This window comes from Sus scrofa, chromosome 11, assembly GCF_000003025.6.
Source record: "Sus scrofa isolate TJ Tabasco breed Duroc chromosome 11, Sscrofa11.1, whole genome shotgun sequence".
Classification (NCBI taxonomy): Eukaryota; Metazoa; Chordata; class Mammalia; order Artiodactyla; family Suidae; genus Sus; species Sus scrofa.
In genome coordinates this window covers 50,708,487-50,852,665 of record NC_010453.5, presented here as the reverse complement: position 1 = coordinate 50,852,665, position 144,179 = coordinate 50,708,487, and the positions used below count along the sequence as shown (strand labels likewise).

At 41.9% G+C, this 144,179-nt stretch overlaps 2 protein-coding genes across 4 annotated transcripts; both read left to right on the top strand.

Annotated features, from left to right (window-relative positions):
* RNF219 (ring finger protein 219) lies at positions 65,842-110,773 on the top strand. Of its 3 annotated transcripts, XM_021065768.1 has the most exons (7): positions 79,241-79,376; positions 80,736-81,054; positions 81,694-81,748; positions 81,855-81,946; positions 85,696-85,944; positions 89,958-90,046; positions 107,772-110,773. In XM_021065768.1, exons 3-7 carry the CDS (start codon positions 81,718-81,720, stop codon positions 109,291-109,293), a joined length of 1,983 nt encoding a protein of 660 aa, XP_020921427.1. In that variant the 5' UTR covers positions 79,241-79,376; positions 80,736-81,054; positions 81,694-81,717; the 3' UTR covers positions 109,294-110,773. The 3 variants fall into 3 exon arrangements, with proteins under 3 accessions (XP_003131086.3, XP_020921427.1, XP_020921428.1); XM_003131038.5 differs by lacking the exons at positions 80,736-81,054; positions 81,694-81,748 and adding an exon at positions 65,842-65,996; XM_021065769.1 differs by lacking the exon at positions 81,694-81,748.
* Positions 120,040-122,920, top strand: POU4F1 (POU class 4 homeobox 1). The gene is made up of 2 exons (XM_021065767.1): positions 120,040-120,448; positions 121,096-122,920. Exons 1-2 carry the CDS (start codon positions 120,326-120,328, stop codon positions 122,236-122,238), a joined length of 1,266 nt encoding a protein of 421 aa, XP_020921426.1. The 5' UTR covers positions 120,040-120,325; the 3' UTR covers positions 122,239-122,920.

Below are 144,179 nucleotides of genomic sequence, written 5' to 3'. Positions count from 1 at the left end.
TTAAGGATCTGGCCTTGCCTTGAGCTGTGGTATAAGTCACAGGCATGGCTTGAGCCTGGTGTTGCTGTGGCTGTGGGGTAGGCCAGCAGCTACAGCTCCGATTCAGCCCTGGAAACCTCCATATGCCACAGGTATGGCCCTAAAAAGACAAAAAAAAAAAAAAAAAAAAAAAGGCGAGAGAGAGAGAGAGAGAGAGAGAGAGAGAGAGAGAGAGAGAGAGAGAGAGAAAGAGAGAGAGAGAGAAATAGGAAAGCAAACCTCTACTCCTTTCTCAGGTTTCATGTTACCCCCATTCTTTACCCAGTAAAATCACAAGAGAACCGCATTACCACCACTCATGACATTATGTGTAGAAATATAACGTGTATGTGTTGGGCCCCCATTCAAAAGGATTGATTGCTTAACCCTTACACAGACTTCCTGCAAACTTGTTTTGCCTACAAAAGCTCTTCTCCACCAAGAAAGCATAAGGGAAAAAAAAAAAAAAATCCTTGTGAAAAGAGGCTTTTTTATAAAATCAAAAGTTGCTTTGGGTTTGGTTTCTCAGACTTTCAAAGGAATCAACTTGCTTGGGTCCATGTGACAAGAAGAATTAAAAGGAGAGTAAAACAGCACAGTGGAGGCTTGAAACAGACAAATAAGTTCCCTGGCAGCATCAATCAAGCCGAGTATCTGTGTTCTTTTTTTTTTTTTTTTGACTAAACACTAAGACAGTGATTGGAAAGATGAGAAACAGTGGCGAAAAACAATAGAGCACCACCGGCTTTCCTCCCATCCAGTAGCACTTCCAAATGATAGCTATAATTCAGTACAGATCACAGAGGCTGGCATTTATGTTGATCATCACTTCCTACCAGGCTTTGATTTACTAAATTCCTCCTAAATGAATTTCTAGCGGAGGGGAGTAAATTATATGTGAACACTCCTATCAATAGCAGGCTAAGATATATTGGCAGGCTATCAAATAAATAGGGTGGATAAATATATTAGTCTGGCACAGGATTTGCACATGGTGAGCTGTTTCATGGGTCCGCGGCACAGAAACAGAGGAAGTATTACAAACAAAAATACTGTACTTAGTATCACTGTCTTGTGTGAGACGCGTGACTCTTACTAAACCAAATCAGAAGTCAAGCGAAAGGTGGGAGCCCTCATTGTAAGTTTTTACATCAGGAGGTAGCTCTCTTTCTAAGGGTGGAGGATTTCATGTTTGGTTGAAGAAGTTGGGTTAAGACTCACTGGAATAATGGAAGCTGAATCCAAAAGAGGGAGTTGTAGATTTTCTATCAAGAGAGACATGGAAATGTTTGCTGATGAATGCATTTAAATTCGTTATTGGAAACTGAAACAGCAGCGCATTTGTTAAAATTAGCCTACAACTAGAAAGTGAGGGGGTGACGTTGCGCTCCATAAGGGAAGAAGTGCTAATTTGTGAGTTACTGAATTTTAACTCTTTCTTACATGATACGTCTTCAAAATCAGCAATAGAAATATGACTCTTGTTTTGTCATTAATGTTTCCAGAAAGGAAGGCCAGCCAGAAGGAAAACATTTCTTCCTCAATTAAGAAGGCTTTTAAGCCTTTTTGCCTGAATTTCACTAATGCCTCTTTTCGCCAAATCAATCATGTGGCTCTACTATTGTATTAAAATGTACTTTAATAACAAATGCTTGAAATCAGAAGTGACATTTTTTTTCTAAGATGCATTACTAATAAAGTAACACGCATTTTCTTCCTGCGTGAAACAGCTGGACCATGACGAGATCACATTAGCACTAATTAAAATGATATTTTTTGTGTAGTTTTTGCTAACCCAGCTTCATTGGACTCAAAAGGATTTTTGAAATCCATAATAAAGGCTATTATGTAATCCTACCATGATTCTCTTGAATCAGGCTACTGTCTAATTTCTCTGCCATGATATTTTCTTAAAATTCTCACTCAATAAAATCAATATTAAGTTTTTACTCTTATCGCTCTTTTTTTTCAATATATGATCCTCATTTAATTAAAAAAAATTAAAGCTTTAATTTATTTGGCTTGATGAACAAGAAAAATAGAATATTAAAGGCAACATTTTGCAATGTTTCTCTTTTTCCTCACTTTACTGGGTCCCTGTTGTTCCCAACGTATAATTTGCAAAACATATTGCTTCAATACTTACAATGAGAGAGGCGGCCCAGCTGTGGGAGGGAGAGGACAGCAGCCTCCAATATTACCATAATAATCTGCCTAGGGTCCCAGGAGCCCTCTGGTATATACAATTCTCTGTACTGCAGGCCCCAGCTGGAGAACATTCTCTTGACATGTATGCCAACCTTTGCCTGCAGGCAAAATAAAAAAAGGCAGAGAAATAATCATGAAAATAAAAAATCTTGTCAACAGCCTTAGGATGCAGTTCCCATGTTTTTGCTCACGTAGGCTGGCATTGTGCTAACAAAATGATATGAGACTTTAAAAGACTGCAGCTGGTAAGTATTTAGATTTTAAAAAAAAAATGTGCTATGTTAATTCTGCAATCCTAAAATTGGGGGGTGGGCAGTGATAGTATAGTTATTACTGTCAATATGACAACTTTATTTACCAACTATTATCCAGAAGATTGCTTATCAGAGGAATGGAAGAAGGAGTAGCATCGTGATACTGAGCTTAATCATAGATGAAACTTTCAAACAAATATTATTTGTATTCCTTGGCAAGTGACTCTAAGAGGAACTAATGAATACCTTTTATAAATAATCCCACAAAAACTAATGTTATCTGGCCCTAAAAATTCAACCTCAAGCCAAAAATTGATATTAACCTTTAAAATAATAAGGCAAAACTTCAAAAGCACTTCTTGAACAAAATAAGTATGTTTTAACCAAGACCTACTTTGTAGCACAGGAACCTAGATTCAGTATCTTGTAATAAGAGGAAAAAGAATATATGTGTAATTGAATCACTTTGCGGTACATCTGAAACTAACACAACATTGCATGTTAACTATACTTCAATTAAAAAATGGTTTAAAAAATGTATGTCTTGAAACTGAAAGTTCAGATTGGGCTGCATGTTATTTTAAAAACCAATAAAACTTAATGGCCTTAGAATAGTCCGCAGTTGACACTGAAATTTTTGATATCTTCACTCTAGCACTAACAGTCCCCAAACTTCATTTGTTGAAACAAGAGAGTCTTCTGAAAACCAATTAATCCAGAACATATCTGCAGTCACACATTCTAAGCCCCTTAATCGGGGTGGTGTCCCACTTGCAAATATTCTGAGCAGGTAAGACATGCTTTTATATGTGTAAGAGACTAACTTCTTTTGTCAAATTAATTTTCCAAATACTAGACAGACTGGAAGAGGGCAGTATAGTGTTATATTAGCTCTTCAATGTGTCTGTTGGCCAGAAAATGTTCTATTTTACTGTCTTTACCAATACCGCTGTGACAAATCTCTCTAGCTTGCAGATAAAGACATTTAGACAATTGAGACTTTATAGTGTGACGTGGGTTGTTAGTAGTTGTTGATCACTTATGAGGACAGGGTATACGAATTAGGTTTGTAATTGCATATTAATGTGATGATTTAATTAATGTCAGTCTCCCTCACCAAATGTAAACTACATGAGGGCAGGATCCTGGAAGTTTTATTCATCATTTCCTCCCAAGCACCTGGCATATGCTAGGTATTTGTCGAAAGAATAAGGCAATCATTTAATTATTCATTCATTCACTCAACAGATATTTACTGAGGCACTGGGGGTCCAGCAATGAATAAACCTGATGAAAATCCCTGTCTTCATGGCACAGAAGACAGATAATAGATAAGAAAAATCAGTAAAATGTATAGTGTGTTAGATAATGATAAATACTAAAAAGAGAAGTTTAGCAGGAAAAGGGGACAGAGTGTGTTTGGGTGGGAGGCTGCTATTTTAGGAAGGGTGCCCTGGGGAGCCCCCCCCCCATTCCTGCCCAAGAAAAGTGTGAAATGAGCTAGTTCTTGCCACTAGGCAAAATTGACAAAGTCCCCCAGGTAAGACTCCAATAAAAAGGCAAAAGAAGAAAAGACTTAAAATGCTGACACTTTTATCACTTATGCAAATATCTGTATTCCTCACAAAAATGCACAAAACCTAAAAGCCTCCCTAAAACAGAGACAGTAAGTCTTTTTGGATATTATCTCTGGCACTTGGCATAGTGTCTTATAGTAGATGCCCTTCCAATTATGCTGACTTGACTTGGATTCCTATTAGAATAAAAGGACAAGAATAGGAAGCTCTTGACTCCAGGGAGTGGTAAAATAGCCAGGGATGGAAGAGAGCCACCCAACACACTCTGGGTGGCCAGAGAGCAGAGGAGTGAAGCCAGGCATACACCACGCCCAGTGTATAGCTTGATGCTGCCTGAAACTCCCTATACCCAGCTGCCCAGCCCTGAGATGACCAACTGTGGTCCCAAGAGAAAACAAGGCAAGGTTACAGAAAACTGCATAGGCACCCTGACAACTAGGAAAATTAATCAAAGCCTTTGTATTAATGGGGGCTCACCTTGGGATCATTTTCATCTAAGAAAGAGAGCAGAGAGATGTCATTCTTGGGAAAGTGGTCTTGAAGGGGAAGTTCACGACCTTTTGTACCCACATATTCAATTTGTAGAGCTGGATACAAATGAATAGCAAATCACATGAGGTCCTTGGGTAGAAGCTGCCTGGAGAGGTCAAATGCAGCAGCGTCCACAGCATGAGGCAGAAGAACACCGCCCTCTTCACAGAATCAGGCAAATAGATCGCTGGTGACGACAGGATGAGGGGCTCTAGGGAAAAGAATCAAGTAACAGTAAGAGACAGAGGCAAAAGGCACTGTCATAGTGTTATGGCAGTTGCCCAACAGCCCCGTGGCCGCAGCGTACCAGCTCTGGTGACAGACCTGTGGCTGTAGGGTACCAGCTCCAGCAGCCCTGTGGCTGCCGCGTATCAGCTCTTTTACCCGGCGAGAAACCAAAGGCACACTCGGAGAATTGAGCTCAGGTTTATTAGGCTGGCGGGCTCAGAGGAGATGGCTCTCCGGAGTCTGAGCCCTGAAGAAGGGTTTCACAAGGCTTTTACAGGCTACCTCTTCCGGTCCGTGCTTGGCGGACCAAAGAGAAGTCAGGCAAGGTAGTAGATGCGGAAGCAAGTTTACAGAAGCAGATGCGTGGGGGAGGGGTGGTTAGGGGCCGTTGGCTGGACTTTGCTTAGTCACCACGGCTGGGGTCTGTCCTTTCTACCTTTTTTATCAGGACATTTTCTCCTGCAATACAAAGGGGGTGACACAGAGATAGTCCAAAGTTGTTGAAGAGTATGCAGGCGGCAGAGCAAGACAGTTACAACGAAGTGCAGGGGGAGAAAGCTGTAAAGTCATGCACTTTCTCCATCTCTTGCTGACTGCACAGGTTTCCAGCCCATTAGGCAGGAACCATTGTCTCCTCTTCCGCAGTCTAGTTCTGAAGGTCAAACTTTTCCCATCACGACCAAGGCATTTGCTGTTGAATCCCTGGATCCTGGAATGTGTCTGGAAAGTGTAGCCACTTAACAACTATTTGTTGCTGCGAACGAAGTCTTCAACTACATTGGTCATTGACCTGGTTCTTTAGTAAACCGCTAAGCTCACATTTTAACTAGAGTTAGTAAAAAAATACCCATCAGATGATGGAACAAAAAGGGGCAACAATAATCATTAACAACAAGTAAATTTAAAAGGTAGCTATGGGAGTTCCCATCGTGGCTCAGTGGTTAGCAAATCCGACTAGGAACCATGAGTTTGCAGGTTCGATCCCTGCCCTTGCTCAGTGGGTTGGGGATCCGACATTGCCGTGAGCTGTGGTGTGGGTCCCAGATGCGGCTCGGATCCTGCATTGCTGTGGCTCTGGGGTAGGCTGGCTGCTACAGCTCCGGTTCCACCCCTAGCCTGGGAACCCCCATACTCAGCCCAAGAAATGGCAAAAAGACAAAAAAATAAAATTAAAATAAAATAAAATAATAAAAAGTAGCTATGGGTTAAGAGTGAAGAAAAATCTGTAAGCTAATGCAATTAATACGTATTTCTTCTTACCAGGAAAGTACAGATCAGCTGGTCACATCATTGCAGTGGATAATGCCAGAGTAAGGATACATAAGCAGAGCGAACAGGAAGATAAATAATTTGCATATCAGTTAGAGGTTTGTTTGTTATTCTAAGGGGCTGAAATATTTGCACCAGCTACCAAGGCTCCATTCCCAATGAATTATCACATAATAGGAATGTCAGCGTCCATATCTGTGTTGTTACTAACATTGAGTTTTCTTGACAACACCCATGGCTGTAAGTAAGGTCCTTTCCCCGACTCTCTTCAGATCCTACAACTCTTCTGAGTGCTACAGAGACTGGCTCATGGACATCTCAGCTATATTCCATAGATCGTCAAATTCAACATACTCATAATTTGGCCCCCAAATCCTCCCCTTCCATATGCTACTCTTAGAACGTTCATCACTGGCTATCCAAGCCAGCAACCTGGAAGCGATGCTTGACTCCACCACTTCTCAGATTCTCTTCCTACAATATCATCAGCCATTAAGCACTAAAGAATATTCCTCCTAAAACTTACCCTTTATCTGTGACTCTTTGTTAGTGTCCAGGCCTAAAAACTCTTCCTGTCTCAGCTGGATAACTACATTATCTCCTGGCTGATCTTCTCAAAGGAAGAGATTCCTATTCCGCTGTACAGCAGAGTGATTCAGCAACACGAGATTCCAGTTGTGTCTTCGACCTACGCCACAGCTCACAGGAATGCCAGATCCTTAACCCACTAGGCAAGGCCAGGGATCAAACCCACGTCCTCGTGGAAGCTAGTCAGTTTTGTTAACCACAGAGCCATGGTGGAACTCCCACGACCCCTGTCTTTTTAAATCCCCCTCCCTCCTTCATCTGGGTTACACAGCTCTGCCTGTGTTCATAAAGCAGCCTGTGCAGCCATCTGCGTTGCATTTATATCCTGAATTAGGATTTCCAGTTTCTTGTCCAGTCCCCCATGGACTGTGAGCTCCACGAGCACAGAGGATTATTCATGACTGTACCTCTATGCCCAGCACGATGCTTATGGTAGATGTTCGGTCAGTGTTTGCTTGTTTAGCATGTGAGTAAAAAAATGTGTTTCCAGGGATGATAGGACCTTCCTAGTAAGGAGTTACACCATCTACTTCTGCACTAGAAATAATTCATTAGCAAAGTAAGAAAACTAATGCTTCATCTGTAATTGCTTATACCCGGTATTGGATCTATTGGTGAAGAGCTAAAGTGAGAAAAAAAGAGGCTGAAAAGGAGTCAGGGACAGAGAGTTGGCAAAATCTGTTTGTACTTTATCATTTCTTCACATGTTTCCGAGGTCTCCTGCACCAGACAAGAGGGTTAGGAATAGACCTGGCAGATGGGAGCCTTATAAGACTAGTGCTGCTTAGAACTTTAAAACCAGCAGATCTTAAAGTGGAACAGAAATATGTGATTAAAAAAGAAATTAAACTGGGTACCCAAACAAAATTTCTAAAAGTCAAAATTCATTTGCTAAAACTATCTGGTTTTATAAGATATAGTTTCAAGGGGCTATTTTAGAAGAATACATCAGTTTTAGCCTATGACAAAATACGGAGCTATGCCAATTTTTAATTTTATATTTTATTTTTAAAATATATTTAATTTATGTAAACTAAAAACAAAAACAATTCACCTATTTCTCTCATCCCCTACCCTCAAACTCTGGCAAACACCAACATGTTTTCTATGAGCTTAGTTTGATTTATTAAAGAAAATGACATGTTTATATATGTGTGTGTATATACAGTTTTTATGTGGATATATTAGATATGTGATATATCATACATTATATTTATGATATATATACATACTTTTTATATATGAATATATTAATATATATTTATATTCCACATTTCACATATAAGAGACATCATACAGTGTTTTTCTTTCTCTGACATTTCACTTAGCATAATGTCCTTGAGGTCCATTCATGTTGTCGCAAAAGCAACCAATATTTTTTTTTATTGAAGTATAGGTGATTTCCAATGTTTCAGGTGTACAGCAAAGGGATGTAGTTATTTACATATATGTGTATTTTTTCAGATTCTTTCCCCCTATAGGTTATTGCAAGATATTAAATATAGTTCCTCCTGCTACACAGTAGGTCCTTGTTTATCTATTTATAGTAGTGTGTATCTGTTAATCCCAGATCCCTGATTTACCCTTCCTCTAAGTTTGTTTTCTATGTCAGTGAGTCTATTTCTCTTTTGTAAATAAGTTCATTTGTATCATTTTTTTAGATTCCACATAAATCTGATATCACATGATATTTGTCTTTCTCTGGCAACCAATTTTTTTTAAGGAAAATAGGAGCCAAACTGAAATGTTTACTTGTTTAGTCAAAGGAGCCTATCATATATAAGTTGCAACCAAGATTGGTTGTAAAGCATTTGCAGAGTCTAAAATGCAGAATTAAAGTTGTTAAAATAAGGCAATTCCCCCCATGCCCCAGAATCTCTTGCAGCACCCCTGCTCTTTTAGAAGTCCAGCTGATAGGCTCTTGTGCTTCCATGCTGCCAACTGTCTTTCGCACAGAACTTCTTCATTCAGACCTGCCTTCTCCAATGGCCTCCTCTAACCCACATCTCAGTCACAACATCAAAACGTACTAGGACTGTGTTCCAATGCCTCAGGCTGCTTCACTAACCCAACTAAAAAAACTCCCAACTAACAGTTTCCGACAAAAATTCAGTGGACTTCCAGTCAGAATATATAAGTAGCAACTCCCTCTACCTTGTTTAATCTGTTAATGATTAAGCAAGCTTTGCTCTTTCAGCTTTCACTGCAGCCATTCTCTTCTAAGCAAACTGATTCTCAGTTCAGCCATGCAGGCACCATTGTATGAGCACATTTGTTCTCTGTCCGCTGTGTTCCCAGGCACTCTAACTAACCTGCCTAGCCACATAATCACAGACCACAGGCTCATAGTTCTGTTTGGTCAGACCTCAGTGTACCCCGGAATGACAAGACAAAAGTATCGGAATGAGACAGTCTTAAATCACAAGGCAACTAACTGAATCTGACTTCATATTGGGTGTGCCTAAGGTGTGTCCCCAAACTTAGTGATGGCCATATGCATCTGTGTAAGTTGCAACTTGCCAATTTTTCAGTCTTTGGACATTTTTATCCCTCAAATACATCAAATAACTAGAGATCATGAATGCCGCATGATATTAACGAGCTGGTTTACTATTGGTAGTTTTCCTTCTGCTTTCTCAGAATAGTGAATCTTTGTTATTCTTTTGTTTTGCTTTCATCTTTAAGTGAAAAAAAGGTAAAATATTTCCTATCACTTTTCTTTCTGATCACTAAACTCTCCTAAGAAATCTTTGGGAAGCTATTTTTATAATACACTGGGCAAACGTTTTGTTTTGTAAGTTGATTAAAAAAAAGAAAAACTCTGAGGATTTTTTTTTCAAATCTTCCTAGAAGCAAAATATTATCAGCAGAGTTGGCAACACAAGAGCAATCGTTTGCCTAAGGAAATGGAAGGTCTACACTATTTGAAATTTCAACATTCTAGGTATTTCCCAAGCATCTCAGGCCCATAGGGTCGGCAGCTCATTGACTCAGTCAACAGACTTTGGTAGAAAAATAGCAATTACGGGCACTGAATAAAGAAGTGCATAATGTTAAAAAAAAAAAAAAAGAGTCTCATAAAATGCTGTTTCCTACTTAGATTTTTTTAAAAACACTGTCCACATTGTTGTTGTGTTCATTTTTTTCTACATATGGGTTGAACAGGTGCTGTCATTCTTAGTTTGATTTAAATATTTATTGTATTTATATGGAGTACGTTTCATTATGCATAAAGAAACCCAACAAATATTTGTTGAACTGGATTAAATAGGTTTATATTACAGTGTTGGTGCTAAAGAAGAAACTTAGACTAACTCATCTATATCCGTCTTTTACTATAAGTAGACAGATACTTCATTTTATTTTAGAGTAAAAATTTTAAAGTCACAAATAATGATTCTACATTTCTTGAATCCCTTCCTTTGCTACCAGAAAAAAAAAAGACTTGAAATAAAGGAAAACAGCATTGTAAATCAACTATAATAAATAAAGGAGACTGTATGTGAAAGGAAAATTAATGAAAAATTAATAAAGACAAACAGTGAAATCTAGGCATCTACACTGCCTTCAGTATGTCTTCTAATTAAAAAGAAAGTAGTAGGTTTATCCTCTATATTGGTCGTCCCCTTCTCTTAAACGAAGTCTCTTTCTGCAAATGTGAGCAGCATCTAGATTATAATGCTAAAATCTAAATAAATTCCAGCAGCACTGGCAGCCAATGTCAGCACTGCCCCTCAGTTTCCCCATGGGCAGCACTCGCTCAGCAAGCTTCCTGGCTGCAACACTTTGGATGCTTACAGAGTCCCCATGGGCGAGCAGCTGCAGAGAGAAGTTTAAGCTGGAGAAGAATCAATCTCTCCGCAATCAGGAAAAAAAAAAGATGCTGATAACGCTGTTTGCATATGTGGGAGCTCCCTTCCTGCCCAATTTCTCAGCTTATCTTTGTCTTTTTGCACATTCTTCACAAAATTTATTCACATGTTCAGATCATTGTATTGCAAGAAAAAGATACCATGTCTTCATTAAGATCTGGTTGAGTACTGAGGGCAACGTATTGAGTGAGCCTGTAAAAAAAAAAAAAAATCATTGAAGCCCATCACTCAATGAACACTCACTCATTCATTCTACAAACAGCCCAGGTGTGTCAAGGGCTTGGCTAGATGCCGAGTCTACACTTTTGAAAAGGACAGAAAAAGACTGTGGTCTAAGGGGGGAGATGGGTGATCAGGCAAACAATTTAACAATCACGTGGGGCAAAACATTATAAAATAAGCTTTCAAAAGTGTGGAAACAAAAGGAGATGAACAATATCATCCTGAAAGATGATGTGAAACAAAGAACATCTCGATGTTTTCAAAATCTGTGAAAGAGAGAGGTGACAAGAATCTTATAAGAGAGTCTTCTATCTTCGATCCGGTTTTCCAGCTACTGTGAAGACCTCAGCCCCATCACGGCAACAGCAAACTTCCTGCGTACTTAAATGTATATTCTCGGCAAAGCTAACAGGTGATACAGCAACAATATGTAAATTAACCAAGAGAAATGGAGTACAAAGGCTATATTTGAAATTCTATGTGCAGAGCGAGTCTCCTGGTGACCTTACTGCAGAAAAGCAAACATTTCCGCCTCAGAGAAGGAGCAATGCACACACCAAAATAATCCATGCTACTCCATCTTTTTTTTTTTTTTTGATCTCACAGAAAGCCCTCAGAGGGAGACAGACTCTACAGTAAATGTTGCATCAGAAAGTCAAAATGGCATAGTGAACAGGAACATCAAAGTGCATGATGTTGTGTAAAGATAACCTCCTCCCTCACATATTTTATGATGCAAAATGATGGCTGTGAATTGCATGTATTCTTTAATAAAGAAATTCACTTCGTGTGCTATTGTATGTAGCAGGCCAATTCTGTCTTTTGTCATTAATTTTCATTCCAGGGTCCCAAACCCAGATATTATTGCACTTGTATGTTTCATTTCACTTCTGTATTTTGAACCAACCTGTAAATAAATTAGTTGTATGAGTTCAAGGGAAGAAAACAAGCCCCTCCTTTCTTTCTTCTACCATAACAGCCCACAGGTCTTTTACAGCCGGAGCCAAAGTACCACTCGAGCAAGACACGGAACGAAAACAGGCTTCGATTAGAAAGACATGGCTTTAAGGCCAAGATCTGCTGCTTCTGACCATGAGATTTTGAGTTTGAGGCTTCCGTTTCCTAATCCGTAACATGGAGTAGAAAGAAGCTACCAAATCAGTAGCTGCAAGAATTAAATGAGATGATGCAAGAAACATGTCAAACCCAGTGCATGGCCCGTGGCACACATTTAGTGTGTGTCTAGGGTTTATACTTCTAGGTTCTTCGGACTAGTCTAAGAATTAAATTGACATGAGACAGATTAACCCATGAATTCATATAAACCAGCAAGGTTCCCGCCATGTTTAACTCCCTGGTCATTAAGGCCAGTTCAACACCCAAATAAAAATCAGTTTTACCCCATCAGGGTCACATCTCCATCACCATCAAACATCCAAGTATCTGTTCTGTTTACCAAGTTTGACCAGTAGATTTAATTTCTAGTATATATTAGCTATTTCCAGAAATCAGAGCCACGCTAAAAGGAACAAGATGAGACTCTACTCATCTCATTTTCTATGTGAAATATAAAAATGAAGGGATGTCTGAAACAAATCTCTCAAGAAAAATTAGAAAAGTCTGTAAACTCTACTGAGATGACTATTTTCAAGAGTGCAATTGTTGGTTATTCAAGTTCCAAAGTTGTTTTTTTTTTTTAATAAAGTTTTCGGGGTATTCTCTTGTGATGCAGTGGGTCAAAGATCTTGGCCACTGTTGTGGTGTGGGTTCAGTCTCTGGCCCAGGAACTTCCATATGCCACAGGCAGGCCAATTAAGTAATTAATTAAAGTTGTCAGATGAGGAGTTCCTATTGTGCAGCAGAAACGAATCTGACTAGGAACCATGAGGTTGTGGGTTCAATCCCTGGCCTTGCTCAGTGGGTTAAGGATCCACCGTTGCCATGAGCTGTTGTGTAGGTCACAGACATGGCTCTGAGGCTCAGAGTTGGCGTTGCTGTGGCTGTAGCATAGCCGGCAGCTGTAGCTCCAATTAGACCCCTAGCTTGGAACCTCCATAAGCTGCAGGTGTGGCCGTAAAAAGCAAAAAAAAAAAAAAGTTATCAGATGAACTTTGCTCCTGATGTTTTCCTGCATCTCCTTCCTCTACCTGCAGAGGGAAGACATTTTATCCTGTAACGAGTGATTCCCTTTCAGCTCTGCTCCAGGCTGGCACTTCACCAGCATCCTGGTTATACTGTAGCTTCTGTAGCCATGGAGCCAAAGTAGCTTTCTGGGGACCAGCAGCCAGCTGAGGAGCAGAGGTAGTCATCTGCAAAAGCTTATCTGTCTAGGGGAATGGCTATTTATTGTCAGTATAGTTGGGAGTGAGTCTCAACATACATCAGTGGTGGTGACAATGTTATTCATATAATATTTAATAAGTGTATGTAATTGGACCAAGCTTCATTAGGACTTGTTACAATAAAACCGCAGACATTTCTCAAAAAGCAGGGCATCCAGCTGGAAGATGGAGACTCTTTATTTAACATTGCTGAATACACAGCCACAGGCATCGAGCAGCCAGAACAAAAAGAAGCATGAGCAGTAAAAAAGTGCAACAGCCAAAAAAAGGGGCCGAGTGGGCAACGGCAAAAACAGGAAATCTCGTGACACCTCATCTGCATTCAGTCATTCAATTCACAGAGGCCCCCTGAGCCATCACTGCTACACAACAATTGGGCTGATGTCGTTCATTGCTTTTTAATTAATTGCACGTGTCTTCCACTTGGTTGTAGTTGTTCAAAAAAAATGTCTTGAACGCAAAAAGTTCTCATAATACCAATTCTCCATTAGTGCACTTGGCACAGTGTTTTGCATTCTAGTTCTTAGTAATATTGTTTAGGTTTTTGCCAAATGTCAGAATGTGATACAATGGAAAGAGAACTGTACCTTAAATCAAAGATATGTTCTCCCACTCCATTGTGTAACTTGGGTCTATGTGTCACCACTCCAAACCAAGCTCCTCAAATGCAAGGTGAGGATAAACATGCAAAAGTGCACCAGAAATAACCAATGTGAAGCTACAAGGGGGAAAAAGATATCAAAGCTTTAAATAATCATCAATTATAAGAAATCACTAATTCAAAATACACGAAATGCATGAAATAAAAACCATAAGAATCTATTGAGAAATATCAAGATGATATAAGAAAATAAGAGAATAGGGAGTTCCCGTCGTGGCTTAGTGGTTAACGAATCCAACTGGGAACCATGAGGTTGTGGGTTTGATCCCTGGCCTTGCTCAGTGGGTTAAGGATCCAGCTTTGCTGTGAGCTGTGGTGTAGGTTGCAGATGCAGCTCAGATCCCGCGTTGCTGTGGCTCTGGCATAGGCCGGCGGCTACAGCTCCGATTGGACCCCTAGCCTGGGAACCTCCACATGCCGCAGGTGCGGCCCTAGAAAAGACAAAAAAAAGAAGAGAAGAGGCTTCTTTTGGTTGGAAATACTAATTCTTCGTAAATTATTTTATGACTCAGCAAAATTCTTAAAAAACCTCTCAATGAATTTTTAAGAGAAATGATTCTAAAGTTAAAGAAGAAATAAGTAAAAAGAGGCAAGAAATGTTTGGAAAAAGATTTAATATGAAAGTTAGCCTACAAGCTCTGATAAAATATTAAAAAGCCAAAAATCTCTAAAATCATAGTGTATTAATACAAATATGAAAAATATTAATCAATATTAATTCCGGGTAGTGAGAATCTGAATGACTGTTCTTTGGATTTTTTACAATTAAATATTTTTCAAATATAACTTTAAAAGAGCCAATAAAAATACTATTGCCACTTAAATGGATGAATTTACAGATAGTCCATATAAACCTTTATATACGTAAAATTTCATATGTGACAGAGCAAGAATCATAAAATAGAAAAGGAATGCAATATTCAGATTATGCCACTGAGAAAACTATGTACATAGAAACAATTACTTAGATTCCGCATATCATACGCCAAAATACGCTTTAAGTTGCTTTCAAAAATACACACACACACACACACACACACAGAATGTTAATAGACTTACTGCTGATATGGAGAACCTTTTAGTGGTCTAGATAGACGATCAACCAGACACAACATTCCTTTAAACCAAAGCCTGATCCAGAGCAAGGCCCTGACTCTCTTCAATTCTACAAAGACTGATGGAGATGAGGAAGCTTTAGATGAAAAGTCTGACGCTGGCAGAGTGTGGATTCCGAGGTTGAAGGTAAGAAGCTATCTTCAGAACATAAAAGTGCAAGTGCTAACATAGAAGCTGTAGCAAGTTTTCCAGAAAATCTAGATAATGAATGAAGATAGCTACACTAAACAACAAATTTTCAATGTAGATGAAACAGCATTATATTGGAAGATGACATCTACGACTGAACTAGCTAGAGAGAAGTTAATGCCTGGCTTCAAAGTTTTCAAGGACAGGCTTACTCTCTTGATAGGAGCTAGTGCAGCTGGTGACTTTTAAGTTGAAGCCAGGGCTCATTTAGTGTTTGAAAAATCCTAGGGCCTCCAAGAATTAGGCTAAATCTACTCTGCCTGTGCTCTATAAATGAAACAAAGCCTGGATGACCCCATGTTTGTTTGTAATATGATTTACTGACTATTTTGAGCCCACTGTTAAGAACTACTGCTCAGAAAAAAAGATTCCTTTCAAAATTTTATGGCTTATTGACAACGCACTTGGTCACCCAAGAGCTCCGATGAAGATATACAATGAAATTACTGTTGTTTTCAGACCTGCTAACAAAATATCCACTCTGCAGCCCACGGATTAAGGAATAATTTCAACCTTCAGGTTTTATTATATAAATACATTTTGTAAGGCTATAGCTGCCATAGATAGTGAGTCCTCTGATAGATTGTGGACGAGCAATTTGAAAACCTCTGGAAAGAATTCACCATTCTAGATGACATTAAGAACATTCATGAGTCAGAGTTCCCACTGTAGTGCAGCGGGTTAAAGATCCAGCATTGCCATAACTGTGGTGTAGGCTGCGGCTGCAGCTCAGATTTAATCCCATGCCCAGTAAATTCTATATGCTGTAAGTGAGGCAAAAAAAAAAAAAAAAAAAATTATGTTTCATGGGAAGAGGTAAAAATAACAACATTCGCTGGAAATTGGAAGAAATTGATTCCAGTCCTCATAAATGACTTTGAGGGGTTCAAGACTTTAGTAGAGGAAGTAACTGCAGATGTGGTAGAAATAGTAAGAAACCTAGAACTAGAAGTGGAGCCTGGAGGAGTTCCCATCGTGGCACAGCAGAGACGAATACGACTAGGAACCATGAAGTTGCAGCTCAGATCTGGCATTGCTGTGGCTGTGGCATAGACTGGCAGCTGTAGCTCCAATTCGACCCCTAGCCTGGGAACCTCCATATGCCACAGCTGCAGCCCTAAAAAAAAACCAAAAAACAAACAAACAAAAAAAAAGTAGAGCTGGAGATGTGACTGAACTGCTGCCATCTTGTGATAAAAGTTTTGTAGATGAGGAATTGCTTCTTGTGAATGGGCAAAGAAAATAGTGTCTTGAGATGAAAATCACCCCTGGTAAAGATGCCATGAAGATTATTAAAACGATAACAAAAACTTTAGAATATTACAGAAAGTTAGTGGAAAAAGTAGCAGTAGGGTTTGAGAGTATTGACTCCAATTTTGAATGAAGTTCTCCTGGGAGTAAAATACAAACATGCTTGCTTCAGAGAACTTGTTCATGAAAGGAACAGGCAATCAATATGACAAACTTTATTGCTGTCTTATTTTTAGAAATTGCCTCAGCCCCTGCCCTGATCAGTCAGCAGCCATCAACATCGAGGCAAGACCCTCCACCAGCAAAGAAACTAGGATTTGCGTAAGACTCAGATGATGGTTAGTATTTTTAGCAATATAATATTTTTATTTAAGGTATGTACATTGTATTTTTAGACATAATGTATTACACACTTAATAGATTATAGTATAGTGTTAATATAACTTTTATATGCACTGAGAAACCAAAAAATTTGTGTAATTCACTTCAGTGTATTTTCTTCATTGCTGTGGTCTGGAACTAAACCTACAATATCTCTGAAGTATGCCTGCAGTTTTTTCATTGGAAATTCTTTTTTTCCTTTTTTATGCCTAGGAGTAGAATCAGAGCTGCAGCTGAAGGCCAACACCACAGCCGTGGCAACACCAGATTTGAACCACAGTTTCAAGTACACTGCAGCTTATGGCAATGCTCAATCCTTAACCCACTGAGCAAGGCTAGGGATTGAACCCACATCTTCACAAACACTATGTTAGGTTCTTAACCCACTAAGCCACGACAGGAACTCCTATTTGAAATTTTAGTTTTTCAAAAATATCTAAAATTAAAAGCCATAGAACAAAATTAAAAGCACATAGGAAAATATGTGCTATAATATTATAAAGGAGAATTCTCAACATGTGAAGAATTCAGGGAAATTGAATAATGAAAACAGGGTCTAAGAATCAACAGGTTCTAATAAAATAAGAAATGAAAATTGTTGAAGAAATTAAACAAGGAAACCATTAGACTGGGGTGGCTCTAACACTGTGACAGTCTAATAAGCAAAGAGAAAGAGACCAGAGGTGATTTTTATAAATGCCTCAAGGTTAAGATATTGAAACTTAAGAACAACCAATCACAAACAGGCAAGCAAGTTTTCTCAAATAAGGTAACTGCTTAAGCTAAAACCAAACGATGCCCTTGCTTGTTTCTGCATCTGCCCTATGAAAGCCTTTTTCTGAGCCCTTGCTTGTGAAATCACTCTGAGCCACTCCTGGTTTGGTATTGCCCTATTCAAAATGAGGTTTCCCCAGATAAACTCTTTGAAAGTATAACATGCCTCAGTTAATCTTTTAACAATATGAATATCCAGTTTGTGGAAATGAGAAAAATGATTCAACATCATTAAACATTTTAAAAGTGTAAATTGAAATAACAGTAAAATTTATTTTCACATAACTGAATAGTGAAAGCTTTTTTTAATGTTAATTATCTTGGTAAGGGGACAGGAAAACATACATTCTTCTACAATGTTTGTGGATGTAATCTGTATGCTGAAAATTAAAAGGCTCATAACAGGAATTGCCCTTGTGGCTCAATGGGTTAAGAACCTGACTAGTATTCCATGAGGATGCAGGTTTGATCCCCGGCCTCAGTCAGTGGGTTAGGGATCCCATGTTGCCTCAAGCGGATGCTGCTTGGATCTGGCATTGCTATGGCTGTGGCATAGGTGAGCAGCTGCAGCTCTGATTTGACCCCTAGCCTGGAAACTTCCATATGCTGTGGGTGCAGCCCTAAAAAGACAAAGAGAAAAAAAAATGCTTATGACAGATATTGAAGGAGAAAAATAAATGGAGAGACAGACTATGTTCATGGATTGAAAGATACAACATAATAAAGATGTAAATTCACCCCAATAAGCTTAATGCTTCTATCCAAATCTCAGCAAGAGAATTTTGTCTTTTTTTGTAGACATAGAGAAACTTACTCTAAAATTTGTATGGAAAGGCACAGGTACTAGAATAGCTAATACGTTTTTTAAAAATAAGAATAAAGTGAGAGAAATCACTCTATCCAATATTATAGCTTACAATATAGCTATACAATCATGATGGTTTAGTATTGGCAGAGAGATAGACAAATAGACCAAAAGAAAAGAAAAATTACAAATAGATCCACACAAATATTCCCAACTGATTTTTAATAAAGGACAAAAGCAATTCAATGGACAAATGCGAGCCTTTCACCAAGTGGTGCTAACATAGTTGGATAAAGAAAAACAAGGAACCTAGACCTAAACCTTAGACACTATGTAAAAATTAACTCAAAAGAGATCCCAGATTAAATGTATAAAATAAAAATATAGAACTTTAGAAAAAACATAGGATAAAAATCTCTAGGACCTAGGTCTAGGCAAAGAATTCTTAAACTCGACACTAAGCCAGCATTCCTGAAAGGAAAAGTTTGTGTTAGACTTCATCTGAATTTAAAACTTTTGCTCTGTGAAAGTCCCTGTTACAAGGATGAAAAGACAAGCTGCAAATTGGGAGAAGATATTTGCTAAACACAAATCCTACAAAGAACTAGTGTCTAGAATAAATAAGAAAGTCTCAAAACGCTACAGTAAAAACAACAGACAATCCCATCAAAACATGAGCAAAAGACATCAATAAACGCTTCATGGAAGAGAAAATATTTATGGAAAATAAACACATGAAAAGAAGTTCAATATCATTACCCATCAGGAAAGTGGCAAATTATAACCAGTGAGGTATCTCTACTGCAATACTGTGATTTACAGGAAAAGTATACATTTGATCTTCTCTCAGAGTTCCTTGCTCACAACTTACAAAGCTCTTGAGCATTAAGAACAATGAGATAATATTTGGTCTCTTGTCCTCAGTTCCCCGCCCAAAGGTGCGGAGGAATCAATCATGTGATTAGAGGGTTGGCACTTGCGGTCCCACTCCTGATTTGGGGGGAGGGGAAAGGTGCTGAAAGTTGACTCAATCGAATTGACTATTGATTTGGTCAATCATGACTATGTAAGGAAGCCTCCATAAAAAGCCAAAAGGACAGCTTTCTGGTCCTTTTCAGAGAGCTTCCACGTTGGGGAACCAGAACTCTTCCCAGGGCTACACATTCCATGAGGAGTGGAATTTGCCCTGTGAGTCTTCATATGGCTGTTGATTCCTATCCTTTAATATCTTAAAAAATCAGTATCTAGGAGTTCCCGTCGTGGCGCAGTGGTTAACGAATCCGACTAGGAACCATGAGGTTGCAGGTTTGGCCCCTGCCCTTGCTCAGTGGGTTAACGATCCGGCGTTGCCGTGAGCTGTGGTGTAGGTTGCAGACGCGGCTCGGATCCCGCGTTGCTGTGGCTCTGGCGTAGGCCGGTGGCTACAGCTCGGATTAGACCCCTAGCCTGGGAACCTCCATATGCCGCGGGAGCGGCCCAAGAAATAGCAACAACAACAAAAGACAAAAAAAAAAAAAAAAAATCAGTATCTAGTGAGTACATAGGTTTTCTGAGTTCTGTGAGCCATTCTCGCAAATTAACTGAACCTGAATAGGAGGTTATGCGACCCTCTTATTTATAGCCAAAAACGGAAGTAACTAATGGGAGTTCCTGATGTGGCTCAGGGGTTACAAACTGGATAGTATCCATGGGGATGCGGGTTCAGTCCCTGGCCTCCCTCGCTCAGTGGGTTAAGCGTCCGGTGTTGCCATGAGCTGTAGTGTAGGTGGCAGACGCAGGTTGGATCTGGTGATGCTGTGGCTGTGGCGTAGGCCAGCAGCTGCAGCTCCAACTTGACACTTAGCCTGGGAACTTCCACATGCTGCATAAAAAAAAAAAAAAAAAGAAAAGAAAAGTAACAACCAGCCCTTGCAGCTAGTGTCTGAAGTGGAGGGTGGTCTTATGGGACCGAGCCCTTTTTCTGTGGAATCTGATTCTATCTCTGGTAGAAAGCTTCAGAAATAGGTTAAATTCTTGGATACCAGCAAGGGGTTGGTGTGGGGAAGCCTCCACACACTTGAAAATTGGGTTTGGGAACCCTCTTTTAGTACTCCATGCCTATCAGCATGTCTGGTATTTAATATATTTTGAATATCTTAAAATAAAATCACATTTAAAGTTGTAAATGTCATTTACAGGGTCTTACCCTTCTAAAAGGAGGCACTGACAAAATGTGAAATGAGCACATTTTCATAATAAATAAAACATATAGGATCCCAACCTGAAAAAACATCGTAAGATGCAAATTTTGAAAGAAGATGACAAATCAGGGAAAGTATAGATGAGGAGAATGGTGACCTTCTACCACGCTTAAAATGAGAAGCTAAAAAGGGTAAAATTTTGAACATCGTTGTAAACAATAAGTCATGGACTGGAACTGTAGCAAGAGTGATCCGTTCTCCTAGTATGAAATAATTCTGTTTTAAAGGCAGAAGTAATATGTAGCAACACCAAAAACTGCCAGTGAAAAATGTAAGCCTCATATTATCAGTAATTTCAAAGAGTAAATGTGAAATCAGATATAATGAAGGTGTTGGGACATGCAACATGCCAAGACTTGATCATAAGCAGCAGTTTCTTAATACTTGGCTTTTTCACATATATGGGAGTATATATTCCCACAGAACAAGGCATAGGGTCTAATAACTTACTTTGATGATTAAACAATAATTGAATCATGAATAAGAACCTAGATTTTCCAGCTCTTGGTGTCATGTCTTGGCTCCAGACCAAAGAAATAAACCTCGCACATTTAAGAGTTAACTTTGCATCTAAGAGTTCTCTAAATGATTTATTTCATGGATCACCTCTAGCCAACGGCAGCTTAAATAGCACTTCCCATTGTATGGAACTAGCAGCTTTTCTAAGCAGTATCTTCATTACTCATTTTGCATTTGACTCAAAGGAGATCATTTAATATCAAATTTTTTAAATAATTTTGTGCTGTTGGAGTCACACCATGAATTTGAAAAGGATAAATCAGCACGCCATTTTTTAAAGACAAAAATCAGAAGCTTGGGTTTTAATATGCAAAATACAATAAAGCCATTCTCAGATCATGATATCTGTATTGATTTATAGATTAGCTGTTGCAGATAATCATCCAAAGAGTTCAGACATCCCCAAATAATTCTGTAAGAGGCGAACTACCCGTTTCTTTAGGGTCCAATCTTTCATGCCCTGGAGGAAACCATGCCCTAAATAGGGACAGAAAGCTTGCCTTAATAAACTAAATTTTTCATATAAGCCAAAGATAGGATTATTTAATTTAATAGGAAACAAGCATTCCAAGAATATGGGAAAATAGCACAACCTGCAATACTGATTGTGTCACCGGTAATATTACTAAACAGGATTCTGGTCCACGTCATATGGTGCCAGCCTGAGACAACAGGGGCATAACTTTGAAATGGATATGCTGGAAGATGCCACTGCACAGGAAGTCTCACCCAGGTTATTAATTTCATCTCTCCCCAAGGTCTCTTATTTTTCTCTCTTATCTGTAAATACAGTGAGTATTAAGAATTATCATCCACAGGAACCAAACCCGCCACATCTCTGAGGTCTACCTGTACTCCCTGGCCCCACATATGCATAGCCTCCGCTGTGATCAATGTCACTCACCAGAAAGTACATTTGTTACCAAGGCTAAATGTACACTGACATGTCATAATCACCCAAAGTCCATAGTTTACCTCAGGGTTCACTCCTGGTGTACATTCATTGGGTTTGGACAAATGTATGACATGTATCCATCATTACAATACTCAGAGTATTTTTACCACCCTAAAAATTCTCTATGCTCTGCCTGTTCACCCTTCCCCCAGTCCCTAACAACCACTGATCTTCTTATTGTTTTCGTAGCTTTTTCTGAGTGTAATACAGTTGAAATCATACAGTATATAGTATTTTCTCATCTTTTGTTTTCCTACAATTTTATATAAAGTGTTTCTTTTTAAGGCCATACCCATGGCATGTAGAAGTTCCCTGGCCCGGGATTGAATCTGAGCTGCATCTGTGACCTATGCCACAGATGCAACAATGCCAGATCCTTTAACCAACCGCCAGACTGGGGATTGAACGCGCTCTTCACAGCAACCCGAGGCACTGCAGTCGATTCTTAACCCACTACAGCACTTCAGGTATTCCTATATAAAATGTTTTGATGTTAGCTATGTTTATCATTTAGTGACTCAGCTGCAATTTTTTTATGCATCTTAATAATTTTTATTGCTTTTTCAATAGGTAATGCATCTTCTCATCTCAAAAACCAAAATAAAGAATGTATATTGAAAAAAAAAAAAAAAGAATTATCATCCAGGGAGTTCTCGTCATGGCGAACGAATCCAACTAGCATCCATGAGGATGTGGGTTTGATCCCTGGCCTTGCTCAGTGGGTTAAGGATGCAGCATTGCCATGAGCTGTGGTGTAGGTCTCAGACGAGGCTCAGATCAGATCCTGAGTTGCTGTGGCTGTGCTGTAGGCCAGTGGCTACAGCTCCGATTGAACCCCTAGCCTGGGAACCTCCATATGCCGCAGGTATGGCCCTAAAAAGACAAAAAAAAAAAAGAATTATCAACATTTGTAAGAAATCCACTTAATGTACAGGATATATATATAAACCTATCAAAGTAATTGATGTGGATCAATTTGCAAGAAAGGAAGGAGCTATAAAACAATATCAAGCCATCACTAGTATAGACGTCAATCAGTTCAATGCTATCCCATTCTGCTTTGAGTGAAACTATTTCTTCCTGATTATTGAGAGATAATCTACTTTAAAAGTCCATACTTTGTAAAGTTGTGATATGAAATTTAAAACTATGGTTACATAGAAATGGCCAGGCATAGAAAGTGCTATTTCACATCTATAATTTCAGGAAAAAATGGGCATATTTCAGCTTTGCTAGTAAATTAGCATGAAGATTCCACAAGGCAGAAGACAGTAGACGGGAACATTGCCAGGTGGAGGAGGGTTCTAGTCACACTTATAAGATGCTCTCCAAGAAGTGTTCTTGAATTAACTCTAAGTCAGGTGGATTTTTCTAGCATCCCATCAATGTTTACCTATCGGTCTAGAAAAACTGTGACCATGGCAAAATGTTGAAATACATGCTGTATTTCTCACTAATGGAAAAAGCAAGATGTTGGTGTAAGAGAGACCAGACTCTGAATCCTGGTTTAGCTCTAATAAGCGGTGCGATAGCTATTATTATTATTACTGAATGGCAGACTTTCCAATCTGCAAACAAAGATAATACCTCTTTCAGGGGCTCATTGCATGGCTTTTGGGGAATAACATGAAAATAAGCCAGTGGTTGGTAGAGAGTGGATATTCTGTATAATAATAACAGTAGTTCCTCTCTTTTCCCCTCCTGCTAAGAATCTAGGTTTCTATAAGTTTTATGATTCCTCCTTGCAATGTAAAGAATTCTACATACAAGGGATGCTCAATAATTGCTGAGTGATGACATCAAAATATCTCAACACAACTGTGAATATGCAAGTATTAACCACTGCTATCTCCATGTAAACCAGATTTCTACAATATGATTACAGCTACACATGCACGAAAGGGATTAATGATCAAATTTAAAAGCAATAGATATCTACAGCTAATGTTGAAATAAAGTTTAATGGTTCTAGAAAATAAGAAATCTTTGAATTGGTTCTATAAGATCAAGAGCTCTCGCTCCTCCCCTTACATCTAAGTTAAATAGTGCCCAAATAGACAAACAGACAGTAGACTAACAATTGGATTCAATATTGATTTGTTTGTTCAAAACACATAAAAGGCAAACCTTACGGAGAGCTTTATGATGTTAACAGTTTGCCTAATCACATCATTTGGAATACAACACTTTATTTTAAAACGAGTGTAAAAAAAAATCAATATTCTCTCCCTGCACTATCTGTATACTGTCACCACATGATGCACTCGTAATTTTCTAACAGTAATTTCAACTCCAAATTGCATCAAAGAGCCACCAACATGGGCTTCATTCGGACTTGCCATGAGATTATTGTTGCAATACGAACTACATTTGCATACATTAAAATACAGCAGAAAAAGTAGACACCATGCATGCTAAATAGTTGTTTTTCCTAAACTTAAATATCTCAGGTGGCTCGCTTTTATTCCCCAAGCCCCTAAGGGCATTTTTGTACATTAAAAATTGCCTACATCCCAGACAATTATTTGCAAAAACTCAAATCAACAATACCTTTGCTTGCTCGTGATATTGTCTCTATTTTTCTATGTCTGTTTTCAAGTGGCAAGGCTGTCATGAAAGCTGAATCTTTCCAAGTTCATATCCTCCTGCTGTTTCCCTCTCACCTCAAGTCAGCCGCCTCTCTTGCAAAGGGCATGTGCAAATGATGCAAGTCACAAGTGAGTATATAAAAGGAAAAAAAAAAATGAAAAAGACTCTAAAAACATTAATGAAACGAACAAGAGAGGTTTCCGGCGGAAAGTCTCCAAGGTTTTGAGACTGTTATCACTCACACTACCTCTTCTACTTACTCCTAACCTATGCCAGTCTCCCACCTACAAGCCTGCTTGATCCAGGACCACGAGCTAGGAGATGCTGCCAGCAGAGCACCGAAAACCCATCCCTGGAAATTGTTATTCATTAAATACACCGGTCTATTTTAAACCACACCTCTGACTGCAGGCGGGTGTTTGCCTGAAGGTAGGTCATTGAGAGTCGATGCAAATGAAGGCAGTTCCCCAGCAGGGAAAAAATTAACTTGGGGAACTTCGTGGGCATAGGTCTTTCTCAAAGCAGCCCCAGCCGAACTCTTTAGGATGTAGCCCCATCACCCAGGTGCTAAGCCAAGGCCTCCAGACTGATTACTGAGAGTGAAGTTTCTCCCAGTAGACGGCTCCCATGGTGCCTTCCACTGGCGCTGGGCTGCCGTCACTGTAAATGAAAATAACAAGGGCTACGGTGAGAGACACCGGATGCCCTGTTCAGTATGGTAATTACCTTGCTAGTCGTTCTTCTACCTGGAGTAGCAGTTGCTAGAAACTGTCAAACACAAATCACATTAGAGCAGACACTACCCCTGACTAACCTTCTCTTACAAGCCCTTGGAAGTTATTGAGAATATAGAGTTGAACACTTGCACCTCCGGGGAGCCTGCATCTTAGTTCCATAGAGAACACGGCCCCCTATCATTGGTGGCTTCCAGCTCAGATGAAGATATTGCTCTTGCTCCCAGACTCCAATTTGAAATTGGAGGTTTATAAAGAGCCACAGGGGAGTTCTCGCCGTGGCACAAAGTGATCAGTGGTGTCTCTGCAGCACGGGGACGCAGGCTGGATCCCCAGCACAGTGGGTTAAAGGGTCAGATGTTGCCGCAGCTGCAGCGTAGGTCTCAACTGGGGCTTGGATCTCATCCCTGGCCTGGGAAGTTCATCTGCTGTGGGGCAGCCAACAAAATAAAATACAATAAAATGAAAAATAAAAAGCCACAGGAGTGACGAGGGGTTCTCTGAAGATTTCTCAGCTGGCTCAAGACCACTGGATCTCAGAGGTGGCTGCATATGTGGAATCATGCGGGGAGTTTTCAAAAATGCTGAAGCCGGGAGTTCCCGTCATGGCGCAGTGGTTAACGAATCCGACTAGGAACCATGAGGTTGCGGGTTCGGTCCCTGCCCTTGCTCAGTGGGTTAACGATCCAGCGTTGCCGTGAGCTGTGGTGTAGGTTGCAGACGCGGCTCGGATCCTGCGTTGCTGTGGCTCTGGTGTAGGCCGGTGGCTACAGCTCCGATTGGACCCCTAGCCTGGGAACCTCCATATGCCGCGGGAGCGGCCCAAGAAATAGCAACAACAACAACAAAAAAAGACAAAAGACAAAAGACAAAAAAAAAAAAAAAAAAAATGCTGAGGCCTTGGATGTGACTTTCAGAGATTCTGGTTTACTGGGTATGGATTCCTGGGAAGACCTCCTAGACAATCCAACTGTTCAGAAAAGTTCAAGAGCGACTGCACCAGACCAGTGGTTTTCAAAATGCAATGTGCATGGGAGTCACCTGGGGGTCTTGTTAAAATGCAGATTTGATTCAGTGGGTCTTAAATACACCGCTTTTGTTTTGTTTTGTTTTTATCTTTTTAAGAACCTCCATTTGCCTTGGGTGTGGCCCTAAAAAGACCAAAAGAGGGGAGGGGCTTTGCTTTTTTTTCAGCTTTATTTTTTAGGGCTGCACCCGCGCGAGGCATATGAAGTGTTCTAGGCTAGGGGTCGAATCAGAGCTGCAGTTTGCAGGGCTATGCCACAGCCACAGCAACACCAGATCCGAGTTTACAATCTACACCACAGCTCATGGCAGAGCTGGATCCTTGACCCACTGAGCGAGGCCAGGGACCGAACGTGCCTCCTCTTGGATACTAGTCAGCTCGTTACCGCTGATCCACAATGGGAACTCCAATATATCACTTTTCTGACAATCTCCCAAACAGCTGCCAGAGCTCCTGACCTGCAGACCAAGCTTTATGTAGCAAGTCTTTTGACCACAGTGGTAACACAGGCAATGAGAGAATAAATCCCCTTTATCAATCCCCTGATTCCTTACCTTGAATCACAGTAGTAACCCATTCTGGTGGTGTACAATGACAGATGCTAATGGTATGTATTCACACTGAAATGTATTTGAAAAAGATACTGGATTATAATTGCCACACACTAAATCTGGCACTGAAGTATCATCTGACCCTGAAAATGATTCTGCTCCATAGCCAATTTAACATACAAACATTTATTTTTATATCAGGTAGATGCTTTATGTTATAGGCCTACCACACCAAAAATGCAGACTGGATCTTTAATAAAAGTGCTTCTGAGGGTAGTTACACCAGCAAAGGTATTAATTAGATGGTGATATATCCATTAGAATACCTTTGGAATTCCTAATTTTATGTTTATATGAATGACAAGTCCAAGAGAATCACCAAACCTATTTTATTTTGTCTTTTTAGGGCCAAACCCGTGGCATATGAAGGTTTCCAGGCTAGGGGTCTAATCAGAGCTGTAGCCGCTGGCCTATGCCATAGCCACAGCAATGCCAGATCCGAGCCGAATCTTCGACCTACACCACAGCTCCAGACCCTTAACCCACTGAGTGAGGCCAGGATTGAACCCTTGGACTCATAAGATATCAGTCTGTTTGTTAACCACCGAGCCACGATGGGAACTCCCATTTTATTTTTTATCCTCATTACTTTATCCCCACATCCCAAGATTTGAAGCAGGTTTTTAAATGACGTCTGCCTATCAGATTATAATAACATCTCCTAATAGTAAACACATCTAGAGTATTTTATATCTATTAAAAAAATAAAGTACTTTAAAAACAGAAAAATTCACATCACAGATAAGATCAAAAAGTGACAGTTTATGCTAGTAACTGGGGATATTTTCCTCCTAAAAGGTCCAAAGAGTTGGATTAAGAATCATAGGAGTTCCCGGAGTTCCCGTCCTGGCACAGTGGTTAACGAATCCGACTAGGAACCATGAGGTTGCAGGTTCGGTCCCTGCCCTTGCTCAGTGGGTTAACGATCCAGCGTTGCCGTGAGCTGTGGTGTAGGTTGCAGACGTGGCTCGGATCCCGCGTTGCTGTGGCTCTGGCGTAGGCCGGTGGCTACAGCTCCGATTCGACCCCTAGCCTGGGAACCTCCATATGCCGCGGGAGCGGCCCAAGAAATAGCAACAACAACAACAAAGACAAAAGACAAAAAAAAAAAAAGAATCATAGGAGTTCCCTTGTGGCAGAGCAGGTTGAGGATCTGGCATTGTCCCTGCAGTGGCTTGGGATCGTTGCAGTGGTGTGAGTTCAATCTCTGGCCTGGGAACTTCCACATGCCACAGGTACGGCCAAAAAAACCCAAAAAACAAAAAAAACAAAAAAGTGGGAGGCTGCCATGCTTCACCTCAATAGTGATAGCTTACTATCTGAACACTATATATTAGAAGAGGACTAGTCAGTACTGCTGAGTGGTAACAAACTGACTAGCATCCATAAGGGCTCAGATTTGATCCCTGGCTCTGCTCAGTGGGTTAAGGATCCAGCTCTGCCATGAGCTGTGGTGTAGGTCACAGATACAGCTCAGATCTGGTGTTGCTGTGGCTGTGGCATAGGCCAGCACCTGCAGCTCCAATTGGACCCCTAGCCTGTGAACCTCCATATGATGTGAGTGAGGCCCTAAAAAGACCAAAAACAAAAATTTGAAAAACACTATATATTTATATATCTTCATATATACATAGAGACAGAGCCATAGAGACATGAGTGTGTGTGTGTGTGTGTGTGTGTATTTACACTCATTTAACCCTTAAAGGAACCCTACAAGTGTTTTTTTGTTGTTGATTTTTTTTTTTCTTTTCAGGGCCGCAGCCTTGGCATATGGATGTTCCCAGGCTAAGGGTCCAGTCGGAGCTGTTGCTGCCGGCCTACGCCACAGCCACAGCAATGTCAGATCCGAGCTGAGTCTGCAACCTACACCACAGCTCATGGCAATGCCGGATCCTGAACACACTGATCGAGGCCAGGGATCAAACCCGCCACCTTGTGGTTCTGGGTCGGATTCGTTTCCACTGCACCATGATGGGAACTCCATTCCTGTAAGATATTTTAAATCCTTGTTTTTTATCTGAAAAATAAAATTGAGATACAGAGAAGTTAAATAACTTACACAAGACTAGAGAGTGAAAAGTGGGGAGCCAGGATTTAAATACAAAATTTCAGGATCCAGATTCCTGCTTTGACCCACTCTTATGCCTTCGGAGAAAGGGAGCAAACCCCTTCATCTGAAAGGTTGGAAGGTACCCTGACCACTCCTTCACCCCCACCCCTTGCTCAGCAAAGCAGATTCTGTCAGTTCCAGAATCCTGAGTTGTCCCTCTAGGCACAAGTGATGCTTTTTGAGATAATTAAATGGCTTACCTGCTTCCCCACCTCCAATTTTTCTAATTCCTTTACAAAACTTGGATTCCAAGTGTAGGAATGTAAATAAGAATCAGAGAGATATTAAAGCAATTAGTATCAGCAGTTCCCAAGTGCACTGGGAGTGAGAAGAGGGGTGGCACTTGGGTCCGGAAAATCAGAGAGACTGGAATGGTTGTTCTGCAGGATTCTTAAGTCCAAGGAATGAGAAGAAAAACAGGAATACTTGGTTCTCAGGAGTTTTGCCAAATGATGGAAATGATAGAAGCCTCTGATACTAGAGGGACTTTGTTTTCTCTGGAGCCTCTAGTGACTGTAGAACTCTCAGCAGCTAAAGTCTAGATTGATTTTTGTGGTCTGGATGTAGATGCTGAGTACAAAAATATCAGAGAGAGACGCCAAGGTAATGGCTGCTGTCAGAAAGAATTCTAAAACATGCTTAGAAAATTAAGCTGAACAGATTTGAGGTCCCATCCTAGTGTCTAGGTGTTGAAAGTTATCAGAGCCAATGATCAGTGGTATTCCCACTGAAATCAGGATTCAGTCATTGGCAGTAATAACTCAGTGTAACCTGGAAGTAGACAAAAAGCATTCTTGCTTTACAAGTTTATTTTAGGAGCTAATGATAAAGGTATTTCTAAGTGGTAAAACAGTAGACCCCTGATAATTAAAGACAGAAATAGGAGATGCTTACTAGCATTGCTGTTTTTAGCAGTGTTCTGGAAATCTTAGCCAGTGCAGAAAGACAAGATTAAGAAATGAGATATCTATACGTACTGCAAAGGAAAAGAATAGGAAAAAAAACCACTGTCCTTGTTTGCAGATGACAAGATGATCTGAAGGAATCTTTATAAATCAATAGAAAAACTATTGAAACTATGAAGAGATTCAGTAAATTAATGTATTGAACAAAATAAAATGTTATTTATTCACAAGTCAATATATAAGAATCTTTTACAAATAAATAACATAAAGCAAGTTAATATCATGGGCAAAGTAAATAACCATAAGCAATACAAAAATCTCCTAGATAAAAACTGAAATGTAAATTTTAAACTATGAGATAAGGGGAGTTTCTGTTGCGGCACAGCAGAAACGCATCCGATTAGTGTCCATGAGGATGTGGGTTGGACCCCTGGCCTCGCTCAGTGAGCCAGCGATGTGGCATTGCTGTGAGCTATGGTGTAGGTCGCAGACATGACTTGGATCCTGAGTTGCTGTGGCTGTGGTGTAGGCCAGCAGCTGTAGCTCAATCTGACCCCTAGCCCAGGAACTTCCATATGCCAAGGGTGCAGCCCTAAAAAGCAAAAAACTATATATACATGTGTGTATATACATATATGAATGATAGGAACTTCCGCTGTGGTACAGTGAGTTAAGAATCCGTCTGCAGTAGATCAGGTAGCTGAGGAAGCATGGGTTCAAGCTCTGACCCCGACAAGTTAAAGGATCTGGTGTTGCTGCAGGTGCAGCTCTGGGTTGCATTCAATCCCTGGCCAGGCACTTCCATATGCTGCATGTGTGGCCATAAAAAATAATAATAAATTAAATTAAAATATGAGATCATAGTACCCATTTGATGAAAATATTTTTAAAGATGTTTTAATAAACGTAATAACCATAAACTCAAATCTTAAGAGAATTTGTCAAAACGCATCGAATATACAACACCACGAGCGAACCCTCATGTGAACTATGGACTTTGGTGATAATGTTGTGTCAATATATTGTCATAAATCTTAACCTATGTACCCCTGTGGTGCAGGATGTCCATCGGGGAGGAGACTGTACGTGTGTGGGGACAAGGGGTATGTGGGAATTTTCTCTGCTTTTGCTCACTTTTTAAAATTGAAATAGAGTAGCTGTTCAATCGTGTGGTAGTTTCAGGTATACTAATTGTGATCCGATGCTGTGCACATTATGAAATGAGCCCCATGATCGGGCTAGTGGTCATCTGCACCCATACAATGTTATAACAGTATTATCGACCATATTTTTATGCTGTATATTATATCCCTGTGGCGTATTTATTCTATAACTAGAGTTTCGCACCTCTTAGGCCCTTTCGTTCTTGTGTCTTTTTTGCCTGTGCCACAGCCACATCAACTCAGGATCCAAGCCGCATCTTCGACCTACACCACAGCTCCTGGCATCACCGGATCCTTAACCCACTGAGCAAGGCCAGGGATCGAACCTTCGTCCTCGTGGAGACTAGTCAGATTCGTTTCTGTTCAGCCACGATGGGAACTCCTCCCTTTGCTTCTTTCTCCCCTGCCCCTCTTCTGGCAACCATGCTTTTGTTCTGTATATCTAGGAGTTCGTTTTCATTTCATTTTGTTAGCTTGTTACTTCTATCAAGTCGTGCAGAAAGAGTATTTGACAAAATTCAACATTTCTTCATGATAAAAACGCCTCAACAAACTATGAACAGGAGAGAACGTTATTAACTTGATGCAAGACATTTACAAAAACCTATAGCCACCATCGTACTTGATGGTAAAGGACTGAATGTTTTTGCCGAAATGCGGGAAGAACACAACTTAAAACTCCCACTGTAGGAGTTCCCGTAGTGGCGCAGTGATTAATGAATCCGACTAGGAACCATGAGGTTGCGGGTTCGATCCCTGCCCTTGCTCAGTGGGTTAACGATCCTGCATTGCCGTGAGCTGTGGTGTGGGTCGCAGACGCGGCTCGGATCCCACGTTGCTGTGGCTCTGGCGTAGGCTGGCAGCTCAGTTCCAATTAGACCCCTAACCTGGGAACCTCCATATGCTGTGGGAGCGGCCCAAGAAATGGCAGAAAAACAAAAAAAGAAAAAAAAAACTTCCACTGTATTTGTTAACAACAGGCACATAATCCCTTGCTGCTCTAAGTGTGGTCCAGGGACCAATAGCAAGGGCCAATACCTGGGGGCATGTTAGAAGTGCAGGATCTCAGGCCAGGTCTAGACCTACTGAACCAGAGTCTGCAGTTAAACCAGGTTGCACTGTAGCATATGCCCTTCTTTCTTTTTATTTATTTATTTTTTTCCTCTTTTTCTCTTCTTAGGGCTGCAACTATGGCATATGGAAGTTCCCAGGCTTGGGGTCTAATCAGAGCTACAGCTGCCAGCATACACCAGAGCCACAGCAACACCAGATCCAAGCCATGTTTGCAACCTACACCATAGCCCATGGCAACCCTGGATCCTTAACCCACGGATACCCCCGGGGATCAAACTCGTATCCTCATGAATACTAGTCGGGTTCATTACCGCTGAGCCACATCAGGAACTCCCAGAAACCCTTCTATAGTCACCCAGAACAAGCTTTGGAACTAGATGACCTTGGGTTTCAGTCTGGTCTCCATGACTGTGTGGCTTTGGGCAAGTCAACTAACTTTTCTGGGTCTCTGATTCCTCATCTATAAAATATAGAAAACAATACCTTCCTTGCTAGGTTGTTATAAAGATAAGTGACCTGGTAAAATCATGCTCCAAATTGTGCAGGAAGCCTAAGACATATCTGCTATTTCTTTTATAATAACCATAGCCTGCTAGTGAGTAACAAGATGGGTGCAAAAGTGTAAATATACAGAGAGAGAACTGACATTTCCAAAACTGATAGGGAAAAAGCAAAACCAAGAACTCAGGGCTCCCGAGTGCCAGACTCTCACACACTGTGTTTAACTTTGCTGGGCCCTAATCCAAAATTCATACTCCCCTTCCCCCAAAGCTGCATCCTGAATCTCTGAGTTATAAATCCCTGGGCAAAATATTACAGTCACAGGTAGTTATTAGTGTATGTCGCATCACTGTCCTTTCTAAAGACCAAACTGAGAGCTAGTAGGACATCTCCCCCTTCAATCTACCTTGCCTTTCCAAACTTTAAAAAAATAAAGTTCCGGGAGTTCCCATTGTGGCAGAGCAGAAATGAACCTGACTAGTATCCATGAGGACTCGGGTTTGATCCCTGGCCTCATTCAGTGGGTTAAGGATCCAGCATTGCCATGAGCTGCGTGCAGTGTAGGTCACAGACTCAGCTCAGATCCTGAATTACTGTGGCTGTGTCGTAGGCCCACAGATGCAGCTCCGATTCGACCCCTAGCCTGGGAACTTCCATATGCCATGGATGCAGCCCTAAAAAGACCAAATAATAATAATAATAATAATAAGGAAGAAGCTTCCTCATTTTGATCTTGTTACTGCTGGTTTGCACATTGGCCCCCACACACTGAAGAAGAGACTGAAGAGAGAGGCAGCCCACTCCAGATGGGTGGGTAACAATTTAAACAAGTAAGGGAACTTACCAACGAGGCTTGTCTTTGCAAGATGAGTAGCTCTCGGCATCCACCCACCAGCATCTTCACAGTTTATGCAGAGGCCTTAACAGGGTTCAGCCACATACACAGCCCAGATAGTCTCAAGAATACCTTACTCTCTCAAGGCTGTGTTCTGGAAACAACTCCCACCGTGGGGAGGGTGGGCAGAGTGTACATTCCAAGGGCAGGGGAGGGGGTGAGGAGCATCTGGTGGCCTTGGTTCCTCTTAAGGGTCAACCAGCAGCCATGTCCTCCCAATGACCTTCGATAGCTCTAAAAAAGACATGTAAAAAATATTCCATCAGAGTGAAAAATGCAACGTGGCAAGTGGAAAAGACCCATCCTAGAATCACTTCAGCTCTAAATAGAAAGGAGAGGAACAGAAAAATGAATTTCCTCGTTCATATTGGTCAACAGCAAAGAATTAATGAGGCTAAGGGTTGGAACAGGGCTTCTTCCTCTTAATTCCAATATTTTCGGAGCCTTACAGTCATCATGTGCTCCTGCCGGCTGATTTATTACCTTCCTGCTGCTGCTATTTTAGCCAATGTCCCCTTTTTGTCCTTAATGAGGACATAGGACATTTGGTCACCAGTCCTTTTTACAAAAGGTTCCTGTGCCCGTGTTTAGTCATCCCTCACCTCGGTCCTCATCAGCTTTGCTAAAATGTGTCTTACGAACAAACCACTTTTCCTGTTGTCTTTCACTCCAACAAGGTATCAAATCCATCCCCTTTTTGTATTTGCTTTAAATTTCTCTCATCCCTTGTCTGGGTTTGTGAAAATGGTGTTTCTAGAAAGAGCTGCCTCTGCCTCTCAAACCTCACTCTCTCTTCACAGCGCTGGGGGATGCCTCCTGTCGGGCCTGACAGCAGACCCTGAGCAGAGCCCAGAGACCAGGGCCCTTCACCGTCCTCAGTACTGCTGCGCTGCCCCACACCAATCCCAGACCCTGCCCACCCCACACCATCCTCGGGAACCGGAGAAAAATGGAGACATGACAGCGAGTTTTGATAAAACTGCATTTATTTCCATGGAAACAGTTGACCCATATTCTGAGACTACAAGGGTCTCTTTCTTTCTGTCTTTCTTTCTTTCTTTCTCCTTCCTTCCTTCTCCCTCTCTCTTCTTTCTTATTTTGGCCACCCCGCAGCATATGGAGTTCCCAGGCCAGAGATCAGACACGAGCCACAGTGCCGCAACTGCCTCATCTCTGGATTCTTAACCCACTGAGGTAGGGCGAGGGATCGAACCTGCAACCCAGTGCTCCAGAGACACCGCCACTGATCTCAGTGCACCACAGCGGAAACTCCAGTTTTTCTTTTTTGTTGGAATAGTATAATTACATCGCCCCCTTTTTTTAAATGGTCTTGCTTTGCAAAACTGAAATGGTGCCAACCTTCTGTCGGTCTCATTTTTGCTCTTTTTTTTTTCACTGCTCTGTGAAATCGCAGAGTCTGGGTGTACAGGGTAAGAGCACATAGCTTAAGCTCTGTGGTCTGAGCTGGATGAGAATCCCTGCTCTGCTATCTACTGATGAAGTAACCATAGACAAGTTGCTAAACCTCTCTAAGCTTTTGGTTTATTCATATGACATTGGAGAAAACAGTACTCGCGTTGTCAAGAAAGAAAGAAAATACGCCAAGTGCATAACATAGTACCTGGCAGACTAATAGATCAATAAATAGTAATTATGATTATCACTCTACTTCCTTGAGGGTTACTTGGCTAAACATTTAAAATAAGCAGCCATCTGTTGTCTAAGACCCATTTCCCCTTAAAAGAGGAAAACTAACATCCCGTCAACCTCAAGATCTCACATTTGGTTGCAGGTCAGACCTACAGGATGGGGCTTTAGAACTGAAGTAGAACTAGTGTATTAATCATGGGGTTTTTTTCCCTATATATTATGATGCATCAGCATCTTAGGAACACTGTGGACTAGAGGAGGGATTGCTCCTCCCAAGGTTGGCTAATTCCTAGCCTGTGGGGGCACCTTTGACACGTACACCAATGGATCTGAAAGCCCATAACCCCAAACACCTATTTTAACGAGCTCTCAAATGCAAAGCCCATATTTCCCTGCCCTAAATCATCCCAGGGCCAGGAACTAGACAACTAGAGATCATCCCTTGTAGCCTAGAGATCACTGCAATTATTCAAATTGCATTTCCTGCTGTGGTGCAGTGGGTCAATGATTGGCTTGTCTCTGTGGGGGTGCTGGTTCGATCCCCTGCCCAGGAATTTGCCCATACGATGAGACTGCTGCCAAAAGAGAAACATAAATAAATAGTTAGAAAACACTATTTTTAAAAAAAGGAAAGAGCAGCTTCCATTGTGGCGCAGGGGAAACAAGCCTGACTCGTATCCATGAGGAGGTAGGTTCGTTCGATCCCTGGCCTTGCTCCTTGGGTTAAGGAGCTGGCGTTGCTGTGAGCTGTGGTGTAAGTCGAAGATGTGGCTCAGATCCCATATTGCTGTGGCTGTGATGCAGACCAGCAGCTGCAGCTCCAATTAGACCCCTAGCCTGGAAACTTCCATAGGCCATGGGTGCTGCCCTAAAATTAAAAAAAAAAAAAAAAAAAGTAAAGAAAAACAAATTATTCAAACTAGCCAATCTTGCAGTCAATGTCTACCCTGTCCTGCCTCGCTTTTCCCACAGTGACCAGGCTTCCCCCTCAGCCCTCTGCCTCCTGACTGACCCTGGTGCTTCCCCCTGTGGCCGTATTAATATTAATAAGAGGCCACGTCTCCTATTTCCAGGGAACTGGGAGTAAAAGCTTCTTCTTTCATGACAGTTGTCTTCTGATCTCTTAGGCCTCACCAAGTCTGATTAAATCAAACCCATGGTACATTTTAATGCAGTTACCAATCTAACACACCTCAGATGATTTCTTTGGCTGCATACCTCCTTAAATTCCCATGTACCAAAATGTCACCATCAGAGTGTAAACATACCCGTTAACAATACCCACTTCCCCACCTCCACTCCCAGTCCACATGGTACCAGAAGAGAGTATCCAGAATGACCAGAGAATTGACTTCGTTGCCTAAGGATAACTTCCAGGGTTGAATATCATCTCCAAGAAGAAAAACATTCTGGCCAAATTCAGGATCACCTCTGAATTGTAATGACAAGATATTCACTTCAGAGGAGTTTCAGAAACAGGTTTCAATTATCTTACAACTGTCCCTTTATTTTCTTGGAGTTAATAGCAATACAGAACAAGCACTGTACAAAGAATTAAGAAACCTTGGCGTTCCCGTCGTGGCTCAGGGGTTAACGAATCCCGACTAGGAACCATGAGGTTGCAGGTTCGATCCCTGGCCTTGCTCTGTGGGTTAAGGATCCGGCGTTGCCATGAGCTGTGGTGTAGGCCACAGACGCGGCTTGGATCCCATGTTGCTGTGGCTGTGGTGTAGGCCGGCAGCTACAGCTCCAATTAGACTCCTAGCCTAGGAACTTCCATATGCTGCAGAAGCAGCTCTAAAAATGGCAAAAAGACAAAATAAAAAAAAATTTTTAAAGACAAAAAAAAAAAAAAAAAAAAAAAGCCTAGCCACTGTTTTAAATACAAACTGAAATGGGGCAAAAACCGTGTTTTGCTTATTTCCTGGGAAGAAACTTGTTTCTTATTAACTTACTCTCTATACTTTGATGGTGATAAAGGCCCCTTTCAGCTCTTAACTTAGGTGATTTTATTACAATTACCATCATTTTCTTTTCTCACCACTCTGGGTCTAGTTCACAGGGATACCACCAAGAGGTATGAACTATTTGTGTCAACCAATAGATAAGCGCAATATGTACATTTATTCCACACAAGAAATAACTTTGTGGAAGTCAGGTTAAGAATCTGACTGAAGCAGCTCAGGTCACTGCAGAGATGCAGGTTCAATTCCCAGCCTGGCACAGTGGGTTAAAGGCTTTGTCATTGCTGCAGCTGTGGTGTAGGTCACAGCTGCAGCTCAAATTCAATCCCTGTCCTGGGAATTTTCATAAGCCTTGGGTGAAGCCATTTAAAAAAAAAAGGAGGAAAAAACTTTGTGAAGTTCAAAAACTTGGGGCTTTGTTTCATCCTGTACCACTGACTCCCCTAGAAGAAATCTCATTGGCCAAAACAAAATTCTTTGTGATCACCTAAGTAATGAATTGCTCACCTTCTGGTGCCTCGAATCCCCTCACCCTCCACAGCCACTGAGGGTGGTAAATGGAGCATAGAATTTTAGAGACTCGGAACCCCTCACATTCTTGATTCATTCTGGACATTGACCAGAATAACCCGCTGGGAGACCCCAATAAAAAGACTGCCAGGACAAACACTCTGCCTTTCCCTTCATTTATAATTGAGGTTGAGCTTGTCAGGAAAGCTTTCCAAAGGCCCTTTACCACAATACTCTTAGACAAGTATTTACATTCTTTCCTCCTCTTCTATCAAAAGCAAGACCATTTCTGCTAACTTAAAAAAAAAAAAAAAAAAAAGAATAGGAGTAGAAGGCAATTGGAAGCAGATCTTAGCTTTTCCATCCTGGTATGAGTTTAAAAGGTACCCACTTGAACAGAAACGCATCATGGACAATGAGAACATGCTGCACTTTTTCCTCCTGCTGTAGCTCTTGCAATGTGGTCTAAAGGCACTTCTAAAATGGGGTCCTGAAGTCCATCTGCTCCTTGCTTATCCTGCTGTGGCTATTCTGTTGGCCATTTGGTGCCTTTTTTCTTGTCCTTTTTTCTTTTTTGGTAACAAATGAAATAAGAAAGTATTGCACCTGGGCCCAGTTTTTTCCCCACACATCCATTGTTCTTATTGGTCTCCTATGCTTGTGTTGATATTTATGAAAATGAGCCTGTGCAGACTCCTGTTTTAAAAAGTAAAACAGCGGCACTAACGAGCATCCCAACTTCACCCCGTCAGTCATTCTCACCGTTTCCCACCGCACATGCAATCATCAAAGACTGAAGTCACTCTTTTCTCTACTTGTAATATTTACTTTATTTTATCTCAAGACGTATGCAAATAAAGATTAATTGTACCCAGACCACGTAGATCATTTTTTAATTAGCAGAGTTCACTGTACTTAGAGAACACGGTGATGAAATAGGACAGCGAAATGGCCAATCTATCATAAAATTTATAAGTTCCTCACCCCCCAAAATTTTAACTTAAGATGGTTTTATTCATTTGAACAATTCAGCCTTGCAGTAAAAGACAAGAAGGCAACTAACGTGAGCTAAAGCCCCATATTTGCATTAGCATCAGTCAATAGAAGAAAACAGCACAACCTATTTTTAATTACTTTCAAGGTGTTCATCCTATTAATCTGAAAATTAAACATGCAAAAGTGAATTCCACTGGTGAAATACTACTTTCTCGTATATTAGAAAAAGAAATAAAATTATTCTGGATGTAAAGCACTGTGCGGTGAATCCTTCTTACAACTCTTGCATGGTGGTTTCCCAGGAAACCGAAACTCTGCAGATGTGCAAACTAAAATGCAGATGTGTGCATTTCAAAGAACTAAATCCAGTTTTTATTCCTAATGAAGCCAATTCATTTCCCAAGTTTTACACAAAACACCATGTCCCTCTAAATTGGAATAAAAATCTCATCTCCCAAGCATGAACAATAATGCTGTTTGAAAATTAACATTTACTCAATCAAATTTGATTTTTAAACTCATATAATATATGATCTCCACAGACTGGCAACTAGTAAACCACTAGGTAACCTTGTTCTTTGGTATCGCACCAGGGGCCCTGCTGAATCACTGCCTTACAGGTTGTGTGCCAACTCTGGAACAAACACAAATGTATATTTCCTTTCCAAATGCCCCACTTCTGCCAGGAAACTAACAGATGCACCAACAAATGTTGCAAGTCTGCCTATTAAACATGGAGCTCATTGAATTTCTATTGCATTTCTCCAGCACAAGTGCATGTGGGGCAAAGAAAGAAATTAAAATGAAGTCAGGTGTCATTCAAGAAAATTACAGTTCCACGGAGGATAGTTTTGAGTTGCAGCTTTGAGTTGCCATGCTGTGCCTTTCACAGCTGCCGACAGTTCTTGTCATTAATAATCAGTAAATAAGATCTGCAGGTGGGCCTGGAAGGCACCCCGAGCCAAGAAGATGGTAGTTAGGGCTTCTGTCTCTAAGATGGGTGGCCAGGCTCATTTGCACAACCCAGCTTATGTTTCCACACAAAAGTGCAACCCTACTTAGCATAGCTTCAGGGAAGCTGCCACAATATAGGGAATGCTAATTACTGTAACCAACTGGCAACGATGCATCCAAAATTAAATGGCCTGTGACTGAGCAGATGAACAATTTTTATGGCCCAAAGATCAGGGAACAGAGATAGTTTGTTAAATTAACTGGCAGCCTCTTTGGTCTAAGTAGGTGAGTTGAAGTCATTTGAAAGCCGTGTTTGCACGCAGTTACATACCAGAGTCTCTCCTGCGTAAGTACAGTTCCCCCTGCAGTTTTATGTGGGAGTATGGCTACGTTTAGTACATAAAATTCAGAAAGTTCCCCAGTTCAGTTCATAAATGACCTTGAGAAGCTATTCTGAATCCCTGTGGGTTTGATTTTTCGCACACAAAGGTTGGATCCTCTCTAAATTCACCTGAAACTAATTCGCATAGTTGCAGAGAGAGGTTTTTAGGAAGCCCACAGAACCCTGCATGAACAAAAGCTTTTAACTTCTAATTCCCACCATTGATCACACTTAGAAACCAAGCGGCTTCACTCGCATATCACAAGTTGCTGTTATTACAAGTTCATTCCCAACTGGTAAGGCAAAGCTAAAAGTCTGCCTGAAAAACAAATAATACAGAGATGAGAGCCATAGCCTCTAAAATTTCCAAAGCATTGCTTTCAGCCAACACTGTTCCCTATCACAATTTAGGTCAGGATCTCTCAGCTTCAGCATCATTGGCATTTTGACCTAGATAATCATTTGTTTCTTGAGGTGGGAGAGTTGGGGGTGGCAGGGCTGGTGCCAGGGCTGTCCTGGGCATCGGAAGATATCTATCAGCATCCCCAACCCCTACCCTGTAGGTGCCAGTAGCAACACCCCCCCCCAGGTTGTGACAATCACAAATATCTTCAGGCGCTGCCCAATAACCTCTGGTGAATAAAATCCTCTGCCCAGTTGAAAATCGCAGACCCGCAGTTCCACAAATATTTATTGAATCATTATACCCCCAGACTCTGTGGCAGGTGAGGGATGGGGTTAGGGTGCGGTTGAGAAATACCCTGTGTCAAATCCTAACACCGCTGTGACCTGGAGGAGTGTGTCGTTGAACAAGAGAGACAGACACGTGAATAGAACATTTTGACAATATATGGTGAGTGTTAAAATCGTGTGCAGGGTGCTCTGGGAATAGAGAGGAGAAGCGAGGGACTCCTGAAGCTTCGGATGCGATTTCCTAGAGGAGAGTCTGACTGTGGCTTAAAGCGTAAGTTATCGTTAACCAAGTAAAGGAAGACAGAAAGAGCCTTCTGGAGGGCCCTGCATGGGCAGAGACACAGAGATGTGGAAGAGCAGGGTAGGTGGGAGGCGCTGCAGCCCTTTCTAAGCAGTTCTATCTGCAGATACTATAGTCCTTAAAAGCACATCAGGAAAAGAAAGGCAAGAACGCTGAGAGGTAGGAGTGGAGTACTGCCTGTTCTTTGAGGTTACAAGTTTTTAGTCATCAATTAGTAAATGCTACCTTGCTCTCATCCAGGAATTGAAAGATACATAGGCGACTCCTTGCCATCTGGATGCTCACCATTTAGTGAGCAAGGAGACGTACAGGTATGACTCAGGTATGTTCTAAATTGTAGAGTCAGGAGTTGCCGACATGGCTCAGTGGAAATGAATCCGACTAGGAACCATGAGGTTGTGGGTTCAGTTCATGGCCCCACTCAGTGGGTTAGGGATCTGGCATTGCCATGAGCTGTGGTGTAGGTCGCAGACGAGGCTTGGATCTGGCATTGCTGCGGCTCTGGCGTAGGCCAGCAGCTACAGCTCCAATTGGACCGCTAGCCTGGGAACCTCCATAAGCCACAGGTGCAGCCCTAGAAGGACAAGAGACAAAAAAAAAAAAAAAAAAATTGCAGAGTCAAATTTGACTCTCTGGAGTTCCCTGGTGGCCTAGCAGTTAAGGATTTGATATTGTCACTGCTGTGGCTCCAGTTCGATCCCTGGCCCAGGAAATTCTGCATGCCAGGGGGAAGCAAAAAAAAAGAAAACCACACACACACCAAAAAAAAAAAAAAATTTAAAAAAATAATGTAAAATACAATACAACTCTCTGTGATATTCCAGCCTCTGGAATCTCCACCAGGAAACATTAGAATTGCCAGATTTCTACGATAGCCTTATGGGAGGATATGAAGAAATTGAGGACACACAGCCTGCAAGAGACTTACCATTGGGTTGGCAAGATAAAACTCATGAAAAGATGAAACATACAAACTATGAAACATGCCAAAGAGTAGGTGTGGACTCTTAGAGTAGCAGAGGAGGCAGAAGTAATTGCAGCCTTCCATGGTCAGGTGGGAACTTGAGAAAGACATGGGATTTATTCTGATCTTAAAATGTGAGTAGAATTAAAATCACAGAAAGGGAAAGACATTTTAGACAAAGGGAAAAAATGGCAAGTATGATGAAAGAGAGGTTAGCCCCTACCTGGCATTGTGAGGATAAGGAAACATACCTGGGCAAAACAATGCGTTCCTGAAGGAAGGAAGAGTTGAAAGACGACAGTAGGAAGATACGGAGAATCTTCAAGCTGGAGGATGAGGGGTAGGGCGTAAGCATGAGATTGGACAGTATTTGGTGTTCAGGCCTATCACTGAAAGATGGATAGGATGATAATACTTAGGGGGGAATACACAGACAGTGGCAAGGAGGTGGGAAAATACAATGTCTATCCAATATGGCACAGAGTTCTTTTGGTTTGGGGTGGTCTCATTCGGTGAATGAAGGGGTGTCTTCCTTGCCCACAGTTTTTTGGTATTTTGTGATAAATACCATTTCTGTTTTAGCATTGTGCTAAAGTATCAACTACCATAAACAATTACATGAAAGTTTGTATTTTGTTAGAAAAAAATGTTAAAAGCCATGCCTTTTTATATGTATCATACCTCTGCAACCAAATGCCAAACCTCTAGGAAATGACTTCTGCCATTTTCCACTTCTTCTGACTTCAATAAAATGACATCCACTTTTCTCAGCCCCACAGAATAAGCAGTAAATAATGCCTCCCAACCACAGAAGCCTCTGCTCCATACCCCTAAGGGACTCTGTTGCCTGCAGCCAATAGACTAAGGTGCATTCCTGCCTAGAGCAGCTAATAATCCAGCCCTGCTAGTTAGCATTCTGCAATTTAACTCCTTCTCTCCTGGAGGCAGGTGTGGGAATTTCTTTCCTGTTTCCCTTCACTTTCTTGAGAAACACATCATTTTGATTGTAAAAAGCATGACATTAGATATAAATTCTGCCTTCCTATGACCCTTTTGCCTCAGCACAGAGGCCAGTATTCATATTACATGACTGACAAAACATGCAAGAAAAGACATTTCTGTCCATGGTTCTCAAATATGGATGTAAATTCTAGACCTGCAGCCTAGAAACTCTGATCCAGTAAGCATGGGGTTGGAAACAAATACCTGATTTTACTTCGATGGTCCTGAAAAAAATTTTTTTAGCTTTTTAGGGTCACACCCGCAGCATATGGAGGTTCCCAGGCTAGGGGAATCAGAGGTGTAGCCGCCAGCCTACACCATAGCCATAGCCACAGCAACATGGGATCTGAGCCGTGTCTGCGACCCACACCACAGCTCACCGCAACACCGGTTCCTTAACCCACTGAGCGAGGTCAGGGATCGAACCCGAAACCTCATGGTTCCTAGTCAGATTCGTTTCCACTGCACTACGATGGGAACTCCTGATTTTTAGAAAATTTTTAGAGGAATATGAAATAGGTTTCTTAATGGATATCTTTCTGGAACTGAGGCCATTGTTCTTAGCTTTGACTTTCCATTCTCTCCAAATAAATAAATAAATAAATAAATAAATGTATTAGACAAGAGAAAAGTTCAGATGATAACGAAGATGTATCAGGAACAGTCAATACTGTAAAATCACTCGAAGTGTCCTTCAAGGAAATCTACCAGCACAAGTCACAGGCTCAGAATCAAACCTTTCCTTCTCACATAAATCATATTTTCCAAGGGATGTGAGAGAATCTGAGAAGAGACTTGTCAGAGTATCTGTTTTCACTGAATAGAAGAGAAATCCCTTCACAATCTTTGGAGTAAGTTGAATGTTATCTTAGGTGGACTTAAGATCTGTTGATAGGGAGTTCCCGTCATGGTGCAGTGGTTAACGAATCCGACTAGGAACCATGAGGTTGCGGGTTCGGTTCCTGCCCTTGCTCAGTGGGTTAACGATCCGGCGTTGCTGTGAGCTGTGGTGTAGGTTGCAGACGCGGCTCGGATCCCGCGTTGCTGTGGCTCTGGTGTAGGCCGGTGGCTACAGCTCCGATTCGACCCCTAGCCTGGGAACCTCCATATGCTGCTGCAGGAGCGGCCCAAGAAATAGCAACAACAACAAAAGACCAAAAAAAAAAAAAAAAAAAAAAAAAAAGATCTGTTGATAGTCCATAAAACCTCCACCTTACCAATCCTTTACTCTATCCCTCTATTTGCTGCCACAGAAACCATGGAATCACAATTCTATAATCACAATCCTATAGATAGAGGAATGTCTGGACTAAAGTTGGAAATAATTTGACACTGCCCTGCTCAAACAGTAGCCAAAAGAATCTGCCTTCCCTCCAGGACTTGAGAGAATCAAAGAGATGAGGGAAAGAGAAAGCAAAAACCTTCACCAAAGTTAAAAACTTTTGCTCTTAAAAGACACTGCGAAGGAAATAAAAAGAGAAGCCACAAACTGGAAAAAAATCTTTGCAAAGCATATGCTTGACCACAGCCTTGTATCTAGATTATATAAAGAACTCTTACAACTAAGAAAGACAAGCATCCAGTTTCAAAAATGGGCCAAAGATTTGAGCAAGACATCTCACAAAGAAGACATGTGACGGCAAATAAGCCTAAAAAAATACGTTAGGGAAATGCGAATCAGTACCGTAACACTCTTATTAGAATAACAAAATTTATAGACGCCTACCCATGCCAACAGTTGGGAGAGGATGTGGAGCGACTGGAATTCCCAGGCACTGCTGGGAAGAAGGGTAAAATAACAAACCACCTTGGACAACATTCTGCCAATTTCTGAAGCACAAACACACACCCTAAAGTCTGAAATTGCAAGAGAGTTGCTGTGTAGATAATAGCAATGCATATACGACCTAAGAAACTGAAAATGGAGTCTCCTGATCTCCATCTGAAGCAAGGATAATCTGCTGGTGGTTTTTCCTTCCTGGGCAAGGGAAATCCAGTAAGTGAGCCAGCAGAAAGTGGCATGCCTTCGAATGTGTGTCTCAGACCTGGCCTGCAAGGCCTGACGCCCCCGTGCTTAGCTTTGCAGATTTCATGTCATTTCTCTCCTGGAACTCAGCACACCTGTCGCTAGCAGTAGCTGCCAGCGGGGGCTGTCAGCGGCAGCTGCTTCCCAGCTGTTTTCAGCAGCGCTTACTTCCACTGCTTCAGGCTGAGCTTCTGTGCTTTGTCCAGCCACCTGGTCTGATTGCATCTACCTACCCTCTATCCATCTAGTGATTGTTTAAGCTCTGATGTGACTGGGGACACCAAAAAGGCTGATACTCTCTGGGAGCCAGTTTTGCATCCCCCAGAATGGTACTAGGCATTCCTCTTGGCCTAAACTTGTCAGAGTTCCCTTTCAGGTGCAGCTGAAATGGAATCCAACTAGTATCCATGAAAATGTGGGTTTGATCCCTGGCCTTGTTCAGTGGGTCAGGTATCTGGTGTTGCCATGAGCTGTAGTGTGGGCCAGCTGCTGTAGCTCTGATTCAACCCCCAGCCTGGGAACTGCCATATGCTGCGGGCCCAGCTCTAAAAAAGCAAAAAAAAAAAAAAAAAAAAAAAGTATATATACATGTGTGTGTGTGTGTATGTGTGTGATTATATATTACATTCATATTACTTATATATGTAAAATGTATATATACATATGTATTAAACGTTTCCTAAGATTAGGTCATGCAGCCCAGGAGGCATATCTGGCCCCAACCTCTGCCTTTTCTGGATTAAATTCAGAGCTTTCTAAACCAAAGGAAAAACGTACAACATAAAAGTTGTGCATCAAGTTTTACTCGAGGAACTTTCCCATCAGCCTCTCCAATAGCTCTTGGATTCATTCTAGGGATACTCTTGTTTACCATTCACTTTGCTGTTCGAAGAGCATCTTTGTTTCCCCCAAAGAACCAGCACCCTGATGCAGCGTGAATGCTCGTCCTCATGCACCAGGACTTCCCTGAGCAAATTAGGCCATTCTTTCAGGCCCAGGCCAAGTCATTCCTGCTCCAGGAACTCTTTCAATATTCTAGCCTATGGAGATTCGTCTTTCTTATGGCTGGCTTCATGCAGCACATATAATAGTCTGCCTTTTTATTCCACAATCCAATCCATGTATACACTGTTGATAGGTTGGGTTTTCTGAAGCATAACTCTGATCACACGCTGCCTTGCTCAGGAATGTCCACGGGCTCCCAAGAGCTTACAAAGCAAAGTCCAAGGTCCTGGGACCCTCCATCCCGGGCCTCAGCCCGTCTGACCTGTCTCTCTGTGCCTACCCAACTGATTTATGAGCTTCTCAGTGCTTTTCTTTTCTTTTTTTTTTTTTGGTATTTCTTGGGCCGCTCCCGCGGCATATGGAGGTTCCCAGGTTAGGGGTCTAATCGGAACTGTAGCCACCGGCCTACGCCAGAGCCACAGCAATGCACGATCCAAGCCACTTCTGCAACCTACACCACAGGTCACGGCAACGCCGGATCGTTAACCCACTGAGCAAGGGCAGGGACCGAACCTGCAACCTCATGGTTCCTAGCCTGATTCGTTAACCACTGCGCCACGACGGGAACTCCTCAGTGCTTTTCTATTTCCACAACTCTGTTTATGCTCTCACTTCCTCCTAGAAGATCCTTTCCTCTGCTCCACGTCTATTTATGGACAAGATCAAATGGTGTTTTTCTAGGAAGTCATCGTCTCTTTTACCCACTTAAAAGAATCTTTCCCACCCACCAATTCCTATAGCTGCATATTTGAATCTCTCTTAAGATTCTTGCCATTTTTTTTTTCCTTTTTAGGCATTGTGTTTAAGTATTCTGCCCGCTGCTGAACTACAAGTGCTTGAAGAATTTGTAGGGTCCATACTCCACCTTCGCTCATAGTGTCAAGTATAGCAAGACGTAAATAAACCATTCTTTCCAAGGTAAGCTCAGTCTTGTTCTCCAAACAGAGACAGCCGGGCCAGAATTTGTGAGAAGAGAGGAATTTGAGTGTTTGTCCGAATGTTTGCTAAGTTCTGTGTCCTAGGGTAAGCCACTGAACCTCATTTTCCAGAAACAGAAAACTGAAATAATACCATCTTCCCAATTTGCTCACTGGGCCACGCTGATGAGCTAATCAGACGATGCACCAGAAAACTGCAAAATCCTTCGCAAGGCTTGCAGGTTCCCAAGTCAGCATCTGGCATGTGCTTTTGGAATGCGTACATTTTTATACATGGCATCTAAGAGTGTTAGGCACATAGAACCATTATAAAATTAGAGTAACTCAGTGGCATCTCATCTCGTACCTGTAGGGCCAGAGGAGCTTGGGAATTTGCCCCTAAATAGTGTCAGAGACACAACTAGAAGGATGCCTAACTCTCAGTCTTGTGCTATTTCCATTAAGCCATGTATAGCAAGCACTCAGAAATATTTGCTGAACCACATAGACTCTGTGGCATTTTGATTTCAAGGTCAAAAGTTACTACAGGTTGAGGTTCTCTGTAGAACTTCCATGGCTGAGAAAACAATATTGAAGCAGTGGTGAGAGCACATGTCCCACCCCACTGTAGCTGTCCTATTTTGAGCAAGGTCTCAAAAGCCCTCTGAGCCTCTAATCTCTAAGAGGGTGGGAATGTGTGTCTATTTTATTCATTGCTGTGGCCCCAAACCTAGATCAGAGCCTGGCAGATAATATGTGTCCCATGTACATTTGTTAAATGAATGACTATACCTGTTTTCTCAAAAGTAAAATAATTACAGTATCAGAGGGTTGTCCTGTGAATTAAAAGGACAGAAGAAGCACTTAAAGTTCTTGACAGTGACTAGAATCCAGTAAGTGGCATCCACTGAGTTGGCTGTTATTACCATCCTTGAAACGAATCTCTCCTCATCTGTACCCATCAGGGCTGGGAGCGAGGTGAGGGCTCCAAGAAAGGGCTCTTTAACCTGAGCACCCAGTCTCAGTAAGGATTGCAAATCCAGAGCAAATGGGGAAGCACATTCTGGTAAATGTTGATTGCTCAGAGATGCCTCTGCCAAACCAAGCATTATACTGAAGGTCAAAACTTGGAACAACTGCAGACAAACAGAGCTGGAGGGAAAAATCTGAGAATTAAGCCCTAAACTAGAGAACAAAATGGGGTGGCCGATGCTGTACGATGATAACATTATATGTCGATCTTTTTTGTAAACTAAGGAAACACTTTTTTCCTATCACATGCCTCAAAAATTTAATATAGAAGCAACTCTATAAATAACGCAGTTGGAGTTCCCCTCAAGGAGAAGCAGAAACGAATCAGACTCAGAACCATGAGGTTGTGGGTTTGATCCCTGGCCTCGCTCTGTGGGTTAAGGATCTGGCCTTGCCGTGAGCTGCAGTGTAGGCCGGCAGCAGTAGCTGATAGGGATGGAGGAGGCAGAGGTGGTTGCAGAAGTCCCGATAAAGGACCATATTTAAAGAGGGAAACTTAGGGGACACTGGGAGATCACTGTAAGTTAATAAATTGCTCCAGAAAACCATCAGCACTAGGCTGACTTGCTTCCTCAGTGGAGCCTTGAGAATTGCCTCAGGTCATTGGGTGGGGGATGGAGGAGGCCTGCATTCAAATGCAGACCCAGAGCAAGAGTTTGAAGACCACCCTTCTGTGGATTTGAATACCCACCTGACCAGATACTAAAAGGAGCTACTACTCCCAGAAAGGAAGAGACGGCTTTTCCAACCCCCACTCTCCTTGGATGTTAAAATTGTAGCCCACCGGATCCGGGCAGCAGAGCTTCAGTACCTGTCTGCTTGTGATGCAAGCGTCCTATCTTAATAAGTTTATTTCTTGCCTAGCACCTTGTCTCTCGCTGAATTCCCTCTGCAAGGAGACAGGAAAAACCTGACCCTCAATGAGGCCAGACACAGGGTGAGTGATTCTAACTTAAAACCATGAGTTTAAGTCTCCATCTGGGTTTAGGCTGGGTTCGAGTCCTGGCACGTGGGTTCAAGTCCCAATCTGTGTTCTGGCTAGGTTCAGGCTGTTAATACTGCCAGTTTCATAGCTCCGATTTGACCCCTAGCCTGGGAACCTCCATATGCCACAGGTGCAGCCCTGAAAAAAACAAAAGACAAAAAAATAAATAAAATAAAATAAAAAATAAATGGATAAGGCAGTCGTAGGGCACCCCAGTTATTCTTTTTATATTACATTCCTTTTACATTAAAGGGAAGTTTTATTAAATGCCGCATTTACAGCCACCATGCCAGAGCAGTTGTGAAATTAAATGGGCATGTTACGGCACATTTTCGCAAATATTCACACATAGTAAATTAAAACATTTAATTAACTATTTGGGTCAAATGAGAGCAACAATGTATAACACAGAGGGATAACCAATAATCAAATAATATAGTAAAATATAATTAACAAAAATATTGACCTTGACATAATCTAATATACCCTTGAGAATCCCAGAGGCATCTCAAGATTCTTCAGAGTCAGGGAATCATCATAAGAATTTCAATTTTAACTGTGTGGTATCGATACTGATTATCTGACCTTTCCGGTTGTTTGAATTCAGCATGAGGCATGAGTTATACAGGCACCAGAAGGGAAGTGTGTATGGTGTTGGGGGGGTGTGTACACACAGCAAGCACACAGTGTGAACACAGAATGTAGACATTTCCTTCCTGCCCTGCTTTCCTCTTCTAGAACTTTGAGTCCATGTTTCCCTAAAACACAGAGAATATTCTAATAAAATCTTCTCGCCAGTTTAAAAAGGGGCTTTAGGCAGTGATTTAAAAATGTTCCACTTAGAGCGTGCCTTGATTCCTAAAGACCTGTGCTTTTGTACTTTTTAAAAGTTTATGTTTAAAACAATGATGTTTATCCCCTGCAGAGCAATCTAAATACTGGTTAAAGCAACAAAATAATGACAGATCCACTCAAACACTGATGAATAAAAATTTGTATACCCTGCAATCCTTCAACAAGACTGAATCTTACTGTAATTACCCATTCACCATCCACTAACTGCCCTGGCCTCTCATCTCTAAAAAACTGACCTCTCTGAATTCATTAGTCTTTTAGGTATAGATTTTAAATTGAAACAAGAGTCCTTCATGGCGAGGTTTGCCTATTGAAGTGTACCAAGATATATTCTGCTTTTTCCAGAATAAATTCCTGCAACAACAACAATTTTCAAAAATCTGATTTTAATTAGGTCAACTTTATACACAACCTTTTTTGTTTTTAGTTTTTAGGGCCACACTCGAGGCATATGAAAGTTCCCAGGCTAGGGGCTGAAACAGAGCTACCGCTTCTAGCCTACACCACAGCCACAGCAACGGAGGAATCCAAGCCGCGTCTATGACTTACACCACAGTTCATGGCAACGTGGGATCCTTTACCCACTGAGTGAAGCCAAGGATCGAACCCGCATGGATCCTAGTCGGGTTCGTTACAGCTGAGCCACGATAGAACGCCCACAACTTATCTATTTATGACAAATATAAACCTATAGTTTGGAAAGTGTTCATTCTTCAAGGCAGGGATTATCTATATTAAGACCACAATGCTGAATCCTGGGCAGAACTATAAAATTTAGTAATTGCCGATATTCCACTCCTTACCTTGTTGTCCAAGCTAGAAGTCCTGGTATAACTCTTGCTATGTGTATCTGATGCACAGTGAGGCCAAACAGAAAATTAGAGTCGGGAGCAGAGAACGATCTATTGCAGGGCCATGCAAGGAGAAAGGGAGCTACTGCCCCCAAACATCGTACTTTCTGATCGGCTTCTTTCAGCCAAGCATTTGTAAAGGCCAGGCGAGGGAGGGGCATCCCAGCGGCTGCGATCAGCTTGTGCACAATTCTGATTGGTTGATGGTGAGGCAACAGGGCGGGGTCACAGGGGTCAACACTATCAAACCCTAGGCACCAGATGGTCAGGGCTCTGCACCTCTGATCTTCAAGTAGTTAATTTCTTCCATTGTGTGGTGATTTTTAGCATCTGAAAAACACAGGAAATATGCATGAGATACTATTACCTGGATACTTCAGGGAGGGGCTCCAGCAGAGGATCTGGGGGAGGGGTCTGCCCTGGAAAAGCCCCTTAGGGTCCTGCTGGGTTACAGCCTGACACCCCTTTCCCTACCCTACAACCAAACTTTTGCACACATCCTGATGACGGAAGGCTCTCTCTCACCCAGTGTCTTCCTCTGCACTCAAGGTTCCCGCTGTTCTAACTATCCCCTTGCTGTCCCCTCTAGCTGCTGGCTATTCTAACTGAACTTTCTTGGGGATGGAAAAACTTTCCTGAGGCCTACCCTGAAAAGACTTTCTCCTCCATGTCCCCACAGCCCTGCGCAGACCTCACGCCTGCACCATAAAAAGTGCTCCATAAGGAGTTCCCTTCGTGGCTCAACAATTAACAAACCCAACCAGTAAAAATGAGGATGAGAGTTCGATCCCTGGCCTCGCTCAGTGGGTTAAGGATCTGGTGTGGCTGTGGCTGTGGTGTAGGCCCGCAACTGTGGCTCCAATTTGACCCCTAGTCTGGGAACTTTTGTACGCCAAGGGTATGGTCCTAAAAAAAAAAAAAAAAAAGCAAAAAAGTGCTCGTGAGTCGTGCTTATTATGGCTAAATTAATCAACTATATCTGATCAAGTTTAAAATGTGTCTATAACCCCAGAGTGATTCCAGCTCCCTGAGGGCAGACACTATGTCTCACTCAGTTTAAGAGCCGCCAGGTATACTCCATGCTTTCTGGAACACAGTGCACAATGGATACATTTGTCCTTGACAAATGATTCTTGGATGAATAATTGCTGGAACACCAGACAGAATATCCACTTATGGCATGAAACAGCTATGCAGTTTTGTTATTTCTAGGAACCTCAATTTTCTAACTAGAAACCCGAACGAAGGGCAGACTGTCTATCAGAGCTGTTGTAAGAACATACAGTTCAGAAAGGGCTGTGGGGCTGAGCTACTATGCTCATCCGGTTACCTTTTGCAGCGCTTTGCCTGTGAAAGATATTACAGTGTGAGTCAGATGTTTCCTTTTGCGTGTCCTCAGCTTTTGCAAAGCTAGAGCAACGCCATTGAGACTATTTCTTATTTATTTATTTAGAGTATTTACTGAGACTTTGCTGGAGGAGTAACATGAGGAGGGAATGGGAAAAGGGAAGGAAAGTGTCCATCAAGCCTGCTTGGGTTGCTGAACTACCTTCTTGTTCAGGGTGTGGCAGTGGGAGGATGAGAATATGCTCTTATCAGACGACTCAGATTTTGATGTTAAAAGGAGACATCCTTTCGCTGATGATATTGAAAGGAGACATCCATCATTCAGCCTAAGCTTGTGTATTAAGATAATTCTTCTCAAGCTTTTTAGTATAAACCACAGTTAAAAATCTATTTTGGGAGTTCCCGTCACGGCTCAGTCGTTAACGAATCCGACTAGGAACCATGAGGTTGCAGGTTGGATGCCTGGACTTGCTCAGTGGGTTAAGGACCTGGCATTGCCATGAGCTGTGGTGTAGGTCACAGACACGGTTCGGATTCCCCCTTGCTGTGGCTGTGGTGTAGGCCGGCAGCTACAGCTCCAATTAAACCCCAAGCCTGGGAACCTCCATATGCCACAGGAACAGCCCTAGAAATAGCAAAAAGACAAAAAGACAAAAAAAAAAAAAAAAGAAAGAAATCTATTTTGCATCACAACCCAGCACAAAATAATACCATTACCACATGCAAAGCACTGTGTATTTGTGTTCCATTCTCTTCTATTAAAAGTTTCTTAGACCTAAATAGACATTTCTTCAATGAAGACATACAAAGGGCCAACAAGCACATGAAAAAAATGCTTAGCATCACTAATTATTAGAGAAGTGCAAATCAAAACTACAATGACCCTGACAACTATGGTCAATTAATCTTTGACAAGGGAGACAAGAACATAAAATGGGAAAAAGAAAGTCTATTCAGCAAGCATTGCTGGGAAACCTGGACAGCTAGCTGCATGCAAAGCAATGAAATTAGAACACACCTTCACACCGTGCACAAAAATAAACTCAAAATGGCTGAAAGACTTAAATATAAGACAGGACACCATCAAACTCCTAGAAGAGAACATAGGCAAAACACTCTCTAACATCAACATCATGAATATTTTCTCAGGTCAGTCTCCCAAAGCAATAGAAATAAGAGCAAAAATAAACCAGTGGGAGTTCCTGTCGTGGCGCAGTGGTTAACGAATCCGACTAGGAACCATGAGGTTGCGGGTTCGGTCCCTGCCCTTGCCCAGTGGGTTAACAATCCGGCGTTGCCGTGAGCTGTGGTGTAGGTCGAAGACGCGGCTCGGATCCTGCGTTGCTGTGGCTCTGGCATAGGCCTGTGGCTACAGCTCCGATTCGATCCCTAGCCTGGGAACCTCCATATGCCGCGGGAGCGGCCCAAGAAATAGCAAAAAGACAAATAAATAAATAAATAAACCAATGGGACCTAATCAAACTGAAAAGCTTTTGCACAGCAAAGGAAACCAAAAAGAAAACAAAAAGACAACTTACAGAATGGGAGAAAATAGTGTCAAATGATGCAACTGACAAGGGCTTAATCTCTAGAATATATAAACAACTTACGCAACTCAACAGCAAAAAAGCCAATCAACCAATGGAAAAATGAGCAAAAGACTTGAATAGACTGTTCTCCAAGGAAGATATACAGATGGCCAGCAAACACATGAAAAAATGCTCAACATCGCTGATTATAAGAGAAATGCAAATCAAAACAACCATGAGATACCACCTCACACAGGTCAGAATGGCCCTCATTAATAAGTCCAAAAATAACAAATGTTGGAGGGGCTGTGGAGAAAAGGGAATCCTCCTGCACTGTTGGTGGGAATGTAAGCTGATACAGCCACTATGGAGAACAGTTTGGAGATACCTTAGAAATCTATACATAGAACTTCCATATGACCCAGCAATCCCACTCTTGGGCATATATCTGGGCAAAACTCTACTTAAAAGAGACACATGCACCCGCATGTTCATTGCAGCACTATTCACAATAGCCAGGACATGGAAACAACCCAAATGTCCATCAATAGATGATTGGATTAGGAAGATGTGGCATATATACACAATGGCATACTACTCGGCCATAAAAAAGAATGACATAATGCCACTTGCAGCAACATGGATGGAACTAGAGACTCTCACACTGAGTGAAATGAGTCAGAAAGACAAAGACAAATACCATATGATATCACTTATAACTGGAATCTAATATCCAGCACAAATGAACATCTCCTCAGAAAAGAAAATCATGGACTTGGAGAATAGACTTGTGGCTGCCCGACGAGAGAGGGAAGGAGTAGGAGGGATCAGGAGCTTGGGGTTATCAGATACAACTTAGAATAGATTTACAAGCAGATCCTGCTGAGCAGCATTGAGAACTATGTCTAGATACTCATGTTGCAACAGAACAAAGGGTGGGGGGAAAAATGTGTACATGTAAGAGTAACTTGATCCCCATGCTCTACAGTGGGAAAAAATAAAATTAAATTTAAAAAGTTATAAAAAAAAAAAACTGCAACGAGGTACCACCTCACACCAGTCAGAGTGGCTACCACCAGTAAGTCTACAAATAACAAATGCTAGAGAGGATGTGGAGAGTGTGGAACCTACACTGTTGGTGAGAATGTAAATCAGTATAACCACTATGGAAAACAGTGTGGAGGTGCTCCAGAAAACTAAATATAGAACTAATATAATATCTAGCAGTCCTATCTTGGGCATATATCTGGACAAAACTTTCATTCAAAAAAATACATGCACCGCTATGTTCATTGCGGCACTATTCACAATAACCAAGACATGGAAACAGTATAAATGTCCATCTACAGATGAATGGATTAAGATGGGGGGTACGTACAGACAATGGAATACTACTGAGCCATGAAAAGAACAAAACAATGCCATTTGCAGCAACACTGATGAAACTAGAGATTCTCATACTAAGTGAAATAAGTCAGAAAGAGAAAGACAAATACCATATGATATCACTTACGTGTGGAATTTAATATATTGCACAGATGAACCTATCTACGGGAAAGAAACAAACTCATGGACTTGGAGAACAGACTTACAGTTGCCAGAGTTGGGGGTAAGGCATGGGATGGACTTGGAGTTTGGGGTTAGTAGATGCAAACCATTGCATTTGGAGTGGATAAGCAATGAGGTCCTGTTGGCACAGGGAACTATGTCCAAACACTTGTGATAGAACATGATGGAAGATACTATGAGAAAAAGAATGTGTATATATATATATGTGTGTGTGTGTGTATAACTGGGTCACTTTGCTGTGCAGTAGAAATTAACAGAACATTGTAAATCAACAATAGTAATTTTTTTTAAGTTTCTTGACATGTTGGTTTCAATCAGGACAGATGGGGGTGATGGTTTAGGAAAAGTGGAGAAGATTAGTATAAATTGCTGAGGCCCTGTAGGCTACAAAGTGGGGCAAACACAAATCCAAGGTAAAAATTTTCAGCCAAATCCTCCTGGTTTATGAGGAGAGAGATTGAAGGATGATTTTGTACCTCGGTTTCCCTACTTTTCACCCACTGATTGGTTTCATGACCCACTAATAAGAATGTGACCCATGGACTGAAAACAAAAACAAACTTTTGCAAGCTAACACTGCCCTTCATGCCAAGAATTACCATTCTAGGATGAATCCCATACTTACGGGGGCAATATAAGAGTAATTACACTGCACGGTATTTGCCCTGAAGGATTTTGTGTGTTTTGTGTATTTCGTGCTAAAGGAATTAATACATTCAATGTCAATATTCAAAATACATCACAGTAACTTGTGATAAATTTTTAGCATTTTTCCCATTCTTTCCATATACTGAGGAATCTTAAAAATAAATAAAAGCCAAAAAGTTAAATGGCTCAGTCGCAGCCTCTTGAGCTCTGAAAAAGTTCTTTCTTCCTCCTTTTCTTTTTTTTTTTTTTTTTTTTTTTTTTTTGCTTTTAAGGGCCGCACCTGCAGCATATGGAGGTTCCCAGGCTAGGGGTCGACCTACACCAGAGCCACAGCAATGCCACATCCAAGCCGAATCTGTGACCTACACCACAACTCACGGCAACACTGGATCCTTAACCCACTGAGCAAGGCCAGGGATCGAACCCGCAACCTCATGGTTCCTAGTCGGATTCGTTAGCCACTGAGCCACAACGGGAAATCCTCCTACGGTTATTTCTTAAATGCAGCGGTTTCTTCATAGAACAATTAGGAGTTTGTTCATGAAGCTAGCAATAGCTTTACAGATAATGAAACAGCAGTGTCCATTGATGCATATCAGTGGGCACTCTCGTGCTCTCTCTCTCACACACACACACACACACACACACACACGAACACACACACCTTATTTTCTTTAAAGACAGACATGTGGTCACAGGCTGGGTTTTCTGGAAAGAAGACACTGAGACAGAGTTGAATGTGCAGGAGGTTTGATCAACACCCGCAGAAGGAGAGGAAGGAAGTAGGATTGGGCAAAGGAAGAAGGGAAGCTGGGATGCAGGTGCATGGACATCTCAGGAGGTTCCACAGGGGGCGCTAGAGTTCAACTGGCTTGAAACAGCCTGGCCTTTGGATCCCTGCCTTGGTCAGTTACCAGATGTGGTGGAGCCTAGGAAGGCACCACCCAGCTGAGGTGAACCCTGAAGGGACTAAGAATGCGTGCTGACAATACCCCCAACAGCTGGGGCCGCAAACTGCCCCTAAAAGGGAGGACTGCATGGTTGTGCTCTGGTTCCAGAACCCACATGTTCCCAAGAAAAGGCCAGCCTGTGCTGTTTGTAGAGACCGAAGTCCCCACACAGAGTCTCATACTGAGTGAACACTTGTGGGGGTCGGGCTATGGGATTGGTGAGGATGGGCTAGATCTGAAGCTATTAAAAACAAACAAACAAAAACAAAAACCAAACAGTCCAAAGTCTCAGTGGCTTAGAACAGCAAAGACTCATTTCTAGTTCGTGTGTCAGACCTGTGGCCTGCGGCCCGAGGCTCTGCTCTACGATGTCCTCACAGCAGGACCCAGGCTTAGAGCTGCCACTGAAGGACCCCCGAGTCCCCAGCACAGAGGAAAAAGAGGCTTGAGGAAGAGAGCGGGGCTCTTAGAGCGTCAGATGGAAAGAGAGCTGTGCTAGTTCTACTCAGATTTCCTTGACCACAGAAAGCACCTGATCCCACCCAGCTTAATAGGACTCAAAACATATCCCTCTTCCAGGACGGGGAGGGGAAGCCGATGTTGGTGAACAGCAAGTAATATTGAGATTTACCACAGTGACATTAATCTCAAGGAGCCCTAGCAAGTCTAAGAACAATTCCACCAATCACCACCATTTACATTCAAGAAGTACAGAAATGGTGTGTGTTACCATTAAAAATCTGTAATTACAGAAAGGGAGGTGGGAGATTTGGGTGAGGCTGGTAGCCATGTGAGCTGGACCTGGACACAGTAGGTTCTCTGCACATTTCTATGAAATTGAATTGAATATAGTTTTTCGTGTGGGTTTCCTTTCAATTTAGTTCATTATAAAAATAACCTATGGAGTTCCCACTGTGGCTCAGTGGTTAACGAATCCGCCTAGGAACCATGAGGTTGCAGGTTCGATCCCTGGCCTTGCTCAGTAGGTTAAGGATCTGGCGTTGCCGTGAGCTGTGGTGTAGGTTGCAGACACAGCTCGGATCCGGCGTTGCTGTGGCTCTGGGATAGGCCGGTGGCTACAGCTCTGATTCGACCCCTAGCCTGAGAACCTCCATATGCCGCCATTGCGGCCCTAGAAAAGAAAAAAAAATAAAAAAATAAAAAATAACCTAGGTAATACCTCCACTAAATCCAAGGCATAATAGTGCATGCTTTGAAGAATTTTTTTTAATGTTAAAATGTTATGGTTATAAAAGTAATATTTTTTTACAACTTAAAGAAAAATGTAAATAAGAAAAATATAAATAAGAAAAGAGTCTAAGTGAGAAAAACATATACATAAGTGTGAGTAAGGAAAAAAATGTCTTAGTTCTGGTTATCATAACAAAATACTATTAGACTGGGTCATTTATTTTATTTTATTTTTTGTCTTTTTGCTATTTCTTGGGCTGCTCCCACAGCATATGGAGGTTCCCAGGCTAGGGGTCTAATCGGAGCCGTAGCCACTGGCCTACGCCAGAGCCACAGCAACGCGGGATCCGAGGCGCGTCTTCGACCTACACCACAGCTCATGGCAACGCCGGATTGTTAACCCACTGAGCCAGGGCAGGGACCAAACCTGCAACCTCATGGTTCCTAGTCGGATTCGTTAACCACTGCGCCACGACGGGAACTCCTAAACTGGGTCATTTAAACCACAGCAATTTATTTTCTCAGAGTTTGGGGACCGGAAGTGCCAGCTCAGTGTGCCTCTCATGGGAGGGTTCTCTTCCTGGCACGCAGACAGCCTCGGTCTTGCCGTGTCCCCTTTGGAGAGCCTCTTTCTTGGTCACAAAAGCTAAACACTAATACAATAGTCATGCCTTTATTATTAAGCCATGCTGGGGACTCTGGATAAGAGGTCCCAGAGAACTATGCTTTAATCACTAAATCGCCACAACTTCAGTACTGTTTGGCGTGTGCGATAGTTCTAAAGTGCTCATATAAGTTCATACCGTCTTTGAATGGCAATCAAAGTCAGCCACTTGGAAGAAGTCCACTGCCCTCTTGGAGGCCACTTCAAGTTTCTGGAAACAGAAGGAGAGCACCCTCTCAGGGAGGGTAATAAGGACAGTGGCAGCAGTTGGTGGAGTGAGAGTGAAAGGCACTTTACTGCCACGGTCACCCAGCAATCTCTGAGAAAATACATTCATGACTTATCCCGAGATAAGGCTGCACTTTTTCTTCTAAGTCAAATTTAAATGTGCTGTAGCAGAAGAGGCCGCTCCCCTAGCTTATTGCGCAGGGCTCCTGCCCAGGAATTGCTCTTCTGGACAGATGCTACTTTTAATTTGTATGATGGGGAGTTCCCGTCGTGGCTCAGTGGTTAATGAATCTGACTAGGAACCATGAGGTTTCGGGTTCCATCCCTGGCCTCGCTCAGTGGGTTAAGGATCCGGCATTGCCGTGAGCTGTGGTGTAGGTCACAGACGAGGCTCGGATCTCGTGTTGCTGTGGCTGTGGTGTAGGCCAGCGGCTACAGCACCGATTGGACCCCTAGTCTGGAAACCTCCTTATGACGTGGGTACAGCCCTAGAAAAGACAAAAAGACTAATAATAATAATAATAACAATAATAATTTGTATGGTGGTTTGAAAACATCATTATTGAATAAAAATATACACACACTTACACACACTTGGTCTTTCTAATCCTGAGAACGACAGCTCAAATAAATAATATGCTTCCTAAAATGGTGATATGGAGGGAGTTCCCGTGGTGGCCCAGTGGAAACAAAACCGACTAGTATTCATGGCGATGTGGGTTCAATCCCTGGCCTCACTCAGTGGGTTAAGGATCTGGTGTTGCCTGGAGCTGTGATGTAGTCGCAGACTTGGCTCAGATCCCGAGTTGCTGTGGCTGTGGTGTAGGCCAGCAGCTGCAGCTCTGATTTGACCCTGAGCCTGGGAGCCTGGGAACTTCCATATGCTGCAGGTGTACCCCTAAAAAGAAAAAAGCAAAAAAATGGCGATATGGATATAGAAAAGATAGAGACAGAGTTAAAAATGAAGTAAATCAGTAAACCGCCAATCGGGAAGTCATTCTTTGCTAGGACCCACTGTGTGCTCAGCACTGTGCCACACATGAATAATGCAGGATTCCTCATGCTCAGGGACCTCCAGGTTAGTTAGGGAGAGATTTTTCAAACCTGGCTCAGTTTGGAGCTCTTCTTCTCTACTCCTGCAGGAATTCATTTACTGTATAATTGATGGCTTAACTTATATGTTTGCCTTCCTACATTTAGAATGTAATTTTCACAGGACTGGGATGGTCTTGTCTTTAGATGTTTTAGCTTTAGCATTTGTCATAGTGCTTGACCCACCATAGGTGTGAAGTAAGAGCTTGTAGAATAAATGCATGAGGTACAAAATTGGCTGATATAGATCATAAGTGATAAAGAATTTGAAAGGAAAGGGGATTCTGAGGAGGCTGGAACGGACAGAAGAAGCATCACAAAAGACAGGAAATTTGAGACTTGGTTATAATTAATGGAATGGGAGGGGAAGAAAAGTTATAGATCAAAGAGTTGAGGATGGTGATGTGGGGAAATGAAGCCCTATTTTATTTTATTCTGTTCTATTCTATTCTATTTTAATTTTTATTCTATTCCATTCTATTCTATTTTTATTTTTAGGGCCACACCTGTGGCATATGGAAGTTCCCAGGCTAGGGTCTGAATCGAAGCTGTAGCTGCCAGCCTACACCACAACCACAGCAACACCAGATCCAAGCCACATCTGGGACCTACATCACAGCTCCAGGCAACACCAGATCCTTAACCCACAGATCGAGGCCAGGGATCGAACTTGCATCCTCATGGATACTAGTCAGATTCGTTACCACTGAGCTACCATGGGAACTTCAGAAGCCCTATTTTAAATAACACTTGTAATAAATGATTCAATGGCTAAAACAATCACTAGGAGTATCGCGTGTGTAAAGGAGGTGTTGCTGCTTTACCTAAAAGAGGTACAGCTACTTGGCAAAACTCCAGCCACCTGCTGAGGACTCCATGGCCAAGAGCAGGATGTCTTTGTGAGAGAGGTGCCAAAACTTGAAATGCAATTATTTTTAGGGCCTCTATAAATAGGACAAACAGAAGCCTGGCTTTGAGTTCCTATGGGAGGATCTCACCTTGGAGGTTCTGCTCACACCTAAACCAAGGACAAGAAGAAAAGGAATGTTCTTTGTTGGGCATCTTAAAGACAAAGGAAGCTCTCAGAGCTGGAGTCCCTACTCTGCTACTCTGGCAAATCCCACAACATCTCTCTGTATCTTTGTGATTCCTCTTATGATATTCCTGGAGGTAATATTTCCTCCATTCACTCTCCAGCATTCAACAAACATTTGTGAAGTACCTCTTAGCCTTAGGTAGAACTGAAATATCCTTTTAAAATTATCTAATTTAAAGCAATCATCCAATAGACTTCATTTAAAAATATTTAAAATTATAACTTGCTGTGTCACAATGCCAGGGGCTAACCAACAATGAGAACATCCAGAAGAGATATTACTGTTGAAATAGACATTTTATGGTGGAACAGAAGAGTCTGGCTCAGTACTTCCATTTATAAAGTGACTCATTAATAGTACAGGGGTTGGCTCATCACTGATAATCAATAAAATATTTGTTGAATGAACAAATGCAGGCAGGGACATTGTCTGATTTGCAGCTGTTTACTCGGCTCTTAGACCAATGCCTGGCACATAAAAGCATTTAAATATTGGTGGAATAGCAGATAACTAATTACATTCATTTATTCAGCAATCACTTATATTGTGATTACAGACTAGTTTGATGTGCAGATTCAGTATTAAAACCTCAGTTGCTATTCAGGAGGTCAGGATTGGTTCCAAGCCAGTGTAGGATGACTTTAACTTTTCTACTAGAATGTAAGCTCCATGAGATGAACTTTGAGGTAGTTGTCTCTTAATGTTTTTAATAAAAATACATTAAATGTATGAATGCTAACTTCCAACAGTCTATTCTGAAAAAAGAAAAAAAAAAAAAAAGACAACAAAAAAATCCCTGTGCAAGAAACACCCAAGTCCTTCCCTCTGCTGTCACACCAAGCATCTTACATGCTACCATCTCGAGATATTTTAGCTCAGAATTCCCAGCCTGTGAGAAGATGGTACCATGCTTGACATCCAGACAACTGGGCCAGCACCTCTGATTAATTTTTAATCCAACTTTTATGAGTTTTCTCAGTGTTAACCACAATTCAAGTGGGGGGTGTATAAATTTAAAATAAAAAAAAAAAAGATCGTCTTTCAGGAATGAAAAATAAACGTAATCTGAAATCAATATTTATGAAGTTGTGATTAATTGACTGATGACCAAATGATTACAAAACGTCTGTCTGAAACATCTACTCAAATTTATTAGCTTTGACCAAAAAAAATTAAAAAACAATCTGAACTGGGTCAATGAAAGAATAATGCATGCCTAATCAATTTTTAATAGCACTTAAGATTTTATATTTTTTTAACTTGCTTTTAAATAATTTATCATAAAAATGAATCTGATTTAAACAAGGGGTAAAAGGTGTTCCATGGCTATTTGATGGTTTTCTTGCAAAGAAATTCAATTATGACTGACTTTTTATTACTGAACTACTTTATTAATAATAATACATCTTGCACTTACACGAAGGCAGTTAGCCAACAATCGCAAGGAGTCTACATGAGATCTAGGATTTAGCTCCAATTCCACCCTTATCAGGTAGTTTAACTTCTCTAGGCCTCCATTTCCTGATTCGTGAATGGGAAGGCCTGCATAAATCCCCCTAAGAGCCTTTCTAGTTCTGAATGTTTATAATTATAAGGATTTAGGAGGTTTTAGCCCATCCCATGTTCTCTGTCTGATCGAACTCCTCAGGTCACAGGACTCCTCATGGGGCTACAAAGAAGCTGAGAAAGAAATTAAGCAGAAAATCAAGGAGCCAGGTAATCTGTTTTCCTGTTAAAAGTAATGGCAGCATTATTTAATGATTTGGGCCAAATAATGTCTATTTAGAACATGATTTGTCAAGAAAAAAGAAATGCCCCTCAGAGATTAGAGGGAAGAGAGAATTCCTGGCCTCCAAGCATTTGCATTATTTAGAGCAAAGCCTGGGAATTGGCCTGGAATCAATCTGGACCTAGAGAGAGTCCTAATCAGCCTGTATTGCTCACAATATTATTCAGGGGTGTGTGTGTGTGTGTGTGTGTGTGTGTGTGTTTGTGTATGTGTGCTGATCCACAAAGCATTAGTGAGCAGAGCAGGTATGTTATGGTATGATCCTCTTTGTGCTTATGCTCACAGTAATATATGCTTGAAAAATGTAAGAATATGCTCTAGAATATGGATGGTGATTATCACACAGGATCAAGAGGTGAGGCAAAGCCTAGAGGAACTTTTGCTTATGATTTTATATATTTATAAATGACTTAATTTTCAAGATGATTCTTATTATTTTTATAATTAGCAAGATGTAATACGGGGCTTCCCTTTTGAAGTGAAAAACAAGTAAACATAAGTTCAAAGCAGCCTGGGTGTGTAAGAAAGGTAGTTTGTGGCTAAAGGAAATATTACCCTTTGTGGACTAGTCACTCAGTACAGATACTAGATAAATCAAATACAATCCCAGACCTTAAGAAACAGTCTGTTGTGGGAGCAAAGACATAAACAACCAACTATAAAAAAATGTGATTAGCTTAGCACAGAAATAGCTATATGGACAGAGCACTAAAACAGCACTGAGAAGCTGTGACAATGAGAGCAAATGTGGGAAGGGATGTTAGAAATAGTCTAGAATTTAACATTCCACTTAAAATGTAGGTTAGATTATTTATTTGCTTGCTTTTTAGGGCTGCATATGAGGCATATGGAAGTCCCCAGGCTCAGGGTCAAATCAGAGCTGCAGCTACTGGCCTGCATCACAGCCACAGCAATATGGGGTCTGAGCCACATCTGCAACCTACACCACAGCTCACGGTAACACTGGTGCTTAACCACTGAGCAAGGTCGGGGATCAAACCCACATCCTCATGGATACTGGTCGGATTCATTTCTGCTGAACCACAATGGGAACTCCTACGATTTGTTAAATATATTTTTGTGACTGAGTATTAACATCAAGCATTAGGATAATTAACAAGAAATGAACTTCCCCTAGTAGCTTTGGAAAAATCTTTTTAAAAAAATGTTGGAGTTTCCTGGTGGCTCAGTGGGTTAAGGACCTTGCATTGTCACTGCTATGGCTAGGGTTTGATCCCTGGCCCCAGGAACTTCTGCATGCTGTGGCTGTGGCCAAAATAAATAAATAAATAAATAAAATAAAAACTAAAAAATTGTATTTAATATGTCTTCCAACTGCACTGTTTCCAGGGATCAGTGTGAAGGGAACATGCTTGATCCTATAGCCCACTCGGAGGGTGGGAATGACAGGTCCTAAAATTCTACCTTAGGTTTAAGCAAGGTGAGAATAGGGAAGAACACAGTAAGGTGGGGAAATGGCAAATCTTGAATGACAGCGGGTAATGACATGGAGCTTTCCCATTCTGAAGCCTGAGATCTACAACCAGGAATGTGAACTACGCATTAGCAATAGCAAAACATGTGAAGCCTAGACCCCATTTAAAATGACTCCCAACAGCCAGGAAATAGCCAAACCAGATGACTTTGAGGCCAGGCTTTCTGAAAAGTGTCCATTAAACAGACAATCAATAAGACTGTTTTGCCCAGATCTCCAATTCCAAGCACGTGATGGTCTCCGATTCCTAGGAAATTAAGTTAGGGAGCTGTTTGGAAGAATTCTCACTGTCACCTGTGAGCTGATTTTGACCTGCAGCTGGGCTACTTCAAGTGAATTACTAGCTGCTCCAATCTCATTATTGTCTGTTCCCTTTGTAACTGTGATAGTAAACATACACTGACCTCATTCAATACACACACACTCTTTATCAAAAGTTAGGAAGCAGAGAGGTTAACAAATAATCTATAGCCAGTAGAGCTAGAAAGTTGTTCAGGCAGGGATTTCTACTCTCACAGCCCAGGTCCAGAACCACTTTCTTTTAACCACCAGACTGTTGCTTGCAATTCTACTGCCGCCCCCCACCCCCCTCCCTGCCTCACGATTAGTAAAAGCAGTTTCATTGGTTTTGTTTTTGAATCTCCCTATTCACAGATTGTATGTTTGCATAAACTGATCACAATGGCTCTTCCTCCCTTTAAAGTATAAAGTACAGTTAAATTCCAAATGTGATACTTAAGATTCACCTAGGAACTTTTAAGAGTTTTTCTTTTTCATTGGTAGGAAGTACTAACTTAAAACCTCACACATTCTTCTCCGGAGTTCAATAGCATAGTGGTACATTTCATATCCAACCTGGCGCATGAAACGAAGGCTTTAAACGCTTGAGCAAGCACTATTGGGAGAGTAAGGATGGCTCGCACTGTTTGCAGCTTTCTCACAAGTGGGTGTAAATCAGAGTCCACGCCCCCGGTCCTTAAGCCTCTTAGAAACCACAGAAGGAACCACAGTGAAAACGTGTCTTCAGGGAGAGCTGCGATTAAATGTAGCCGAAACATTAGTCTCTGCAACAACTTAAGAGGCAACCACTATTTCTTGTTTTTAAGTGACATCACATCACTTGAGAATGTGGAGAGTTGAGAGCGGCAGATATTTTGGAAAACATAAAATGCAGCGATAACGTCTTTCCTCTTCCCTTTTTGACTGCACCGCGTGCTTGCAAACTGTGTCGGGTTTAAACTTCAGGCGGAAAATTCTTCCCCGCCCCATCCTCCGAAAAAGATTCGGGAAATTTAAAATCCTCTTTCGCATCTTCCCCTCCTCTCTCCACTGTTATTTTTTCAGTTAAACTTTCAAGATCCTCGATGTCCCTAGTAAGCTACTTTCCCTCCCATTCGCAGGACTCCTGCAGTTCCAGAACCGGGAAAAGGTTTTCTTCAAATTGCAAAGGAAAGGAAAGAAGGGAGAAATAAGCCTCGGCGGCCGCGCATTGGCGAAGCGCGTTTTCGTTTTCTCCGCCGGCGCGCCGTGGCCCTGCTGGGCCGCCGTAGCCGGCCTCGCGCGGCCTCTGTCGCGGCGAGAAGCCGCGGTCGGCGGGACTTCCGTGTTGGCGGGATTCTGAACGCTGCCATGGCTCAGACCGTGCAGAACGTTACATTGTCGCTCACTCTGCCCATCACGTGCCACATTTGCTTGGGGAAGGTAATGGGTGATTTGGGACACGGCTACGAATCGGGGTCGGACGTGCAGCAGCCCGCCAGACCCAAGGGCCGTCTCCGTGTAGCGGGGACAGGGCGCGAGGCGCCTGGCTGGGTGAGGACGCCGAGCCGCGTTCTCCTCAGGCCGGGGAGGCCGCGTCCTGGGGGACGGAGGGAGCGCGCAGTGATTCGTGCGGTCGTCTGCGAGCCTTTCGGAGGAGGATGACAGCGGCCTGGGGTGTGGAGGGAGGGCGGCCTCACTCGGGCCATTCCGGCGTCGAAGGAGGCCTGGTCCGAAAGGAATCGGAACAGTTTACGCCCGTGTGCAGTCCCATCAGAAGCATGAAAGCACGTTTCCTGGGAGCCTCGCTAAGGTTCCTTCGTCCCCTGCACACACTAGAGTGTTTTGTTCTTGGGCCTCCAGTACTGGCTGGGGAGTCTTGCCCATTTCCGACATCATTTCCATGCCTTAACCCGGCCTTGAGGGTGGCCTTTGCTCTGGGTTCAAAATTTGAAAAGTATATAGAACGTGCCCGTGAATGACGTTTAGAATGAGAGGTGTCGTCTTTAATTCCGGCAACGGAATCACAACCTGGAATACCCTCTCTGTAATGCAAAAGGTGTCTAAGGTGTTTGTGAAATCAGGTGGAGAAAGTAGTTCCAAATTAGAAACGGAGTGCTGAAGGTTCTAATGCATTTGTCTCCTTTTTCATTTCCGTTTGTGACTCCCATTCGACTTTTAAAAGGAGCTTTTTATTTTTTATTTTTAGTACTTATTTATTTGACTGCGTAGGTCAAGAAGGGAGATGTTTTTTTTTCCTCCAGTTTTTCCCCCACTCTGAGTGGTCTTTATATTTGTGGTTGCATGTGTGTTTACCTCCCCCCCCCCCCCGAAACTACAGCTGCAGCTTAGAATTGAGAAATACAAACTTCATTGAGCAGACGTTTGCGTGTCAGCCAGTACGATTGTCTGCCTTAAGTCTGTGTGAATTTCGTGCAGTTCAAGAAGTCCTAGGAAGTCAGGCTTGGTAGAAACTGATAACTCTTGATGTCCATCAGAATGAAATGTCAAGGAAATAGCAAAGGTGCTGTGGGAAATATAGACGTGGCTTGATCAAGTCGGACTGGCAAGATCAGGGATGGCCTGTGGAGGGTGGTTTTGAGCCAGCGCTTGCTACCACTTCCTATATACATAGCTGGGAGGAGGAGATGTTTCTGTTTGCCAAGGTCTGCATTTGGCTCCTGACTTGAAGTTCCCACAAGTGTGCCTTAAATTCTGAGTCAGGGTGCTCCCAACAGTAGCCTGAAAGGCTGATAAAATATCCTTAGGAGATAATTTTCACTTGGTCTTAGTTGTACACATGATACCTAGTCTCCATAAGTTAATAGGCTGTCTCTCGCAATTGTGTTGAAATTGTGTTCTGCCTGCCTGATTTTCCCCACCTATTATGTTTAACAACAATGATAGCAAATAGAATATAATGATTTTCAAATTACAGAATACTTTTGTATGCATTTAATTATTTCATCTACTGATCTCACCAGTGCTGTGAGATATGTAGGGCTGGTTTCCCCACTTTTTAAATAAGAAAACAAAGGCTTAGCATCTCGAGCATTTGAACCGCTGCTGTTACCATTTGTGTCTTTAGTAGGTTATATTTCCTAAACTCACTTGAGCTCCTGCGTAACAGCACACACTTTTGGGGTGTGTGTGTGTGTGTCCCGCCATGGTTAGCTGTATTCTAGAATTAAATTTGATGATAAAAGACTAATGATTCGTAAATAGGCATTTTTTTCTGTCTACAATGGAGGCAGAAAGGCATGATGGTTGGGGGCCTGAGTACTGTGTTCAGACCACATGAGTTCTAATCCAGGTCTTCCAGATACTAGATGGATGACCTTACACAAGTTACCTAACCACCCTCAGAGTAGGTTCCTTATCTGTGCAATGGGAATGGTAACAGTATTAATGTTCATCCTTGTGCTTGGGCGGGTTGGGTGAAGTAATGCATATGCAGTGCTTACCGTGAAGTTTGGCGCTTCATGTTTGATAAGCATTAACCATTACCGTGGGCACTGAGGCTCAAAATGAGGAAACCAGCCTTTTCTAGTAACTGTTCTTCGCAGTTGCTTCGTGAGGCCAGTGAGCTAACTCCGTAAAGATTTACATTCCCAACAGAGTGGGACCTTTTTGTTCCGGAAATTGCCGCAGAGGTTTTAGCTGACTCCTCGTCACCGTTGCCTTTTGTATAGTTAAAGCCGATCTGATCTGCTTGTGCTACTCACACTCCCCCACATCGGTATTTGGCGGGTACTGGAGAGGGCATGGCCTGGAGTAGTGCCACATTCCCAGGGTCGCTTCCATCTCCCTGACATACAGTATCTCGGGCCACCTCTGTGATCTGCCTTTAGGTCCTACCTGGCTAGCCCTCTTCTAGAGAGTCATTCTTGTGCGGCCTTCACCATTTGTCCCATACAGATTAGCAAACTTCATTTTTTGATTTTTCAGCAGAATTAGAGGCCATTATCCCTGGAGAGTTACTGTGGAAAAAAAAATGGGGGGGGGTGCATGTTACTTAAAGAAGATAGGGGTAAGGGAGACCTTAAATCTGAAGAGATAAGATAGATGCTGATTGAAATAAGGTTGGGGAAGAGTGGAGGGGAAAGTATTAGTGGAGATAGCCTAAGTGCGTACATGGCCAATGCTTTGTCTTTTGAATACAAATATACTTAGAAAGGGAAAGTTCAGACATTTTGCATTTACTACCTCTGACTCTAGCTCAGTCTTAAAAGTGGATTCTCTCTGCCCAACAATGCTTAGCAACCTTGACAGTATCTTAAGTAAGAACTCTGTGTGGCCTGAAGTAGTTAGGTGCATCCTGTGAGATGATTTATATATAAAAATTTCCTGCCTAATTTTTAATTTTTTCTATGTCTTGGGCTAATAGGCCAGCAAGCAGAAATATAGAAATAATCTAGCCCAGGTTAGGTGACATTTTGGTTCTGCTAAGAATGCTGTAGAGGAGTTCCCGTCGTGGCGCAGTGGTTAATGAATCCGACTAGGAACCATGAGGTTGCGGGTTTGATCCCTGGCCTCGCTCAGTGGGTTAAGGATCTGGTGTTGTCGTGAGCTGTGGTGTAGGCCGCAGACTCGGATCGGATCCCGTGTTGCTGTGGCTATGGTGTAGGCTGGCAGCTACGGCTCCGATTCAACCCCTGGCCTGGGAACCTCCATATGCCATGGAAGCCGCCCAAGAATTGGCAAAAAGACAAAAAAAAAAAAAAAAAAGGAATGCTGTAGACCAGCATTATCTCTAGGTAATTCCAGGGTTTTATCTCTTCAATTAGAATTCAAGCTGTGAAACATGTTGTTGAATGTGATACTTTTATTGACAGACTGCATTTTGCTGTGAGTGAGAGGCAAATGTTAGTGAGGGCCCACAATCAAAGGACAGAGGAGGTTCTCAAGAGAAGTGCCAAGCAACTAGACTTCCAAAGCTGTTTAACTTTAATAAATCATATCCAGGTAATTCCTCACTTACAAATCCAGTATGGGGTGCCACACTTTAAAAATAAATATAAATAAACTGGAGTATTTGAAATTATTTGGAAAAGAGTGGAAATTGAGGTTGGACTATAGTTAGAATATACAATATAGTGTTGGAAAAAATGGACATCATAGCAAATCTTTAAATAATTAAAGTATTTTCATTTAAAAAGGAATCAAGCTTTGTGTAGCTCCATAATATTAAGATTTTGTGCTTAATATAGATACAAGCTTTCTGGCTGAAATAATCAGAAATAAAATCAGCTTCCTTAAGATGTGGGGTGTCTGTCTCTTGATGTGGGGTGTCCATAAGAGGATGGGTTGTTTCCCACTCAGAACATTATGGAAAGGAACCCTTCCTTCACGGAGTTCTTGTTTTTCCTTTCACTCATATTGTTGATTAGAAATCTTGAAAAGATAGTGCTGGAGACAAGGCCTTAAGCAACTTAGTGTCCTCATTCTAGGTTGACTAAATTCATTAATCAGTGTCCATCAGGGACTGTAGATTATTCAGCAAGCCATCCGCCTCAGAACACTGAGCCTGTGTTTGAGTCCTGATTGCCTCTCAGTTCCCAAGAGTGGATTGATGAACCGGCCTTGTATATGATTGTCACAAGTAATTTGCTTTGGGGAAAAAAAAAGCCATACACAGTGTACGTTCCATATTTTCTCTCTTTTCTATATTAAAATGTTTGAAGAATGCAGACATTTCCAGAAAAGTGTAACAATATTGTGTTTTCGCATATAATAAAAAAATTAACTCAAAAAAGTGTTGACATATCCTAATAATTTTTAAGGTTGGTATGTAATGGCTGACATATTTACTTCGCAAGTAAGATTATTCCAGTTTATTTTTAAAGTGTTCTAGGTAGGGGTGAAGGTGGGAGAGGGGAGGTGTGTTCGCTTTCCTCTTACCTAGGCAGAAGTGGGGACCCAGACCAGTAGGCATTAACTAACTTTGTTCTCAGGGTCACACATCTTTCAAGTTCTAGAACCTAAATCTTTGGTCCAGAGCCAAAGATTTCCTCAAATACAGTAAGAGCAATCTAGGAATTTTATTTTTTAAAAATTCAAATTCCTAAGGCTGAGTAGGTGGGCCCCTACTGCAGTCCTTTCTACTTTCAGCCTTGTTTTTCACAGTCTTTCTGGGTCTCCACTAGTGAAACCCATAAAGTTTTGGCATTAGGTGCAAGAAAGAATATTCTGTGGAGTAGAAGGATTAGCTCTAGTTCGTCTAGCTTTAGCTTCTAGTAAAGGTGACAGAAGGACAGGTGAGTTGATTTTAAGTGTAAGTGCCAGGCCAGTTGGTAAAGTTCATCCACTGCCTTTTTCCTCCCATCACCTTCATCTCTTCAGCCCCTGCTGATTCCAGTGTCTGGTTCCTAATCTCTTGCTTCTTTCAGGCATATGTCCTCTATTTCCAGGTTATTGTTTACTAAACCTGCTCTAAAGAAGAAGGAACTATGTTATGGTTGAAAGAGCACTCGGTTTGCATATGTAATGGTGGTTGAATGCTGGCTCTGCCACTTAGAAGCTGTGTCATTATTTCCTGGAGTCTCAGTTTCCATAGCTAAAAATGAATTTGATACTATCAACCTCATTTGGTTGTTAGGGGAATTCACGTGACTATCCCAGACCATTGGTTCCCAGCGGAGTGGCAGTGAGTTTTGTCCCACAGAGATATTTGTCAATATCTAGTGCCATTTCTGATGGCCTTCAAGGAGGTATTATTCACATCTAGTGGAAAGAGTAAACATCCTCCAATATACAGAACAACCTCCCACAACAAAAAGTTTTTTGTTCCAAAATGTTAGTCGTTGCAGAGTTGACAAACCCTAAGCCAAAGTATACCTCTTGTTAGGTAGTAAGTCTAGGATGGCTATTAATGGGCAACACCTTTAGGCATCATTCCTGCCAGGTACGTTTGGGGATTTGGGTGGTAAAGGCTCTTAAAACTGAAGCATCTTCAGATAAAAGAAATTAAACCGCATAGTAGAATTATATATTATAGGGTTAATCTTTTGTACCTAGGACTACCCCCTTGGTCCATTCCAGTGAGAAGAGCCCCCTTTTCATGGCTTGCTTTGTCTTCTCTCCTTCCTCTTCACCAGCCACAAGGAGCATTACCCTCGGAAATCACTTTAGATATGCTTACTCCAGATAAGTTTGGAATTGTGCATGCCACTTACCTTTGCAGTTGTCCTCTTGCAGTTTTATTTCATAAGAGTACTTACTGTGTTATTGCCACAGATCTCATTTGAGAGTAAATTGGATATAAAAACTGATAACATAGGCAAATTATGAGTATTTCTGTATCTTGAGATGATCTTATAAAAGAAAATTATTTGTGTGTGTGTTTTGGTGTCTCATATATATATATATATATATATATAGCAGGGTCTGGGTAGAGGAAGGTAGGTGGACAGGAATTGAGGGTGGGCTAGATTCTTTGTATTTTGCTTCTGTCGGTTATGGTCAAATAAATAACAAGTAATTTCTTTCTTTTTTTTTTTTTTTTTTTTTTTGTCTCTTGTCTTTTTTAGGGCTGCATCCACGGCATATGGAAGTTCCCAGGCTAGGGGTCTAATCGGAGTTGTAGCCACCAGCCTACGCCAGAGCCACAGCAACGCAGAATCCGAGCCGTGTCTGAGGCCTACACCACAGCTCACGGCAATGCCGGATCCTTAGCTCTCTGAGCAAGGCCAGGGATCAAACCCGAAACCTCATGGTTCCTAGTCAGATTTGTTAACCACTGAACCACCATGGGAACTCCCAAGTAATTTTTTCTAATAATTCTCTTTTATAGGTTTCTGTTCTCCCAAGTAAATTTAAACCATTGTTTAGAAATCATCATCTGGTAGGAATACATGGTCCAAAGAAATGAATTAGTCAACTGTTTCAAAATCCAGCACAGTGACAGTCACAATACCAGATATTGAACAGTGAAAACGATTCTCCTTTGGGTGACATTGCCAGTGACTCTTAGTAGACAGAGACAGGTAGTCTGCCTGCAGTTGTTCTTCTTTGTCATTTTGGCAGATTAAATGGAAAGGTGAAACTTTCGCTTTTTCACAATTTGGCAGTGACTGTTGACCTTTTGCTTCTTGAAACTCTTTTAGGAGCATTATCTCAGCCTTTCATTTTAATAGATCAGAATTCACTTCTATTAATCTTAGAGCGTGCATTGTATCAGTTGTAGGTAGACACTAAGATGAGCAGGACGGTGGACTGTCCCCAAGGAACCTGAAATCTAATAGGGAAGGCAGGGTATAAACAGTTTTCCAAGTCCAGAGAACATTAAGTTGGTGCATAAGAAGCGCCCTTATGAGAATAGGACAAAAATCCAGTTAATTCTAAAAGGATTAGTGAAGGCCTTACAAAAGAGTCCTTTGATTCTCATCAGAATTTGAAAGTAACATATGATTTTCATCTTAAAAGATGGAAAAGGTTTTGGAGTTCCCGTTGTGGCACAGTGGTTAATGAATCTGACTAGGAACCGTGAGGTTGCAGGTTCAATCCCTGGCCTTGCTCAGTGGGTTAAGGACCCGGCGTTGCCGTGAGCTTGTGGTGTAGGTTGCAGATGCAGCTTGGATCTGGCGTGTCTGTGGTGTAGGCCGGAGGCTACAGCTCCAGTTAGACCCCTAGCCTGGGAACCTCCCTATGCTGCCGGAGCGGTCCTAGAAAAGGAAATTAAAAAAAAAAAAAAAAAAAAAAAAAAAAGGAAAAGGTTTTATTTTGATCGGGAAAGTTGGAGGCTGGTAGGACCTGTCAAGCTAAAAAATGAGAGCATAGTAAGCAGGGAGCCTCTACTATTCATATTCTTATTAATGAAATCAGGTGGATCTGTGTGGTTAACGTGTAGATTTTGTCAAATATTAAAATAGAAGATCAAGGGAAATGGCAGTTTAAGAACCAGATTATGTTGTTCTTTAAATGCTGTACTTAACACTATGAGCAGGAGAAAAAACGCTTTTGCAGGAGAGCCGTGAAAGCCAGTGCTCCATATTTTAGACAGATAGCTCTGACGTTGGTATGGAAGGTAGACAGGAACGAACAGCAGAAGCAAGGAAGCTTGGGAGGTCATTGCAATAGATTGGAGTAAAAGAATGAGAACCCGAACTCATCATTGAAGATGGAAAAAAGGAATAGATGATAGATAAAGGGACATTTAGAGATAGGTCTGCCACGTTTCAACTATTTGGGGGTGTGCTTTTTTCCCACATTGTAACCTCTCTGAAATCTGGCTGTATCTTAAAAGCAGTGGCATCTTAAAATTGTCAGCATTTCTCATTCTTTCGTTTTTTCTTGGTGGTGTGTAAAATATGGGTACATCTTAAAATTTCTGGCTTCTTAGACTGATACGTGATACCAGGATTTGATGACAGATTAGATGGTGAGGATAAGTAAAAAGGATGAGCCAGAGACAGTTCTTAGTATTCCAGCCCGAGTAGTGAGGTGCTAGTGCCATTAACTTAGAGAAGAGGGGGTGCAGGAGGAGCAGTGAGTATGTTTTGGTCAATCTTGTTTTTGGTCATATTATGGTTGAGGCAGTTTTAAGAGCCCGTACGTGGAGTTGGCTCCTGGACAGATGAATATAGTCCTCTTCTTTTTCTTCTTTTTTCTTTTCTCTTCTTTCTTATCGTTAGAGACATTGCTATGTGAAAGTTTCTATGCTTACGTCTCTACATTATTAAATCTTTAACAGTACCTGAATGACAGTCGTACTAGGTTCAACCACAGTTTTCAGAGGAGGAACCTGATGCCGCTCTAACTAAAGGGCTTACCCAAGGTCAAACTGCTCAATAAGTAGCAGAGCTGAAGCTGGCCCCAGGTTTGTCTCTCAGAGATGAAGCTCTGCCATTTATTGAGGTCCAGTTACTGAGGATTCTTAGGAATTGTCACCTTAGAAAAGATGTTAACACTGTGTGATACATGAGATTGAGAGAGAAAATAAAACTGTCAGCTAAGATGTCCCAGAACAAAACATTGTGAAAGCAACTGTACCACCTCCTGAATTTTGACTGTAAGCATCTTGCTCTCTGTTCCTCTTCTCATCATACTTATTCTCCAGCATTATTTCAGCCTTACCAAGACCCATTGGTTGACTCTGTGACTCTATCACTTTTTCACCATCATTATTGCCTTTCACATACTCAGCAGTGTTTTGTTTGCTACATACATGACCTAGTAAATTTATTTCCTTACCTTTCGGAATAGCTGCTTTATTATACTCCTGTTTTCTCACGTCCACATCCCTCCCTGCTTCTAATTTGTAGTTGGTAACCTCACCTCATATTTAATGACAAAATATAAGCAGTTGAAACAGCTGGAACTTGAGCTCTGTCACGTTTCTGTCAGTGGATCTTCCAGCCACTTTGTATTTGTTCTTATACCCTTGGTCCTCCCTTCTGTTAAGATGGAAGATAGATCTCCCTCCATTTAAGCCAAAATCTGCCCCCGCTGTACTTTGGATCTCCTTCTCTTAAGTCCTTCTTAGGGTTTTTTCTGTCTGTGGCTCTAAGCCCTCCCCATCTTCTTCCGTCATTAATTAATAGCCCTTTTTGCTGTATCATTCTCATTATTACTCCTTACTTGGACACATTTTTGTGCTCTCAAGAGAACTGTTTAGGAGTTCCCGTTGTGGCTCAGTGGTTAATGAACTCGACTAGCATCCATGAGGATGTGGGTTTGATCCCTGGCCTCGCTCAGTGGGTTAAGGATCTGGTGTTGCCGTGAGCTGTGGTGTAGGTTGCAGACACTGCTCAGATCCTTAGTTGCTGTGGCCCTGGTGTACAGCTCCAATTGGACCCCTAGGTTGGGAACCTCCATATGTCACAGGTGCAGCCCTAAAAAAGGGAGAAAGAGGGAGTTCCCGTCATGGCTCAGTGGTTAACGAATCCGACTAGGAACCATGAGGTTGCGGGTTTGGTCCCTGCCCTTGCTCAGTGGGTTAACGATCCGGCATTGCCGTGAGCTGTGGTATAGGTTGCAGATGTGGCTCGGATCCTGCGTTGCTGTGGCTCTGGTGTAGGCTGGCGGCTACAGCTCCTATTGGACCCCTAGCCTGGGAACCTCCATATGCCGTGGGAGCGGCCCTAGAAATGGCAAAAAGACAAAAAAAAAAAAAAAAAGGAGAAAGACAAAAAAAAAAAGAAAAGAGTTTCTTCAAGAGGAAGTCTAAATCTATGCTGAATTATCTTCTCTGTTTTGTTTTCTCAAGTTCATGTTCATAATCAAGGGAGCGTGTAAATGTTTGGAAAGCCAGACTAAGACCAAAGAGCTCTTTACAGAGCGACTTCAAATGATTACCTTCCTGGCATGGATTTTTATACATCTGTGATTTCTTTGAGGGTAGGGACGCCTTTCAAATTAATGAATAATCTTAGTATTCTTCTGAGGCAGACTTAGAGCAGCACAAGAGTTTTCTCTGCAGATAGTTGGCGGTGGTTCTGTCTTTTCATTCTCCTTCTCGCTGACTCCCTTGATCTCCTAGTCCTTAGTGCAGAAGGACTCACTCGACAATGGTGGTGTTATTATTAGAACCAGAAAATATTTTAAATGGCTAGAAAGTGTTTTGAGTCCCCTAGTAAAAGTATCCCATGTGAATCAAGTGAAAGCTTAAATGTTTTTGTGTCTTTATTTTATATTGTTAAGTCTGTGCTATTTGAAGACTATTAAGTCATTATTCCTTCTGGCAAGTTTCCCGATTAATTGAATTTTAAATACTGTCTTAATATCAACCACTTCATTGACCAATCTATTATTGAGTGCCTACTATGTAATAGATCGTGTTCTAGGTACCATGGATTCAGAAATGAATGAGTCGAAGGAAGTTCTTACTCTTTGGAGTTTTCATTCTAATAGGTGAGATAAACATACATTTTCAGTAAGTGCATAAACAGACATATAATAGAGAACTACAGCAGCTTGTCTTTTCTGTTTTCCCTCTGATAAAACAGGTACACTCAGTCAAAATACCTCCATCGTTAACGCTGAGCAAGCCACCTATTTTTTTTTATCATTTTTTTAAAATTGTTATTTCCCCAATACAATTTTTTTTTTCTACTGTACAGGATGGTGACCCAGTTACACATGCATGTATACATTCCTTTCTCTCACATTACCATGCTCCATCATGAGTGACTAGACATAGTTCCCAGTGCTATACAGCAGGATATCATTGCTTATCCATTCCAGAGGCAATGGTTTGCATCTATTAACCCCAAGCTCCCAATCCATCCCACTCCCTCCCCCTCCCCCTCGGCAACCACAAGTCTATTCTCCAAGTCCATGGTTTTCTTTTCTGTGAAAGGTTCATTTGTGCCATACAGTATTCTTATTTTAAAAATGGAAAATCCAAGGCCTGGATTTATAAAATGTACTAGAAAAGATGAGTCAGATAATTGCATACACAGAATTGGACCCCAAGCCTCAACCCCTAGTCAGATGTTCTTTATTTTTTTATTATTTATTTATTTATTTATTTTTTTGTCTTTTTGCCATTTCTCGGGCCGCTCCCGCGGCATATGGAGGTTCCCAGGCTAGGGGTCTAATCCGAGCTGTAGCCACTGGCCTACACCAGAGCCACAGCAACGCAGGATCCGAGCCGCATCTGCAACCTACACCACAGCTCACGGCAACGCCAGATTCTTAACCCACTGAGCAAGGGCAGGGACCGAACCCACAACCTCATGGTTCCTAGTCGGATTTGTTAACCACTGCGCCACGACAGGAACTCCCCTCTGTTCTTTTTTAAATGAAACCTAGTTCTGATTTTTTAAATGAAACCTAGTTCTGACTAACATATTATACCACTTAGATTAAAAGGTAGCTGTTTTGTCTGTTACTCTTCATTCTTTACCCAAAAGTATTGGGCAAAGGATTCAGGTGAATGTGAGTAATATCAGTTGGAGTGAGCTGGAACTCACAGACAAAAAAAAAATGAGACTACTTATTCCCATGGAGAGCTCCTGCCTCCTCATAGTTCACCCCTTTTATTATTTTATTTTTATTTTTGTTGAAGTATAGTTGATTTACGATATTTTCAGATTGCAATGCAGTGATTCACAATTTTTGAAGGTTATACTCCATTTCTAGTTATCATAAAATGTTGGTTCTGTTCTCTGTGTTGTCTAATATAAATTTGTAGCTTTATCTATTTTATCCATGGTATCTTGTACCTCTATCCCTATGTGGTCCCTCTCCCTTCCCTCTCCCCACTGCTAACCTCTAGTTTGTTCTCTGTATCTGTGAGTCTGTTTCCTTTTTTGTTGTATTCATTACTTTATTATTAGATTACACATATAAGTAATATCATGTAGTATTTGTCTTTATCTGACTTATTTCACTAAGCATGATACCCTCCAGGTCCATCCATGTTATTGCAAATGGCAGATACTGACTCACAGACTTTGAAAAACATGTGATTTCCAAAGGAGACAGTTTGGGGGTTGGGGGATACTCTGGGGCTGTGGGATGAAAATCCTATGATACTGGAATGGGATGATCCTTGTACAACTATAAATGTAATAACTTCATTGAGTAATTAAAAAGAACATGAGTGTCAAATGTAGGCTAGGATGTGGAGAAAAGGAAACCCTCATATGCTATTGTTGTGAATGTAAATTGGTGCGGCTACCCTGGAAAACAGTATAGAGTTGCCTGAAAAAAACTAAAAATAAAACTATCATATGACCCAGCAATTCTAGGACTGGGTATATATCTGAAGAAAATGAAAACACTAAATTGAAAAGATACTTGTACCCAATGTTCACAGCAACACTATTTACAATAGCCAAGATGTGGAAGTCACCCAAGTGTCCATCAGTAGATGAATGGACAAAGAAGATATGGTTATATCTATACAATCAGACTCAGTCATAAAAAGAATGAAATAATGCCATTTGCAATAACATGGAGGGCATCACCTAATTTCTTCATACCTTGTTTTCCTTATTTGTAAAGTATATTTACTCTGTTTACCTCACAGGGTTATTGAGAGAGAAAGAATGGATAGAAAGCCCACTGTAAAATATAAGGCAATATAAATGTAGAGTATTATTTTCTGTACTTGGTTATATGGAGACAAAGATTTGTATATTTGCTGTGTATGTCAGTATTTTTTTCAGTATTTTGTTTGCTGTTTAGATTATAAACCACTTCAGTATATGCTATATCTTTTAGGGATGTTTTAGCTTTCATGCCTCTGGTTTCTGGGACTTTCTAGTAAGATGTTAATGCTAAATCGTTGTTTGCTCTTGTTCAGTAATATAGCGGAATAAATTGAGGGAAGGATTTCAAGCAACATGTGGGTGATTGGACTAAGTGATCTTTAAAGAACCTTCTAATTCTGACATTGTATAATTCTAAAATAGTTGAAGGAAAATTGCCCCAGCCTTAGTGGAACAAAATGGGCTTTTCTTTTTGACAATGAGTGCGGTTTGGAACAAAATAAAGCCATTTCATAATATGTCAATAGTTTCAGTTTCTATGACCAGATATCTAAGCTAGTATCTCTATTATGCATGTTTAAGGAACAGTGTAGTAGCAGAAGCAGTGTTTTTGTGGCTCCTAGATACTTCTTAAAGCACCTACTGTGCTGTACTCCAGAGAAGCAGTTTGTTTACTCTATAAACTAAACCTGTTGAGATTTTGGTTATGACTGTTACCTTGTACTAAAAGTAATGTTTCTTTTTTCAAAGGTACGCCAGCCTGTCATATGCATCAACAACCATGTATTTTGTTCAATTTGTATCGATTTGTGGTTGAAGAATAATAGCCAATGTCCAGCCTGCAGAGTCCCCATCACTCCCGAAAATCCTTGCAAAGAGATTATTGGTAAGGGTCTGTTTTACAAACACATAGAAATAGATTTGAAACCCTCTTTAAATAGTGTCTATTTGGAGGGAGACTGAAGTAGACAGTTTTCAGTGTTGTTATTTTGCCAGTATGATACTAGATAGATTGGTCATTTGCATAATCTGTAAATGAGCAACTGAAGGGCACAAAGCACTGTGAGAACTCTAAAGCCTCCTGGAACTTTGGTTCTGGTGGAGGCTGTGCCTGTAGACCAACATATTAATGGGTTAAAGCAGCAGATGCTAAAAGCCAAAAAAAGGGCCCAGAGAGTTCAGGCAAGAAGTTTAGCCAGAACATCGAGATGAGATTCATGAAGTAGGTAGCCTTTAAGATGGAGATTTAAAGATGGATACATTTTCAGTTGGTAAAGATTAGGGAGGGCATTTCTTGCAGAAGGAATAGCATGTACTACAGATAAGAAGTAGGAAAGCAAAGCATGTTTTTGGAAATGATCAGTAGTCTACTTTGGGTCTGAGTGTAGAAATAAAACTGAAGAGGGATATTGAGACTTTAGTGCAGGGCATCTTGAGTGACCAGGGAATTGCTGTGTGGGTGAGATGGGTGAGGTGGGCAGGATGGCTTTGAGCAAGGGAATGGTGCACTCCAAAATGTGCATGAAGAATATTACCCAGGTGATGGTACGTAGGTTGACCTCTTGGGGAGAGAGGGCTGAGTAGGTCAGGGCAGAGACTCTTGCTCAGGGGAGGGAGAAAGTGAGTGTGAATTCAGGGTAAAGAAAGAACATTCAGTGCCGTGCCATGGTAGTGTAAGTAAGAGAGGGGATAGAACCTGAATTAGAAGATCCTTGAAAAATAAAATGTTTAAAGAGCTTTTTTAGTGTTTGGTTTTTATTCTGCTCGTATAAGTTATTTCTCTTAGATCGCAAAAATTAAAATGATTTTTATCTGTTTTTGTTTTTGGAAAAATTGAACATGAATCTCCCATTCGCTTTCGTGTATCTGTCATGAATCATAAAGAAAATATTTCAGAAAACTTAAGAAGTCACTGTAAGAGTACCAAGTTAGGGAAAATGGACTTCAGCAAATTTTTTATAATGGAAAGGAAGATATATATGCTAGGAAAAAAGAACTAGTGGGACTTTGAAACTAAGAGATCTGAAAGGGAATCAGAGATGATTCCAAGGTTTCTTTCTTGGGTTCCTGGGTGAAGTCTAATAGAGGGATATTTCTCTGCTGTGCTACGAACTGGAGTGCTGAGCTCTCTGCCTCTAGTTTTTTTTTTTTTTTAACCTGCACTGACCTTTACCAGGAGTCAAGTCTTTTCTTGCAGAACCTGAGTTTTGTTGATGAAGGTAATTTGAATGTTTTTTTCCCCCAGCTTCTCTTCATATCCCTTCTCCTGCCTTCATTCATTCACATTTAAGTGACGTTTCATAAATTCTCTCAAGTAAAATAGTTCATCCGTCCTTGCATTTGGATAGAACATCCTGAAAAAGAACATCTGTAAATACCTTTGCTATCATTTTAAGAAGGTAACCACAGCGTAAGTGAAGACCTTTCAGGAAGAATACATTTTGAGCGTGTTTGTAATGAGTTATGGACATGAACTTAATGCTGTGATTTACAGTCCATCTCCATCGTAACTGGGTTCAGTGAAAAGACACGTTGATCGTTTCAATTATGTTACTAGTAACTAGGTATGTCTGAATGAATACATTTGTCATATATCATAATATGTGTGCCATATATATCAATAATATGTATTTGATAATTAAATATACATAGTATTGGTAATATTTATATAGCTTATTGGTTAAATATAAATATAATCTTCGGTTTTATCATTAATGATTGTCATATATGCAAAATTTGCCATTGTCGAAATGTGCTAATTAATAAAATATAGCCATTGTGGGAGTTCCTGTCATGGCTCAGTGGTTAATGAATCTGACTAGGAACCATGAGGTTAAGGGTTTGATCCCTGGCCTCAGTCAGTGGGTTAAGGATCCGGTGTTGCCTCAATGGTGGTGTAGGTCGCAGCCGCAGCTTGGATCCCGTGTTGCTGTGGCTCTGGCGTAGGCCGGTGGCTACAGCTCCAATTAGACCCCTAGCCTGGGAACTGCCATAGGCCGAAGGTGCGGCCCTAGAAAAGACAAAAAAGACAACCCCTCCAAAAAAAAATTTATTTATATAAATAAATATATATATATATATATATATATATATATATATATATATATATATAGCCATTGCCCACATTGAGTTTACTCTAATAAGCTGCACAGGTAAGTATTTTACTGAAGGTATTTCCTCTGCTGTTATTTATCTTTTTTTAGGATCGAAGTACGGCAAAGGCCTAGATGGCAGCCCCAAGTGAATATAAGGGAAAAGGTAGAAAAGAAGCCAGAAAACTATATAGAACAATAAAAGGGTTTATTTTAATTTTCATTCTGTCCAAATCAGAATGAAAATTTAGATTTTATTTTTTTTCTTACAGGAGGAACAAGTGAAAGTGAACCTATGCTAAGCCATACAGTCAGGAAGCACCTCCGGAAAACTAGACTTGAATTACTCCACAAAGAATATGAGGTAAATAATAGAATTTAAATGATGACAGCATTGAATTCAAAGTTAAGCTGTCTTGGAGTTCCTGTCGTGGCTCAGTGGTTAAGGAATCCGACTAGTATCCATGAGGATGCAGGTTTGATCCCTGGCCTCGCTCAGTGGATTAAGGATCCAGCGTTGCTGTAAGCTGTGGTGTGGGTTTCAGACGCAGCTCAGATCCTTAGTTGCTGTGGCTCTGGTGTAGGCCAGTAGCTACAGCTCCGATTCCACCCCTAGCCTGGGAACCTCCATATGCCACAGGTGCAGCCCTAGAAAAGACAAAAACAACAACAACAAAAAGAACCAAAAAAAAAAAAAAAAAACCAAAGTTAATCTGTCTCAGTCCCTGGCCTTCTTACAGTAAACATCCAGTGAAATCTTATTTTATTTTGTCTTTTTAGGGCTGCACCTGTGGCATATGGAAGTTCCCAGGCTAGGTGGTCGAATTGGAGCTGCAGCTGCCGGCCTGCACCACAGTCACAGCAATGCCAGATCTGAGCCTCATCTGTGACCTACACCACAGCTCACAGCAACGCCAGATCCTCAACACACTGAGCGAGGCCAGGGATCAAACCTGCATCCTCATGGATACTGGTCCGGTTCATTACCACTGAGCCACAGGAACTCCCGAAATCTTATTTTAATTGCCAGTTTAGAAATAATTTATTTGATAACTTCTTTTTTTTTCTCCCTTTTCCTATTTCAAATGGAGGAAAGGATTTTTCCTTTTAATGTTAAATTTATCCTCAACAGAAACATCATTTTGTGAGTTACTCCCTCAAGAAATTGGGAGGTAAAGGAAAGCCTCTTGTAAAAGTCAGTCTTAGAACCCCCATGAGGCGTGATGAATGCTCTGGCAAACAGGGGCTATAACTGCCATTCTCTTTTTGTTTCTGCCTATAAATTCACTGCTAATTAGGAGTTCCCGTCGTGGCGCAGTGGTTAACGAATCTGACTAGGAACCATGAGGTTGCGGGTTCGGTCCCTGCCCTTGCTCAGTGGGTTAACGATCCGGTGTTGCCGTGAGCTGTGGTGTAGGTTGCAGATGCGGCTCGGATCCCGAGTTGCTGTGGCTCTGGCGTAGGCCGGTGGCTACAGCTCCGATTCAACCCCTAGCCTGGGAATCTCCTTATGCCGTGGGAGCGGCCCAAGAAATAGCAACAACAACAACAGACAAAAGACAAAAAGACAAAAAAAAAAAAAAAAAAAAAATTCACTGCTAATTATAAGTCTATCAGTTCTGGTAAAGAAAATATACCTATGTCACCTACTACCAAAGAGGTTTTGCTGTGAAATATGCTATTTCCTAACTTTTTTATATGTAAAACACTGTTTAAAAACAAAAACCCTCATATATTTAAGGTATACAACATGTTTGAGATACATAGTGAAGTGATTTGTTCAATCAGGCTAATTAACATACCCATCTCCTAATGTAGTTACGTGTGTGTGTGTGTGTGTGTGTGTGTGTGTGTGTGTGTGGTGAGAGTACCTGAAATCTACTCTCAACAGATTTTCAGCCTGCAGTACAGTGTTATTAACTGTAGTCATCACGCTGTCCAGTAGATCTCTAGACTGTCTTTCTCCCACATCACTGCAGCGTTGTACTCCTTCACCATTGCTGTTTCTTCCATCTTCCCATTTCCCTACCATCCACCCTTGGTAACCACTGTTTAACTCTGTTTCTAGGTAGTCAACTTTTCCATCTTCCCATTTCCCTACCATCCACCCTTGGTAACCACTGTTTAACTCTGTTTCTAGGTAGTCAACTTTTTCAGATTGCACATATATGCAGAATCATTCATGTGGTTTTGCAGTAGTTTTCTTCCTGTGAAAGTGACTTGACATAGTGACAGAATTTTTCCAAATTAGCCTCAAGCTAGTAGAATACATATACTCTCCCCCCACCCCCCTGCTTTTTTTTAACAGCTGCAGCTGCAGCATATGGAAGTTCCTGGGCTAGGGGTTAAATTGGAGCTGCAGTTGCAGGCCTACACCACAGCCAGGGCAACACCAGATCTGAGCTGTATCTGTGACCTATGCTGCAGCTTCAGCAATGCCGAATCCTTAACCCATTAAGCAAGGCCAGGACCAAACCTGCATCCTCAGAGACAATGTCAGGTCCTTAACCCCCGAAGCCACAGTGGGAGTTCCCATATATCTTTGAGTAATGTTAAGCCACATGTCATTGTATCTTGACTAAATGGGGGATATTATTACTCTCTCCCTTTTTTTGGGGGTGGGTGTCATGTCCAAATGTGGTGGTTCCCAGGCCAGGGATTGAACATTTGGCATAGGAGCAATCAAGCCACTGCAGTGACAATGTTGGATCCTTAACCTGATGCATCACAATAACTCCTATTGCTCTCTTCTTTTGACACAAAATATCTTTGAGTTACTACACTATATAAATGGAAACTACTTCGGCTGCTTTAAGTTTTTTTTTTTTTTGTCTTTTTGTCTTTTTGCCATTTCTTGGGCCGCTCTCATGGCATATGGAGGTTCCCAGGCTAGGGGTCGAATCGGAGCTGTAGCCGCCAGCCTACACCAGAGCCACAGCGACGCGGGATCCGAGCCACGTCTGCAACCTACACCACAGCTCACGGCAACACCGGATCGTTAACCCACTGAGCAAGGCCAGGGATCGAACCTGCAACCTCATGGTTCCTAGTCGGATTCATTAACTACTACACCACGATGGGAACTCCCTGCTTTAAAATATTTTTGAAGTTAAGTAGCGCATAAATAAATGACTGAGTAAATGTTCATTCATGTATATGTTTTCCGTTTGTATTTGTTTATTCATAATATATTCAAACAAGCGATTTTGTCATTTTATGATACTATTTAACGAAGTGTATTGTAATTTAGAATAGTAAATAGTACTATTTGTGTTATCTCTAAAATGTATTTTTACATACTTAATGAAGATTTATCACACTTAAATTCTAATCAGATTTATCCTTTAGGATATCGCTGATGTATTGGAGTTTATTTTCTAACAGCAGAATTTAGAAGAATCTTAGTTTAAGATGAAACATCCATTATAGATGAATAAATGGTATCACAGAAAAGAGTTTTAGCACTAAATGTTTAGTTACTGGATTTAAGCTAGTAAGCAGTTCCACATGGAATAAACTAATACTTGGAATAGTCACAGCAGTAATTGAAGAGCTGGAACGTAGAAGAGTTAAAAATTAACTACAGGGGTTATTTAGGAATAGAAAGTGAAGGAAGTGACCTGTAGCTTTAGTCTATTAGAAGCCAAAATACAGATATGAAACAAAACTAAATACCTTGATCAAAACTATATTTTTAAATTCCCTTCAGTGAAGTAGGTAAACATGCCTCAGAATTTTCTGAGGAATCTACTTCCTTGTTGAATTCATGTGACTTTTCATGTTTACTGGATATCTTAAATAGAGTCAGTGATTTGACATTTTGGTTTTTTTAAAATACAAACTATCATTAAATTAAAATGGAAATGATGATTTTTATCAGAGTCAAAATACATTTTGAGAATTTGAACTGTATGTGATGATAAAACTATTCTGATATGTAAAGAATCTCTCAATCTCTCTCTCTCTCTCTCTCTCTCTCTCTCTATATATATATATATATATATATATATACTGTATTTTGAGTGTAAAATTTAAAAGTACATTAGCCTCATTTTAGTATGTGTATGTATCTGGTATCTGTGTCTGCCTGATGGCTATGCAATGCTTTTTCAGGATGAAATAGATTGTCTGCAGAAAGAGATAGAAGAACTTAAGAGTAAAAATCTTAGCTTGGAGTCACAGATCAAGACTATTCTGGATCCTTTAACCTTGATGCAAGGCAACCAAAATGAAGATAAACATCCAGTCGCAGATAATCTAAGTAAAGTTGACCCAGAAACTGTAGCAGAGTGGAAGAAAAAACTTAGAACAGCTAATGAAATCTATGAAAAAGTGAAAGATGATGTGGATAAGTTAAAGGAGGTAAGCCGTGGTTGTTTTTTTAAATTCTATAATATTTTATGTACCTTCAAAAGTATACGTAGCAGTATTATATTGAGTCATCATTGGCTGATTTGTGGAGACAAGGACAGGAATTCCTGGATGAGTATTTATAAGCAATGGGAAAACTTTTTCTCTTTAAATGTTACTGGCTGCCAGGAAGTACCAGATGGTTCCATTTGTGACTATAATTGGAGATTCAACAGTGCTTCTATATGAGTTTGCATCTTCTAGAAGAGTGACATCAATTTAAAGGATGTGTATCTATTTCCCTTCTTTGCGGTTTGGCTTAGTCTTTTTTAAGCTTATCTCCATGACTGCCCTGTGTGTATAAAGACAAACATATATCCATTTCCCTACCTATGAAATGAGAGGTTTGGACCATATTTTTCCTAGCTCTACCATTCTCTAATTTTCAGTATTGTAAATAGTTAAAGACTTAACGTTTAATTCCAAGGGAGCTGTGAGTAGCCGCTTTAGACTACTAAACAGACTACCAAAAAAAATATCATGTCTTATGAGGTAGGTTCATTTTTTTTTTTTTTTCAGTTATTCTTCCGTCCATACAAGATAGAGAAAGCATAGGTGAAAAGGGCAAAACCTCTAGGATTTTCCAATCTAGGCAAGGAGTTGAGACCCATGCCATCAGCACTGGAAGTAATAATCAAGTGCTGCAGAGCTTTGTTGGCCAGAGGGACCAGCCTTTAGCTTGGCTTCAGGTTTATCCACAATGGAGTCTTGTGCTGAATAGAGATGGTTTTGTGGTATCCAGGACCACAGCCATCCATTGAACCTGTATACATTCTCTTAAAATACTATACTGATTACTAAATCCTGCCTCCTGAAATTATTAATGCTCTGTGTGATATACTGGCTCTGCAGTTTTCAGTGAGGTTAAGTAGCAGAGAAGTATCTGCGACTTGATGTAAGTACTAAGTCAGATTGCACACCCCCATATAAAATAAATGCCATTTGGGCTTGGAAAAGTCCAGGATGAGAGAAAGAAGGGAACTTAGTGCTTTCAGAGAAAAAAGAAGCTACAGACATAATTGCACTGAGTTTGTTACACATTTAGGGGAAGTGTGTAGTTTCTCTGGGTACCCATGGCCACATTAGCATGTTAGTCTCTCTGAGACGAGAAGAGGACAGCAGGAGGAAAGACAACTGGGACATCATAGTTTTTATCCAATCAACCATGTCCCCTTTAACTTTCCTTCTTCTTGAGCCATCAGTAAGTTCAGTATGGTGGTCTTTTGTAGTTACTGAACCTCATTTAAATTTTTGACAATACATAAAAAAGAACCAAATAATACCATTTGCAGCAACATGGGTGCAACTAGAGATTCTCATACTAAGTGAAGTCAAAAAGAGAAAGAGAAATACCATATGATGTCACTTACATGTGGAATCTAAAATATGCCACACATGAACCTGTCTACAAAACAGAAACAGACACACAGACATAAGAGAACAGACTTGTGGTTGCGGAGGGGGAGGGAGTGGAATGGATTGGGTGTTTGGAGTTATTGGATAATTTTATCTTTAGAATGGATAAGCAGTGAGGTCCTACTGTGTAGCAAAGGGAACTATATCAAATCTCTTGGGACAGAACATGATGGAAGATAATATAAGTAAAGGAATGTATATATATGTATGATTGGGTCACTTTGCTTTACAGCAGAAATTGACACAATGCTGTAAATCAACTATACTTTAGTGGAAAAAGAAAAAAAATGGCAGCAAATCCTTCTTAGAGCATGAAGAGCTGTTCGAAAACTTTACTCTGGGCTTATAAGAATGGCGTAGGGGGTGTGCTTAAAAGAAAGGTACATAAAATAGGGAGTTCCCATTGTGGCTAAGGGTTGGTTACCGGACTGGTATCCATGAGGATGAGGGTTCAATCCCTGGCCTTGCTCAGTGGGTTAAGGAGTGTTGCCACAAGCTGTGTAGGTTACAGACGTGGCTCTGATCCCGCTGTGCCTGTGGCTGTGGCTATAGCATAGGCCAGCAGCTACAACTTTCATTTGACCCCTAGCCTGGGAACCTCCATAGGCCGCAAGTGCTGCCCTAAAAAGGCAAAAAGAAAAAGGAAACTACATAAAATACAGTTTTTCTTTGTTTTTTTCACATGTTAAATTCAATACCCAAAACTACCCTGAGACCTCAGAATTATCTGGGATATTTAATAAGCCCATTTTGGATGCCTAGTGAAGGTATTAGATGGAACTAGGCAATAAACTGAGACATAAATAAATTTAAAAACATGGGCTGCAGAGACAAAACTTGAATGTGAGGTACAAAATAATAAAATACTATAGAGGAATTTTTCTAACATTTCCAGGATTAGGTGAGTTTTAAACCATTATGAAATTGTATTAAGAATGCAATATAAAGAGTTCTCTTGTGGCTCAGTGGATAAAGGATCCAGCATTGTTGTGCTTTGGTTTGGGTAGCTACTGTGGCACAGGTTCAGTCCATGGCCAGGGAACTTCCACGTGCCATGGGTGCAACAACAACAACAAAAAGAAATGCAAAATGGTTACCTGAAGTCTTTATTACTTTTTAGGTGCAACAATTAGGCAGAGCTCTCCCCTTTGTAACTTTTACCCACCTAATTCTCCTGAATTTGAAAAAATCTCTTATCAGTTGAGGACCTAGCCAGCCCATAGTGAGAATCTTAGAGAGTCACAGGACTGGTGAGAGACCTTGACAGAGGGGATGGGGAAAAGAAATCAAATCAGTTTCTAATTTAAGCTTGTCATTCATCATCAAAAGCATTCACTAAGTGCCTCCTCTTATGGTTCTTTGCTTGAGGGCTTAATTCATTGTTTCTGAGTATGAGGAAGTAAATTACTTTCCTTCTATCTTCAGCAGGACAGTAATGGTGTTTGTTTATCAGTCACTTGAAGAATTAACCCTCCACAATCCTGTTTAGTTTGCACCATGAAGATAAGCAGGTGCTCAGAGCCCAAAAGGAACCTGGATGAGTCTCAGTGAGAGAGTCAGGATTGGTGCCCCAAAAGTGTCCTCTCTCCTGCTTCTCTTATCATCCTTTTGGGGCATTTGTGTGGGTGGGCAAATAATATAGTCAAAAGTTCCTGAAATAACTGGTCAAACTTTAAAAATCTGTTTTCAGGTTTTCTTGGTTTAAACCTTTTTGTTGATAATAGTTCTTGTGACCCCATTCACTTTGAATGTTAATGTTCTAGGCACACAGTGAATTTCTCTCGCCTGGTTAGTGACATTGGTTCCTAGTCTAGGGAGTCTTATTTTTTGTTGGATCCGAAACACAATGACTGAGAGATTTAAAAAAACTTTTGGGGTTGTCCAGAATCAGTATTGAGCTTCTAGATTTTCTAGAATTAATGTTTTGTCAGCCAATTTTTAGGTATCATACAATTCAAAAAAGAAAATCTTGCTTGGGATTTTTTTTAATTAAAAGAAAATTTATTAGAAAACATTGACCCAATTTTGAGAGTCCTAGAAGTTGTCAGCCAGAGCATTTAGGAAAGCTATTTTGAAGAAAGCAAGTGAATGGTTTAATCATAATTAGATATGTTATCACTAAAAACGATTTTAAAATAGCAACCAAAAATCAATCTCATAGTTCAAGATTAACTTAGAGTTACTAGTTTTATGAATAATTGCATGTGGTATAATGTTACCATGCTTAGTTATGTGAAAAAGGAAAAAAATATTTGCCATTAATTTAGTCCCTTAATGATTCTTAGCTCACTAACATAGCTCCATTTATTTCCCTGGATAGTATATTTTCAGAATGCTTGGGGACTATGGATGAAACATGCTTGGTTGTGTTCTTAGTTTCACAAGTCATTCCCAATGGTGATTTAAGTTTCTGAAGGCGTGTTTTAAGTATTCAGTTTTCTGATATTGTTGCTGTAAAAAATACAGATGTCTCATGTCATAATCTTTACAAGGCACTTTTGTTTTAACTTGTGCTCAGTTATTTTCAACTCTTTTTTTTTTTTTTAAAGGCAAATAAAAAATTAAAATTGGAAAATGGTGGCCTGGTAAGGGAGAATTTACGACTGAAAGCTGAAGTTGATAACAGATCACCCCAGAAGTACGTATTTTGCTCATAGAGCAACGTTTTAGATTATGTCGATGTTTTAGGATAAGCTGCTATTACAGTTTGTGTTTTTCATTTGACTTTTCATTGAAACATATAAATTTAAGTAGAGTGTCTTAGCTCTAAACGTCAGGTGTATAGTTATGTTATTGATAAAATCTTAGTCTCAGTTAAAGCTAATTTTGAAGAAAGGACTTCCTTAACATTGTTCTTATCTGATTAGCAACAGAATTGTTTTATGTGACCTAAGACAAGTGAGGCTTCCGTTGGTTTTACATACAACTGTTTGATGGTCTTAACGGGGAGTAAGGAGAGTAACATCATGCCCTGTAGATGTTTTTTGAAATAGTCTTAATTATAGTTAAAATTCACATAGTGCTTTCTCTTTGTCAGGTACAACAACCTGTGATGGAGAACTGTTGTTATTCTCCGTTTACAGATGATGAAATGGAGGCATAGCAAGATTAATTTTTCTAAATCCACACAGCTAGTAAGTGGTGGAAATAGGATTTAAACCAGGTAGTCCAGCCCCACAGTCTGTGCTCTCTTACATTACACTGAAAACTGTTACGCTATTACGCTACCCATTACGCAGAAAAGCCTATCTGAAATAGAATTAAGGCATCATTTGTTGGATTTTGAACAGATTTGAACTGTGTAATTACACGAATTTATTCTTCCTTTATTTTATTTTATTTTTTTTTGCTCTTGGGGCTGCACCTGTGGCATACTGAAGTTCCCAGGCTAGAGGTCCAGTCAGAGCTAGCTGCCAGCCTACATACACCACAGCTCCCACAATGCGGTATCTGAGCCATGTCTGCGACCTACACCACAGCTCATTGCAACGCTAGAACCTTAACCTACTGAGCAAGGGCAGAGGTCAAACCCACGTCGTCATGGATCCTAGTTGGCTTCCTTTTCACTGAGCCACAACGGGAACTCCATTCTTCTTTTATGATAGGATAGTTTTCACTCCTTTCCAAAAGGTAAGAGATTGTAGCTATTGTCTACATATAATTAGTAATAATTAATAATTTAATTAGATGGAGTTCCCATTGTGGCGCAGTGGTTAACGAATCCGACTAGGAACCATGAGGTTGCGGGTTCGGTCCCTGCCCTTGCTCAGTGGGTTAATGATCCGGCGTTGCTGTGAGCTGTGGTGTAGGTTGCAGATGCGGCTCGGATCCCACGTTGCTGTGGCTCTGGCATAGGCCAGTAGCTACAGCTCCGATTGGACCCCTAGCCTGGGAACCTCCATATGCCGTGGGAGTGGCCCAAAGAAATAGCAAAAAAATAATAATGATAATAATTTAATTAGCAATAATTAAATAACTAATTTAATAACTAGTATAAAATGATAAACAGAGTTAAGACAAAGATTGAGAATAGATGGGAGACAGTACTCGAAGTTATTATTCTTCTCGGAAAAAGATGACAAGTGAAAAGAGACTGTGGCCTCCATCCCTCTGAGAGGTGGCATGTCAGCACTCCACACTTTCTTCCTATCCAACGATAAGACTTCTTGTCTCTCTAGTGGAAGAAGACCAGACAGGCATAAACAAACCGTGGACAGTCATTCCATTTACCTCAGTGTCCATGTGTCAGTCTCCAATCCTCAGTCCGTCAATTGGCACTGGCAACCTGGTTTATAGCACAGAGAACTCTACCTAATATGCTGTGATAATCTTTGTGGGAAAATAATCTGAAAGAGAAAAAAACACTGGAAATTTATCCTACCAGAAGTAGTTCTCTGCTTGTCATTTGAAAAGGAGAAAATATTGCCTTCAGTAAAACCACGTGTGGTATCAGAAAATGGTAGAAGTAAACCATAATTACTCAGGGTAGAGATAACTAACCAATAGAGAGAGAAGGATAGCTTTTACTTTTAAATAGCTCCTTCCCCTGTGCTCTCCAACCTCATTTTTCTTTCACTTGAAATAATGTCCTACTTTGGCAAATTAGTGAAGTAAGCTTAGGAAGTGATGCTGTTATTATGTGGTGGTTTGAATTTCTGCTCTTCTCATTTATTGGCAGCTCGCTTTGCCAGTCATAGTAAATGCTTGTCCACTAGCCATTTCCCATAGCATGTTGCATGGAACTAAAACCATTTTGTTTGTAGCTTTTATTTCTTAAAAAGTTGCCTACCAGATTTCAGATTTAATGCCTATCACTAGGATGTGTGTGGCTCCTACCTGATAAACAGCTGAAGAATCTCACCTGAAGACACCTCGCCTCTGTTCTAACAAGCAGCTACACTTCTGAATCCCATATAATTTGTGGATTTGCTGTCTTTAATTTCCATTCCTTCCCTTCAGGGGAAGGGAACAGTTTCACTTAAAAAACAACTTGAATTGACCCCTATTCCAGATCAATTTGAAATGCATTGAGGTATTAAATGCATTGCATTTGATTTATAGCCTTGTTTACTCTGCATCACCAAGCCCTAGTGGGATTCAGAAAGTAGCTGACCATAGCTGAAAATACCCAGATCTGGTTCACCTGAGGAGAGCTCCTATTTGTGCTCCTATTTGTATTGAAAAGAATACGAAATTTCAAGAGTTTTAAAGTAAATGTAAGCAAATAAAAACCATCCATTCCATCTCATTCCCCTGATTAGGAAGTGCCTTGACCAGTTATTTTTCTCCTGTCTATTTGGTTAGGGATCAAGGTATACTTTTTATACACATGGCCTTAGTTTCTGATGTATCTTTTGGGTTGGGCAGACATGTTCTAAAAATCATGCAGAAGAAAGAGCTTTAAAATTTATACTCTAGAGTGAGAAAAAATTAGGAAGATGAATTTGTCAGCTTGGGCTGCCATAACAAAATACTGTAGACAGGGTGGCTTAAACATTGCATATTTATTTTCTTAGTTCTAGAGGCTAGAAATTCCAGATAAAGGTTCAGCAGTTTCGGTTTCTGGTGAGGGCTCTCTTCTTGACTTGTAGACCTTTCCACTATGTGCTTCACATGTCAGAGAGAAAGAGAGAGCTCTGGTCCCTCTGCTTTTTCTGACTGCTAGTGCTATCAGATTAGGGTCTCATTTAACCTTAGCTTCTAAAGACCCTTTCTCTAAATACAGTCACCTTGTGGGTTAGGGCTGAATTCAGCATATGAATTTGGTAGGGGGCGAGGTTAGGAACACAATTCAGTCCGTGGCAAAAGTTATTTCTTTTCAGGACACTCAAGTGAATATCATGCTATTGCCCCCAAACTAGACTTAAGATCTGGTGTGAACAAGGGGGGACTTAAACATTTACATTGGTCTCAAGTAGATAGTATTTTATAAATTTTTACAACAGTGCTATAATCTTTAAAATGAAATCTGGATTTTTTGTTTATCTCTTCCATTGCTGTTTTTCATGTCTTTCTTTTACCCGTCATTATATCCAATCTTAAAGTGTACCTGAATATTTTTCCTTTCTCAGCTTTAACTTAAAAGCCCTTTGAACAGTATGACAGATAGCCTACTAAGCATCCTTTTCTAGATTCAAAAAATATCCATTCTTGGAGTTCCCATTGTGGCTCAGCAATTAGGGAATCTGACGAGCATCCATGAGGCTGCAGGTTCAATCCCTGGCCTTGCTAAGTGGGCTAAGGATCCGGCGTTGCTGTGGCTGTGACGTAGGCCAGCAGCTACAGCTCTGATTTGACCCCTAGCCTGGGAATCTCCATATGCCTCAGGTGTGGCCCTAAAAAGAAAAGAAAAGAAAAAAATCCATTCTGTTTCTTGTTGAAAAGTCACTGTCCTGATATCTAAACTGATGGTCCAGAAACATGTTCTTTTTCTTTGACTTGACATATCCAGTTCCTGAATTTGTAGTTCCCTTCTAATTCATTTCATCTGGAGAAAACAATCTGTTTGCCCTTTTAGTTTTCTCTAACATGGACCCCTAAGAGAATCAGATTTGATATTCAGAACTCGAGAGGTGGTGATAATGTCTTTAGTTTACAAAGCTGATATGTGAAGAAAACTCACTCTCCCAGCCAACCCAGAAATACTGGAAATTTATTTACTTGACAATCTGCTTGATGCTTTGAACTATACAAAATAAAGTAGGTTAGGTTCCCTTGCTGTAATTTGTCTTACTACCTTGTGCTTTCCTGTCTTAGCTCATATCACAGATACTAATGATTAAAGTTTGGTATAATTATTCCACAAAAATCATTTCACGGCTTTCTTTTCTGTTTGAGTGAGGACTATAGTTGTATTCACTATTATAACCCTGCATTTTGTAGAGTTCTAGTTAATATTCTGCTCATAACATATATTTGTTAAGTGAATAAAAACACAGCTCCCAAGACTATGAGGAAACAGACAAATCCAGAATGGGGTACAGTCACTAAGAAAATGACTAGATTTCTTCATTAAATTATTGGCAGAACGGGAGGGGAAGAGATCTAAGGGACATAATAACTAAAAGCAGTATGTGGATTTTTTTGGGATATTAATTAATAACAAATGTCAAAAGACATTTTTGAGGCAATTGGATGTATTTGAATATGAACCAGATGTTAGATGATACAAAGGAATTACTGTTCATTTTGTTTAGGCTTTGTGGTTATTTAAGAAAATGTCCATATTTTCTTTTAAGAATGCATACTAAAATATGGGCTAATAGAATAATTTTAACAAAAGAAAAATATATATATATATTTCATATATATATTTCATATATACATATTTCACATATATATATCATATATATTTCATATATATATTTCATATATATATTTCATATATATATTTCATATATATATATGAAATGAGACAAAAATCTTTTTTTTTTGTTTTTTTTTTTTGCCTTTTCTAGGGCCGCACCTGTGGCATATGGAGGTTCCCAGGCTAGGGGTCAAATCGGAGCTGTAGCCTCCGGCCTACTCTAGAGCCACAACAATGCCAGAACTGAACCTCATCTGCAGCCTACACCACAGCTCACAGCAACGCTGGATCCCTAACCCACTGAGCAAGGCCAGGGATCGAACCTGCAACCTTATGGTTCCTAGTCAGATTCGTGAACCACTGAGCCACGATGGGAACTCCCAAAAATCTTGATAATTGTTGAATGTGGGTGATGAGTATATGGGGTTTGTTATACTGTTCTCTGTATGTCTGTGAATGCTTGGATAATTTCATAATGAAAAATTATTTATTTTTATTTATTTATTTATTTAGTCTTCTTAGGGCCGTACCCACAGCATATGGAGGTTCCAAGGCTAGGGGTGGAATCGGAACTATAGCTATAGTACAGCCTACAGCACAGCTATAGCAATGTGGAATCCGAGCTGCATTTGTGACCTGCACCACAGCTCACGGCAATGCCAGATCCTTAACCCACTGAGCAAGGCCAGGAATCAAACCCACATCTTTATGGATACTAGTCAGGTTCGTTAACCACTTAGCCACGACGGGAACGCCCTATAATGAAAAATTAAAACCAACAAAACACAGCCCTTGCTTCCAGGAAGTTCATAATCTAATGAAGGCAAGAGGAAAAAAAAATACATAAACAGTTACATATTAAATAGTTACTAAGCCAAAGAGCAAAGACAGCAGCAAGATGAGTTCAGAGAATGGAAAGTTGGTTGCAGTGACAAGAGTCTTTATCTATGAGGCAGCACTTAAGCCCAGCTTTGAAGGATGGAGATTTTGGTGAAGGCATTCTCAGCAAAAGGAAAGAGCTGGAAAGGTTAGGAGTACTAAGAGGTTCCTTGTACTCCAGAACAGCCACAAATCATGCTCCAGAAACATGGTGACTTCCTTGTGAAACTAATGAGAATAGAGACCCTCTGAGTAATATACACATCTCTTCATTGTGACCATCATCATCCCACTCAAATAGCTCATTCGCACGTCTCCACTGTATCTCATACTCCGCTGTGTTCTGCTCTGAGCAGAAAGGCCTGTTCTCCTGTTTAATGGGGAATGCCAAGAGTGTCACATCTCCACATGGTAAAAGACAAGAATAAGAAGCTGAAGAGAGGACTTAAGTATTGCATTTCTCATATTCCTAAATTGCTTTGGCTTCAATTATTATTCCTAAACTGTGCCGAGCAATGTGGATATATTTGCCCCTCCATAGAGTTAGGAGTTCCTTAGTGATCTTTAGCTTGAAGGGGTGTGAAGAATTGGCTTGTAAAGCATTTGACAGTCCCATGTCTTCTCTCAAGATCTCTGTTCAGTGTACCATTTTTTTGCAGGCAGAGTTTGTGCCATGTCGTCACCTACTATGAGACTTTCGCACAGCAGCTGTTTTTGCCCTCAGCTATGAACCCATCTTAATAGCATAGAGCATAAAGCTCCATGTATAAAATCCATGGGTCATTTATATCAAAACTGGTTGTAAGCGGATCACTGGCTTTCCTTTCTATAAATATGTATTTGGGAATGTCATCATGTCTTTAGTGAGATCTGTGGGTTTGATGGTGTCCCCCTGTAAGCATCATTTTTACTGCCCAGCAACCCCAGGGCTCACCACCATGGACAATTCTTCATCCATGCCTCATTTCCTTCTAGGGGAAGATTAAGGCTCCGGATTCCCTGTAGATAGTGATCAGCATTTCCTTTTGTTGGTACATGAAAAGAAGTGCTCTGAGGAGGGAAAAATAGACTTAATAGATCACAACCTGTGCTTTCTTCTCATCCTGCTGTATTTATGTTCCTTGAGCCATCTCTTCGACTCCCATGGCTTTAATGATCATCTACTTGTATGTCAGAGATTACAAAATAAAATCTAAATCTTTGGCCCTTCCTTTTCTCCCAAACTGTAGATATGTTTCCATCTTGCTGTCTTATACTTTCACTGAAGATCCACAAACATAGTAGTGAAATAAACGCTTATTCTAGAGAGAGACTACCTAGATTCAAATTTCCCTGATCCACCCTGCCCCTTTTTGCCTTACCCAATTTGTTTTCTTCATACTCAGAAATCTTTTTTTGGGGGGGTCTTTTGCCTTTTCTAGGGCTGCACCTGTGGCATATGGAGGTTCCCAGGCTAGGGGTCTAATCGGAGCTGTAGCCACCGGCCCACGCCACAGCAACTTGGAATCCGAGCTGTGTCTTCGACCCACACCACAGCTCACGGCAATGCTGGATCCTTAACCCACTGAGCAGGGCCAGGGATCGAACCCGCATCCTCATGGTTCCTAGTGTTAACCACTGCGCCACTACGGGAACTCCTCAGAATTGTTTTTTATAAAGTATAAATCAAACTATTAAATCTCCTCCCTAAAACTATCCAATGTTTTCCTAAAACAAAATCCAAATTCTTCGCCAACTAATCAATGCTTGTCTATTCACTTCTTCTCATTCTCCTTCCCCCAGCTCATCCTGCTCCAACCTTCTCCTCTTGTACTCTGCTGTGGCCATGCTGAATTTCTCCCTGGGCCCAGATTTTCCATGTTATATCACATATCTTGGCTCATGTCTTTCCCTTTGCCTTCCCTGGTCCTCCCCAGTAACCTCTCTTATTCTGCCTGGTTAATTCTTAACTATCCTTTGAGATTGACCCCTGTTGTCAGTTTGTCTTTGAGCTCCTTTAAGATTTCTCCATTGTTCTTATATCATGTTGTTTTAAGGATTACATTGTATACTGACCAGTTTCATGATTGTCATGCATAATTAATTTACAAGCTCCTTGGAACTAAGACATAATTTTTTTTTTAATTTTTTTTTTTTTGCTTTTTAGGGCCACATCCAGTGCCTATGGAAGTGCCCAGGCTAGGGGTTGAATCGGAGCTGCAGTTGCTGTCCTGTGCCACAGCCACAGCTCACGCTAGATCCTTGACTCACTGAGCGAGGCCAGGGATCAAACCTGCATCCTCATGGATACTAGGTGTGTCAGGTTCGTTTCCACTGCGCCACAACAGGAACTCCCAAGGCACATTTTTAAAATGCACAGAAGGTGTTATCTGTATAAAGTGTGTGTGTATGTGTGTGTATTTTTTAATACCTTATATACTGCTTGGAGCGAACTGAGCAGGGAATGAAGATCTTGAGCTTTCTTGAAGCTTAAGGTATAAAGGGTCTACGAGGGAAGGAAGTCAGATTCCTGGCATTCTCCAAATGAGGAGAGGAGAGGGTTTTCCTAAATTGCACTAGAGATTGAGAGTTAGAGGAAAGGATGAGGCAGTGTCTGAGCTTGCCTGGCTCCAGGACCAGGTTCTTGTCTGAGTCTCTTGATGTGAACCAGGATTTCCTGCCCTTCTGTCTCCATGCTGACTGTGTGCTGTGCCCTGCCCTAGTTCACAGGTCTGCTCTTCCTAAACTGTGTCTCAAGATGTGCCAGCACCACTCAGACAACAGCTGGCTTTCAGCTTCCGCAGCACCTCTGCTCTTGCTGGCTTTGGCTGTTCTCTCCTCTTGACCTTTTCTGGCCTTTTTTGTTTCTCACGATTCTGTGCTGAGAAACACCATGATTCCCGGTATTTGACCCCAGCCTGATCCGTTGACTGATTCTGCTTATGCCCTTTGGTTTTCCCGGAAGGGGAACTTGTAGACTGTCAGGGGAGCCTGATGATACCCTGGGGCCAGACTGTGACAGGCGGGTGTGCTCAGGCCCCTCAGCTGCCTGAGGGGCCCTTCTCTGGATATTCAGCTAATTGGGGGCGGACAGTTACTGCAGTTTTCTGTCAGCTTGTCTTTATTGTATTGATAAGATATTTTAGGAGCCTGTAGTGCATGCTAATAACTAAGCCATAAGGTTGTCGAAAAGATTATGAACTGCTTGAGAACAAGGATAATGTCTTGTACTCCTTTTGTTTTCCGTCCTCATAGCCCCTCAGCATGTATGAGTCCTCAGTAACTGTCAGCTGAGTAATAATTACAGAGTGGCTAGATCACAGATTTTGGTTTTGTTTCACATTGTTCCACATGCTGAGAGAGATTGATTTAACTGTAGTGAAAAATGTATCGATAGTAGTTCAGAGATTTTTCAGGTATGCTTTTTTTCAACCAACGATAATTGTACTCTTTTTATACCGTTGAGATTTTTGTTGTTGTTAAGGTTAGTACATTTTGGGAAAAGGTGTAAGTCCTTTATTCCTCTGAGAACTGTAAAAAGATCTGAAATAGCATGTATCGAGGTTCTCTCCTTCATGAAAGATTAGGATCCCATTGATGTCATGTCATCTTCAAGGCTGAACTTTTAGGGCAGAAAATGGGGGCATTTCTACATGGAATTGAAATGAAATATGTTTATCCATTAGAATGGAATTTATTCGAGTAAAAAGAGTAGTCTGTCTTCACAGGCAATGAATATGGATGTGGGTTGGCCCTTTTTAGAGACTTACCACGAAAAAGAATCTGTTCCTCTTCAATTTACATACGCTGCCTAACACTTGAGTTGTTCCTAGTAAGAATTTGTAGGTATCAGCAAGAATCTTCACCAGTTTTTCACTGCAAACGCATGGTTAGTTTAATAAACATACACAAAAAACTTCTTTAAAATTGTGTTAATAATATGAGCTCTTAATTTTTAACTCTGCTCCTCATTTGAAAGCTTGCATATCAGCCTCTACCTTAATTCTTAAGCAGTGCTTTTGGGAGGTGGAGGAGGGAAGACGGGTTTGCAGGGCTTTAATTCTTGGCCTGGTTCCACTGTCCATGTGACCTTTGTCTTTATGGGTGTGGCATTGTTTTTGTTCTTGCAGTACTTGGGTACTTTGTACTGTATAACAAAGCTTGTGTTTTTTTATTCCTGTTAGACCCTAAGATAAGTAAGTACCTATGTGGTGTTTAGATCCTAAAAGTTTGCATTTAAAATTTTACTCCTTTTACATAAGCAGCTTTTTCATTGTAGTTGAAAATGCCTGCTGTTTGTGCATGGGTCAGGCAAGATGATCCTGCATGGTTTTTACACCTAGTGCAGTTAAAGATGGAACTTGTGTTTAGGGTTCTGGTTCAGATTTAGTATTCATATCTCTGGTTAAAATAGTTAACACTTTTGGGGTTGGCATTTGCCAGGCGATCTGTCTGTGCTATAGTTTTCGGCAAGGCCATTTTAATAAATGACCTTTGGGAGTTTGAAAGTACTCTTGAACTTATGTCTAGAATGTAAAAGGTATTTGATAAATATTTGTTTATCAGACTTTGCCCATACATATCTGTATGCTTTTCTACATCTTGTTATTTCCTCTCCCTATTTCTATTAACAAATGTATGTTTTAATAAGCATTACAACAATGCTAGTCCCTTGATTGTGTATACAGACTTGGCACCCAGTAGACATGCTTGCATTTTGCACTACATCATAGTATAAATAGGTGTTGCTCTTACTTGAGAAGGAATCTCATGTTCAAGCTTCTCATGTTCAAGCATAACTTCATACATGGTATTTGGACTCAGCAGACTTGAATTTAAATCCTCTTCCTGCTACTTCCTCTCTCCATAACTTTGAACAAGAGACAACCTTTTAAAGTTTCTTGTTTATCATCTTTAACATAAGAATAGTAGATCTTGCTTCATAAAGTTGACATGGTTAAATTAAATAAGTTAATATATATAAAGCATAAAGCAATGTACTTGACACAAGTATACTTTCAGTGAACATTGGCTCCTGTTACTGTTATCATCACTATCATTAGTAGTCATTTACACTACTATAGAAGATTTATCTGTTACACTTACTTTTGCTAATTTCCATCCCCAAAGTTCACTTTTCCATCTTTATTTATTTGGATGTTGGGCCAGGGAATAGAAATTTTGTGTTGGGTCTTCAGGAGGGAGGAATTTTTTCTTGTTCTCTCTCAACATGCTTCATATATTTTTGTGAACTCAACTAATGTGACTATGATTGGCCATGGACAATACTTTTATGATTAACAAATTCTCTAGGAATGTAGCATTTTCATAACTGTTTTTAAACAGAGAAAAGTCTCTTGAAGAAACACTAGCAAGTCATCAGGCTCAGCAGTGGATGAAAATGCACAGGCCACCTCCCAAAGCCTTCCTAGTAGTTTAAAGACAGCGCTCTCCCCATCCTCCTAAGACACATGCAGGGATGGGATAGATAGGGGAGATGCACAGACAGCTCCTTGGAAGCAAGTAAGAGCTTTGACTGCCCACAGTCCTGGTCCTCCCTGTCCTCTTTGCCTGTAGTCCCCCTCCCCGTCCCGTACACATATGCACGTGGCAGAGCACAGCACTGTGACCTCTCCCTTTCTGTGCCACTCCTCCCAAAGCTCAGGTCCTGAAGAGCTCATATTACAAGAGCTCATATCATATAACTCACTTAAGTTATGTGTAATCAAAAAGAGGCCTCTGCAAACTTAGGGGATCTCTAACTCATGCATTAAGTGCTTCAGGGAGTTCCCGGTGTGGCTCAACAGGTTACAGACCTGACTAGTATCCATGCGGATGGGGGTTCTATCCCTGGCCTCACTCAGTAGGTTAAGGATCTGGCCTTGCCGTGAGCTGTGGTGTAGGTCACAGATGCGGCTTGGATCCTCTTATTGCTGTGGTTGTGGTGTAGGCCGGCAGCTATAGCTGATTTGACCCCTAGCCTGGGAACCTCCATATGCTGCGGGTCAGGCCCTAAAAAGACAGAGGAAAAGAAGAAAGCTTCAGGAGACAATACTTAGGAAAGGGAAAGGAATGATACAAAGTTTTTTTTTTTTTTCCTCTGAAACTCCACGGCTCTTCTGTTTAAAATGAAAAAGGTATTTTCCTAGTATCTCTGTAAGTCAGAGAATGTGAAGATACACAACTGCAGCTGATTTTAGCCAGGCATCTCCACAGTAAAATTTACTGGGTGACTGAGTCATTTTTCCTTAGCTAAGTGTAACAGTTCTTTAAAAAACAATTGTTGAGACTTACTTAAATTTACATGGTTTTCCCACATACCAAGCTTTACTTTAGTACAGGTAATTCTCATTTGCCATGGTTGTATAGAACCGTAAAAATAACCATTCACCCTAAAACCAAGCAAAGCAATCTTAATAATCAATGAGAAAAATCAAACTGTTCTATAAACTAAGAATTTTTGTCAAAACATTAAATCTTTTCCTGTCAGGTATAAGTATTATATATATGAAGGTGAAAAATAGTAAAACTGGTATTAATATTTATATAATAGTTTACAACATTAGAAACATTCAGCGTTGAAGTGTTTAATTTCTTTTAAAAAACTTATGGACACAGCAGAAATTAATGCAACATTGTAAATCAATTATAATAAAATTAAAAAACTTACGGAGAATATAATCTGAATGGTGCTTGCCTTCTTATCATATTATAGCTTTGATATGAAGGTAACAACTTTTCTAACATTTTGACAAATTGTCACACACCTAAGCTTTAACATTTTATCCTTTTGTGCTTTCATTGTGGTGAAATAGCTCCATAGCACTTTAATGTGAAGGTTTTTTTTTTGCCAGCTTGTCACTTCCAGTAGACATCTTTATCCTTTTTGTCACAACCACATCTCTCATTTATGTGAATAAGTTTGCCTTTCCCAGGTTCCTCTTGGCATACCTAGGGTCTCTTAAATAGTGACAGTTTCAATATTCCCACGGTCAGCTTTTCTACTCTAAGTGCATTTACGTTTGATTCTAATTTTACTCCTAGTGTTACGCACTTCTCCATTTCTTACTGCACTTCATCTTTTTTTTTTTTATTTTATTTTTTTTTATTGCACTTCATCTTTGTTGGCCAGTTCTGTCTTTTGATTATGCATTTTTGTAAAAGGTCATGTGGCTGTGGCCGCAGGCACAACTGCATGTTTTACTGCCTGTGTGTGACCGGACTTACAGGCACACAGGGACCAGTCACTTTCAAACTTTGCAAGAAGTGACCTGATTGGTCACTGATGGTGATGCACAGTCTGTTATTTACATAGTGAACTTCACAACTGGGCAGCTACTCACAGTTAATATAATGTGGTAAATTTGAAGCATGTTGTTAAGTGGCTGGTGGCATTTAACTAAACTGCAATAACTGAAATTTGTACATATTGGAACCATTTACATCAAGGACCTCAATATTGAGCATCTGTCAGATAGACCAGATCACAAGAGCCTGTCCAGATCCAGAGATGGCTTTCACTTTATTTCACTCTTAGCTCAGGTAGCAAGTAAGGAAAAGATTTGAAATCAAAGGTACATGGGAGGCAGATGGGTTCACTTCTCCAGAGCCCCTCTTGTTTCTCCTGAAGAGGTTTCTGAAGTTCGGTGGTCTCAGCAACCACTGGGCTTGCTGCTTTAATCCCTTTTGTTGGGCATGCCATTGAGAGCTAGAGAGACAAAGTAAATTACTCAGGTTTTTGCAACTAGTTGATGGCCACATAGCATTAGAGGTTAATTCTTTGGACATGTGGTTCTGGCATTTGTTCTTTTACCACATTTGCTTTTTTCTGACCCCCTTCAGACACATCCTATTCCTAATGTGTGATGGGCTATGAGAAAATGTGGTCTTGGGAACTTTTTATTGTTAGAGATGCCCTTACTTTAGTTATAAAGCTTTTTGAACATCTTACAGCATTAACATCTTACAACAGTTAATGCTGTAAGATGAAAAATCCTTTAAGCTTCTAGATTCTAGCAGAACACACGTCTGATATCAGATGCTGCTCCCAAACTGCTTTATGATGTTTTCTTCAACATAATGAAGCCTTTGGCCATCACTGCTGCTTTGAAAATCAAAGCCTTTTGGTCTCTAATGGAATGTTTATAAAAATACTCCATTTTGAAATTTGTCAGGAAAAGGAAGTATGGTAAATGATGTTAGAAATCCCTCTGGCTTGCCTTGGCATTGATTCATTTAATGTTATTTATGTACTCTGGAAATATCTCGAATTAGTGTGAAGAGGAGTATTAAAGCCCAAAGTTAAAAAAGCTCTTATTTTCTTCCGTGGACATATAGCATCAGGTACGCATCCCTAGTATTATTTCTATATGATCAAGTAAATGGGCCTTTTTCCAAATTTAATATAGGTATCTAAAGCAAGCTAAAATCCCTGTTACCTATGTCGAGTCTACCTGTGCATTTTCTTGCTAAGGTGAAAGCAGAAAGATTTTTGGGGGGAGGGGTGGAGCAGAGTGTAGAACAACACACCTGTAGATTAGTGGCAGCGGGCAGGGGTGGGGGACTGTATTGTGTATGTGACTCTCTGTTGCTTTCCTTAGTGTCAGTGAAAAAAACAAAAGGAATTGTTAAGACTTATGAAACATTTAGTGTGGTAACATTGTAACACATAATACTCACATGTAAAAGAGGCCCAAGGATCTTTGGCTCATCCTGTTGTGTTGGCTCTGTCTTGATATAAGGCATTGATGTATCGTAAAGTTAGAAAATAACATTTATTCAAGAAATATTTAATGAGAAACTACTGTATACCAAGAATTGCTCTAGGGAGCTAGCCCTAAGTATAAGATGGTCAATTCCCTGCTTTCCCGGAGTTTATACTCTAATGGGGAAGAGAGAGAAAGAAAACAAATAACCTGTATAGATCATTTAATTAATTGAGGAGTTTGTTGGCTTTTACTACGTTTCTTTTAGTTTGCCCGCCAGCACAGGTCCCTTATTAGCATGGTAAAAAGGTCTGACCACTCGAAGTATTATAGACGTGCCAAGTATTGAGAGAGAATTTTGGGGAACTGAGGGCAGTGACTTTTTAGAAAACACCCAGGTCCTTCAAGTGAATCCTGCTTGCTTGTCTCTCTCATCTGCTTCGTTGCTGGCCTTTGTTGCTAGTTCTCATGGCACTTCAGCTTTCTCTCCAGAGTGATAAAAAATACACTTAGGTTATCATTTTAACTTCGACTCAGAACAATTTGTTAACTAACTTCTTTTAAAAACCTAACAATAAAAAATTAGAGGCAAACGTATCATCATAAAATGACATTATGTTTGGGATTCCCTTAATCATCTTAATTCCAGACTAAGCAGCTGCTAATACTTTGGGAAACATTCCTTATTTGTCACCATTTCTTATATAGGCCTCTGAGTTCCCAAGGACATCCTTTGATAACAGCTAATTTACTATCTAGTGAGATTATTTGATTTTAAGTCGTTTAATTTTTTTTTCACCTGAGGATAGGTTTATTATAAAAATTGCACTTAAGGAGTTCCCGTCGTGGCGCAGTGGTTAACGAATCCGACTAGGAACCATGAGGTTGCGGGTTCAGTCCCTGTCCTTGCTCAGTGGGTTAACGATCCGGCATTGCCGAGAGCTGTGGTGTAGTTTGCAGACGCGGCTCGAGAGCTGTGGGGTAGTTTGTAGACCGACAGCTACAGCTCCGATTAGACCCCTAGCCTGGGAACCTCCATACACTGCGGGAGCGGCCCAAGAAATAGCAAAAAAAAAAAAAAAAAAAAATTGCACTTAAAAATTTTTTTTATTTTGGTAAGCAAGTTTAAGGTTGTCACTTCTGCTGTTTGCATTAAATAAACATGCTACACAGTTTTTCCATTTAAAAATATAGAGGCTGTTTGATTATGCCAGAGTAGTTACAGTCAAGAACTCACAAATATTGCTGAATGAACTTGAGGATCTTTGTCTATCTTTTAAAATTCTCTTGCAGAAATGACTACTCTATCAAATACTACATTTACAAACCACAATACTTTTCCTTGGCGAAGAAGGAAAAAGTACCATCATTTACTTTAACCAAGTACTCATAGTAGTAAACTTTGTCCTTAAAACAGGGAGGCTTGTTATTGCTGTTGCTTTTATTTTTCTTATACCTGTGATGTTTGCTTTGTTTTTTAGAGGTTGAAAGGAGTTCAGTTAGTTGTAGTGAGTAGATCCATGTTTGGGAACGTGTCTTTTAAAGTCCTTTCTAACCCTGAGATTTTATGAATCTGTATTTACTTTTGCCCCTGCTTTTTTCACTTAGTGGGAGGGGTCCTGTCAGGGGAGAGCTGGAGAGTGAATTGGCTATAATTTAGGAGGATGTGGTGGGCGTGGAGCGGGTGTCATAGAACACACAGTAGTTGACTAAGAGGTGCAGTTACTGTTGGCTCCTCCTCCTTTTCAGTTTTTATTAATACTTAGTACATTTTTCTTGATTGTAATTATTTTTGTAGTGAGGGGGAAAAAAAAGAAAAAGGTAATAAGCCCATAGATTGAAACAACTTTGAGAAGTCTCCTACTCAAGTACGTTGCTCCAAACAGACAATCCCCGAATTCTTCAAGATGTGTCTGTGTTTAAGTCATCAAAAAGATGATTAAGGGAGTTCCCATTGTGGCTCAGTGGGTTAAGAGCCCAACATTGTCTCTGTGAGGATGTGGGTTGGCTCCCTAGTCTAGCTCAGTGGGTTAAGGATCTGGCATTGCCACAAGCTGTAGTGTTGAAGATGCAACTTGGATCTGGTGTTGCCGTGGCTGTGGTTTAGGCCTCTGGTGCAGCTTTGATTCAACCCCTGGCCTGAGAACTTCCATATGCCACACATGTGGCCATAAAAAGAAAAAGAAAAAGAGAGAAAGGTTAAGAAAAGGCCTTTTAAAAGAACTTTTGTGTAGAGAAGTTATTTTTTATGGGGTTAGAATGTAAGGTTTATGTTTATTAACTCATAAGAAACAGTTTCCTAAAAGATGGAATTTTCCTTGGTGGTGAGATAGAATTTAACATAGACAATCTTACTGATCATTGTGTCATCAGCTCAAATATACTACCAGCCATATGAGGTGCATAAACATTGTTTTCTGGAATGAAACCATACCCATTCTTAAGGGAATAATGAAAACAAGATAATCCCAAATGAAAGGAGAGAATTTTTGATGTGTTCTTTTTCATTTACTTTTCAAAGTGTTCCTTTTCAGAAAATATTTCTGTGTGTAATATATTGGAACCACAAGCACTGACTTTGTATCTCAAAGTTGGAAGAAATGAAATTGATGTCCCACACAGTTGTAAAATGCCCAAAGTAGGTAGAGCTGAAATGAATTAAAAAGCCTAGTGTTCAGAAAGGCCAAGTAAAAACTTCAGATCAAGGGTGGCTGTAATTGAAAGGGTCCAAATAAGTATTTAAAACCACTCCTGCTGGAACTGCTAAGATTTCTGAATTTCAAATTGGTGTTTTATGTTTGACAAGGTGACATTGTATAAGAAATGTATTGTAAAACACCGCTGTACAATAGGAAAATGATTGGATGTAAATATTTCAAGATGTGGACCACTGTTCAAATGTTATCATAAATCTTTGCCATTGTTTTAGGGTATAACTCTTCATGCATATATGAGCTGAATTGATAGCGCTAGCTCTTGAAAGGGAAATCATCAATGAGTTTCTGGCTTCTGCTACTGCTAGTGTGGCTTGACCATGAAAGTGTCTTATTAGGTCGTTGCTGTTAATTATCATATGCTTATTATTACATAAATGGGAACCTTCTTTTTTGTTGTTGTTTTTTGGTTTTTGGGTCTTTTTAGGGCTGCACCTGTGGCACATATGGAGGTTCCCAGGCTAGGGGTCGAAATGGAGCTGTAGCCCCTGGCCTACACCACAGCCACAGCAGTGTGGGATCCGAGCCACGTCTGTGACCTACATCACTGCAACACTGGATCCTTAACCCACTGAGCGAGGTCAGGGCTCGAACCCGCAGCCACGACAGGAACTCCCTGGGAACCTCCTTTTGAAGATAGCACCTTTGGCATTGTTCTTATGCTGAAATGTCACTGTTATGTGAAATTAGAATGCGCAGAGACAATCGGCACTCTTAAACTTGGAAGAGGAAAGAAAAAATTTTGAACTAGAAGGTTAACTATCCTTCCCTTCCTTGCAGGTTTGGAAGGTTTACCGTAGCTGCTCTTCAGTCCAAAGTAGAGCAGTATGAACGAGAAACCAATCGCCTCAAGAAAGCCCTGGAACGAAGTGATAAGTATATAGAGGAATTAGAATCTCAAATTACACAGCTAAAAAATTCAAGTGATGAGAAGGAAGCTCGGAATTCCATTTGCCAGAGAGCACTTTCTACAGATGGCAAGGGGAACACAGGCAGCGAGGAGGACATGGCGTCCAAGAATCAAGGTGATGGTGCCAGGAAGCAGCTTGGCTCATCCACCTCCAGTTCTCACCTGGCAAAACCTTCTAGCAGTTCTGCCAGGCAGGAAGGCACCAACAAAACAGAACCCAGTTGTTGTAAGAACAAAGACCTTTATCAGAAACGGGCAGAAATAATGTTAGATGTGACCGATACAAGTATGGATACTTATTTGGAAAGAGAGTGGGGCGGGAAGCCGAGCGATTGTGTAGCCTACAAAGATGAAGAGCTCTATGATCTTCCAGCCCCCTGCACTCCTTTGTCCCTTAGCTGCCTTCAGCTCAGTACACCAGAAAATAGAGAGAGCTCTGTGGTCAAAGCAGGGGTTTCCAAAAAGCACCCAAACCATCTCAGAAAATTGGTGTTTGATGATTTTTGTGATTCTCCTGGTGTTTCTAATAAAGATTCTTCAGAAGATGATAGAAGTGAAAGTGAAAAGAAATCAGAATGTTTTACTTCCCCAAAGACAGGGTTTTGGGATTGTTGTTCCACAAGCTACACCCCCAGCTTGGATTTTGAAAGCTCAGAGGGGAACACCATAGCAAATTCTGTTGGAGAAATTTCTTCAAAATTGAGTGAGAAATCAGGCTCGTGTTTATCCAAGAGGTTGAATTCTATCCGCACTTTTGAAATGAATCGGACAAGAACATCCAGCGAAGCATCAATGGACGCGGCTTACCTTGACAAAATCTCGGAGTTGGATTCGATGATGTCAGAGTCTGACAACAGCAAGAGCCCTTGTAATAATGGTTTTAAGTCATTGGACTTGGATGGGTTATCAAAGTCATCCCAAGGCAGTGAATTCCTTGAGGAACCAGATAAGTTGGAAGAAAGAACTAAGCCACATCTTTCCAAAGGCTCTCTAACTACTGATCAGTTAGAAAATGGAAATGAATGGAAATCCAACTCTTTTTTTCTCCTCTCTCCATCTGACCAAGAAATGAACGAAGATTTTTCACTCCATCCCAGTTCGAACCCAGGAACCAATGAAATCAAACCCCCGAGCTGTTTGTTTCAGACTGAGTTTTCCCAGGGTGTTTTGTTAAGCAGTTCACACCGTCTGTTTGAAGATCAAAGGTTTGGGTCATCTTTGTTCAAGATGTCCTCAGAGATGCATGGTCTCCAGAACCACCTTCAGTCTCCTTGGTCTACTTCCACTTCCTTTGTGCCTGAAAAGAGGAATAAAAATATGAATCAGTCAACAAAAAGAAAAATCCAGAGCAGCCTTTCCAATGCCAGCCCATCCAAAGCAACTAAAAGTTGACTTAGAAGAGAGGCATCATTTCTGTTTTTGTCTTGAGAGGAAGATAAGATTTTAAAGTTAACTTTTTTCCCCTCAAAAGGTCTATATGATTTGGAATTGATGATCCTTAGCCAGGTGTCAAGTCAGAATGGTGTACCCAGGATACTTTTGTCCATTTTAAAGAGTTTAGTTATTTTCATTTTCGTTTGGGATCATTTTGACCAGAAAAGGTAGGGAGAGGGTTTCTTTTCTTTCTTTCTTTTTTTTTTTTTTTTCTTTTTAGGGCCGCACTCGAAGCATGTGGAGGTACCCAGCCAGGCTAGGGACCAAATCAGAGCCACAGCTGCCGACCTACGCCACAGCCACAGCAATGCAGGATCCAAGCTGTGTCTGTGATCTACACCACAGCTCACGGCAATGCCAGATCCTTGACCCACTGAGCGAGGCCAGGGATCGAACCCACAACCTCATGGTTCCTAGTCGGATTATTTTCTGCTGCGCCATGGTGGGAACTCCGGGAGAGGATTTCTTTTTAACAAATACTGCATGTATCTGGTTTGGGTATATTTTGTTTTCTTGAATCTTGATTTAACTATTCAGATACAGTGGCTCATTAATAAGCCTCAGTTATCCTCAGAACTTGTATTTCTTAAATAAAACTTTTGGTGTTGTCTACATACTGCTCACAAGGCATTCGGGTTTCTTTAAAGCTTTTCCTAGGGTGGAAATTACTTTGCCTGCCCCCTTTTATTTATGTTTAGTGATGGCCTAACTTTTATACAAGGCCATGATAGAGAAACAGCACTCGATCCTTAGTCCAATATACTTTTTTTTTTAAGGTTCTTTGTATATGTCTGCGTTTTTAACATTGTTTTTGGTCCAGTTTTTGTGAAAACGTGTGCTAGTGTGAAAGAATAGACTTTGATTTGCTCATCTTTTTGTGTGTTGAATATCAGAAATTCAGCCTACTTGAGCAAGAAAGAAGGCACTGAACAGTTGGGTTTGAAGGAGCCTAAACATAGTAGCTTCATTACTCAAGATATACATGTGCAAAAGCACTCATTGCCAAGTTCTTGATCCACTTACGTCCCAGGGGAGCTTTTTGTTTTTTTTGGAGGGGCGAAGTACTTGTTTGCATGTTACTGTTCTTTGTGGAAACTGTATATGCATGGTAGCATTCTTGCTTGCACTGTTTTCCTTACTTACGAGTTTTAATTGGCTAATAGAATATCTTTTATATAGGGCAAATTTTTTTTTCCATGAAGAGTATTAAAGGGGTGAGAACAGGTGAGCTAAGCACAATTTTTAATTTAGGCTCTAAAAAGGTGTTTTATTCTAAACATGTTTGGTGTGCCTATATAGGCCTTTAAAAATGGTTTGTATGCTAATGACTTGTTTATCTAATGTGCACTGAACATTTTACATTAATACTGTACTGTTTTACATTAATACTGCATGCTTTTCTATGTGAATCGAATAAAGGATGGCATAAGCACTGTAATCCTTGATGTTGTCTCAGATGTTCAGTTAGCCTACATAGACCAGTAAAACTTAGCATTTTTAATTGATCTTTTAATATAGGGGTTGGCAAACTATGGCCCCTGCACCAAATCTGACCTGCACCTGTTTTTGTGAAAGGCTTGTGAACCAAAAATGGTATATACAGTTTTAATGTTTTTTTTTTTAAATACAAAGAATACTGCATAATACAGGAAAATAATATGAAATTCAAATATCAGTGTTTCTAAATAAAGTCTTACTAGATCGCAGCTACTCTTATCTGTTGACATTTTATCTATGGCTGCTTTTGCGCTACAAGGGCAGAGTTGAATAGTTGCAACAGAGACCATATGGTGCAAAACCTAAAATATTTACTCTTTGGCCTGGTACAGAAAAATTTGCTGACTTCTGTTATAATAGACTCAGGCTTCAACAAAACCATAAACGTATTAAAAAATCACTTATGATTTGGAGAATCATGACCTCTACTTTTAGATCTAATAAGATCCTTCTCCCCACAAAAAGGCTAATATAAAGCATAATTTTTGTTCTATCATATTTTTTTTCTAAAAAGCATTTATACATTTTAATCTTTTTGATAATGCTTAAGCTAATGGGTACTTTCAGAAATATTGCAGTTTAAATATCTTTGACAATGGAGATATACATTTGAAATTCTATTAAATGTAGAAATCTAAAATTTTTCTGTATAGAGTAAATTTGGGGGTAAGCCTAATTCTGCTGTAACTTTTTTTTTCTTTTCTTTTTTTTTTTTTTTTAACATGAACGTACAGTTTTTAATCCAAATACAAACTGACACTGTGCCATGGAAATGCACAGTATATAACCTGATTTACTAGTGTTTAACTGGGGTGAGGGTGTCTTTATGGACCAGAGTATTTCCCAGCTGCTTCAGAAACATTGCTCCATCCTCCCCAAAACAGTATTTCTTATATTAAATTAAACAAACCTGTGACATTCCTCAGTTGAAATAATCTGCAGGATTTGATTTTAATGACACATTCTCATTTATACTCCTAATCTCTTTACCATAATCTGAAATATCATGACAAATATGGTGGTCTCATTTTAAAATCTATTAAATGCACACACTTAGAACTACCTTTTATTGAAACCAACTACCTTTTACTAGCCTCTGTCTCATCTAAAAACTCTGAGCCAGGAATCATTTTCCCCAGTTTCCAGTTAAGTGAATTGAGGATTAGTGGTCACATGGCTAGAGCGGGATTAGAACTGTGTCTTGGAGCTGGGTCTCTGACGCCGAGCTTCTACTCTTCCTCCCTCACGCATAGGAGGCATGGACATTCACATCTGTAGGCCAAAGGATGAATGGGTTTGAAATTTCCAAAGATTACTTTTAAAGTAGTATTGTGGAAGTATCAGCATGTTTCATTTCAGGTAGCATTTAATTCCGACCTGTGATGGATCTACCTCTACAAGTGGAAGCTCAATGATGAGAGTTAGCGCTTTAAGTTTATAAAGATTCACATTAACTCTGAAATTTAGATGAATTTCAAAATAGCACTAAAGCTATGCTAGAAAAAGATGCCCTGTGGAGTTCCGGTCATGGCGCAGCGGAAACGAATCCAACTAGGAACTGAGAGGTCGTGGGTTCCATCCCTGGCCTCGCTCAGTGGGTTAAGGATCTGGCGTGAGCTGTGGTGTAGGTCACAGTGCAGCTCGGATCTGATGTTGCCATGGCTGTGATGTAGACTGGCAGCTGTAGCTCTGATTAGACCTCTAGCTGGGAGCCTCCACATGCTGCAAGTGTGGCCCTAAAAAGCCAAAAAAAAAAAAAAAAAAAAGATGCCCTAGTGATAAAGGAAAAAGATACATCCTTATAAAACAGTATCTTTGGACTACTCATCTTTCTAAAATGCTATGGCTAAGAGAGTGTGACATGATGCTAGATATTTTCTTGACAGGACCTTTAAGTGTTCATTTTTAATTTTTAAAAACTTTATCCCATCCAAAATGACAAGTCTTTTTCCTGTCTTAATGGATCAACTTAGACTTCAAACTGAAAATGGCATATTTTAAGATTTATTGCCCCTTAATATGAAATCAGCTCTGTTTTCCTATGAGCTTTTTCATATTTACATTGGTTTGAAACCTCTAAAGGTACCACTGAACAAGGGTCCTGAGTTTTAAGATATTTCAGGAACTTTTCTTCTCTATACTTGAATGGTGTTCAGTTATTCAGTGTAATACACGCACTTGACTTCCACCCTCCTCACTTTTGTACCTGGGAATATTTGTAGAGAACAGTTTATGGAGTGTGGCCTATTAGATTAGAAGGGTTTCCCAAGGCCTCATAAGAAGGTCTTTCATTCCTATTCGTGGGAGTCCTACACCACAGTCTTTGCCTATCATGATGTAACCTGATCCTTTTAATAATACTTGGCAGAGAGAAAACCTTTTAAGCAGTGATCTCAGAGTGCATAGTGAACATTTATTGCCTAATTCTCGGAACCCCACTCTGAGAGAGGAAGCATCTATTAAGTTGCAGATTTCTTTTAAGAATCCATCTAAAGCTTCGGCTTGGGTGATTTTCAGTGTGATATCACTGAGGCAGTCTAGAACACCACTTCTTGAAACAAGGTAGATTCCTTAGCGTATCTTAACAGGAAGCAGACTCCCCTCTAATAAATGCTCGTTGGATTAACTACGTGTAAAAATGTGTGCCTAGTTTGGCACTTAGAATTTGGGGATATAATTTGACTTGTGTTTACAGAGACCTTCTGTGAAGGAGGACCTAGTTCTGGTCCATTTTAATTCTTATAACATTGGTGGAAAAGTGTCTGTATTGGGGGTAGCGTGGAGCAGAGAGGAACCAGGTGGCTTCACGGAAGTGCTGTTTGTGCTGGGTCTTTAAGGATGTATAAGAGTTTGCTGTGGAAAAGTACATCTCTTCAAGTGGGCCTCTATCAGACGTCTCGGAAGAGGTACTGAAGGAGCATTCCCTAACAGCAGGGCTCCTGATTGAAAAAGGTTTCCCAGTAGCCTGAGCTAGCAAGTTTGGCTTTGGTCCGCCCCCCTTTCTCTGAGCATCCCCTGAGACCCTAGGCTTGCCCCTGCCGCCAGGGCCGGCGGCCTGCTGGCGAGACTGACTCCCTGGGCGCTGGAAGGCTCAGGAGGTGGCAGGTCCGGCCCATCATCTGTCCATTAAGCCGAGGCTTAGCGGACCGAGGGCCGGAAGGCTTGACCTCGCTTCCCTCACAGGGTCATCTTTGTGCTGGGGGTGGGGAAGTGAGATCTGGCCCGCCTGCCTCGGCTCGGATCCCACTTTTCCCTTCTGATTCCGGCGAACCCCGCCTTCCAGGATTCTCCAAGCCAGCGTCGCCCCCCTCTCCCCTCACACAGTCTCCCAGGAGGACAGACCTGCCGATACCCCTCTGGCCGGAGTTTCCCGCACTCTGTAGGGCGCTCTCAGCTGCTCTCGCCCAGGCCCCACCCGAAGAAAGGACCCGCGCTCCGGTTTCCTTTCATTTTATTACCACTCGCGAAACCTGGCGATTAAGACGCGAAACCAACAAAGAGTTTTCTTTCCACCTTAACCTTGCACACAATCCTTTAACAAATTAATTAATCCTAATGAATTAACACTTCATTTATTTAAACGCGCTACAGTCCATGAATTAAATTTTCATGCAGTGATTAAAGGCTGTTAAAATATGCATGATTTCGTTAAAATTTTATAATAAATCAGGGCAATGTGTTACATGACAAGGCAACTATTTCCCAGTCCCTCGCAAGGGGCTTTGATTTGTGCAGGAGGCGGGGAGGAGGGGCGGCTGGCGGCGGCGCGGGCGAGCGTTAGAGCCGGGCGACAGGACCCAGCTCCGCACTCCGGCTTTGGGACTCGGAGCTTCGCGCTTTTCTCCGCGGCGTCTGGCCCCTCCTGGGGATCCCGCTCCTGCAGGCAGAGCCGATCCTGCGGAGGGCGACGGGCGCCAGCCTCTTGGTCCCCGGAACTACGCTGGTGGGGGCGCTGGAAGTCCTCTGCTGTCCTTTTCCGCCAGTGGAGCTGCCTCCCACCAACGCGTGCGGTGTCCGGGTCGGAGCGGCGGGCCAGCGGCTCTCTGGGGAGAGGAAGGAGACACAACTTCCGTCTGGTCGCGTGGGGTCAGGGGCGGGCGTATCTGCTGTAGAGTTGGTTGGTTTGTTGTTGTTCTGGACCAGGGGACCTGGAACCCTTCTCTGATCTGCGCGTTCTCCCGTTTTGGAAGGGGGCGGGGCGGGGGCAGCTGTGCTTCTTTTGGGACCTAAACCACAGGGGCCCGTGGTCGTGGTTAGCGGTCCAACGTTGTCACTTGGACAGCGAAACCGGGTCTGGCAACTAACGGGCGGGGGAGGACATGCCCCTCTTAGGACAGGAACGTAGTCACGTATCACTCCCAGGGCTTTCACAGGTAGGCGGGTTTAAGTCCACAGAGAGATTAGGGTGGAGATACATAGAAATATACACATACATATGCATACATATACGCATACACACACACACACACAGAGTGTTAATGACCGGTAGTGCTTTACTACTTTACTGCCACTTCAGTGATATCTATCAGTGACATCTTGGAGTGGAGTGGTGAACATCCTGGAAAAGTGTTCTCAACAGAAGTTGCCTTTGAATTAAACGGCCAGAAGAACGAAGACAGTGGGTTTTCCACCCGCTTACTCAAGAACCTCCCCCACGGGTCCCAGCTGGATCATGAACGCGGGGCTGGGACTCTTCCAAGAGGTGGTGACCACGGGCCTAAATAATTCATCCATCCCCTGGCCTTGGGGACCGAGGGAGACGAGCTGCCGAGGATGCGGGCAGGGCGAGTTACAAAGACTGGCCTGCAGGAAATCTCCCAGCTCCTGTTAGCGAGAGCGTGGCTGTGAACTCGAGCCTTGGGCTGTGCTGGGGATCGGGGTGGCAGAGGGCAGGACCACCCACCGCCCAGGACGGCCCTGCGGGCCGGCGAGGAGCCGAGTCCTGTACCTCGGGAGGGACCGGGCCGGAGGTGCGCGAGGGGTAGTGCCCAAAGAGATCCAGGATCTAATTGCAGCCCAGGCTTCGCGCTGGGAAGGCCGCCAGGAGAGGAGGCGAAAATTCGGCACTAGTCCCTCCTCTATCCCACCCTCGGGACAGAGAGGGTCTGAGCAGGAGGGTGCTAGGCTGTCCAAGAGCAGACCCTCTCCCGAGAACTGACCCTCACCGCCCTCCCCACCCCCGCCCCCAGCTCCAGGCCTGCTACTCCCCTGCCTGGCAATTCCCGCTGCTTAAAACGACCCTAGCGGCCCCTGAAGCCGGCTGACTCCAGGCTCTGGCGACTTCCCCGGCACAGGGCGCTGGCTGCACGGTGAACCGGCCGAGTTTCCGGGCAGCAGCCCGCAGGAAACGTGGCGCCCGGGATCTGTGAAGCGCCAAGTTGCCTCTTGGGCCGCTGGGCTTGCAGGATGGGCCAGATCCCCGGGTTTGGGCAAGAACGCGGGGCCCGATCCCCTTCTCCTGTACACACACAACCTCCGCTCACTTCAGGGGACATTCCCCGGGACCCATCCCCCCACCCTTCCCTGAATGCGGATAAATAATAGATCGGGTTCAGTCCCAAAGGAGGGGGGGCGCGGTGGGGGGCAAAGGTTGAGGAGTCCAGCGCTAACTCCCCCCCACACACACACCCTTTGGGAAGGAGAAAGGCCGCCCAGCCCCTGGCATCTGTGGAGGGGGCGGGGTGGTCAAATGCGAGGACAGTTCACCCGCAAGGTGCCTGCCCCAGCGCAGCGCCTCTGCGGGCCGGTCTCCTCCGACCTGCCCACGTCTGCTCCCTGAGCTCGGGAAAGAGGCGCTGCCAAAGGAAATGTGAAGTGGGGCCTGCCAAAGGAGGAGGAGAAAATTAATTAATGAGGGAAAGAAATGTGTCTCTGATCCATGTGATAGACTCCCTATCCCTGGGGGCAGAAATTCCTTGGAAATCAATAGCTGTGCATTCATTATCCCCCTCTTGATAAAATGCAAAGCTATGAGGTCCGGGGAGGAGGGAATTTGCATTGGTCATTAAACAGGAAGGGAAAATAAAACCTGCCCAGGAATCAGTGCCAAGCCTGGGACCCCGGGTGGGCATCACTACTCAGGCAGAAGCCAACTAGTGACCGCACTTGCCAAACCCAGAAATCAAAGCAGTGACATTTATGGACTGGGCCCCAGTTGGCCAGCCTTTCCTTTCACGGCCCTGGAGTAACCAGGGAAAGGCTTGACAAGGGCAAAGTAACTGCCCACAGATCCACCACAGTGTCCCACTCTCTAGTCTGGGGCTGAGACCCAGCGGGAATGTGGCAGGGTAATTCTCCAAGCATCCTCCGCCACCTCACCCCACATTTCTTAAAACTGTCATCACATCTGTATCACAAAATACCCCTTCACCTGCAGCTGCCCCATGCTCATATACAGCCTCCACCTGGAGGGCAGATACCTGTATATCTGCATATTCATTTTATCTCCAGTGTCTTGTACTGGCCCAGACTGGTGCTCAGCAAGCATTCGAGGAAAGCAAGTAGGATAAAAGAAAATGAGCCAGGGATGAAATAAATAATTTCAGGAAATGAGGAGGATGGAATCAAGATATACAGCTTTGTGAGGGGACAGACAGTAGGCCCCTCTGTCTAAACCCCATCTCCTTTTTAGGGAGACAGGAAACCCTTTCAGTGATCTTCCTGCCTGCCCCCCATTGGCCCTAGGTTGGGCAACGCTGTTTTGCTCGATGCCCTGCTCATCTGCCTTCTTTTCCTTCCTACACACGTGTATTGTTCCATAAGGGCATTTTCACTCTGACAAGCACACTTCCTAAGCTCCATATGGACACAAATGTGCCCCAAATGGGTTTCCAATCAATGCATTAGTGGGGCTGGTGGGCCCAGTAGTGACTGGGAATTGTACCCAGGGCCCTATTTCTAGGCCCTGGGGGAAAAGCCCCCTGCCCCTTGCAAAGGCTTGGCACCTGGTTAAGGTGGGCAGGGTCTCCGGTCCCTAAAAGAAGTGAAGTAGGAGGGGCGTCTCAGCGAGATGGTGAACTCTTGATCTCAGGCCAAGGACTTCCCTGCTAGGTATTTATTGGTGACTTCTCAGCGTCGGAGGGTAAACTGAGTTGAGCTTCGAGAGCTTTGGGGCTTGCCTCGCTTTCTCCGGGTCCATGGCCTCAAACCTGAGCTATTTGTGTTTGTGTTTCCCTTGCACTCTTTGGGGTCCCTAAAAGCCAGTTTTTGCCTGGGGGAACGGGGGGACAGAATCTAAGCGCGGGTCCTCTGAGGGGCCCTTCTTCCCCGCCCCTCCCACCAACCCCCCCCCCCCGAAGATCTTGGGGAAGCGCCGCGATGGGTGTCGGGAAGGATTAAGTTAAGCCTGGACACCCGGTGCGACGACTACCGTAGGACTCACTCGCTCCCTCCAGCGATGTCCTGCTCACCGTCCATTCCCCGTAGAGATAATGTTGCATTTAGCACTCCCAGGGGACCGCGTAATGGATGGAAACGAGGCTCCTTCTCACACCAGCAAGTGAACGTCCTTTTCTCTCCCCTCTCTGCAAGGGGGTGGGAGGCTGGGTGGAAAGGTAGAGAGAAAAGAAAAGAAAGAAGAAGCCTGGGTGACGCCTGGGGGCTGGTCTTGGATTTTGAGTAGTGTGTATGCTAAATAGGCACGCGTTTATCCAAATGTGTCTTACACGCGAAAGCAAATTTAGCTTTATAGAAAAGAGATCTAATCTTTGGTGGAAATACAGACCTCCTTGGTGTGGAAGAGCCCAGAAAGATTATTTATCTGATCTCCGCCTCCCATAAGCAGCCCCTTGCGGCTCTCCAGATCTCTCGCCGCAGATGTGATAACATCTGGGCTATTATTATCACCCCGGGCAAGCGCTGAGTCCCTGGGGACTCGAGCACGTTCCCTCGGGAGGCCCTTGATCTGCCTGCCACATAAAGGCCATATAGCAGGTTGGCTAATTGATTTATTCTTCTTAGGTTTTGATTTCACAATAATAAAAAATAAAGGCTGGACCAGAGCTTGGCCCCAGTTCTTTCAAAATGGTTTGAATTAATATTTTAATCACACTTTCCTATAAACCGGTTGATTCTGTCTCATCTATGTATGTATACACATCCACACAGAGAGAGAGACAGAGACAAAAAGTCAAAACGATAGAAGGGAAAGCAAAGTTCTCTTCAACATCTTATTCCCTTTTCTCTGAAGCTATTTCCTTTTCCTGGGGTTTCCAGCATAGTGTGTGTGTGTGTGTGTGTGTGTGTGTGTGTGTGTGTGTGTGTGTGTGTGTGTGTATACGCTGAAGAGAGATAAGGATCCCAACTACACCCTGTTAACTATTTTTCCTTTTGATTACAAGAAGCCTCAGATCACCCGGAGCGCGTTTGAAATGTGGGTTTGTACACGGTTAAAGGAGACAAACAATAAGAGAAATGCACAATTTCATTTCAACAGCCATTCCTTGGTAGAAAGCACTCGCTCCGTGTGGCTCCTAAGTGGCTGTCACTGTCGTCCCTGACACAGTTATATTCACAACAACAACAACAAAGTATGCGGAGGAAATTAAATTATATGGAAATCAATAGCATCTGACTGCTTCAAACAAATGTCTGTCACCGCGATTATTCTCCAGGAACCTATTTATAAACCATGAAAGAAAAAGGTTCTTGCAGCAAAAGACAGCATCTTCTGCATTCTGTGTTATTTATACCGTATACAGAGGAATGCACGGGCATAATTTAACATACAAATGCCCAGCTGTATACATTATATAACAGCTTGTTAGACGTCCCGGAGAGGAGGTGTGCCTAAGTAATGCGCATATATTCAGGGCTTGCAATTCGAGTTGCGGCGCGGGGTGGGGGGCGGCGTAGGAGGGAGGGAAACCGCCCAGAGGCTAGCAAGCTTCTATCTTGTCTTTCTCCCCCCCAAAAAGGTGCCTACCCTCAGACAATAGCTGGCCCTTTTGATCTTCCAGACCCGAGGTGGGAAAGGTGAGGCGTGCAGTGCGCATGTCCGGGTAGCTACAGGTGCATCACCTGCGCTGTCCTTGCTGGTGGTCACTATAAGAGCGGCTCCCACGCGCCGGTCGCGGCCGGCGAGCGCGCGCGCGCGCAGACGCACGGCGCCGCGGAAAGGGAGAGCGCGCGTCAGACAGACGGAGACAGCTGATGCCTGTCAGCGCGGCGGGCCCGCGAGCTCTCGCGAGAGCTCCCCGGACCGGCCGCGAGAAGTGGGGCTCAGGTGTAAGAGGAGTGCATCCCGTCGGCGCACGGGGCTAGAGCTCTCGGAGAAGTGGGATCGCGTGGCCGGTGAGCGGCGGTCTGCGCGGTCAGAGGGAGCGCCGGGCGGCAGCGGCGGCGGCAGAAGCAGCAGCGGCCCCCGGCGCGTCCACCGGCTCCGCGCCGCTAGCCGCTACGGCTGCAGCCTCCGAAGGGAGGCCGGGGGAGCCAGCGTGCGCACTTTCCCGCGGACTTTCGGAGTGTTTGTGGATTTACATGCCAAGCCATCAAGATGATGTCCATGAACAGCAAGCAGCCTCACTTTGCCATGCATCCTACCCTCCCTGAGCACAAGTACCCGTCGCTGCACTCCAGCTCCGAGGCCATCCGGCGGGCCTGCCTGCCCACGCCGCCGGTAAGCGCCCCACGCCCGCGGACCTGGCCCGCGCGCCCGGCCCCTCCCAGTCTCAGAGACGCTGCATGTCGGGTGCTGATGTGTGCCCAGGTCCCGGTGCGGGAAGGGATTTTTAGAAGAATCCCGCTGCGAAGCACGCTTTGTACAGTGGCGCTTAGTGTCCTGTTTCCGTCGCCTCTGCCTCGGTGTCTGGCGCCGGCGATCGGAGTGGGGAGCGCTGGGGCCATGACTCTCGACTTCCCTCCACTTTCTCTGATAATTTCATGCCTTGGAAAGGCGGTCTCTGTGCGTGTTCGGGTGCGTGACACGGGTCCCCAGCTGCGAGTTACATCTCCATTTCTTCTTCTTTCCCCCTCCTTTTTCGTCTCCCACGCCTGTCCCCCGAATGTGTTCCTGTGTGCCATTCTCCTCTGCATCTTCCCCTCTCCCCACACTCCCGTCCTTTCTCATCTGACCCCCCTGTCTCATCCCCAATGTGTCCCTATTCTGTCTTTCCCGGTCGCCACTATCCCCACCCCTGTTGTTATTTTGGTTGTTTTGTGTTTGCCTTTTGCCTGTTGTGCTCTCCCACTCGTGTGTGGTTTTGTTTTGTGTTTTTGCTTTTTTGGTTTTGTGGTTTTTTTTGGTTTGGTTTGTGTCGCCTGCAGCTGCAGAGCAACCTCTTCGCCAGCCTAGACGAAACGCTGCTGGCGCGGGCAGAGGCGCTAGCGGCCGTGGATATCGCCGTGTCCCAAGGCAAGAGCCACCCGTTCAAGCCGGACGCCACGTACCACACGATGAACAGCGTGCCATGCACGTCCACGTCCACCGTGCCGCTGGCGCACCACCACCACCACCACCATCACCACCAGGCGCTCGAGCCTGGTGACCTGCTGGACCACATCTCGTCGCCCTCGCTCGCGCTCATGGCCGGAGCGGGCGGCGCGGGCGCGGCGGGCGGCGGCGGCAGCGCCCACGACGGCCCGGGGGGCGGCGGCGGCCCGGGGGGCGGCGGCGGCCCAGGCGGCGGCGGCCCCGGGGGCGGTGGCGGCGGCGGCGGCCCTGGGGGAGGCGGTGGGGGTCCGGGCGGCGGGCTGCTGGGCGGCTCGGCGCATCCGCACCCGCACATGCACGGCCTGGGCCACCTGTCGCACCCGGCGGCGGCGGCCGCCATGAACATGCCGTCGGGGCTGCCGCACCCCGGGCTGGTGGCGGCGGCGGCGCACCACGGCGCGGCGGCGGCGGCGGCGGCAGCGGCGGCGGGGCAGGTGGCGGCGGCGTCGGCAGCGGCGGCCGTGGTGGGCGCGGCGGGCCTGGCGTCCATCTGCGACTCGGACACGGACCCGCGCGAGCTCGAGGCGTTCGCCGAGCGCTTCAAGCAGCGGCGCATCAAGCTGGGCGTGACGCAGGCCGACGTGGGCTCGGCGCTGGCCAACCTCAAGATCCCGGGCGTGGGCTCGCTCAGCCAGAGCACCATCTGCAGGTTCGAGTCGCTCACGCTCTCACACAACAACATGATCGCGCTCAAGCCCATCCTGCAGGCGTGGCTGGAGGAGGCCGAGGGCGCGCAGCGCGAGAAAATGAACAAGCCCGAGCTCTTCAACGGCGGCGAGAAGAAGCGCAAGCGGACTTCCATCGCCGCGCCGGAGAAGCGCTCCCTCGAGGCCTACTTCGCGGTACAGCCCCGGCCCTCGTCCGAGAAGATCGCCGCCATCGCCGAGAAACTGGACCTCAAAAAGAACGTGGTGCGGGTGTGGTTTTGCAACCAGAGACAGAAGCAGAAGCGGATGAAATTCTCCGCCACTTACTGAGGGGGATGGGAGGTACCGGGCGGGGCGGAACGGGGAGGTGGAGGGGCATTTCGGGGAGCTTTCCTCGGGCCTGCTTCTCCTCCTCGAATTCAGAGTGTCCGTTGTTATCCTGCTTGCATTTGGGGAGTCCCTTCTTGAGTGTTCTCCACCTCCTCTCTGCTCACCCTGCCCTTATCCTCCCCCAGCCTGGAGGACTGGGGTGCATGGTGTGGACACAGGAGAGAAGGGTGGGGGGAGAAGAGGAGCATTTGGGAGAGCGGGGAGTGAAGGGAAGGAAAGCGGAGACAGGAGGAGGGGTTTTGAGGAGCAGGATGGTTCTGGGGGAGAGGGTGGGGGGGTACACGCGGGAAGGTTAGGGAAATGGACTGTTTTTGACCAGAGACACTTATCAAAATCTCCTGGGGACCAAGGAACTATGTACAAAAAGCAAAAACAAAAAACCTACCAACCACCAAAAACTAGACAAATAAAGACAAACTAAAACAAAACAGAAAAGCCAAGGGGGAAAAAATGCTTTAGAAATTTAACTTCGGAGAGCCGTATTCTGCAGCTTCATCCCTCCCCCCCCCAGAGGAAAAAAAAGACCACCACCACTCTTATCACCGCCCCAGCCCTACACACATGAACTGAGTCAAAAATCGAAAACCAGACCAACCAAAAGGTGAAATTCTCGGGTAGCGAAGCTAATTGTTCTGTGTGTTTAATTCCGTTTTCCTTCTAAGTCTCGCCCATACCCCATCCAAGTCCTCTTTGATTTATTTTCCCTTTTCCAATGAGACTCCGATGGCTGCTCTCCTTAGCCAAAAAGTGGGTGGGAACACAGCTGAAGGGCTTGGTGGGTGGGTGCTTGTTTAGGTGAAGTCCAGGTTTTCCAGGGATCAGGCCTGAAGGGTTGGGTGGGGGTCTTGAGGGAGAGAGAGCCGCAGTCTTTGAGCCGACTAAAAGGCAGAAATTACGGGCTCCGAAATAAATATTTTATTCTAAGAAAACAAAACCGTTTTAAACAGGTTTTTCTCTTTCCATTTTTGCTCTTACATCTAAGATCTTGAGAACAGACTATTTCAAAATAAGCTTTTCCCCTCACTCATAAAACTTGCCCTTTTATTTATTTTTTGAGCGTTTTATTTTTAACTATCTACTGATTTTTTTTCCCCTATTGATTCAAATGGACTGATGGGGTGGCAGATAGTAGGAAAGATGCTCTGTCCCATTTTCTCCACAGAACTGGACCCATCTTGCTCTTCTAGGTCCCCTTTCCTTCTCTCTTGGAGAACATGAAATCATTGAAATATTGAGAAGTTTCTGCTTTCACTTGGAGCAGGACTTGGCTGTGAGAAAATCAACTAAATCCCAGATGAGAGGAAGACAGGTTTAAAGCCCTCTGTTTGTTTCAAAAGGGTCTGCATGTTGGGGTGGGGGGGGAAGCAGAACAACTGTTTCATTATTATTATTATTATTATTACTATTATTATTATTCAGAAGTAATTTATTGCTGGGGAAAATGTTGGGTAGCAAGAATTTTAATTTGCACTATCAGTCTCCCAAATAGAAAATCATGTATAGTACTTCATAGTAATTATCAAGGTACTTTATGAACTGCTGATGGGTTTTTTAAAAAATGAGAAAACAGTTGAAGGTGGTTAGGTAAAATGCCTGCGTGGTGCACAAAACACTCTTTTGATCTCGGGCGGAGATGGTTTATAAACTATCCTTTAATAAGAAGTAAAAATTGAAAACAAATGAGAAACAAAAAACCTGCCATTTAACAAGACTGAAATCATGCATGATCTGAAAGGTGCAGAAAGAAACACAACTAGGTCTCACTCTGGTTAGGCATTATTTATTTAATTATGTTGTATATCATTGTTTGCAGCGCAAACATTCTATGCATTTGAAACTGAGCACTAAACTGGGCTAGCTTCCTGATAGACCGTTTTGTGGATAGTGTGATTTCACAGTCTACTGCCTGTTTTCACCGAAAACACAACATTCTTGTCATATTCTTGTATTTAGAGGAAAAGGAAAAAAGGAACATTACTGTAAATATTTTCTTTAATGCACACACTCCCACAGTGGTTACAGACTGCCAGTGTTAATCCTGAAATGTCTCACAGATTGATCTACCTGTCCATGTATGTCTGCTGAGCTTTTTCCTTGGTTGTGTCTTTGCTCTATTATCTTTCCTTCCTCCTCACTTCTATCAGAACCACTTCTGTGCGCCAAAATACAACAGGGGGATGTGTCCCAGTACACTTGCAAATAAAACATAACTGAAAGAAGAGCAGTTTTATGATTTGGGTGCATTTTTGTGTTTATACTGGGCCAAGTCCAGGTAGAGCCGGTCAACGAATGAGACTCAATTCAACCAAATATACAGGGAAGGAGAGGATGTTGAAAGTGGGGGTGAAGAGAGGAAAGAATGAGAATGATGTATTTTTCTGCTGAATCAGAATTCACTTTCAGATAACTCATGTGAAAGCAGTGCTCTGAATAAAATGAATTCTGTATTGGTTGCCTGTGTTTACCAAAGTTTTCTTCTTTTCTTTTTCTTTTTTTAAACTGCAGAAACTCTTCAAGCACAGCCCTCGATTCAGAGTGGTGGAAGGTAATAAATAACCAGGCACTCCCAAAATATTTAAATCAAGGTTCAGGGGCAGAGGCATCTGGAGGCTTATGTATGTGTTGTTCTAGCCTAAAAACATTTCTAAGAAAATGTTGTAACCGACTTTTCTTTGGAGGTTAACACAAATAAAAACCATACACTGATCTGTCCAGCCACCGTGTCAAATGCCTCTGTTCATTTGGAACTTTAGTGTGCCACCTACTGCTCCAGAGGGACCAGAGATTCTCTGTTGGTGACCTGGGACTAGATCAAATGCCAAATGTATAAAGTTTCTTAATAGCTGGGATTATATCTTCTGAAGTCATCATATTTTAGCCAAATCTTTTTAATTTCACCGGCAAATCTGTGAAACACAATGCTTGATGTTCGAAAAAGAAGAGTACATTTAAAAAGCTGTGATTTTAAACAGTTAATGTTTAAAAAAAAAAAGCACTAGAGGTATTTTTAAAAATAGATCTCTTCCATCAAAATTGATTTGTTTCTGTTGTTATTAACTTGAAATGTCATAAAAGTTTTTAATAAAATACATTTGCTAAAAAAAAAACCAAACACGTTATTTTATAGAAAAGTATCACGGATTTCATTGTTGAAGAACCAGGAATGAACAAATAAACAGATTTACAAAGGCTTTTTTTTTTTTTTTTAATTTGCCCCAAACAGAAGTGTTGCAGGCAAATACCTTTGAATTATATAATGATGACCAATGTATGTAATAACTTAAGCATTTGTTTTGTATTAAAATCCTTACCAAATAAAGAGAAAACAATTATTATGTTAATAAAACATCATAAAAATATATGCTTTGCAAAATTTCCTATTTTATGTAGTAGGAAACTGCAAAACAAGAAATGCCTTGCTATCTGGTGAGTGTGTGTACTGCCTGAAGAAATAATCAAGGCTATTTTAAGATACCTTTAACTGTCAATCCGTAAAGAAATAAACAAGTAAACAAACGTCCTCCTGGAGAGAGTGCCAAGGCTTGCTACTCCGCGTTATTAGCCCTTCAAAGTTTTCTGGCTCTGAAGAGTGGAACTTCAAGCGAATACAGGCACCAGTGGGTGGAAAGAGCGTGGCCCTGGTTCAAGTCTCTAAATACGTTGGAGAGAATGGGGGAAATTGTGCTCTGTTTGCATTTCAGGTTCTCTGGGAAATTCAGGAGGTGGAGTAGGAAAGGCAAAAGCAAGCATCAAATGCATCTGCCACGTTTAAGCCATCCATTCGTCTTAATTTTTCTCCTTTCCCCAGTCCTAGCTTCAGGTCCTGTGCCTTCTGTAGGTCTAGGAATGATGTTCTCAAGACGATTCAACTAACTTCAGAAAAGATGTTTGTTTAATGCGTGTTCTGAAATCGCTCTCAACTTTGATTACACTGTCATAAATAAACCTTAGGCACTCACTGCCGTGACTGTATCGATTTTTAATTTCTTGTGATATTAAGACGACTTCGGTCCCATTCCTACACATGGCCGCGCCACCCAGGGAGAACAGAGCGCCTTGGGCCCAGGACTCCCAAGCTCAGGCTCCTGCTCCGGCCTCTCCAGCCAACTCTGGAAGCAGCCCTACTCCATTTTTCACTTGTATGGGCTTTCATAGTCTCATCTCTGAAGTTGGAATTGTGACATAACCTGGCTAAAAGCGTTCCCCACCCCATCCGAATGGCCTTGGTGGCCGCGGGGTGACACAGGTGATTCCCACAATGATTCCCTCGTGTGGTTCTGCTGTTGGGTGTTACTGCTGCTGCAGACCTAACCCCAGTCCTCGCGAGAGGTTTCCAAGCAGAATGCAACCTTAATTGCTTTTTTAAAAATAGGAGACCAACTCCAATTCTCACGGGGAGGAGGGCTTCTTTCTCACCTGCGAGATAAGCCTTTGTCTCAATAATTATGTTATTTAATATTTATCAAACCTTTGTGCCACCGAGGCTGGCGGGTTCGGCCGCCTCACGCCCTCCCGGGGCAGCCGGCAAGCAGCTCGGCCTGAGTCGGGCCGGGCACGTGCAGCGGGGACGCGCGGCCGCGCTGCTCGGTTAGCTTGCCGTTTGAATAATTCATGGCCTGAGAGTTCTGGAAATTAATAAAATGAATGATAACAAGACGCTAATTAAAAACTTTTCGTAATTGTTGTCAAGTCAGCTTGGTGGGAGACGGGCAGCCCTCATTCTCCCCGAAATCCCGCGGATCTATAGGGCTAGGCGCGGGCCCGGAAGGGCCTCGGAACTGGAGCGGCCAAATGCGCCTGCGGCTCTGGGAGTGATTTCGGGGGCGGCCTCGTTTGCTGCTTCCTTCCCCCAGCCGCCTTCCGCTGTTCGCCTGTCTCCCCCGCTAGACTTCGGACATAGGAGCTAGTGAGTTGGCGGGTGCCATTTCAAACCAAAGGCGAAGCTGATTGGGTCTGAATTCGCAGCCCGGAGGGGACCCGCCCTCCTCCGACCCAGGCATGGTACCCCTCTCTCCCTGGAAACAGCCACCCAACCCCGGCAGCCCGCGCGGGAAATCACAGCGCCCCAGGCGTGCAAGCCACAGCCGAGTGACCGCGGTGTGCCGGGTCTGCGCCCCTACGTCGCCTGCCCCGAGACTCGCAGTCCGGAGGGTTCCAGCTGCGGGAGGCCGCAGTCCTCGCGGGCGACGGGACAGCTACCCACTTGCGGCCCTGGCCCGAATTTATTCAAGCGATGGAGGACCCAAGCGGATCAAACGATCGACACCCACCCCCGCCACCCCGGCGTCTGGCGCGCGTGCGCAGGCGTTACCAGCGGGGCGCGGACCACGGGGAGCGCCGGGCGGACGGGACGCGCACGAAGTGCGCAGGGAGCGCGCCGAGCTCACGCATGCGCGTTGCGTGCGTCAGTCCCCTCAGAATCGAACCCGAATTCCGCCGCAGGTAATTTGGCGTTCCCGAAGGTCTTTCCCCACCTTGTTAAGTGCTCTTGAGGGTGTCCTGCGAGAAAAGAGAATGGAGCGGTGGCTCACCGAGGTTAAAAAATACTCCCCTCCCCAGTTTGCCTTAGTCAACAGACATCTTAAACGCCACAAAACTTTCAAAACTGGTTGACATTTTACGAAAAGAATTGAGAGCGATAAGGCCTTGGCTTTTGTTTGGTTGGTAGGGTGCGCACCCGCAAAGCCATGCTACGAATTAGAATTTGACCTTATTGGGCAAGAATTTATAGCCAGGGCAGGAGGAAGGCTGGCCGCTGGGCATTCGACCCGGAGAATTCCGTGTTCTGGATCACAAAACGGAGGAGGAAAACCTCGAGTCCGAGAGAAGCTCCGAAGCTCTTGTAGGGAGCCAACGTCCCGTTCCCGCAAACCCAGCGAAAAGGGCGAGGAGCACCCGCCTCCCATCCCCTGCCCCAAGCCCGAGTGTCCCGGAGGTCGCTTCTCTCCGATGTAGAAAGCGAAGAGAATAGTAAAAGAAGGGAACCGAAGAAACATGGAAGGAAGAAGTGGCCAAAGGAGGGATGGAAGAGGAAGGAAGGCAGACTCCCTGCACTGATTAGGTAAAACGAATTACAGACAAAAGTTTAGTTTACTCTGACGGCTGGCTTTTGTGCAGCATAGTGCATACAAACTTTTGTAGGCATGGGTCAGAATAAAACAAAGTGTTGACAATTTCCAGCCGTGAAAATTCACTTACACCAGTTTCCCCCACCCCCTTCCCCGCCAAGTGTTGACAATAAACATTTAATGAAGGCAGGGACCTGGCTGTCTCCAGTCAGTGTCAGAATACTTTAAGCAGACCATTAGCACGGCTTTTTCCACTTCAAACATCGCGCGCTACACTCTAAACATTTTATATATATATAAATACAAAGTGTGAGACAATAATATGTTTATACGGATATCTTAAGTGGTCTGCAGTAGTTCTGATACCCCCTGTACTTATTAACAGAAACTAACTCATGGTAGAGTACTTGCGCTTAAAAAAATGTTAAATACAGTTAATGCAATATTAATCGCCCTTTGGTGATATAAAATGCAATATTTTCAGGCAGCTATCGAGCTTTTCTAGAGGAAGAGCTGATGAAAAGAGTCACAGCTGAATAGTGGAGAGAAAAAGCCCGGTATTTATTGCTTTTGTTTGGCTTTTGGCTACAGAGACAGGAACCTTCTAATGGGGTAAGGACATTTATTTTATCTGCAATCTATTGCTTCGAGAGCAGGGGCGGCAGATGGGGCTGGTGCGATAGTCACCGTGTAATTTAGAGCAAATCCTAATAACTAATAATGATTTATGTTAATTTTGATCACTTATGCGACTTTACCAAAGCGTTGTGGTGAAAGAATGAGAAGCAGAATGTGACAAGGAGCTCCGAGGCTAAGGTTGGAGCTCAATTACCCGGCTTAAAATCTGTTTTATGAGTTAGCAATGGAACTGTAGGCATTTAAAAAAGCAGGTAGGATCCACTTGACTCCAGGCAGAGGTATCTCCCCGGGGGCTTTCATTTCTTCCGGAAAGATACCCAAAAGAGAGGAGCCACAACGCTTTTGAGCTGGAGTCTCTTTCATCCCAGTTTTAAAGAAAACAGATATGTTTCCATTGTTTCATTTCCTTATATTCCATGAAAGGATCGTGGGGGGGGCGGTGAGTGCAAGCCGGGGTCCTCCTTCCAAAGTGTAATCTGAGCCCCAGGTTTGAAATCAGCCTTAGAGCCTCTGAGGAGGCTGCCGCTCACCGGCGCCACGCCTTATGCAAAAGTTTTATTACTGGGTGGTTAAACAAGTTGTCTTTTCTTAATCTTCACTTCCCGTCTGATATTTGTCTAGAATCAACTTTTGGGAAGCTTTGCCTTCTCTGCCTTCCGTCTCCACCCCTCCACCCACCTCTCCCCGCGCCCCAAGGGATCCCAGGGCTTTTAAACTTAAAAGTGCTTCCCCTCTCCTCATCCTCCTGGTTACGTGGCGCGGGTTCAGAACCCCAGAGGCCGCCAGCGCGACGCAGTTCTGCACAGGAACAGGCGATTTTCGGCTGCCACGCAGTGCAATGCAGAGAGTAGGAGCGATTTTGAAAGGGAGGGTGCGCCTTGCTTGTGGCAATTTACTTTTTCGGTTACCTTTTGCGCGTTTCAACGCCTGGAGGCTATAGTTTGAAAGTAAAACAGCATCAAAGCACCTCCTTATTAGCTCTGTATTTGAGAAATTCGAAGATGAAACTACCTAAAAGGTTTAATAGGGCGGAACAGCATTTATTTGCCAAGCAAACAGCCAGAGTACAGTTCAAAAGGGGTACAGTGCTTTATCAGCAGGAGGCTGAAAGGAGAAGAATATTGGGTAAAGGGAATTTCAAGCTTCAGTTACGACGTTCAAGTGAATTAAATAAGCTTCGAGTGGGATGTCTGCTTTGATTTTGAGTATCATCTCCCTCGCCAAAAATTTATACATGCATACATACATTCATGTCTATATATTATGTGTATGTATACATATGCATATATGTACATCCTAGAGGCTTTCTCCACCTTTTGGAGTTGTTGTCAAGACTTTATTTGCTTGTAACTTTTAGGGTTTGTAGAGTAATAATAGTTATTTCTTCAGGAATTTCATCTGCAAATGTATTTAAAATAGAATCACATCTTTTAATGTCCAGATTTTCATTATTTCCTTCCTTTTTCTTATTTTAAGGCTACAGAGGTAAAAATGCACTTAATTTCTTCTACTAGGGAAAAACAAGAGGCTATATTCATTTTTTTCCCCAAACACTATGCTATATATGTATATTTTTTCATTTTTGAATCATCTCCATCAGTAACTGTATTGTTATTGTTCTGTTAGTATTCCTGGTATAAAGAGGACTTTAAACAAAATAAATCCAGGCAGCTGACGTTGCCTGTTTACTGATAATACTCAGGAGCTGGTGCGTGTTTGTGAGCTTGAAGCTACGCCTCCACGTGCATATCCATAGACAAACAAATGTAAGCACACTTTCTACTGTTGTTGTTGAGTGTAGCAGAGTCTCATCTCTTAACTTTATTCTGGTTCTGTCCCAGTGTTTCAGCACCAGAAGCAACTCCCTTAAAATTGAAGAGGGGTGTGTTATTGAAACTCTCTATCCAACAGCTCTGGGGTTGCAGCTTTTCTGAACACGCCGGCTCTAGATGAGGTCTGACTGTCTGACTGCACATAAGCCCCTAATATGTTAATGGCCGTAGGGGATGCCTAAGGTACTATCTCAAGCTACTTCGCACACCATATGTCAGGCCGTTAGCCACATGGATCTATTAATCAAAAAGAGCTGAAGATGGAGAAGAGGGTCTTCGAAAGGGGGCAAATGAGAGCAATGGGTTGGGGGGAGGAGGGAAGGAGAAAGCATTTTAAAACCCTCATCATTTTAACTTTTTTTAAAATTAAAAATGAATAAAGGAGACTCAACCACTGCAAATTTCCTTTCTGTCAAGGTAAAGACGGCTCTTGAACTCCTACCAGAAGAATTGGAATAGTGTCTGGTTCTATTAAAATAGAAGGCGGTTTTTACCTGGAGGGTCCTCTTTAGGGTTTGTTTATTGCAAAACTTTCATAAGCCAGACTCTTGATCCAAAAAATCATTTTTGTCATGTAGGTTGTTTTGTAGATGAGCTTTATTAAAAGTAGTGGGGGAGGTGGAATGAGGCAAATGTGTGTTTAGGGGATGGATGGGGGGCCATGGAGGGAGGCATCTGGAGGATTTGTAATGAATATATAATTCATCAATATATAGCTGCGTGGACTGAGGAGTTTGCATCACCTTTAGGTCTTTAGATAGTGAATGTAAAGTGTTTACATTTTTATCCTTTTAAGCTGCCTTTATGAAAAATGTAACGTAGAGTTTACAGGGTGCAAAAAGTATTTATTTTAGATGGGGAGGAAATGGGAAAACATTTAAAACTCTCATCTTTCTCACTTCTGCTTTGTTTAGGATTATCTCTGCCCTTTGACCATAATTTTGGTTAAGATAAAATACTTTAGGAAGTTGGCACAGCTTTAGAATTAATTACGCCCTCAACATGAGATGGTGTACATGAATGAGCACGTTAAGTCTATTTGAAAATGTTAGATTTTTTTTCTTGACGTGGAGAATATGTTTGCCATGCGCCACAAACTTAGCTTTTTTTAGGGAAATCAAATGAAAGTACTGATTTTAAAATGTCAGAAACTCTCAAAAACAGAGCAGTGAAAGGAAAACACATAGGCACCTAGATTTAAAAGTTGCTTTCTTTTCATGTGTTACCTGGAGACAGAGAAAAATATAAAACCAAACATCAATTTAGGTATTATTTTTTAAATTGATAGTGATTATGAATCACATGAAGACTCAGTTTCTGGATTATCAATTTTCAGTTTACAGTCTGTAATTAATGATAAAATTTAGGAAATAATATGCTTTAATATGATTTTTAATGTCATGGTTAGTAGGCTTATACTAAAGTATTTAATTTATAGGAAAATGGAATGACTGAAAAGTTTATTCATCTTAGGTTTATATATGCAAATGATTGACTACCTACCTATCTATCTAAGAACATAGATTATTCACCCACATCACAAATCCTGTCATTAACATAGATTCATAGTACTCTATTATACTGAACTTGTAAAAGAGAGGGGCAGCAGAATGTTCTTATTTATGATTTAAAAATACAGTAAAGAAGATACTTGGGAGATGGTGTTCAATGATAAACAAAAATCATACAAATAACATTACATTATTTAGAGTCTGTAAGTGGAAACTTTGTACTATATATTAGATTAAATGTATTAAATATTTTTTCATTTTCAGAAATTCACCTATTTGTGTTTATATAGAAGTAAGTTCTTAGTTACAAGGGAAGGTTAACATTAGTAGCTGCCTTTAATTAAAAACACCAGTACATTAGGGTTTTTTGGTTTGGCTGAAAAATCATCTGTAACTCTTTCAGTAAGAGGGGGAAAAAAGCATTTAAAAAATAGAGAACTGTATTGTGGAGAACTGCAGTCAATCTGTAAATATGAGAGGTTCTAAAGTACTATATTTCATCCAGGAGATGCTGAATACATAAAGACAGATCATCTTGAATCTCAAGAGTAGCTGCATAGAGAGAAACACTTATTATCTTTAAATTTTGGTGCATGCCACACAAGCCTTCATTTCTTTCCTTGTAGTTAAAAAGGTAGCCCATATATCTGTCGCATTGGGTTTCCAAAGACTCGTAACTTAATTCCTTCAGGCTATTCATCAGCACAGTAATTAAACTAGCAAATGGATGTAAATAAAGTGAAATTGGTTTCATGACAGATGAGGCGAAGAGGCCTCTGACATGAAACAAGGCAGGACAATAATGATTTCGGCAGCAGTGGGCTATGGAAGGAACCCCAGCTGGATTTATTAGGTGCTGCAAGTGATTTGCTGGAAGCGGGCAAGACATGAGCACTCTTTAATTTGACAGGAATTTTGCATCCTAAAGAGCATAGTGAAATATAAATCCAGAAACAAGTTCAGGCAAACTGTAAACAGATGCATATTGGACTGAAGGTACTATTCAATATTAAAAAGCAAAAAGAATGGAGAACTATACCCCCTCCCTAGTAGAAGAGATTCAATTGCATAATTTATTACCTAATCTTGGGAAATGACAAAATAATTATGAAACATTCTTTTCTACTTATGAATTCTATCACTATTTTAGGGCTAGCAATTTTGTATCTCCAAGTTTATTTACTTGGGAAAGCAACTAATACAATAGATGATTTAAAAACCAGTATGATGAAAACATATGTAGGAATTATGGGTACATGTATACCTGGGAGGGGAATATGACAAACTGGGAGAGAAGCTCAGATGGGCACCTTGTTTTACAGAGTGCAATTATTACTGCATTTAAATAAAATCTGAGATAAAGATCTGGTACCAGTTTATTGCCTCTAGTGGTCTGTGCCTGGATACCTAGAAAGCAGATTTCTAGCCACAGAGAGAAATTGTCTCAAGCCCTTGATCTGACAAAGCTTTAAATCAAATATGGATTCGTCCTTGCAAAATAAGCAGTTCCATGGATTAGGAGGAACCAAACTATGGCCAAAAGTTGAGAAACCAGTGAAAGAGAAGGTACAAGAAATGAGTTCTTGGCTGGCTCCACAAGACTTAAATGGAAATCGAGTCACCAATTCCACTACGATAAGGCATAGAATAAATAAAAGGCAGACTTTCACACTAGGAGCAGATTAGCCCCTTCTTCCATGAAAAGATGAGGAATGAACTGCTTTAAGCTTAAGTGTAATCTCAATTATTTAAGTCCCTTTCAAGAGGAGCAAAAGCTTCCATGAGTGGTGCCCTCCCCTCCTATAAGAGTCACGCAGGATTTTCAGCACCGTGGCCAGCTCCCAGGAGGGGGCGGGGCAGCGGCGGGTCCTGTGAGAGAGAGAGAGAGCAAGAGGGAGCCAGAGATCTAAATACCCCTGAAATTCTATGGCAGTTTATTTAGCAGTGGATTCGGATACACGACTGGGGTACTATCCTAGCCCAGGTTCTCAAATCTTTTGGAAAGCTGTGTTTAAAAGGAAGGGATTGGGGGAGGAGACTGTAGAAGAGTAGGTTGTTAAAACTCTTAATGAAAATAAGATCTTTAAAAAACTAAACACCCACTGCATGCTCACTATTACAGAATAGTGGGTGACTTTCAAGCCTCGAAGGAATTTACAATGAAACTCAATTGGCTTTCTCCCAGAGCCTGTCCTTTTTTTTTTTTTTAAACAGAAAAATATGCCTAATTATTTTAAAGTTATTTTCCAACAGCAAGGCATAGGCACGTCCTTTAATTATAATACAGTCTGAATAGGGGGAGCATATGGAGGAGAATGTCAAGAAGAGGGTGCCAGGGGCAGATCCTCAGAAATCTGTATTCATTTCGGGCTCTTATTTGTTCAGTAATCTCTACCATCATAACTAAATCTTGAAGCACTGATGTAGTTCGAGTTGTTGTTGACTTAACGTCAAAATTCAATCACTGGGGGTTTTGCATCAGCCGGGCTACTTATTTGTCTAATAAATCCGTCATTTTGTAAGAAAAATATTTGAGCAGCCGTACTTGACCTCTTGGTATCCACAAGTCACATTTATTTCTCCCAGTTTACAAATGCAAAATCGAGATGATCATCTCATGCCTGGAGGAACTGTGTTGATTTCTGATTGGATTTTAGATGGAAATGTCTATTTTAAATACCTTGTGATTAAATTGTACATATAATAGAATCCATGCATTTTAAGCTGATTCCTGCTTGGAAACTTAACAACCCTCACTGCTAGTCACACATACCGATGCCAAAAAAAAAAAAAAAAAAAAAAAAATCCCACAAAATATCAAACCCACCTTTTCCAAACACTTAAATTCAGTCTCAATTGTAAGACGTTATTAAAACCAGAGTCTTATTTTTTGTTATATTAGAATAGTTCTCTTATGGATGGATTTTTTCCCCCCAGAAAATGTTCTAATTCCTGGAGGGCAGGGCTTCATTATCCCAATCTCTGGGACAGCACACATAGGAAAATTCACAGCTGGCACTTCAGTCTTGGGGCTGCAGTGTGGAGTATACTGCCAAACTCTAGCTCAAGTCCAAGAAAATCCATATCTCCATTTCTGAATATTATTAGTCAAGGGAAAGAATGTGTTGTTTGATCGAATTAACTTTATTCTCCAGTATAGTGATGTGCTCAGAGATTGAAAATACTGCCTCTCCCTCTCACCTGATCTCCTTTTAGCACCATTTAATGCAAAGACCCCTTCACAACTCAAGAATCTTTCTGAAATCTTTGGTTAAGGCACACCTTCCAGAGTTTCTCTGGGTAATGAATCATCACTGGGACACCATCTGTTGTGGCAAAGTGCTTTACTGGAAATAGACGTCTTCAGAATCAGTCTGGAGAAGTGATTTTGTCAGTTGGTGATGAGACTGGGCTAACTGAGGCCTCGGAAACCTGAAACAACCGAACTCGTACATTTATCCACTAGGCGTGTCCTTGGATGCAGTCCCACCCGCTTGGGGTGGGTGGGGTGTAGACTGGTTGCACCTTGGCTGAGGGAGGAGCAGGAATTGGCGGCCCCCCAAGATTTGGACCCCCATTGTTTCAGACCCCCTTTGCATTTGCTTTCTTGCTTGAGGGCGTGTGTGTGTGTGTGTGTGTGTGTGTGTGTGTGTGTGTGTGTTCTATTCAGTAACTGGGAGATGTCTAGAGAAGGTGTTGCTCAAACTTGTTTGTATCTGAAACCATCTCGGTAGCTGGATCCCATATACAAGAGAATTAAAGCCCTAAGAGGCCAGTATAGGGAGAGGGTCCCTGAGCCTTGGCTGCCTCTGTCCTAGCTCTGCCTTGGGTTTCCCTCCCTCGGAGTCCCGCGTGGTTTGGTGTTCATACGTTGTTTCCTTCTCCTACTCAGTTTACGGGATCCCTGAGACCTCGGCTTTTCTGTTGTAGTGATGAGACGGATGCTCTTCCCCAAAGTCTCGGCGCTCCCTGCCCTGGCCGCCAGGAGCCAGATCCCGGCAAGGGGCTCTGGTGCCACGTCTACGACCGGTTAAGGCTGGCGGGTGGCTTGGGGCCTCCTGGATGGGACGCTTGGGCTCGGGCTACCCTCCGAAATGTGCTTGCCTCCTCTGCCAGGGCGCGTGTCAGGGATACGCTCCTGCTTCTGCTCGTTTCCCCCTGAAACCTGAAGGGGTCGCTAGTGAGCAGCAGATTTCTTGCCTCAACTAGCAGCGATCCATGCACTCCAGAGGCTTAGTAGATGCGTGTTTCGGACCGGTTCTGCAGGAAGGCTGCTGGGATGGGGAAATTCTTCCCATAGTATTCATTTTTGAGCTTTTCTCATGAGTATTTCACTTCCATTTCCAAATCAGCCCTCCCACGTCTTGATTACTTCATTTTCCCCTCATAGGACCTTAAGTCATTTCATATATTCAGAAACTGGAAAAAAAAAAAAAAAAAAAAAAGCAACACCCAGTCTTCAACTCTAGGCCCAGCTTCCATGTAGGAACACCTATCTACAGATCCCTACTGCCAGTTCCAAGGCTTGGTGAGGGTGGAAGGACCAGACAAGCCCACAAAGGTTTTTTGTTTTTTTTTTTTTTTTTTTGTGGTTTATGCCCTCAGTCTGGCTGGACTGACAGTTCCAATATGAAGAGGGGAAAGAATCATTCTTTAGTATATAATGAAATTGGTCAGACTGAATTGGCAAATTTGTTTAATATTTGTTTCTGTTACGAAAACATACTGGTGGGGCTTTCTGAGTGCCTCTGTCCCATTCTTTTGTCTCATTCACCTCTCCCAACTTCCCCTCAGTTCTGGAGAGAACTGGGGAGGAGCTGTTCCTGGTATTCCTGGGCTGTCTTCTCCTAGTTGCTTCTTTCGCCTTCAGATGCAGAGATTCAGAGGGAACTTATTCCTTGAGTGTGGTTAGGCTAGGGAGACAAGGGAGATGTCTAGGAGGGCCCAACTGCCTGGCCTTTGTTGCTGGACAAAGTTTGCTCAGACCTCCTCTTGGCTTTCAGATTCTTCTCCATCCCCTGAAATACTGGAGAAGGCAACTTCCATAGGTTGCCTTTGGTTTCCCAGAGTCAGTTACTTCATCAGAAGCTGGAATTATGTGCAAGAAGGGAGTTGGCTGGCGGGATCCTTAGGAGATGGAGATACATTTTTTTTTCTGGCCCGACCTACAGCATGAGGAAGCTCCCCTGCTAGGGATGGAACCCCAGCTACAGCAGTGACAACACAACGCCTTTTGGTTCTTTAACCTGCTGAGCCACCGTGGAACGCTGAGAGATACATTTTTATATGCAGATGATGCTATACTTACAAGTGTATTAGACACTATTTCTTGGAGAAAGCTTATTTACTCAAAACTTCTACCTATAGGGTTTTAAAGTTAGCTTTCACCTGTGTAAAGCAGTGTCAAGTTCGTGAACTTTTTAATGAGAACAAAACTGGAGTGAAAAGGAGGAAGGACTTTGGCCATTTGAAAATATTAATGTTAGCTTGTGGAAATGGATGTACTGCACTGTAGTTATTAACAACTTATAAAATCTTAAATCAATACAAATTAATTTAATTATGATTTGTAATTGCATTATGCATGATCAATTTGAAACACTACATTAAAGATAATTAGAGCTGGGCGCCATCACTCAGTTGCTCCCCTAATAGCTTAATGAAAAGAAATGTCATGTACCACCTTTGGGTTAAACCTGTAAATTAGGATAAATGCTTGTTTTCCAATAAAAATGTGGTAAAATAATTGTACTTTTAATAGACATTTTTATGGCTCAATTGTGAATGTATAATGGATTTTTTGGGGGAAATTGTATTATTATTTTTTTCCATGGACCTAGTTAAGTATTTATTAGGGTTGATTGAGCTGTCAGTGTTCTTTTCAGGATCAGACCTCGAGGATTTGAATGAAGACTAACTTTTATATAAAAATATCATGCTGTCCTCGAAGCCTGTGCCAAGAGGTCACTACAGATGGAGGTCCTAACTTAGCATAATGGGTTTAACATTTCCATGACATCATCAGGGAATCTGAAAGGAGTCTAAGGATAATCAGAGTGGTCATTCAGAAGAACAGTAAATATTTTATGAGGATATATAGACGACAGGAAAGATGGTCAGAAAGGTGATTCTAAGCTCCTTAGAGTTCCGTGAAAGAGGCTTCTCAGTTACTTGAAGTTAAAAGAGCCACTGCATATTCTTATGTTAGTGAGACCCATTCCAGATGCTCAGAATAAGATCCAGATTAGGTATTAGTTTGTATATGATTATTGTTGTTTCCTGGACACTTCATATTTTGTCAAGCTGCCTGTATTTATTCTTTATATGTTTGCAAACAGGAATACACATCCATTATTCCTGGGACTATTTTAGTTTATTGATTTCCCAATATTATTTAGCTCTTCAAGACAGGTTCTTTACATTTATGATGATAATTAAAGTAACCAGAAGCATATCAGAAGTGTTCATGAAATTAGATGAATTCTGTAAACTATTATTTTATTTTTGCCCTTTATTAAATATAATATTTGAATTCCTATTACTACAAGTGTTTATATGAGATTCACCTTTATCCATCACTGAATTTCTACCGCTAACCCCAGGCAGGCATTGGAATATCTATATATCTCTATCTCTATCCCTTCTATCTATCCAGAGAGTGAGAGAGAGAAGAAACAATTTTAGAAATCCACAAAACTGCGTGATTCAGAATCTTAAACATCTTCTCTTAATTATAATTTTTGTTCCCAGCAAGATTTTACATGAAACAAATAAACTTTTTTTGTTGTTTGAAAAGTAGACATCTTCCCCCCCCAGAATATATTTAAGTACACTTGCTTAGGTTTATTGGTTTCTGTTTTTATCTCACTTTGTTTTAATTGCATTAAATGTCTGACATTAACCATTAAAATGGGTATTTTCAGCTCAGTTGCAGAAAAACCAATTGGAATGAGCACTGAGTCTTCATAAATTTATTGTTTATTTTCAAAAAAATCCTTTTGACACTTGTGAAAATAAAACAACATTAACCATTCTATGCAGAGGACATAAAATGCATTCAGTGTTGGGAAGGGTAGACAGAATATTTTAAAGTCTAATATTTAATCCTCTCTTTCTCCCAAACTTGATCTTTCAACATTTTAAGAGGGGGTACACCCTTAGAAGCCCAGGTGTTGTCACGCCATGAAGACATCCATCATCTTCTAGCCAGAAAGAAACCTATTTGTGAATTCTAAGGCACATTTTTCCTCTCCTTATCTTTGGCCCACATTGCTTTCTGTTGTAAAGTTATGTTCGCACCCCTGCCTTTCTACCATAGTAAGGGCTTCAAGAGAAGAGAGTTTATCTTTTCTCTCTTAAAATTTCCCGGAAGGTCTAAGACAGTATTACCTATAGTAGGTAATAAAACTTCATGAATACATGCGTTAAGAAATGCACAAAGTTTTTTTTCCCCCGATTATCACATTGAACACATGTGTAAATAAATAATGCAGTTTCTTGCCCCTTTTACCCTGGTGATTTCATACGCAGTGGACAAATGGCAACACTGACCTTTTCAGACCAAAGTTATTCTCATCTTCATGTTTTAATTGTAAAATTGTTGTGTCAGAATTCAGTTTCACAAAGCTCCGTATAGTTTTATTTAAGAAGAAATTTAAAAGATGTTAATATTTTAAATATTGTAATTGTTTATATAATTTGTGGAAACAAAATCTGTGCCCTTGCCTCATGTTGCAATTGGCTGTGGATCTTTCTCATGACCCAAAGCCCCAATTCTTTTGCCTAAACCCCTGTACTCTGTTATTTGTCCCATTGTATGCAGATCTTGCCTTTAGAACTTGGCATTATATGATTGCCAGATATTAACTTGAGAGTGTCTCTGCATGATTTATCCTTTCTTTCCCCTTTGCACGGTCACTGAATATGGCAATGCAATAATTTCTGCAAGTAGACCAGTCAAAAGTCAAATAAATCATTCCTTTATAAGATGCAAAGTTTAATGTGCCAGTTAGCAAGTTTTGCTTCTTGGTAATGGGGCTCAGCAAATTTTACTTTCTGACATATTTTATGACCCTTCAGAGTATGTACAATAATTACGGTGACTCAACTACCACACCCCTACTTGTGCCAGGCTCTTCGCTATGTCTCTCTGAGAAGGCTTTTGATTGCAACTGAGTAATTTTTAGTGATTGATACTGTGATTTGATCAGTGCATCAAATGTTACAGTGTTATTTTCTGGGACTATTGGTTTCCAATAAAGGAAGGGATTATTACTGCTCCAAACAAAGAGAAGCATGCTAAAAGTGGGTAACATAAACATATGTTATTTGACTATTTCTGTTTTTAAATATAAAATCCATCTTGCATTTTAAAACAGCAAAGAAATTTTATTTGCAATAACTTTTAACTCTAGTTCCTCATCTGAGGAATGTCTCTCATGCTCCAAGTTTTTCTTTGTCTACAATAGATAGGAAAACACAACACTTCTAGGTCCAAACCTTTTCACATTAAACAAAACTCCCAAAGGGAAAATTTATCAGTTCTAGGCCTGAACATTACATTTCATGAACTGAAGCCACAGTGACCAAATATTTTGTTAATCACCATCCATATTTTTCTTCATATTTTGAGCTGTTTGCCAAACAAAGAGAAAGCAAAAACTATATTTCTACACTAAATGTAGAAACATTAAAAATTATATTAGGAAATAGATGAATATAATGACCTTACCCTCAATCATATGCTGCCAGCTAAGTGTTTGAGACTGAAAAATTGCACTAATGAAGCTATTTGAAGGCTTTTGTGGACAACTGCTTCCTCTTTGAAGATTAAATGAATGATGTTGATGTGATTAATCTTAGTACAGGGAGTGATGCAGCAGCTAGAAAATACCTTGGTGATTTTCATAATTAAACTGAATCAACATTTCAAAGAAATGCCAGTGTTATCACTTGTATATTAGAATTACATTCATTAGACAGAAGAAACAAATAATTTGAGCAAACAAGATTTTCCTTTTGGTGTACTGAGACTTCTGTCATGTCTCAGAGTATCTTACTATAAATCATCATTACTGTTTAATTTTGTCCTTGCCTTTTTAGCTGTTTTTGTATCTCTGTGTGCATGCATAGTGCTGTGAATGATTCAAAGCATCTTGCTTCCCTTTTGGTTATTTTCCAACCTTTGAATTTTGTTTTTTCTTAACTCTACTTCCAAGGTAGCTGTCGGCTCACTAGGAATTTAAACAGATAATATATTTTAAAAAGCTGATTTCTAATAAAACAAGATTTCTTGGAATTGCTTTGTTACCTGGCAAAGAATTGAGAAAATCATAGCTCTGGTCTGCATATCCTTGATATATTTTAATCTCACAGTACAGTATTATCTTGATCCATTTATTAGTTGTTAAGTGATTTCTAAAAAAAAAAAGTTTTCCTTTTTTTTTTTTTTTTCAGAGAAGGGTAATTCCCGCAAAGAGTCACATTTTTTAGTGCGTTGTGGGTAGTTTGAATGAGAAAATAATCAGCACCATTCTCAATCAATTAAACTGTGGGAAATTGCCTTGGTAGATCGTCTAGAAACAGTTCTACGGACTTAATGCAAGTACAAATTCGGTTCAAGGGTTAAGGATTACTGCATCAATAGAGACACAGTGTGTTACTTGTTCTATCACCACTTTAAATTATTTTAAAGGTTTCTGGGTGACTCTTGGTAACCCTGATATTTGCAGTGCTCGTCCAGCTGTTGCACGATCTTTCCTTCCCCGGGAGTTTCATAGAAATAAGAAATGCTTTCTTTAATGTACTGTATAAAAGACTGGTCTTTCTCTTCTGGGACCCCAATTTGAGTTCAACCTATAATTGTAAGTGAAATGAGTCTGGTGCCTGGTTCTGAGTCACTGGTGAATGAAAATACTCGGCCCCAAACTTGTTTTTCCTTTCACTTTGTAGTGCAGACAGCGATTAGGTGCCTAATAGATCTCGAACAAAGCTCCTAAAACAACAGTGTGCCAAAACTGATTTAAGATGCTGGTCCTTATTTCTCGCTAGAACTCCTCTGCAAAAACATGACCTGATGGTCTGGAATCTGTTGGCATTCTTCACGTAATTTTTTGCTTGCATGAGCTTGAGATGCCAGCCTGGAAGTTGCCAGTTAACCATGACAGCAGATGAAAAACGAGACTGGCCCACCGCATTTGGACTGTAGGGTGTTCAGTACAAACAGGCTTTCAGCATCTCAGGTTACCCAAATGAAAACAGTAATTACTGAACCAAGAGTACAATTTTCCCTCTGATCCTTTCTCCCATGCTCATCACTGGTAACCATGGCTGTCACAAAAACTGGGAGAGAACAAGAGTTAAGTGGAGACTTGGGGTGCTGAGGTGTGAAGAGACCTCCTAGGAGAGGAGAACCCCCAAACCCTCTCTTTTGAAAGTTATTTGCCATGAGGCAGATGGGGAAACCAAAAAGCACGACTGGAGCAAGAGGAAGGGAAGATGCTGTAGCACACAAGGGGCTCAATTTGCTTGGGGAGCAGACAGTCCAGGGAAAATAGCATGAAGGAACAATGGGAGAAGCACAAAGGGAGCAAGCACTTTGGATGAACATACAAGGGGTCGGTAAGCAAAATGACTCTAGTGGCAGGTGCAGTCAACAATCCTCCATCAGCGAGGAATGAAGACGGGCTGGAAAGGGACAGAGAAGGGAAAGTGAAAATTGTAGAAACTGTGCAGAAAGGAAGTAGAGCTGCCAAGTGACTAACTGGAAAGTTGTGTATCCTTGAGAGGAAGCTCTTCGGGAGAACTCTGCAAATGCAATTCACCCGACTTGTCTGCTGTCCAGATCCAGAGAGCTGAGGGCGGAAAGAGGTAATTGCTCAATAAATCATTCTTATCAAGCACACTTTCTCTTTTCTGGAACACTGTAGGAAGTTGGAGAGATTGAGAGGTTATGAAATTGCTCCCTGTTCCCTTTCCAATATTCTGGCCATATTCCTGAGCTAGCCTACTTCACCCTCTTTCTTAACTTTTCTGGTGACACATTCAGACACCCCTGCCTTCTTCAGCATCACCCTTTTTTTTGGCCAGCTCATCTGTAGTGTCACCTTTCCCTCAGAGATGATATATAGATGTGTTTCCATTCCTCTTTCCTCACCTCCCTTTCTGCTTTTTGCTTCTCAGCTGATTTTCCTTTTTTTTTTTTTTTTTTTTTTTTTTTTTTTTGTCTTTTGCCATTTCTTGGGCCACTCCCACAGCATATGGAGGTTCCAAGGCCAGGGGTTGAATCAGAGCCGTAGCCACCGGCCTATACCAGAGCCACAGCAACGTGGGATCCGAGCCGCATCTGTGACCTACACCATAGCTCATGGCAACGCTGGATCGTTAACCCATTGAGCAAGGGCAGGGATCGAACCCGAACCCGCAACCTCATGGTTCCTAGTCGGATTCGTTAACCACTGAGCCACGACGGGAACTCCCCTCAGCTGATTTTGCTTTAAGGATAATCTTCCAAAGAGAAGGTGGCATTGAGAAAATTTCCCCCAGTCTGCTTTTCCTCCAGGCCAGGCCTTGATGGCTCTAACCACATTTTAGCCTGAAAACAAGTCTGCCATAGCCCTAGGAGACAGATCACAAAGAGTTCAAATCGAAATGGACTCTCAGTCAGCACTAAAAACTCTAGCCCTTTGGAGGCCATCCCACGCTACCTAAAAATAAACTTGCATTGGTCTTTATCTCACAGTCAGTATTTTCTCCCCGTTCCATTTTGCCAATAGTGAAATGATTGTTCAGAGACCTCTACACCTTGAGAGCAACTTCATTTGTCTTGGAAT

Coding starts and splice junctions, on each gene's coding strand:
- RNF219 (XM_003131038.5), top strand. CDS start 65,925: ATGGCTCAGACCGTGCAGAACGTTACATTGTCGCTCACTCTGCCCATC. Junction 79,377..81,854: donor TCCTTGCAAAGAGATTATTG/GTAAGGGTCTGT, acceptor TTTTTCTTACAG/GAGGAACAAGTGAAAGTGAA. Junction 81,947..85,695: donor TACTCCACAAAGAATATGAG/GTAAATAATAGA, acceptor ATGCTTTTTCAG/GATGAAATAGATTGTCTGCA.
- POU4F1 (XM_021065767.1), top strand. CDS start 120,326: ATGATGTCCATGAACAGCAAGCAGCCTCACTTTGCCATGCATCCTACC. Junction 120,449..121,095: donor CCTGCCTGCCCACGCCGCCG/GTAAGCGCCCCA, acceptor TGTCGCCTGCAG/CTGCAGAGCAACCTCTTCGC.